Raw genomic sequence first — 142686 nt, forward strand, 5'->3', positions numbered from 1 at the left:
CCAAAATCACATTGGTCTCTCATACAGCATCTCTGTATACAGTGGCGACTGGTCATTAGGGGCATTCCCACCTAGTGTCAGCAGAAAGTATTAAAATAATAATTACAAAAAATGCAAAAAGAATACATCTTAAAATATATTTTACGATCATGTTTAATCATCTGATTCGTCTGTACATTGCTGTTTTAGTCTGTGTTCTTCTAATTAGTGTCTACAGCAGGGATGGGCAACTTGGATGGTGGTGGGGGCCACATAATGTATGTACTGGCCACCAGGGGGCCGCAGATTCACTTGGAACACACACACACACAAATTCCATGTATTCAGTGGTGGCCGGCCCATAGGGGCGCTAGGGGCGCCGCCCCCCCTCTTCCCACATTAAAAAAAAAAAAAAAAAAAAAAAAAAATATTTAACCTGTTAAGCACCAAGCCTGTTTTTCATGTTTCAGGCTCGAAAATGACATGCCCAAAACAAATGACTACAACTTAACTTCTAAAAGGGTTATATGAATAATTTATTTTATCAAAGCAAGGTTACATCTGTGAGTTGGATGTAGAAGTGTCAGAATCAATATAAATGTTTTTTATTTTAAAGAAAATTCAGATTTTACATAGTAAAAAACTGTAAATTATAGTGTCCGTCCAAAAATTCTTTTTTACAGATAGTGAAAACTACCCTTGGATGATGGGTTAGTAGACTAAAAGCTTTAGGAATCCAAAGTACAACATATAATAAGTACCCTGTATCAAGATTGATGCAAAACAAGTGACATTTGACCTTTTTAGAGAGGTTTAGCCAAAACCACCCCACCTTTGAGGTGATTTGGGTGAAAATGTTTTTTTTTCCATATCTCTGGCCCCCCTTGGTCGATTTGGATGGTTGACACCTCTTTCTGACCGTTAGAGCCAATAGAATCGAAGGGGGAGGCTCACACACACACTGTGAAGAGAAAAGGTGGGGGCTGCGCGCATGTAAATATGGAGCAGAGTGAAGGATTTCTAGCTCTGGCATTTGGAAACGAAAAAGCAGTTTTATTGCTTATGGATTATCAGAAATAATTTCAAAGAGGGCACAGATACATTGGATGAACCTATGGATTAACTGCAGCATCGTTTTTTTATCGTTTTAATGCCATTGAAGACCAGTTTTGACCAAGGTAAGCCATGTTAGCGTTTCTAGCTACTTAGCTCCACATGTTATGATGTACGCTTTCGTTTATAGCGTCGCAAATGTTTATCACTGAGTGTTGAGGTGGGCACCACTAGATTCAGTGTCTCCAGGACACCAAAAACGAGTGGTTGGCTGTGCATCTAGGATAAGTAATAAGGGAGTTATTGTGAGTTTAAGTGCCGTTTTAGCTTATGTAGCTTATGGCAACACAAAATAAAACATGGGAGCGGTGGAGATGAGGAGGTGTCGGCGTTCTGGCGATTTACTCGGAAGGCTTCAGTAGAAGCTGCTGGGAGTCCCAGCAGCTTCTACTGAAGCCAGTCCCCAACTCCGGCGACTTCCGGCCGGGGACTCCGGGTGGCAGTATACGCCGTGAAGTTGTTTGCGGCCTGCCAGTAAACCCAAAGCAGAAGAAGACGAAGTGACGTCAGCGGCTCATTTGCGTAATCTTCCCTCAGGGAATTTATTCCGGTGTGAACGCGATCTGTACTAAATGCCCTGGGGTAATAAGTGCCGGGGCACTAAGTGCCGGCACTAAATACGGCAAAGTACTTGGTGTGAACGTGCCTTATGTCATGGTGAATACAGTCGCTGCTTTATTTATGTCTGTATGCCGTTGTTGTGAGTTTGGACAGACAGGGCCGTCCCTCCCTACAGGAAGATCCTGCAGACTGCGTGGGGCCTCACCTTGCGGAGGGGGCCTCATCTTGCGGAGGGAGCCTCAACTGAGCTTATGCGGCGCAATTAGTGTGGCTCGGCACGGTTTGTCAGCCAAACGCGGCGCACCTACAGTGCAAGCGCCCCACAGTTTCGCGGCTGCGAGGCCCCGCTCCACTAGCACCCCCAACTCTGACTGACTTCCCGCGTCCCTGTACCAACTACAACAAAATGAACATATTTTACCGTGATTTAATTGTAATACACGTTTCAAAACGATGCCGAAGTAACAACATACTGATACCGGTTAGTAAAAACCATGAATTAATGCTGTGACAAGTGTGCAGACAAGACGGCAGGTGAAAAACCTTTTAAACTGCGTGTTTTCTGAATGGAGATCGGATCGATCAGGATAAACCAACCTGTAGCTGCTCCGTCCAAACTCACAACAACGGCATACAGACATAAATAAAACAGTGACTGTATTCACCATGACATAGACAGTCTGTGGTTTGTTCATGTTTAACTTTTGTCCAGTTTCTGAACAGATATGAGGAGCTGTGAGCTCTCTGGCTGGCTCTGTCCAATCACAAACAAGAAGATCACGTTTTGTTCAGCCGGGTAATCTCCACATGTCTACCCTACTTTTATAATTTTCTAATCATCTAATCGATAGATTTATGATCAATAGATTTATGATTCGAAAATTATAAAAAATGGGTAGACATGTGGAGATTATCCGACTAAACAAAACGGGATCCGTCTCTTAAATGTGTGTCAACCACAGACCTTATTTCAAGCTATTTTCCAAAATCCTATGGAGAAATTGCATTGCATTTTTGTCGAAGGAACCGGAAGAAGTTTACTTCCGGGTTTTAGGACGCGTCACTGCGGTTCTCTATAGCCTCATCCCAATACCCCTCCTCGACTCCTCTCTTCCCCTCCTCCGGGACTTGACCCGGAAATCGATCAAGACACGCCATTTTGAAGGACGTCCCAATAGCTGAAATGCACACGGGGGAGTCGAGGAGGGGTGAAGGAGGAGGGGTGCGGGAGGAGACGAAAGGGAGGATACACGAGAGCAGACTACGCGGAAGTGTTTTCACTACTAGGTATAAAAGCCCCGCCCCCACCTTCACAGCTGGTCGATTTCAACACAGGAAAACGGAGAACTGGAAGAATGAGTGGAAAAGCGTCACGTTCTTAAGGTTATACTAACAATTTAAGTCATGTTTAATGATCTTGAACGTCACTAAAACATAGCTATTAAGAAAGCTATTTCATAAATGGCTAGATCTTGATAAATAACAATTATTTGTATTGTTTTTGTTAAGATATTCAGGAGTTAAATTATTTAAAATTCACAGTCCTGAATGTGAGTTTGTGGTGAATGTGGGGATCTACAGGACACACATTTTCAGAGTAAAGGCTTTCACATTACTATAATTATATTTGTATTTAAATGTAGGCTACATTTTACACCAAAACGGAACACAAAAGCAGGACCAACCATCATACATTGAATTCCTTGACTAACAAGAGAAAGATTCATTCATTTAAATAAATATTTAACAACAAATGGGCCAGTTCTAAAGGGTTATTCAGTTAAGCCCGATGAGAGGGGATACAGCTGTGCACATGTCATCATTAACAGACGTCGTTTAAGAGTGACGTTTGAGTGAACGAGGACGTCCCAATTAATACCTGAGGGTTGCGTTCGAATACTCCAAAAAAACAGCTCCTAAGTTCTAACCCTATCGTCTATTCCTTGACCTCGGAGTGAAACGTCATGGGGTTAAGGGATAGTGGATAGGAGAATTCAAAAGGATTTAGGAGAAGAGACTGCGGCACTTTAGAGAATCCGACTGCACTTTCACTATCCGACGTGTTTATGATGCGCCAGCAGAGGTCATAAATGTGCGCCTGCTGCTGTGGGGAAACTATGGAAACTACAGTTTTCTATACAGCGGACTACAACATGGATGTTTAATAAGAACGAGTGACTACTGTAAACTCATCTAGAGACTCTGCACCGTGCTCTGATGCTGTTGTTTTATGCTTTATGAACGGGGACAACAGAGAAACATATTCTTCATGACCAAAGTTGGAATTGAAATAAAAAAGGAAAGTGAAACTTATGCTCGTCACCCTCTCCCTCCGGTCCACATTAATACAAATGATCCCAATACATATGATTGTATGAAAAGATGTTAAAATCAATACAAATGTATTTATTATAAACGTTAGTCCTTAACATCTATCACTGTGTATATCACCATTCAAACATCTTTTAAAAGTTGAACAAACCCCACACAGCTCAGTAAAGACTGTGAAATGTTGACTTTATTTGATCATTTCAGTAAAAACTAACGTTCATATTTCTCTTTTTGATTATAATACTGATGAACGTTCAAAACAAAGCACTTTGGCAACTTACCACATACGTTTTAAAATGCTTAATAAGCACCGTAACTTTCATGATATCATTTCTCGTTCATAATCGGTTGTTTCCGTGAACGGCCGACTGTTGTGTGACGGCAAATGCTGCGGCCGCAAGGCATTGTGGGGCAGCATTTTCTCCTCTCCTTTCGGTTAGGGAGGTCCAGTGGTTCCTAGGCTAAAGGAGGTTATAAAGGAAGTTTGAAACCTCCTTTCCTTTTAATTTAGAGAATTCGAACGGCACTTATCATGGCTGCCACTGAGGGACTTCCGGGTCATTTCACTCCGTTAGGAAGGTTCCTAAGCTAAATGGACTATTCGAATGCAACCGAGGACTCCTCTGTCCTCGCGTCTCCTCCTCGTGTCTCTCGCTCGCATCTTACGGAGGCGGAGCTAAGACGCAAGGAAGGGACGCGAGTGAGGGAAAGGAGGAGTCGAGGAGGGGTATTGAGATGAGGCTTATTACTTTTCTCCCTCACCTTTCCATCGCAACAACAACTTCCTGTCAACAGCGTAAACTCGCCTTCAAAATAAAAGCATCTAAATAAAACAGGAAGTTAACCTAAATTACATTTAAGACATACAACTGCAACGAAAGTAACAAAAACAATGTCATATCCTTTTCAGTTTCACAGAACACAAATTGGGTTATTTACACATCATGCGCCTTGGTGACCGGACATCTCCTTCATAATTAGTAATAGGGGGAATAATCGGGCAGTTCGATGTGTGTAGAGGTGTGTGTGTGTGTGTTGTGTGTGTGTGGCTAAAACGTAGCAGCCTCGATCTCTATTCAGCTGTTCTAATGAAGGTAAACACAGTGAAGGCGTTGCGTAAAAAACACAGCTCTCTGTGCGCAGATTGCAGATCTGTGAGAGTCACGGACATGAATTCATAGATCAAGGCAGGCTGGTTCACAGACTCTCCTGTTTTGCGAATCCGGTGCTTAAACAAATAGCTCTACACCACTGGCCGAAATGTCCTTAAAATTAAGTCCGTGTTTGAAATATATCTCAAATAATGTATGCAGCTGCCATTTCCCCACATAAACATAACAGTCTGCAATGAAACGGTTGTCTCCTGTGCGCTCCACTTCCTACTTGGCGCACCGGTAACTTTCTCGTGCGCACCGGTAACTTTCTCATGCGCGCGAGAAAGTATCTCGTGCGCACAAATTAATAAAGCTTGGCCTCGCTGTATTTAAATTGAGGCCACGAATTACATCTTGTGCGCACAAATTAATAAAGTGTGGCCTCGTTTTTTGTTTTTTTCGTCACTTAGACCAGGAAGAAAAAAATGGAAAAAGAAAAATCTCCAACGAGGCGTTCTGGGGCAGCATAGACAGGTCTTTTCTGTGTTAGAGTTTTACTCGCTACAGGGTGTACTTTGAGGGTTTGTGACTTTGCAGACCGTTTACATGCATAAAAAGCTACATAAAACACAAGGGGACGGGTAATAACCGGAAAAGCATGACATGGGACCTTTAAATTATTTACCTAAGAACATCTAAATGTGATATGTTGAAGAATATGGAGCATTGCTATTGCACTTAGAATTTTTTTTAAACCAGCTAGCCTTAGATTTTCACAGAAGAAACTGTGGCTAAAAAGTAATTAATCAATTGACAGAAAATGTGTCAGCGAAAAATGTTGATAAAAGATTAATTAATTAAATAATTTCACAAGCAATAGTGCTTAAGTTCAAGTCGTTGTATAACATTGTAAATTGAATATTCTTTTTTCTTTTGACTGTTCGACAAAATGACAAATCTTCAATTTGAATAATCGGCTATCAATAATGAAAATAGTCATAGCCCTGGATGTGAAATCGGAGGAGCCTTGATTTGGTGAACAGGAGGCTGGTTTGTCAAAGATAAACTGAAACATAAAGCTTTCTACTGTTTTGTAACTTCTTTCTGGAGAATCATGTATGCGTCATGTTTCGTTGCTTTCCCACACAATGCTGTTAAATAATCTTTAGAAATTGCCTCTTGGAATAAATAATCCTTGTGACAAAGATTGTGCCCCAAAAAATGGCTGGATGTCCCACAATATCACACTGAACTTGTTTGAAATGTGAACATATAACAAATCCAGTTGCTCATTTATATTTATATCCCTTCATGGTGACACTGATGCTGTGTAGCAGGAACACAGTGTCATGCCACGCAATGATAATTAGCAACCCCAGGTTGGAAAGAGCCTTTTTTATTCATATATTTTGTAGGATTCACATTTGGATCATCATCAAATTATAATCTTCACAAAAATATTATATCTTTTACATTTTCCAGATTTTTGAAGAAGCGTTACACAAATAAAAATACACACAAAACACCAATAGTTCACAAAAGGATGTTTGCATTTCCATGAATCTCTTCCTCTCAACATGCAAACAATGAGCTCAGCACAAGAGAGAGATTTGACAGAGAAACGGGTTCTTCTGAGGAGCTGTGTCACAAAAGAAGGTCAAAACTGTTTACGGGAATGCTCTGGCCACTTGATGCAGGTGTTCACTCTCCTGCTACTTCCTATACATCTCTGCTGTGAAAATTAAAGCCATTGGCATGCATTTGTTGTTCCCACAATAAAAGAGAAATGTTGAGTATTTCCTAACAATATGGAATAGAAATCCAGAGCCCAACAAATGCTTTCTGGAGAGAAATGCTATTGTGCACTTTGTTATAGCCCTCATTAGTTCCTGATGTCTCAGTCTAAGGCAACGTTCCTTTCAAAGGAAATCAGGGGTTGAATGTCTTTTGTCAAGAAGACATCACAGTGATGGGGAACATATTTTATTTTATGCAATCTCATTATCTAAACTCTGTCAGACTTCTGTGCTTGCCTATTTGTGTGTAGGTCCAGTTGGGGTTAACTTCTGTTAAATATAAAGTAAGAGGATGTCATGTTAGACATAAAATATAAGGATTCAATACTGTGGAATTCACATGTTCACATTTGTAATACATTCCTCGGTGGAGTCCCACTGTTAATTCAAATCCATAATGACCAAAATCATTATTATGACACATGTCTTTGCCTCACGGTGAATACTATAAATTAATTAAAATACCATGATGAGTGTAACCTTAAAATAGTGGAAACTACACTACCTTCAATGAAAATGTACATGTGAAATTGAAAATAAATATATTAGGAAACACAATATTCACAGTGTTGATGTTGTGGTGGTGACCATTTGTCAAACTGCAAGAATAACGCTTCCATGATTCAACATTTTACACAGTACATGTTAGTATACTGTTACTCTATATATGCACTGTGGTTCATCACAAATACATTGGCTTTAGAGTACTGTGTTCTTGTAAAGAGAACGGCAAAGGATTTAATCTCAGGTGAGAGGATATTGCTTTGGGACCCCTGTGACCTATAATATATTATGCCCCCAAAACAAGTTCAGCAGTGAGAACGGCACACAAAATGCCAAATGTCAAAACAAATGAACCTATACATTTCACTGTTGACCTTTCTCATCTGATCTTTAAGTCTTCATAACAAATAAACAATCATATTATTCATTCAAGCCCTCTGAAATCACTGCTGACAGGTGAGTTTTCCACAAACCAGAGTAGCAGTGAGAGATAAATACTTATGGTTTAAGACCCTTTTCGTTTGATTACTACATGAAAACTGTTCATAATGCCCAACATTAAAAGCAAAGACCTGTAGGAAGTTACAAAAAAAACACAATAGAGGGAGGAATTTGAATTCCAACACCTATGATCCACAAACACTTGGATGTTTCATTAACGTTGCATGCTAATTACCAGTTGGCAGCACAGCAAGAAATTCAAAAGCATACTGTTCACAACCAGAAATATGGCACCACGTCAACTAGAGGACACAATCACACTCAGCAAGCCCTCGGCCCAGAAGGATATTTACACTGGCAGCACTCCGGCCTTGGAAGAGTTTCTGCTCTGCTAGGCGACGGCTTCTTCACGTGGCAGGTTGAGCCTCACCTCCCCTCCTCCTGCTGTGGAGGCCGAGTACACTGCGGTGCCAAACGCAGAAGAAGAGCCGTTGGTCTCCATGGTGAAGAGCGTGCAGGGTCCTGGTAGGGCCGCGTCAGGAGCTTCCTTTTCTGGGCTGGACACCTGGGATGATCCACGGGAGGATGTGGGGCTGAGCTGCACAGCTGTGGTGTCCTGCAGAGTGTGCTCACTGGTCTCTATTTCAAACGCTGCACCACCAGCCAACCCTCCATGTCCCATCAGCCCTCCACCCCTGCCGCCCACCTTAGACCTCCGTGAGCTGTTTGGAGGGGGGAGGCGGCTGCACACGCAACAGGCCCCGAAAAAGGAGAAGGCCACCAGCAGTAGGATAGGTCCGATGATGATTGGGGGATTGGCAGAAGGCACCAGGGTGCTGAAAGCGAATGCTCCCACCAGGGTGATGTTGAGTCCAGCCAGCATGATGCACAGGCCGCAGGCGCAGCAGAGGGCCGGGGAGGGCAGGCCATGAGGGCGAGACTTCCTCCTCGTCTTCTGCTGCGGCTCTTTTTTAGGGACAGGGGTACCAGTGTTTCTGTCAGTGATGACCATGTCTTCACCTCTTTCTCTTCCACTGTGGTGTCAAATCTCAGTCCAGTGTCTTCCCCATGGCAAAGTTTAAATCAATTCACAGCCAGGACAACATCTTTGTCTGTAAATAACAAGAAATGGCAGCTGTTAGGCTTTTTTAGGTACTTCCTTTGAAAGTAAATAAGCTCTGTGGTTACACACATATTTGACTACTCTTGTTCTGTGCACAAGTTGTACTGGACAGCTACACACAAGCATCACTCTGGTATTCCTATCAATTACACATGTCATGATATATATCTGTAAAACAATGAGCATTATTTGATACAGTTAAAGTTGGCTCTTACAGTAAAACTGTAATCTCTTACAGCAGAAGCCTGTTGAACTGTACATTGAATTAAGACTATGCTTTTTGGCTCAAATTCTATGTTAAACAATAGATAAGAAAAGTACATGTCATGTGACTTGGATAAAAAAACATTGAATTAAACAATGATTATAAAAGAGGTAATGATGGGTTTTCAATGGAGAATTTGACTATATTGATACTTAATCATCACACAGTGTAAATTAGATGCACCCTGACTTTTCAACCTTTATAAAAAAGTCACAAGTGTTACTTAATAAAATATCATGCCTGATGAGAATTGCTATTTATCTTATCTTGTTTCGTGGAGTGAAATGTGTGTAATGGCACTGCAGCTGCATCATTCCTGCCAGCTAGGCCACTATGTGAATGGCATTTCAGTATTTAGTTGCAATCAAATCAGCCCTTTCATTCCAGCATGCATCCATTCAAGAGCATTCACTGCACATGAGGAGAGGGGATGTGGGGAAAGGAAATCATTGTTGTTAATCAGTAAATATATTGCCCTGAATATATTACAAACAGTAGGCCTACGTTTAATAAGAAACTATGATTTGCAAAGAAAACGTGTAAACGCATGCTTAGCCTACTGAACTGATGTGATGCATTCCTGTAAAAATGAACCCGTGAAAAATCAACTTACCCTTTATGTCGATATACTGAAGGTCTTCCCATTGTTTGATCAGTAGATTACCACGGAGATCCCAGGTCTAATTACCAGGTGAAAATACAGAGAGGTTGAAAGGACGCATAAAAACCAAACGAGGGGTTTTCTTCCTGATTTCGTAGCGTCACAGTCCTGAGGGCACAAGTCATGACAGCCATTCAATCACAAGAGCGAAGCGATCCGAGCTGATGTGGAATATAAAATCCGAGCAGAGGAGAGGAAAGATCAATTATGTGAGATGGCATTTCTTCTGACTGAGACACACAGACGCAACACGGTGCGCTGCCCCCGGTGTGCACCGAGACGCACGTAGCATCTGACAGGTCACCCCGCAACGGAAATGGAGGGAAACCGCTAAAATATGCGAGGCATCTCTCCGGTAGCCGGGGTTGAGTCGTCATATTTCATTTTTACATATATGTGATGATCTGCCGCGCAGAGCATCTTCTCTCCTCCATGGACCTCTGGATGCGACTCCCAGACTCCTCCTTAACCATCCATCCTTTAGTGTTCAACCCCTGTGTGTGTGTGTGTGTGTGTGTGTGTGTGTGTGTGTGTGTGTGTGTGTGTGTGTGTGTGTGTGTGTGTGTGTGTGTGTGTGTGTGTGTGTGTGTGTGTGTGTGTGTGCGTGTGTGATGAAGGCTGTTGCATCTTGCCTGTATCTCACGAGCTCACCTTTATTTACTTGTTGCTGATTTCTCAAGGAACACACAATGTGAAATCATGTCATTAATAAATAAATAAGCCAACACAAGTGTGCAGTGTTATAAATGATTGTAAGTCATTCGTAGATGGTCACTCATTTGCATCCTAACCTTTGAAATTCCATTAAGTCTAGTGCATTGTGGTGCATTGTGCAATAGACGTGCTTAAGTCACTGATACTCACGGTAGAAAATACTTGAATACATGTTAAAGTCATGCATTTGAGTATTTTCTATTAAAACAAACTCATAATGTAAATCATTATTCAATAACCTGCTGATACTGTTCTATACTTATTGACTGATAGATTGTTTGATTTGTAAACATAGTGAAACATGCTATCTTAAGTACCAAGAGACCAAAGTGATTTATTAACAGTTCAAACCTCAAAAACTATAAAAATGAATTCAAATATTAAATGACAAAGCAGCAAAACTTTGAGCTGGAATCATGAAAAATATATTGTGCAAAAAATCCTAGTTTGTAAAGTAACTACACCGTTCAAATCATTGAACTGGAGATAAAGCTACAATACTTCCCACTGAAATGTAGTGGAGAGTAGAAAGTGCAAAGTAGATGTTGTCACGATCTTATGAAGGACCCAAATGCAGCACTCGAGAAACCAAGGAGTATTGGTAATGTACTTTATTGGTAATACTACCAGAGCAGAGGAATACCAGCAGAACAGTATCAGCCGGATGATGTGCAGGCCGACGAACCAGAGGACAGCGGGCAGAAGGTGAGTCAGGGCCGGGCAGAGGGTCAGGGAGCAGGCGAGGCGGTCAACGTAGGTACAGGCAGGGTCAGACAGCAGGCAAGGCAGGATAGTCCAGGGACAGGCAGGATCAGGGAACAGGCAGAGCAGGCAGGTCAGGGACAGGCAGGGTCGGAACCGGGTGGGCAATCTGGTGACAAACGCGTGAAAGACTAGCATGAAGACAAAGTACGATCTGGCAATGGGTGTGTGTCTGGTGAGGGTTTAAATACTGGCAGTAAAGCTAATGGGTGCAGAAGAGAAAGAGAGTGAGCAAAAACGTGGGTGTGGTTAACAGGTGAGACAGGTGAATGGAAAACTACTGGTGAATGATGGAGCAGAACTGTGACAGAACCCCCCCCTTAATGGACGGCTCCTGACGTCCCTAAACACTAATCTACAGAGGAGGGTGGGAGGTGGGGTTAGTACTCATCTGAAAAAGTTCTTTCGGCCTCCTTCTCCTGCCCCCTGTGGGAATCGGCGTCCTCATCAGAAGCAGGCCCCTCACTGTCCTCCTCGGAAGAGCTGACAGTATGTGGAGAGACTCTCCTAGTGTCTCTGCCCGTCGATGTGATGGCCTTAGAAGGTTGCTCGGGATTGCGCTGATGGAACTCTCTGATGAGCCGGGGGTCCAACACATGACGAGCTGGAACCCAAGACCTCTCCTCAGGGCCGTAACCCTCCCAGTCTACCAGGTACTGGACTCCTCTCCCTCTGCGACGGGAACGAAGCAGTCGATGGAAAGTGTACGTAGGTCCGCCGTCAATCATCCGGGGGGGTGGTGGAGGAGGGACCGCAGGAACCAGTGCACTCTCTCGGACAGGTTTGATCCTGGAAACATGAAAGGTGGGATGGACCCGCAGAGTCCGAGGCAGTCTTAGCCTTACTGCTGCGGGATTGATTATCCTTATAATCTCAAATGGTCCAATGAACCTCGGTGCAAGCTTTTTCGACTCCACCCGTAAAGGAATATCCTGGGTGGACAGCCATACCTTTTGGCCCACCTGGTAGACGGGTGCCTTGGAACGTCGGCGGTTGGCAGAGGAGGCGTACCGGTTGGCCGAACGAACAAGAGTTATCCGGGCTTGATTCCAGGTCTGGCGACAGCGACGAATGAAAGCCTGAACGGACGGACAGGTAACCTCCCTCTCCAGGGCCGGAAACAGAGGGGGTTGGAACCCGTATGCACACTGAAATGGGGACAGCTTGGTGGCCGAACTGATCAAAGTGTTGTGGGCGTACTCGACCCAGAGCAGTTGTTTAGCCCAGGCCGCTGGGTGCTTGGAGACTATACAACGTAAAGCCGTCTCCATCTCCTGGTTCTTCCTTTCGGTCTGACCGTTGGACTGAGGATGGAAACCGGAAGACAGACTGACCGTGGCCCCAATGAGCGTGCAGAATTCCCTCCAGAACACCGAGGTAAATTGGGGACCACGATCGGAAACCACATCGGTAGGTAGCCCATGGAGCCGGAACACATGGAGCAGGACCAGCTCCGCCGTCTCTTTAGCTGAGGGGAGCTTGGGTATCGGCACAAAATGAGCCATCTTACTGAACCGGTCTACCACCGTCAAAATGGCAGTGTGCCCGTTGGACGGTGGCAGACCAGTAACAAAGTCCAGAGAAATGTGGGACCAGGGGCGATGAGGGATAGGCAGAGGTTGTAGGAGACCAGCAGGAGCTTGGTGAGAAGACTTGTGTTGATTGCACACAGGGCAGGCATTAACAAATTCCCTGGTGTCCTCCTTAAGTGTTGCCCACCAGAACCTTTGCTGGACTACCTCCCGGGTACGTTGGATACCAGGATGGCAGGTGAGTCTGGAGTTGTGGGCCCACTGGATAACATCAGACCTCAACATCTGCGGAACGAACAGGCGGTTCGGAGGACAGGCACTGGGTCCCGGCTGGTCATCCAGGGCGGCCTTGACCCTCTCCTCCACTTCCCAGGTAAGGGCGGCGACGAGCTGAGGAGTCGGAAGGATGGTGTCTGAGCCTCTGGGAATGTTACCTCCCTCCCCAAACTGACGAGACAGAGCGTCAGCCTTAATGTTCCGAGAACCAGGGCGGTAGGAGAGGGAGAAATTGAACCGAGTGAAAAATAGGGCCCATCTAGCCTGTCGGGAATTCAGTCTGCGGGCCGACCGGATGTATTCCAAATTCTTGTGGTCGGTCCACACCAGGAAAGGTTGACTGGTCCCCTCGAGCCAGTGGCGCCACTCCTCCAGAGCCAACTTCACTGCTAGCAGCTCCCGGTTTCCAACATCATAGTTTCTTTCCGCTGGTGTCAAACGCCTCGAAAAGAAAGCACAGGGATGGAGTTTTTGGCTGTCTGTTGCTCGCTGAGACAGGATGGCCCCCACCCCCATATCAGAAGCATCCACCTCCAAAACAAATTGTCTTTCAGGATCGGGTACTCGGAGGATGGGGGCGGAGGTAAACCTGGCCTTAAGGTTCTGGAACGCCTCCTCAGCCGAGGAGGACCACTGGAACATAACCTTAGAGGAGGTCAGGGCTGTGAGTGGAACGGCCAAGGTGCTGTATCCACGAATGAACCTCCGGTAGAAGTTGGCGAACCCGAGGAACTGTTGTAGCCGCTTCCGGGAGTCTGGAACCGGCCAGGAAGTGACTGCATCGACCTTGGAGGGATCCATCTCAATGCTCCCCTGTCCCACGATGTATCCCAGAAAAGAGACAGAGGATGTGTGAAACTCACACTTCTCCGTTTTAACAAACAGTGAGTTCTCCAGCAACCTCTTGAGAACCGCCTGGACGTGGTGCACGTGTTCCTTCAGAGTCTTGGAAAATATCAGGATGTCATCCAAGTAAATAAATACGTGTCGGTCCAACATGTCACGGAGCACGTCATTTACCAACGCCTGGAATACTGCAGGGGCGTTGGTAAGTCCAAAAGGCATCACCAGATACTCGTAGTGCCCCGAGGCAGTGTTGAAGGCGGTCTTCCACTCATCCCCCTCGCGAATACGTACCAAGTGGTACGCGTTACGCAAGTCCAGCTTGGTGAATATGGTTGCTCCCTGCAGCAACTCGAATGCAGAGGAGATAAGAGGCAGTGGGTATCGATTTTTTACAGTAATGTCATTAAGACCCCGAAAGTCGATACAGGGCCTTAGGGTCTTGTCCTTCTTCTCCACAAAGAAGAACCCCGCTCCAGCGGGTGATGAGGAAGGGCGAATAATCCCAGCCGCCAGAGAGTTATTGATGTACGTCTCCATGGAAACTCTTTCCGGAGCAGACAGGGAGTACAATCGACCCCTGGGAGGGCTGGTACCGGGATGTAGGTCGATGGCACAGTCGTAAGGCCGGTGTGGTGGTAGGGAAGTAGCCCTCGTCTTGCTGAATACTTCCTTAAAGTCCAGATATTCCGGTGGAACCCCTGTAACATCCGGAACTTGGCTGGGGTTCACCGAACGCTGAGGCGCGGCAGCCTGTTTCAGACAGATCTGATGACAAGAGGGGCTCCACCCCAAAATGGCTCCCGTCTCCCAGTCAATGTTAGGGTTGTGGCGGCGGAGCCATGGGTAACCCAGGATAAGCGGGATATGTGGAGACCGGAGAACATGAAACTGAATAGTTTCGTGATGGTTCCCGGACAGGAGCATGTGAACAGGTACAGTCTGATGAGTCACTGTCCCCAGCAGGTGACCGTCTAAGGCGCTGGCTGGAACTGGGCGAGATAAGGGAACCCGGTCTATTCCCAACTGCAGCATAAGCTCTTCGTCCATAATACTCGCGTCCGAACCAGAGTCAATAAAAACTGCAAGAGCCTGAGAGCTATCCGGTAATAGCAACCTGGCGTGGCTCAATGGTCTCTGAGCGGGAACAAATCCAGGGGTTTGGCTCACCAGTATGTTCCCCATTACTGCTGAGCCTTGCCTTTTACCGGGCAGCGAGAAACAAAATGGCCGGCCCGGCCGCAGTAGAGACATAGGTTACCTCGTCTGCGATGTTCACGTTCCTCCAAGGTGAGGCTGGTGCGACCCACCTGCATGGGCTCATCACCCCCTGGTTGCGGCTCTGGAGTGAGGGGAGGAGTCCCAGTCGAACCCGGATGTCGGGGCGCCCATGCATGTTGAACTCCCTCCGATCGTCGCTCCCGTCTCCGTGTCTGGATGCGCCGATCCATGCGGGAAGTCAGCTCAATCAGCCCATCCAGTGAGTTGGGCAGATCAAAAGACACCAGCTCATCTTTAATGTAAGCCGCCAAGCCACGCAGATAGGCGTCACACTGGGCTTCAGAATTCCAGTTGCTGAGGCGGCCCTTGGTGCGAAACCCAATAGCATAATCCACCACAGATCCATTACCCTGGCTCAGGCTCAGTAATCCTCCTGCAGCGTCTGGACCCACAGACACGGGTCCAAACACCTTGCGCAGCTCCGCGGAAAAAGCGGGGAAAGAAGAGCAGGCGGGTGTCTGCCGCTCCCATTCAGCTGTGCCCCACAGTCGGGCTTTCCCAGTCAGATGATTGACCGTGAACGCCACACGAGCTGCTTCAGAAGCGAAAGTGTGTGGCTGCAGCGCGAACAGGATAGAACAGTTAGTAAGAAACGGGCTGCAGCCCTCCGGTTCCCCGGCGTAACGCTCCGGAGTTCCCACCCGAGGCTCTGGGGTAAATCCCATCGGAGAGAATGCAGAAGCGGGTGCCGGCGGCATGGGAAGAGGCGCTGGAGCAGCCCCTACTGCCGCCGCTAGCTGCTGCACAGTAGCCGTTAGCTGCTGTAGCTGCGCAGCTAAATAGGTTAGAGTCTGGTCGTGTGTAGAGTTAGCATGATGAGCCTCGGTGGCCAGGGAGGCTATCGAGGCTTCCTGCCTCTGGAGAGCGTCCTCAACTCTCTCGAAACGGTCTTTAGGTGAAGAGGAGTGCGCTGGGTCCATGTTCTGGCCAGATCGTTCTGTCACGATCTTATGAAGGACCCAAATGCAGCACTCGAGAAACCAAGGAGTATTGGTAATGTACTTTATTGGTAATACTACCAGAGCAGAGGAATACCAGCAGAACAGTATCAGCCGGATGATGTGCAGGCCGACGAACCAGAGGACAGCGGGCAGAAGGTGAGTCAGGGCCGGGCAGAGGGTCAGGGAGCAGGCGAGGCGGTCAACGTAGGTACAGGCAGGGTCAGACAGCAGGCAAGGCAGGATAGTCCAGGGACAGGCAGGATCAGGGAACAGGCAGAGCAGGCAGGTCAGGGACAGGCAGGGTCGGAACCGGGTGGGCAATCTGGTGACAAACGCGTGAAAGACTAGCATGAAGACAAAGTACGATCTGGCAATGGGTGTGTGTCTGGTGAGGGTTTAAATACTGGCAGTAAAGCTAATGGGTGCAGAAGAGAAAGAGAGTGAGCAAAAACGTGGGTGTGGTTAACAGGTGAGACAGGTGAATGGAAAACTACTGGTGAATGATGGAGCAGAACTGTGACAGATGTATCACAAGTAAAGTACTAAAATATTTGTATTTAGTTACCTTCCACCACTGTGTGGCTAGATTTGTGTGAATTGACCCTTTAAATGGTTCCAAGTCTGATTTCAATGCGAGAAAAATGGGAAAGGCTGGTTTCCATTTTCGTTCTCAAGTTTTAATTTCCCAATTATAAGTTGTGTTTTAATTGTCAATCACATTCATTAGCAATTCAAGTTTGTTATACGTCGCTCCATTGCTAATCCTCACACAGTGTGATTTGAGGCCTGACAATCAAACTGCTGGTTGTCATCAAGGCACTGCAGACTCCTCGACTGCTGTTGCCGACATTATTCAGCCTCACAGCATGCCACAGTTTTTGTCAGAGCGCAGCGTTCTTCCCCACGCCACTTGCAATGCAGCAGCCATTCTGCCTCTGCTGTCCTGAATATCAATGTATTATGTTTCACTGCGGGGGTGCAGCTCACTGTGTAGTTGTTGTGTCTACCTGTACTGTATGTGGCCTGTAACAAATAAAGGCAGGGGAATTGAGCTGATTTTGATTGTCACATAACGACTATAATCATAATTGACGGATATTGAGAACATTGTGAGATGATGATATGAGCTGCAAGCAATTCAAATTACTGGGTTTATTTGCTTCACTCATTGGAAGGAAGTTCTGAAATAGTTTTTCAAACAAAAACAATATAATCTTGGGAGATGTTTATTAGGCCATAAAAACAATACCATGAGGGGATCTCGACAAGCGAGCAGGTTCAGGAGATAAGAGGTCTACAAGAGATCATCTTCTTTTAAAGAAACCTAAGAAAGAAGGTTTAGCAAGGTTGCGCATATGTTGACGTCATGGCAGGTCTTGATCTCCAGTAGGCTGCTTAAGTTTCTGTCTAGATAAGACGTCTGGCAGGTCTGAAGTCCTGAAACACACCAGAGCATTTGCTTCAATTACGGTCATCCCCTGAATCAACTACACAAATACTAATAATACAAATACAACTACTCTTAAATTAACTGTACTGCATAATGAGTGTATTGATATGTGCACAATGTATTAAAATTAACCTCAGGGATTAGTTTAAATCACATTTTTTCCAAGTATTGCTCAGTAAGCATGATATTTTATTTAAACAACATTATTCAGTTCTTTCAGTCTATCATTCATAATTTTCCAAACAAGGTATGTCTTCTTTGGATCATACCTGAATATGATGCTACCAGTAAGATAACTATCATTGGCATTGCAATAAAGGTGGCCCTAGTTAACCAAAATTATACAATATACTAAATTTGAACGTCCCCTTATCTCCTCTAAACAGTCTTTAAGGCAACAGAAAAGCGCATGTCTTATGTAAGAGTTTGTGATGGCTATTTTACCATACATTTTGCTATGGTAATAAAATACGTAACTGAAGCACATACACAATTATAGAGATGACATATAGTTCATCATGAAGCATGACCTAATTAACACCATGTGCTTTTTATTAAGTAATTAATCTGTTAGTTTCAGGACCTCATGACCTTTTATTTTCAAATTAACTGCATTGTAGTTGTGTGACCCAATAAACCAGTGAAGTAGCAGAATACAAGCATGTTCGTCCAAAATGTTGTCAACTTTATCCCATTAGACATGTGTATGAAATTATCATGATTTGAGTGTGAATTCTTATGGCCAATAATGTATTTGTAGGGTTCATACTGATCTTCACTTTGACCACCAAATTTGAAGAAATATAAAAAAAACGTAAGGTGCTCCTGAGATACTCAGGCGTTTTTTAATTACAAGTTTTCTTGAAATATTATATTTAAATACAGAAATGAGGCATTGTCTCATAAAATATTTGCTAATTAGCATCTGCATTTGTATTTGAAAATGAATCTACACGAAGAGATATTATGTTGGACTCTTACCCTTCATCTGGGTTGGCCTCAGCCATCGGTCCGCCCTCCACAAAGGTTCCCATTCGACTCTTGGAGCGCTCCAGGTTGAGTTGACTCTGAGTCCCTGCCGAGAGCAAAGGAGAGCAGATCAACACGCCGCTAAATTCAGAATCATATTTCCGGTTTCACCAGGCTGTATCAATATCTACACGACTTCACCACTTAATATAATGAATTAGGGCTGCTTAATTAATCGTATTTTAATCGCAATTACGATTTTGGCTTGCAACGATTATGAAAACAACATAATCGAAATAAAACGATTATTTTTTTTTTTTTTAATTATTATTAATTTAATTTTAATTTTTTAATTGGGTTTTCAATTGAATTATACTTAAAGTTCAGGGTAATCAACTGTTAAAAACATACTACACCTTTTTTTTTTCAATAAATTGATGTTTTCAAAGTAAATGGATAATCGTTTTTAATAATCGTGATATCAATTATTGACCCAAATAATCGAGATTATGATTTTTGCCATAATCGAGCAGCCCTATAATGAATGTTTTTTAATTGAACTTTTATGCAGAAAAACATTGGGAGAAACCAGTAGTAATATATTTTTGATGAACTGACATTCATATGAACATGTTCAACAGGTGTTGCTTTAATGCAATTCCCTTAGCAAAAGGGCTATTTTCTATCACATATTTCCTTGATCTCATAATGCTTTCCATCTAGGTCAAGCAAAAGCGGTTATGAAAGAAGAAAACATGCTTGTTTTTTTACTTTAACGGAACCCAGAGAGATGACTGATGCTCTGCAGCAGACACAACACCTCTCACTGGTGTTAACTCTCCAGTGAGCGGACAGGTGTCTGATTTGCTATCAACGAATAACGACCATGAACTAAATGGCTCTCTATGAAGACGTAAACAATTAATAGGCGAATTCTCTATCCTTCTGTTGAAACACTAAGGAAAGAAAACCATGAAGGCTCACTCACCTTCTCTTCTTATTGTCTCTACAAGTTGATCAGGAGCGACATTGGCAGTGGGGTGCACTCTGAAGTTTCCTGTGAAGTGAAGACATATTCAGGGACAAAATAACATTTTACTTTAAATACTGATAAAAGAATATACATATTGAGGGTTCAAACAATGAATACAAATATTTAACAACTTACCAAAGGATGGAAGAATATTGTTGATGTTCAGCCAGGCTTTAATGAAGGGGTAGATTGCTATGAGCAGGCCTGGAAAGCAGATAGCATAAAACGAATATAGTGTCCTTATCACTATTGGTTTAAGAAGTAGGAACGATAGTAGTAGTGTGAATATAATCTTTCGTTTTTCTTTGACCTAAATTTGCACTGTAGTGGCCTGAAACTAACTAGGAGTGTAGAATACATTTTGTGTACTGTGCTCATAAGAAAAATCTCATTATAGAAGAGATTTCTACTAATCATTCTGCTAATTGCATTTGCACAATGGCCATATATTGCATGTGAGCCACACCAAAAGATAGACACACTCCCATGCTCATTTAAATCACGACCGACAATAAGACGATGATGAAACAGCCTTCAGATTATTTTATACCAGATACAGTGTGTGATGTTTCTTGCTGTTACACTCAAAGTATAAATTAATGTCTGAACCACAGGGCTTGTGTGCCTCTCTGTGGCACTGTGCTCCAATTCTACACAGTTATTGATTTCCCTTATAAGCACAAGAGCTGACATTAAACACTGGCAGGTCCTGAGGGTGGCTGTGATGCATGCATGTGCTTAAAATGTCATGAAACTGCAGAAGGAGAGAAAAAAATCTGCCAAGAACACTCTGTTCATACTCATTAGTCAGCCTATGTGTCGGAGGAGGCATCAAGGCACATAAGCCCCCAAACACATCATTAGATGCTACTTAGCTGCACGAGAGCTGCCATAGTGAATGTCTCAGTCAAGCTGCTGTCTACAGTTTTGATTTGCCAATTCTTTGTGCACATGAGTAACACAAATTAATTATTGAGAGCTGATCAAATCCTCAGCGAGAACACGTTTACCATTAACAATGCATGCTAATGTTGTCGTCCTCGGATCAAAAGCCCTGGCCTTTGCTTCTTTCTCTTTCTCACTTCTCCATCTTGGCAGTGAAACTCCTCAGGCTGTCAGTCGCTTCCAGTTACACTGTTGTATCAAGTGATCACATGGTGTGTTTTTCAAGGATGGTGAAGGGAAAATGTCACAGGCCACATGCTCTCACTTTAATTTGGGATTTTAAAAAAAAGTATTCATTCCTCATTTTACATGTTGGATATTAACTGTCCACCTCAAAAAATTAAATTCATGTTTTACTGCCTCATGTAAAAAGAATAATGATCATTCCATATTATATTTATCTTCTTATGACCTTATTAAAACACAACATCTAAAACAGTAGCTAACTGGTATTTCCTTTTTACACAACTTGAATATTTTCTGGTACTTAATTTATAAAGAAAAGTAGTGTAGGTTCTCCTTTATTATCGATTAACCTGCCGTATATTTGTATTGATTTATCTATAACATTTGCGTCGACTGATTGATTCGTCTAATTAGTGTTGAAGCTTTGTCCTACCTGGTATAGTAACTTGATGTTAGGGCTCGGTTATCACATTTTGGGCAAAATGGTATACAAAAAAAGTTGTTTTAACTTGACTAATTTGAAAGAGGTAACGCAGCATAAAATGTCCTGCCAAAAAAACAAAGAAAAAGTCATCCAAAATGTTTCTATAGCGGTGTCTAAAAACATGTCATCGAGTCAAAATCCTTTGGAGAAGCCAGTCTTGTAAACATTTGGAAAAGTCATGAAGTATTAAGGTGATCAAAGAATGTATGTTTTAAGTTGTTAACATTCAAAAATCTTCCATCGATATCCTGTGACACTATAGAAATAATCAATGGGTGTTGTGGCTCAAGACAAAAAGCATGAAGACAAACAATAAGTAACTACTGTAAATAGCTTTTCTAAAACTGGGTCAGTAGTTAGAAAGTTTCACACACACTCACCGAGGCCTCCCGCTCCCAGGAAGATCCCTCCTACAGCATCGGCGTCACACTCCCTGGACACCCCGATGATGATGCAGCCCGCCACGATGCCGAGCAGGGACGAGCCCACCCGCAGCCCGTGGTACTCCCCGACGCTGACGGGGTTCATTCGGCAGGCGGAGGCCTCAGGGCCCTCACTGCCACTGGCAACTTCACTATCATCTGTGGAAACCTCTCCTCTTCCTCACTTTCACTCTCTGACACAGGAACACTTTCTCTGACAGAGCCTCCATCCCTATTCTCCGTGGATCAAGACGTCTCATGCATCTTTAAAGATGGGGCTCTGGTTTCCATTGCCACTGAAAATTAGAAAGCTTGGGTCTCTGACTTTTACATGAAAGCGATACATGCGATACAAATCTGATCACAGCGCTCTTCCTACCAGCACCGGCATCTAGTATCACTGGATGCCTGGAGAGTAATTTAGGAAATATAAATACACTAAAACAGCTGTGTGGTATGTATTGAGCATGACAGAGCATCCAGGACTGAAGCGTATGACACAGTGGTGTGAGTTCAAGGGCAGAGACACAAACAGAGAAGGGGGGATGGAGGAAAAAGAAAGGGCAACAGTTAGAGAGAGAGAGTTAGAGTATGTGCTACTTGTGAGATTTGTCTGCAAGCTTGAAGGGAATGTGTAATGAAAGGTTCGGAGAGTCCTCTACGGTGGGGGCCCGAGGCCACGCAGAAAGGCCTGCAGTTGCCATAGGAATAGCATATCCATGGCAACAGAGGGAATAAGAGGGTAAGCAGGATTAACACCGGTGAATAGGAAAACAAATGAACTAAGTGGGGAGAGAGGAGAAACAGTGACACATTTCCTGTTCAGCAAGTCTACGTCGACTTCTATTATTATCAATCGATGCTGCTGATACGGTGTGACTGTGTGTGTAATGTGTGTGTGTGTGGGAGAGAGAGAGAGAGAGAGAGAGAGAGAGAGAGAGAGAGAGAGAGAGAGAGAGAGAGAGAGAGAGAGACATAGGCAGGCCATACCTTTGTGACCCTCCTAGCGACAAACTGTCAAAGGATATATATTTTTTGTATGTCAGCAAAGAAGTAAAGAGGCCAATACCTGTTTTTTTTCCAAGATTCATATTTATTTACATTTGTGAGAGGTCTCATTATTAGACCTTGAGGGCTATACTGTATATGAGGCCCTAAAGGAACTGCTCCATTATCTGTATCTGTATCCTGATCGGAGCAGAGACACGTTCACTAAGCCGAAAAACTATATCCGGTCACAGAGATCTGCTATTTTAAAGTAAAGTCAACACATATCGACCATAAATATAGTCTATATTAAGAACGAGAAAAGTTTTAACATATAGTTTTTTTAATACAAATGTGCGAGGGTGATGATGTCAGAGCATCGTCCTATGTGCCGGGGCTTAGCCCCGGACAGCCCCGGCCCAATTGAACCCCTGCCAAGGACCACTTAGCCAATAAAAAAACACTCGCAGAGGTTATGATTATGCGCGGTCCCGCGGGGGAGAGGTCTGAGCAATCTTTAAACATTAAATTAAATTATTATTATTTAAATATATTTATTATGCAACACCCGCGACCCGACCCGCATATTCTTTGTTTTACCCAGAACCGAACCCGGAAAAAAAGGACTCTGATCCCCGCATCATCCGCTTGTGCGCATCAAAGACGCAGACTCATTCCCACTAAAGTAGGGGTGAGTGTAATAAGGAGGCAAAGTTGATGTTCAGTGTGTTGCCGGGAGCATATAAGGATTTATCCACGATGTTGAAAATGTAAAAAATGTTTTTAAAAACAGTTTAAAACATAAAGATAATAAGGTTTTAAAAAGTTATTTTTTAAATGTTCTTAGGAGGTGACGCTTCTCAGCCAATCAAATCGGTGCAGTCAGTGAGTCAGCACGATAGATTCAAACACAGAGACGTGCTCAAAAAAGAGAAAGGTAGACAGCGAAAACAGAGCATTTAATGACATTTTCTCTTACTGGACCTCTTTGAAATGCAATTGAATACCCCTGCATTATAGCAACAACAACAACAATAATAATAATAATAATAATAATAATAATAATAATAATAATAATAATAATAATAATAATAATAGCAATAATAATTGGGAGGGGGGTCACGGCTGTTCTCATGTTCTCTGAGGGGAGGCTCACCTTCCCACACTTTGAAAACCCCTGGTCTAGAAGATTCTCTGGGCAACTGAGAATAAATCTAGGAATTATTGTGAAGGAAACGCAATAACATTGGCCGGGAAGGAAATACTTTTAGAGCTTGCTTTCAGGTGCTAAAGTGGCACACCATCTCTAACGTTCACATAATGAACACACTAAATCACCAAAGCTTGAGCTATTAGTGTGGGAGGCTGTGCAGGGCCATTACATGTGAGGCAATAAATGTTAGCAAATGACACAAATGTATCTAATCTCTGAGGTTAATGACACTGTGCCCTGTAGAGGGTTACGGGTGTCTCAGGTTGCCTCTAGACATTACATTTAGAAATACAAATACAAACAAAATTCTGATAAACAAATTATTAAAATATATTAAATTCAACTTACATGTACTCACATACATAAGAAAAGCAGATGATATTGTTGCAACATGTCATACATGTTGAAATTATGAAGAAAACCATTTTTGATGAAGATGAAATGTAGGCTATTTATATTTCAATACAATTTGGCTGTTTTCTTGTGTATAACAAACATATGTAGTTATAAGCTATAAGCACATGTTATGTTTAGCAGCAAAAAAACTGATCAGCAACGGAGAAATGCTGTGAGAGCAGTGACAATAAAACATGCGTTGGCCGGGAATCGAACCCGGGTCAACTGCTTGGAAGGCAGCTATGCTCACCACTATACCACCAACGCTTGACGACACAGTAAGGGAAACGCGGAATTTTTTCCCGTTTTGGTTATTCTATTAAATCTGAGCTGGGTTGCAAAAACGAGAGACGCTTCATGCACACGAATCAGCGAGGTTAGCCAGGCAGAGCTATTAAACCACAATCTGCCAGAAATCACAATCCTGTAACCAATCAGGCTTCAGACTGAAGTTAGGACCGCCCACCTCATAAATGTAAAAATCATAGACTGTATATGGTAAAAATACATTAAATATATAAAATAATGTATGTTCTGTTTTATTCTCAACTTTTATTTATACATCAATTTATTGCCATATTTATTTATGCATTTTTTTCTTGTATTTATTTATTCCTGTATTTTTTTCCACATGTATTTATTTCAACATGTATTTATTATTTTATTCATTTATTTCCGTATTTATTCATACATTTATTTATTTATACTTATGTCATGTTCCTATCTACTTTCTCACATACAATGATGCAAAAGTATAGACTACAAAATAAAATACTAATTTCTACATAATATAAAAGCAAATCAGGTGTGAACTTTGGTTTAAATAGTGAATCGAAATGTTCAATGTAATGTCAAGAAATAGAATAAAGCTAGTTTGATTCTCAACAAGTGTAATGATCTCCATTTAGTAAAGCATATAGGGGGCTTATTACTATTATTATATTAAAATACTAAAACATTTTTTTTTAAATAATGGATGTTTGTTATATACAGCTATAGTTTAGTCCACCAGATGGCGGTGTAGTCTGTGGCAGACAGCTATCTACTGTGAGATTGATAGAAAACATGCAAACACAAAGACATGTAAATATATACCTTAATAAAACGAAAATGACTGTACTGTACTCAAGTTTGGAGGACGGAAACTGACGTAAGTTTAAATAAATGTAAGTGAACGTATTCGGTTTTATTTTCAACTTGTATTTATTTATACATTAATGTATTCATTTGTCTTCATATATGTACCTATTTATTTATTTCCTATTTATCTTAATATGTATTTATGCATTTGTTTAATTCTTCCTATATTTACTTCCGTGTGTATGCATTTATTTATGCAAAAATCAGTGGCCAGTACGGGTATCGAACCCGCGACCTTCGCGTTATTAGCACGACGCTCTAACCAACTGAGCTAACCGGCCATGCACATTACGAGTAAAGTAACCTATTCATACAACATCAGACAACATATTATGACACCTATCAACGTTTATGTTCACGGTATGCAGTAACGATATGTTGGATCGGACCTCGTGGCGCAACGGTAGCGCGTCTGACTCCAGATCAGAAGGTTGCGTGTTCAAATCACGTCGGGGTCAGTTGTATTGATATTACTTTTATTTACCTGATATACTAAGCAGCGTCTCAATTAACCACCGTCATCCCTCCGATTGGTAAAGCTTTTATATATTGAAACAAAATGATGGGGTAGGTATAATAAATAAATACAGGAATTAATATCTGTTAGAATAACCAAGACGGTGGCAACAAAGCATTTCACTTCCCAATTTATAGATACAGCTCTGGAATACATTCAGAGACCACTGCAAAATGATCAGTTTCTCTGGGTTTACTCTTTATATATACAGTCTATGGTTTTACTACCTGTAGCCTATGTGTTTAATTTTTTTATTTTATAAACTACTGACAACATTTCTCTGTGTTGGGTTTCAACCTATACAGTCTATGGTTTCAACAGACACTGGAATATAATGGCTAACATACATGTAGCGAATGAGAATGAGAGTGGTCTTTTAATAATTTTCAGAGCTGTATGTCGAGTATGTGAAATGCCGCCAGCATAAAAAAACAGGGCTCGTCCGGGATTTGAACCCGGGACCTCTCGCACCCTAAGCGAGAATCATACCCCTAGACCAACGAACCGACGTCCGAATCGTAAGTAATAAGAAATTATAAAGCTCGCAACGGCATGATCCTTAGACGTTAATTTTAGATTTTATTTTTGCAGGGGATCCTAAAGTCCTCATATTTTTTTAGTACGCACGAACACAGACAAACATTTTTTAAATCCCGTGGTAACATAATGTGTTTACTAAAAACGACAGAAACCACGAGCAGATACATTGTTTCCACAAGGGCCATTCTTTCTGTTTTATATTTGTTTGTCTTACATTTGCTAAAAAAAAAATGTAGACATTTTATGTTAAATTGGCACTTCCCCAAACTGGTGGAGACCTAACCGCAGATAGCGTAGCTAAATATTAGCCTGACATGTTTGCTAGCTAGCAACAGTAGGCTAAGACTTGTAAGGTTAGTAAGAAAAACATGTACATATTTAAACTATTTATTGTTGGCTAATGGTAAGTAAAAATGCTATTTGCTATAAGAAATACTACATACCTGAATCAACATCATTAGTTTGATCCATGGGGTCAACAACAACACAAACAACAAGTAGGCGCGGCTGTTAGTGGCTAACGTAACTTGCACCTTGCTGTGTGTTTGCAACAGTTGACTGCAGGTTAGACTGGTTTGCACTAGCTGGTGAGATATTATACTTAACTGCAATTACTAGCGTTATATATACCGTCTGTAGTTATTACACACTAATTAGGCACTAATTTGAGTTGAGCATCAGCTAACTAGCATAGGCCATAAAGACCATGCGTCATAATGTATGATTGTGCTATGGCTGTACCTATGGCTGTAGTACCTGTACCTACCTTACCTGTTGGAGGGCCACAGGGCAGAGACTGCTGCTGGGTTTCTTCCCCCACCTCTGTCTACCACTCTCTTTGCATATTTTATGTACACAATACCTCCAAATTCCCATTAGGTAGAGAACACAGCAGACTTTACATGGTAGCTTCCTCAACTTTTGGTAATAGACTAGTTGCCAGCTCATAGAGTCCTATTGTATAACAATGTATACATACAGTATTTATATATATAAGGGAATAATAGGCCTGCTACCTTACTCCAGATTTACTGTGTGTCAATTTTGTTCTGTCAACACAATATTGTTTAAGAATAGGGATAATGAAATCATAACATAAAGTTATCAAAGTTTTAGATTCTGTCACAGAATTACCCAATGAAGGACATGCCTTTGATAATGCTTTAATGTTGCAAGATCCCTAGCAAAATAGCTGGTAATCAAATTACCTAAAAACAGTTGACGTAGTGGGTTATTGGAGCGCTTCTGTTGTAGAGGATGTGGCTGTTGTGGAGGACTACAAGTACCTTGGAGTGCACTTAGGCAATGGACTGAACTGGAGGATCAACACTGACGCTGTGTACAAGAAGGGGATGAGCAGACTCTATTTTCTGAGTAAGCTGAGATTCTTCAACGTGTGCAGCAAGATACTGGAGATCTTCTACCAGTCTGTTGTGGCCAGTGCACTCTTCTTTGCTCCGGTCTGCTGGGGGGGCTGCATCAGAGCCGGTGACACCAGCAGAATCAATAAACTGATCAGGAAAGCTGGGTCTGTCATCGGCATCAAGCTGGACCCCTTTGAAGCTGTGGTGGAGAGGAGGACACTGAACAGGCTGTTGTCCATCATGGATAACCCCACCCATCCTCTCCACCTGCAGCTGGACAGTCAACGGAGCTCCTTCTCCAACAGACTGCTGCAGCTCCGCTGTCACAAGGACCGATACAGGAAAACATTCCTGCCCACTGCAATAACTATGTACAATAAATCACCTCTGGCTGGCAGAGAACTCTCTGCTCCATAGTTTCTCTTGGAATAAAACTACATTGTACATTTTACATTTATATAATCTGTTCAATATTTAATATTCCATCTGTCATATATTTATGTATATATTTATGTATAATACCTTGTTAATTCAACATGTATATTTTCTACTTTCTTGTTTATTTCTAGTCTTTGAATTTTTATTGTACAATACCATATATTTTTATGTTGCTGCAATGCAAAAAAATACCAAATTGGGATCAATAAAGTACTATCTTATCTTATCTTATCTTAAAACATACTGCCAGACACACAAAAAAGGGTAACACATGGCAGTTGGGTGAAGATTCAGGTATTGCATTCACAGTAAACCATGAACTCATACCTTGAACTCAAAGTATTTCATATTCAAAAGGCTTTGAAAAGTAGCCCCTGTATATAGGATTTGCATTCCCTTGCATTAGGACAATGTTGGGATAATAGAAATGTAACTGTACATCTTTTGCCAAGAGTGAATCAAAAATGTTTCTATTTTTAAAATATTGGAAATTCTATAAATATATAGTATGCACCTGTGGCATACAACATCCTTTATTTGTATGTCTTTCGCCCATCTATCTGTTTCAGCAAGAGCAGCAGGGTAGCTTGTATATGTTACTCCAGGTGTAAGTTTTGTTATATTTCACATTATTAATCAAAATGTGTAAAGTAACTAAAGATAGTAAATAAATGTAGTGGAGAACAAGTACCCTTTCCATCTCTGAATAATAGAAGTAGGCCTAGTAGAAGAGTAGAAGTACAAATTACTTGAGTGAATGTACTTAGTTAGGCCTACTTTACACCACTGCTGATTATTTATTATCTTGTATTTATCAATGCATTTATAGATTTAAATACGGATGTGTTTTGTGATATATTTTTGTTCAACATGAGAGTGATACAAAAACATGGATAATATTCACCTGGTTGTTTGAGAAAACCGCACCAGTCAGCAAATCTGTACACGGCATACGGGTTTTGGTTTTATCAGATGTCATGTGACCTACACTCAGCCATCTTGTGGAAATCGAGAGAGAGAGAGAGAGAGAGAGAGAGAGCGCCACACAACTCGCATACAAACCTTGTGCTGTCAGAACAAGCAGAGGTAAGACAGCCAAAGTTTAATACACTAACGAAGGAAAATCGTATATTTCGGTAAAGCTCCATGTCAGAGAGTCATATTGTGACGAGCTGTTGTGCTTGGGATTGTTGTTAAACCAACATGTTTGCTTGGCCTCGCAGCACCGGGCTCCAGTGACTCAGTATGCCGCGTCCGGACCGAGTGAAGTGCGGGATGGTTAGAGGAGGAAATGTTGTTGTGGATCCAGGCTGCGCGAAGGCCGCGTGTAGCTAGTTAGCCCAACTGTTAGCATGCTAGCATTGAGGATAGGGATTAACTCCTGTGTCAGATCAGTGTTGCCTTGGTCATTTACGTTAGACCATATGACAATGCGTCTTTCCTTATGGGTAACACATGTATTTCAGTGCATTATGTCTCATCTTCACGTATGACACGCAGACATTAGCTACGTTGGGATATAACGCTTATTGCTAGCTGGCGAAATGCAGATGGCTAGCTAATGCGCTAGCATAACTACCGTTGGCTAACAAGAATACCCTGGTGTGGCAAATGCAAGTAGAAAGTAACACAACTCTACTGCCAACATTCAACATAACTATTAATCCACGGTCAACCATTATCCGATAGGAAATGTGTTGACTAATGTCAGTTACGTTCGTCTTGTGTAAAGCTACATTACCCATGTTAGCTGTGCATTGGACTGGTTAGCTTGCTATTTTAGCTAACGTTAGTGATGATTTCCACTTAACCTTCCCGATTGACTATTTCGGGTCTTGCCAACTTTAACATGCATCAGTAGTGTTAACCAGAGTTAGCCACAATGTACTACAGCACGGTGGGTTAGTGTGACTCACGGTATTTAGCTGTGTGTTTGATTTGCGTTAACGTTACACGATGTACAGAAAGTGTTAAGTTAACAATCGGGATAGCTTTGAAAGAACACAGGGATCTGTCACCTTTTTCGCTGATTCAATCCATATACCTTTTTTAAAAGTCACAACCAAACTTTTAAAGGGTATTTTGTTTTGAACGGATTGGGTAGTTTGCGAGATAGGATCAAAAGTAATTTCTTACAAGTCGTACCTTTTTTATTTATTTAAACTTTTGTTTGTATACTGTATTTTAACACTGGTGCATGTGCAAGTCGTGTAGGGGAATTGTCACAAATGCTTGTAACTTCAATGTAGTTATTGTATTTATTGCTTTAACCACCAAGTTACACGTGGCTTATCCTGGCTTCCATATGGTCAGTGTGTGTACTGTCGCCGTTTGTGCCCGATATTTGAACAAGCTTTGCCAAGTCATAAATCATTGTTTTCCAGTCAAAGTATGAAGGAAAAGTCTTGGTAATGGATAAACATATATAAAAGAACTTCAAATCCTATTGGCAAAAAACATTTTTTTAGTGGTTTATTTCCTAAAGGCTGCATTCGTTGTCAGTTACAGGTGTCCAGACCCTCTTTGCAGACTGGGAGACTTCCTAAAATAGCTTGAGCAGATTGAAATTGTACACTGCTAGTGGGATGGGCTATATATCCTGAGGAGTTGTAATTCTTTAGAGCTGGTAACAAAACCTTACATCTATTTCCAAATTATATTGAGCAGAATTTTTTTTCTATGGTAAATTAGTTGTGATAAATAATTGATTAAGAAAAACCGTTATTGTAAAACAACATGGTTTATATTGTATTTTTGTAGATAGTTATTGATTGCAAGATGGTACTGCAGTTAACATTGACAATAACCTAATCTAGTTTTCCTTAAAAAAAAAATGCAAATGATTTTTTGAATGGTAATACATGTGCATCCCTAAAACCACAGACTACTGAATTGTTAGTAAATGTTTATTTAACAAAACAAGTTACATCATCTGTAGAATTTTTCTTTTCTGTCCAATTTTTAGGTAAATTATTTACAGAGACAATGTGTACATTTAATTTCCAACCGTAGTACTGCTATACTATAATGATACTAAGTGGCACTAATCCCTTTTCTTCTTTTTATATCTGTAGAACTTCGAGGAAGAATGGCCGAAACCCAGACACTTAACTTTGGACCAGAATGGTAAATGAACTGGCATAAATTCATGATTGGTCGGAATGAAATGATTTGGAAGTTGTGAAACTGGTTTTATGTAAAGTCATACATGTTCAGACATGTCTAGTGCCACCTCAGCTTTTTAAGTGTTTTCTGCTCTTCTTATGTCCCTTCTGCTTTTACCACCCTTTCTCCTCCTCTCTTTTGCAGGCTCCGTGCCTTGTCTGGAGGTGGGAGCAGCGGTATTGGTGGTGGTGGAGGAGGCGGCTGTGGGGTTGTCTCTCCACCCCTCTCACCTGCATTGCCAAAGTATAAACTCGCAGAATATCGCTACGGAAGAGAAGAAATGTTAGCACTTTATATAGAGGATGACAAGGTTGGTAGGCCTCCAGATTATATTAATTATTGTATAATTAAATAACTTGTACAAGTTGTATTCCTGCCAGGATTAGATATTCATTCTCCTTGTTTTCGTCTAATTGTTTTTCTCTCTGCCAGATCCCCTTAGACCTTCACGATAAAGAGTTCCTGCCCATATTGCAAGAGGAGCCCTTGCCGCCCCTGGCACTCGTGTCTTTTACAGAGGAGGAACAGGTAGGTGTTCTTTTACCAGGTCTTTATCTAGGTCAGAGATCAGAAACAGTTCCAGACCAAGATATATATCATACTGCCCTCAGGCTTATTGTAATTTCTCAGATTGCGTTTGGCAATCTGGTTACCAAATAAAGAGCAGGCAGAAAGTTAAGAGTGTATCTTTTGTCCCCAATCCCCCCTCCCTCTTTTGTGTTTGCAGAGAAATTTTTCCATGTCTGTAAACAGTTCAGCTGTACTCCGGCTGACAGGGCGTGGAAGCGGTCCGATAGTAGGGGCACCAAGAGGCCGAAGTACCTCAAGGGGTAGAGGTAAGAATTTAATTAAGATCATACCAGGATGTTTCATGTTTCCTTGCTCTTTTCAATGGTGGATTTCTTTTTTAAGTTACTCTTTATTTAAGCTATTTTGCCTATGCAGTTTCAGAAGTCACAACAAGCATAGATATTTAGGAAGCCTTTGAAGAATCCTGCCAGCTGGGACAAGGAGTGTAATATTAGCACTCTGTAGGTATTGTGCCTGATCAGCACACATTACTGCAGCTGCTTGAATTGTTGATGTGTCTAAAACATGGAGAAACCTGTTTGAGTTCAGTCTGATGGTATCAAGAACACACACACATTCAGACACCGTATTCCTCCTCAAATCAGTTTAATCTGCATTCTGTATTTTACAGTGCTTTTTATACTGCTAAATCTGAAGGCTCAACCTACTCCCCAACTCTCAAGTACTGTCAATTCAGTCACTTGATAGTATCGACCGTTTTTAAAACGCATAAAATAATAATTTGACCAGTGGGGTATTTACTAAAGGATTTTATGTTGTAGAACAAAACATGAAAACATGTATTTGGCTTTTGTAAACCACAGACCTTACTTCAGCCATCTAATCAAAAAATAAAAGCATTGACTTGAATACAAGCAAACCAGCAATGCTAAAATGCTGACTCATTTCTGGGTTTTAGGACTCATTCCTGCACCACTCTTTTTCTTCACCACTTTAGCTCTTGTTCTCTTCACTGTTTATTGTGCATCCTTGTATAAATATGGAAAAGTACAGCATTATTAGATTTTGGGCATGGATCATGGTATTTCAGCTATATATGTATGCGTATTATAGGGCTGCTCGATTATGGCAAAAATCATAATCTCGATTATTTGGGTCTAATTGATATCACGATTATTAAAAACGATTATCCATTTACTTTGAAAACATCAATTACTTGAAAAAAAAAAAGGTGTAGTATGTTTTTAACAGTTGATTACCCTGAACCTTAAGTATAATTCAATTGAAAACCCAATTAAAAAAAATATTTTTGTTTTTTTAAATTAATAATAATAATAAAAAATAAAAAGAACAATCGTTTTATTTCGATTATGTTGTTTTCATAATCGTTGCAAGCCAAAATCGTAATTGCGATTAAAATAAGATTAATTGAGCAGCCCTAGCGTATTATAAAGTGAATCCACCCAATACTAATGGCTGCACAAGGTGCTATAGACTTTCTGATGTGGAAAATCTACATATGTCTTGTGCGACCCCTGCTGAGGTTTGAATTGAATTTGGTCCTTTGACCACATGTTGAATATCCCACCTAAAGACTAGTTCATGCTAAGCAGTCGCACATAGTAAGTAGCTAATTAACCCTCTTAAGGTCACGTTAACTCACGTCAACCTGTGGTTGTCCTCAGGCCGGGGAAGAGGAGATGGAGGGTTTTACCAAAGAAGTTTTGATGATGTGGAAGGTTTTGGTCGTGGAGCGAGGGAGATGCATCGCTCCCAAAGCTGGGAAGAAAGGTATGAAGATGCCCATTTGTGGTGTTACGTTTAAAAGAAATAGTTTTAACCGTATGCAAATGCTCATTCAATATGTTTGTAATGAGCATACATAATGTGTTTTTATTTATCTCACTAGGGGAGAAAGAAGGTTTGAAAAACCAGGTCGAAAAGACCCCGGTCAGTGTTAAATTCTGTTGCACTAATAATCAATACATGATGTATTCATTGGCAAAAGCACTGACTTATCTACTTGTTGCTCTCTCTCCTCAGTTGAAGTTGTTCCAGGACATTTTCCGATGATTCCCGGTAAGTGTGCTTTTGTTGTTTAAAATTGACCAGTGATTTCAGATTTCTTAAGTAAGTGTAAACGGCTGTGGTTGAAAATAACAGTGATAGCTTTACTTTTAACTAACCCTCCACCCACTACTCTCTGCAGTCCGAGTCAACTATGAAGACGGTGTAACCGGCCTACCGAGGAAGCAAGACTTCACGCGTTCAGAGAGTGAGAACTGGCGTTCTGCTCAGAATGGTGAGGATGATGAGGGGGGCTGGTGCCCGGCGGGGTCTCGATGGGACAGTGAGCGGTGGTGCCTCCCGAGCCCAGGTGGGGGCAGTACTGACCCTTTAACCAATATCTCTATATTCAAATGAAAAAGAAGCTTTATGTTGACCTGCAGTGTTTGTTGTTTAGTTAGTGACTGATTAGGGTGCAGTTGTGTTGCAGTCTGTAAACTGTTGTAGGGGCTGTCACACGTATTTCAGCGCGCGACAGAATATATTCTTACCTTCTGCTAACTTAAGGGGTATTTTCAAGCACAACTTCTTCATGTGTATGATGGAAAGTTTGTCATTGTGGATATCAGCATAATATACTTCAACGAATGGCACATGTTTTATGTAAATGGCATAATTCAATGCAAGCCTAATTGCGGCCATCTTCATGAAGCTACTGTACATTTTGGGATTATGATTGTTTCAAAATGCTACCTATTTATCTTTTCAGCGGAAGGGCCTCGGTCGGCAGGGTGGCGGGAACTCCCAGATCAGCGTCGTCGTTTCCCATTCGATGCCAGAGAAGACGAGCGTGGCTACAGGAGGCCGCGATCAGGCAGCGGCAGCCTGGACGACGACAGCCTGCCAGAGTGGTGTCTGGAGGACGCAGACGAGGAGGCGGGCACCTTCGACTCATCGGGGGCCTTCCTCTCACTCAAGGTTAGAGGACACCTGAGAATAAATCAATGAGTTTCTTTTGAATGAAGTATTGATTTGCCATTTATTCATATAAATGGCTCGTCCACACTATTACGGAGCAGATCATCTCTTTGGGGCCAAGTCTGAATGTTCTTTGGGATACTAGCTTTGTAGTTGCTGTAATTTTGTTCTTTTTGTGTATTCAGAAAGCTTCCAAGGAGCCAATTCTGGAGGAGGGAGAGCTGGACTTCAAACCCTTGGAAGAGTGTGAAGAAGGCCTGGAAGAGGACGACTGTCAGCTCAAAGGGACCAAAGATATTGAAACGGATGCAGAACGAAAAGGTCAGATATGTTGTTTTTCCTTACTCATGGTTTCCCTCGGCGCATCAGCCCAATACAGCAGGGATTTGCATTTCCATTGCACTAAGGCTACCTGCTTCAAGGTGTGTCTTTAACTCCATCCTTTCTTAGGAGTGGCTGTGAAACAGTGGATAAGACTTTTCATTTCCATTGAAGCCTTCTAAATATAAGTAACTTTGTTTTTGAAAGGCTTTTAATATGAATATCATATGATATTCAGAAACTCCATCAGCAGTAACTTTACAAGACTGTTGTCATAGTGAAGGTGAAATCAAATGTGATACAGATATTTGAAAGTACAAGCAAGGATTTAGAAGATCATTTAAAAATACTAACCACAGAGATTTGGTATGAAGCTACAAAAATACTGAAAGCTTAAAAAAAAAAAACACGTTTGTCTCTGTGACTCAAATAGCTATGTTTATTGTTTAGTACTGCAACATCATCCCTCAAGAGAACTCGCATCTTTTTTTAGACAAGGCCCCCATCTCATTACTATAAATCTTTTTCTTTTTTTTTTTATATAGAGTATTCGAGAGCATCAGAGGCTTTACCTGCAGCCCCTCCGGTCTCCGAGCCTCACTCTCGGTCCCTGATCCAGCCAAACGGAACAGAAGAGTCCGAGAGGCCGATTGAACGGCAGCCACCGTTGGAGCTGCCCCCAGAGAACGGCAAAGCCCCCCTGAACGTCCCCATGTCCAACAGCATGCGTGAATCCCTACCCATGAACCACATTTCTACAACCCTTGCAGGTGGGATTTGAGTTTTTAATTTCCCCTTTAAAATGACTTGTGTTTTTTTTAACCATTTATCCACACCTACCAAGAAAACTACCTAATATCCAATTTTCACTCATGCTGTTTTTGCAGAAGTATCTGCTCCATCACCCAGCGTCCAGCTACCGCAAAAGCACATGGTGGTCCCCACGGCGATGAAACATCCTTTGTCCTTCTCCTCGAGTTTAATGGCACCTATTGGCAGGCCCACGGCTGTGTCACACGACACAGATGAAGACGAGAGACTCAAACACTTTGAGCAGGTAAGTTGGCACATCTAACATGAAAATCTGTCAAAATCAGGCTAGCCTGTATTCCACAAACAGTAGTGAGATATCTCCAACTGAATTGAAGGATCTCTTAAAATCATGTACTTATTGCAGGGTTCTTACGGTCATTAAAAACCTGGAAAATTCATGGGAATTCAAAAATGCTAATTCCAGGCCCTGGGAACAAAAAAAATTCCCCCAAAGTTTTGGAAAAGTCATGGAAATGTAACTAAAGTTGCATCAAATATAATTTATATTTTATCTAATCGCGGAAATAGTAATACTGTAATGATAAATACTGTATCGTATAGTAATGAAACGTAAAATGGCATTTAACTGTCGAGGTATTTTGCTGGTGAGAGATTTGAGTTGCTTTAGCGTGTAGAAGCTAGTACGCCTACTATTTGATTTGTTTTAGACATAACATGTTTCAGACCTTATTTTCCTGTTCCATGTTAAAATAAACCATTTTCAGTGGTACCGCTGAGAAAGAGTAATTTGCTTGGTCATGGAAAATTAGGTAAGGGTCATGGAAAAGTCATTGAAAATCATTGGTGAAAAAGTGTATGAACCCTGTTATTGAAAAGGTTATTTTGAGAATTATAACAGAGGCGTGGCTATTCTTTATTTGAATACTGTGATCTGTGATACATTCCATAGAAGACCATAAAACAATAAAGACAACCCGTGTCCACTAACACTCCAAACACCAGCAGCCATGTTATGTTTGGTCCTAACCCTTTTTTGGTAACGGGTATCTAATTTATTTTCTAAAATGTTGTCTTTCCCCCATGTTTGACCAGGAGGCAGAGAAGATGGTAGCATACCTTCAGGATAGTGTGGTGGATGATAACAGACTTACAGTAAAGACTTCAGAGAAGCCCAAACCTGTAGGCCTTCCGCTCACCAACGAGGCCGCTCTCAAATGGTTCTACAAAGACCCCCAAGGGGAGATACAGGGTGAGAGATTTGAAGAGGTTTTATGTGCTCAAAATGGAACCTAAATTCTGTATATTTCTTTTCACAACAGCTGCAATACCACGCCTTAATCTCTTCTGCTCCCTTTTTGTTCTCTCTCAGGACCATTCAGCAACCCAGAGATGACGGAGTGGTTTCAGGCCGGTTACTTCACCATGTCTCTCTTGGTCAAAAGAGGGTGTGACGAGGTGTTTCAAGCACTGGGGGACATAATAAAGATATGGGGGAGAGTACCGTTCACACCTGGCCCAGCACCGCCTCCTCTACAGGTAAATGTTTGATATGTGTTCTGTTTCATTCATTATGTCCAAAGGTTTGCTTTGTTCTCAGCACTAGTTGCCAGTACTAGCCAGCAGGGGGTGTGATAGTCCACACTTTTTGCCAGTAAGATGTGTCAGGGTAATATTTCATGTACTTTTAAGACCCTTCCTCTCTTCACTTGATGAATTTTGTAAAGGTTTTGTTATGATGCAATTGAGATTTTCTCTTTGAGATGGCAACATTTACAGCTTGCAGATATAACTGCTTTCTGTTTTTTAAAGTAATTTAGTGTCTTGTTTCCTCGATCCTTTTAATGATATTGGCACCCAAAGTTAAACTACTGTACACTGTAATCAGTTGTTAGCATGATCTCTCCATAGCAACAAGGTCAAACTGATTGGTTTATGTTTATTGAAGATGAAATCACCCTTTGAAAATTATATTTAGTAGATGCAACTGTAGTGGCAATTGTAGCCTTGGTTGAATGGGAAAAGGCCACTATTGGCTTTTAGCACAATTGGATATGCAGTTCTAAACTTGTTTGTTTCTATCTACCTTTTGCTGTTAACGGCTATGATTGATCCTGTCTTATGTAATGCAGGCTGAAGGTGATCAGGAGAGGTTGAAGAGGCAGCAGGAGCTCACTGCTCTCAACCTCTACCAGTTACAGCAGCTCCAATATCAATACCTCCTCAGGTACACCCCTCTCACATCTGACACTACTTTGTTTGCCGTGGCAGCCCGATTGCTTTTGTTTAATTCTGACAATAACAAATACACACATCTTAAACTACTTCACTTCCTGGACTTAATACAGGAATAGAGTTAATCGATGCTACATGAATCAAAATGGCTCTCCACCACATAATACAATTATAAATGATATATTACTAAAACTAAATCACATTAATGCATATAGGAACTGAACATACAGTACATTATTTGTCTATATTCATGTGAACAGTAACATATTTTTCCTGTTTGTCTCAATAATCTCGTCCATTTGTCCTCCAATGTTCAGGCAGCAGTATGCTCAGGCGCTGGCTCAGCAGAAAACTCTGAACTCAGCTCCTCTTCAACAGCAGCAGCAACACCAACAGCAGATCAACCTGCTTCTACAGCAATACCAGACCCTCAAGCTAAGGTTGGTACCCTACCTCTTAATACATCTGTACCTGTAGTTAAAGGTAGGGTAGGTAAGAATGGAGAAACCAGCTCGAGTGCGCTAGAATTTGAAAATACACAACCGAAAAAAATCTGCCCCTTCCTTCAGACTTCCTTATAGAGCCCCTCCTCCAACACACACAAACGCACACATGACCAATGAGGGCACGAGATAAATTTGTGCACAGATGGAAGGCTGACAGGCAGGTAGGCCATCCAGTTATTTTAGCCGGGCCGGCTAAAATGATTGGTCGTACTTTTTACAGTATTACGGCTTCCACAGATGACTTTTTTTAATGTATTTATTGTCAAAGCACTTAAGATATTCATTGCTATCGGGATGTTAAGAGCATTCCATGGAATATAACAAAAAGTGTATCTGAAGTGAATTACCTACCCTACCTTTAAGTGATTATAAATGTTGCCTTACATTTATTATTAGGGCTCGGACATGTACATCATTTTGCATAATGGGCTGTAAGAAGTGTTGCTGCACTCGTTCAAATCATGGATTCCTCGAGAAATCGTTGGGAGTCATTTAGACGGAGCCCAACAATGTGGCTCTGTAAATTGGAAATGGCTTATCACAGTAGTACAACTGTAATGCACGAACACTTGTGAAAGAGAAAGCATTAGGAGAGTATTGTCAATATGATATATTAAGAGTATCAACTAATTTTTGAGTGAGGAGGATTCACTTAAAATGTTCCAAAGGCTTCATCTCCCCATGTTTAAAGAAAGACACTGATTCTCCATTTCAGGAAAAGGGTTGCTATGACAAACGGGGACTAAATCTTTTTTTTTGTGCGACGTATTTAATATTTATCTAAAATAATCTTCTTTTAAAATGGGTTATCATAAGGAGTCTTGAGAAGAGTCAATAATGCCTTTTTAAGTGCAGCCTTATTTATCAACATGTATGTTTTTGCAGAGCGTCAGAGAGCCCCCTCCCTCCTGTGACCCGCTCCCCGTCTGTACCTGATACGGGTTCTGTGTGGGAAATGCAGAACTCGTCCTCTCAGGCTTCCTGTACACCCAACGTTCAACAAGCTGCTCCAAACAGTGAGTCTCTGCCTTGAATATTATAATACGTTTGCTTCTTTTGTAACCGCATGATAACAATTAAAAAAAATGTATGTCGTATTACAGCAGGTGTAATGCATCATGTTGTATCGCACTCAACAGCGTGGGATGGCAGCAGCGTGTGGGATTTACCCATCGACTCCGTGGCTCAGGCGCCAACCATCGAGCAGATGCAACAGTTGGAGAAGTCAAAGTCTGCTAAGGTATTCCTGCTTTCTGTTGTCAGTGTGAAATGGTTTTGAAAAGGCTCATCTAACGTCATGATCAGTGTTTCCGCCAGACCAGTGCTGAGAGGGCGTCCACCCCGAGAGCGGGGGGAGGGGGGTGTGACGTCACGTCGGTGTTGTGTTTTTTTCGTCACAGGAACACACTTTGCTGGTGGCGAAAAGAATCCCACCAGACTCCTTTGCCCCTCCAACTGAGGGATGTCCTTTTTCCTTTTCGTAATTTCAAGCGATAAAAACTCTCGATCTTCCCTCAAATTATTATTTTTTTTGGACGCCCTTGACTCGAGTTCAGGGCGTTCCGAGCTGAATAAGGGCCTCAAATGACGGCAAGACGCCCGTCTGGCGGAGACGCTGGTCATGATTGCATTCAATTATCTTGTTTTGGAATTTTTAAGGCTCAAAATTGTAGTTTCTTGTTTCGAAAGATGAGTTGAAGTATGAGTTAAGATATAGGATTGGTCGAAAATGTTCCCTACCATAATAATTTTCTTGTATCATCCCACAGTTGGAGTTGGAAAGGCGCGATGCAGAAATGAGAACAAAAAGGGAGGAAGAGGAGAGGAAACGGCTAGAAGAGGCCATGAGGGCGCGACAGGAGGAAGAACGCAAGCACTTAGCAGAAGAGGAGCTGGCACGGCACAAACAGGTGGAGCATTCACACGATGTCAATCTGAAGGACTTCATGCCTTAGAGCTACTTCTTTATCGTGAGGCAATTTTCTGTGATGACTGACTGTGTTGTGAATCGTTAGGAGGAGGCATTAAGACGGCAGCGAGAGCAAGATGAGGCACAACGCAGGCAAAAAGAGGAAGAGGAGAGAATGGCACAAGAGGAAGCTCTCCATAGATTAGAAGAGAGGCGGAGGGAAGAGGAGGAGAGAAGGAAACGAGAAGAGTTCCTTCGCAAACAGGTAACGAAAACATGTCACACACTTCCTACCTCCTATCTGGATTTATGAAATCTCTCCCTAAATAGAAATGTGTTCTACTTTTATCAGGAGGATGAGCGCAGAAAGCAGGAGGAACTAGAAGCACTGAGGAGGCGCGAGGAGGAGAAGCGAGCAGAGGAAGAGGCAGCAGCTGCTGCGGCTGTTTTAGCACAACAACAACTGGAGGAGCAGAAGAGGAGAGAGCAGGAGGCCCAAAGACAGCAGGAGCAGCAGAGACAGAGGCAGCAGCAGCAGGAGGCGCTCAGGAGGCTGCAGCAGCAACAGCAGCAACAGCAGCTCGCACAGATGAAGGTAACGGCACAGAGGATGCAAAATGGACAGTACAAAATATAAACAAGGTCATTAAATACATCGTCCTGCTCTGCAGCTTCCGTCCTCTTCAAAGTGGGGCCAGCAGTCGTCGGTCAGCGCTGTGAACCAGAACCAGAGCGCCCTGTCACTGGCAGAGATCCAGAAACTGGAAGAGGAGAGAGAACGACAGACGCGAGAAGAGGTAAAGACTGCAGCCATTTCCTTTTCATCTCTCCAAATGTTGTTTTTACGCACACTAACTCGTGTCCTATTTATCCCTCCTCCCCCCCCACAGCAGCGGCGTCAGCAGCAGGAGATGCTGAAGCTCCAGCAGCAGCAGGCCCTGCATCTGGCTCAGCAGCCCCAGGCCAAGATGTCTAGCTGGGGCAGTGTGGCCACACAGCCGGCTGCCACCAAGTCGCTGCTGGAGATTCAGAGGGAGGAAGCCCAGCAGATGAAACAGCGGCAGGAGCAGCCGCCACCACAGCAACAGCAGCAGCAGCAGCAACAACAACAGCAGCCACAGCAGCAGCCGCAACCACAGCCTGTCGTCCCACAGCAGAGCCGCAGTCAAAACAAAACTGTAAGAGACCAATTTTGCACTGTGTCTTATCAGCTAAAGGAGGATATAAGAAATGTACGTGTCCAAAATATTTATTTTGTAACTAACGTTTGGTTATGAAAGCTTGGTTACTCTGAGCAGCTTATTAATATAAGAAATAGCTGCTTAAGAGACAGAATAGGCACTATTTCACTACACAAATCTCATAGAAATTCAAATGATCATCAAAAAGATTTAATATTTTTGCAAAAGAAATAAAAGGGCCAGACGCCAGCATAACATTTATCCTCACCTTTTTGTAATAGATCATTATTTCAGGATTTATTTGAATACAAATGCAACACTTAGGAAAGCTGTTGAACACCTTGGGTTTAAAGAAATTGTGATGTGCATTTTGTTACGTTTGTATGAGCCAATCACTGATTAGGTGATTAAATAATAAGCAGATGAATCACTAATGAAATGTATTGCGTTGTCAGTAACATTGTCTTGCTCTCTTCACAGACATCGTCTCTGAGTAGCTCAGTTTGGGGCTCCATGAACACGAGCCCATCCACTAACTGGGGCTCGGACTCCAGCAGCATTTGGGGCGACACAAACAACTCTAACATGGGCTTCTGGGATGAGGCTGTGAAAGAGGCCGTGCAGCAACCGCCTCCAACCAAGAAAGCCAGCGCGCAGAAGAACAACAAAGGCAACGCCAACCTCAGGTATTTAATAAGAAGGCCAAAAATAACCTTTGTTAGTCACAACCTCCTGCATGACTTACCATGTATGGATATGAGTAATACACAGATCCTAATGACTTCTTTTTGTCTTCCTCCTGCCTTTTTGTGTACACGTTAAGTAACTCTGTGAGTGGGCGGGTCAATAAGAAAGCAGAGGAGGAGGAGGAGAAGTTGGTAAAGTTGTTTCAAGGGGTCAATAAGAGCCAGCAGGACACCTTCATGCAATGGTGTGAGCAAACCTTGCACACCCTCAACACGGCCAACAATTTGGATGGTGAGACTTTAAAAATATACTTTGAAGGGCAGTCCACCTACAACTATTGGAAAAACCATTCCTGGAAGCCAAACTCACAAATATTCTCCGTCTGTCTCCCTGCCAGTTCCCACGTTTGCATCCTTCCTGAAAGAAGTGGACTCTCCGTATGAGGTGCACGACTACGTCCGGGCCTATCTGGGGGACACTCCCGAGGCCAAGGACTTTGCCAAGCAGTTCATCGAACGACGTGCCAAACAGAACGCTAACCAACAGAAACCGGCACCGCAGAACCAACAGCAAGCCCTCAAGCAGCAGCAGCAGCAGGTGAGCCAGACTGAAACCGAACCAAGAGTTAAAGAGTCAACATATGGTGTTGGTCTTGTGTTCACAGATAGAGACGTCTGTCCCTCTTGCTGCCCCAAAAATAGATTGTACTATGGGTTATTTCTGACTTACATGATCAGAGCAACATATCTCTGACGTAGTTTTGCTGTCATTCTCCATCAGCCACAACTGTTATTTACATTTCACCCAGTGACTCCCTCCCTCACGTCACCCCCTTGGATCAGCCCCAAAATATGTAATTGCGCCGCTTATTCCTTGTTACCTAATGGGAATGAAAACCAAACATGTCCATGTGTTCCTCTTTTATAAGCGATCTGGATGCGTATCATATACTTTGATAACGTGTTAACAGGGCAATATTTTGGTGTGTATCACTAATCTAATTTGCACCAAAATGTTTCAGTTTTCTCCCGTGTCATCCAATGGCAGGAATGTTGTGTTTTTATTCATTGTACGATTAAATCACTCTCCATATAACTGGAATAATCATCAACCCAGCTCGGTCTTTGTGCATAATCGTCATAATCACTTTTTGCTGCCACCACATGAAGTCAAGTGGTAACATCTCGACCAGATCTTCAGTCTTTTAAATGTGCGTGTCTGTCTGTCCAGGATTCTGTATGGGGTGGATCATCGTCGGTGTATCAGTCCAACCATACGAGCGTCCAGCAGCAACGCTTTGAGACCGTCACCTCAGGGAAGAAGAAAAAGAAGCAGAAGATGGTCCGCGCAGACCCCAGCCTTCTAGGTAAGGGCTAACACCAGTGTGCTAAATCTGAAAAACCTGCCGACGTGTCATTGCTAACTCACTTTTTTCTTGTTCAGGTTTTTCTGTGAATGCCTCATCTGAGAGACTGAATATGGGAGAGATTGAGACTTTGGAGGACTTTTAAGGGACTGCAGCCAAGCAAACCCCACTGACTGTATCCGTTTTGAACAGCAGCCGTTTTACCCGAACCCCCCCCTGACACCGCCCCCCCGACTGCTTCCACAAGATTCACCTTTTTAATTTCAGTTTCACATTTATCAGATGTACTCTGGTAATCCCTCTTTAAATTTCAGATTGTGAACCAACAGTGATCTCTGAGGCAGGGTGTGTTTTTCCTTTTTGCTTTCGGACCTATAATCTGATGAAATGGACTGGAGCAAAGTGGCCAGTGAAACATCCGACCAGCCCAGAGCAATCACCCAATGAACTTGAGTTTCTGGAAAAAGTCTGCTGGAGCATTGATGTCTGTTGGGCTTCAGCTAGTAGTTCCCGGATTATGTCCTAAAATTCAAAGTGACTTCAAATTTCTAATTTGGCCTCCATTTAATGGGATTTTTTTAAATGTGTGGATATCTGGGAAGGGTGGTTGGGGTATAATGGGAAAGGTTAGAGATTATATCCATTGTTTTTGTTTTATTTATTGAAAGTTTTGTCCCTTCACTTTAATCCCCCCCTTCTCTTTCCCCTCCCTGGTTTCTGCTGGGTGTTCATGGGTAATGACGGCAAAAGCAGAGCCCAAGGATTCGTGGCCACTAATGTCCTGTTTTAAGGACATATCAAAAGCTCCAAGTAGTTATCTATTTCTTGTAAAATACTAGGCTGTTTAAAGAATAAACTTTCAATTCTGCATCTGTATTATAATATATGAAAATGATCTGCTGGAGTCATACTTTTTTTTATTGTGGTATGAAACAATAAAACAGTCTTGTGTGTGGGCTGTTCACACCTCTGTCTGAGCTATTCGGAAAACATCACGCTTGTGCAGTATCATTCACGCGCACTCACTCGGTCACACTGACACATTTTAAAGAGCCGTAAAGGTATAGAGAAAATTAAAAGCTGTAAATAGAATAGTTTGAAGCCAGCTATCAGCATTCACAGTGGTAATGGACTAAAGATAATTTAAATCCCTCTAGAAATAATTTTAAATGAGTAATTATGTAACATGCGTTTTTCACAGTGAATTACTACATATATTCTGCTGACTGTTATTTCCATCTTTCAGTTATGTTTGTGTCAAACAGACCCAATGCAGAAGATTAACTGCCAAATCACAAGTCCCTTATTCTTTTAGACTAATTGCTCTCTAGCTGAAAGACACCCTTGACTTAATTCCTAGATCACAAGTTAAAGCTAGTACATTATTTAAAGTACCATTGTTAATGTACAGCATTGGGAATCTGTACCTCACTTTAATGGCAAATATTGTAATATATACTTCACTTCTTTTCTTATAACAGCTATAGTAATGTTCATGGGATGTATGCAGACCGTTTCTGTAGCCTGATCCCACACTGAAGACAGAAGTTATTTAAAATCCTACATTGTTTATTATCCGTCTCTTCTGAGCTCCCCAGCTTTTTAGAAATGCTATACTCATTTTGCAGGAGCACCCCTTTAAAATATTGTTGCATTAGCAGAGCAGTACAGAATACTTCAAACCTTGGAAACTTTCATAACTTTGACATTTAAATTCTGCGCAACTTTTTTCTTATTTGGTTATTCATTCTACTTAAATGTGGTTCTTTGCACAGGTGCAGATAAAGACTATGAATACGAGTTTTAGATTACAGTTGTGGCTGAGTAGGATTGTTTCTCACTTGTGTAAACCAACAATTTCAATTAACTCTAAAGCATAGTACAGTACAATAGTCAAAATCTATACAAAAAAATAGATGGTATCTTTAATGACATTCACAAAATGTTATTTCTTATATATTGTCCTTCAGTCCATATTTGTTGGCGTTAACCCTTTTAAAGGAAAATAAACACACGTTTCACTGCGCTCACCCTCTAGCTTGCCGCATGCACTGACAAGTTATGTTCATTTAAAAGTTCATTCCAAATACACACTTTAAAATGGCAATGACATCCAGTGTTTCCCACAGAATTTGATTCTATTTGTGGGGGCACCGCAATAAATCAATGTATGGGAAACACTGACATAAAGATCACGACAGACATTTAAAGCTTTATTTCAACATCTAAATATAAGCTTTCAATGTAAAAAAGAAAGTGACATTCGCTTCAACCCTATGCGTCAGTTACGCTAATCCAATAATATAATGCAGTCATTCTATATCTTGTTTTCTTTTGAAACTGCAGGTTTCTGCTACTAAAACCTATCGGATTTTGTTACTTTTAGATCTCAATACTTCCATCACTGCCATCTTTTCTTTGCTGAGACCTTTGTGATGTGACCTGGTCAAGGTCAGCGGTTGCCGAATGTTTACACCGAACATCCAGCTATGTAGCCGGAGGAGTGTGGAGTGGGTGGGCCCTGCGATGATGTGCTCACAAAGTCCACACTGTCCAGACAGTCCTGTGCACCTAGTCCCACCCCTTCTCTCACCCCTCAGTAGCCTACCTCTCCCCCTGCTGCGCTCTCCTGTACTCTTCTCTTGCTCCTCTTCCAGGGTCAGCCACTCTTTTGAAGTTCGAGGAGTTCTGGAGACGCACATCTTGTCCCTCGCAGCCACCATGATTCACAGCAGCAGTATCCGCAGATTTCTCCTCCTGGTGCTCCTCGGCCTCTTGGTGGCCTTTGTACACACAGGTAAACCACTTTTTGAGTCTGATTGATATGTGTATTTTATCTTTGTGGTTGGCTGACAGGTTTGCAGCCTTACCTGTGTGTGCTACAACTAATTATGGTAAAAGAAGAAACAAGAAGACCTGAGTCTGATTTATTGAAAGAAAAGAAAAAACGAACAAATACCACAACATCACATTTTATCAAAAAAAAATCCAAAACATTTTAGTATAAGATTCGATATTCTTAACCTCTATCGTTGTTTAGGGTGACTCATGGGCTGGGTTTGCGCCCCTGTAGGTATCAAATCAAAGATGTGTGTGTACGTGTCATTTTTGCCCTCTTTTTCCACAAACACACGTTCACAGGCCTGGATGTGTGTGTGCAGCCCGATGTAAATGATGCAGTTGTTGAGACTCTTTGAGACTCTGAGCTGTGAAAGCTGCTCTTTGACAAACAGGATGATTCAGATGCTTTCATGATCCCTGATGTTCATACAAACTAAAATACCTGCCGCCCTCTGACTCCAGATATGAGGTTGAAGTGGTTCTATGTAATATCCGCTCGAGGTAGTGAAACGTCAACATATGTGGAATGTATTTCATGTATGTAGAGATATTTGGGAGATAGTAGTAAGCAGATTCAATGTGTTCATCTCTTAACATTTATTCACATCGACTGGTTTTCTGCACAAGTGCTATTTAAAGAACACGTTCATATTTAAAGGAACATTTCCAATTTTCTAAATACATATTATTCCTGTGAGTCAACAAAATAATGACTACTAAATCCAAACACTAGTGATAAAACTAAAATATGTGATGTCACATTTGAGGATAGGGTCTAGATATTTTCCATATAAAATGGATTAGGAAATATGTTATAGATGACACAGAGCACCCAGGGGAATGTTCTGAGTTAATGGGGATTTTATTTCACAACTAAGAACAGTATCAATAAAAAAAGTTATCAGAAACAACAATTAAAAAATGTATCGTTGATGGAGCAGATCCAGACTGACATCACAAGTTTTATATTACTTCTCCCTGGCTTTGAGATAGAATAGCTAACATTCAGAAAAATAGATTTGACTCTACCCGCCCATGCAGAACCCGTGTTTCCCTTTAAGATTTGAGAGATCAGCCCTGTCACTGGTCTTTCACTTTCACTTACTGTATTTTTTTGTTCCTTTTTGCAACATCTCTCAAATATACTTGAAAAAAAGCGTACACTGTAGCAGGGCTCTCAGGCCCAAAGGTCACAGTAAAGGTTGAGAGGGCAAAGTCGAGCATGTCCACCCTGTCCTGTGAAAAAAAACATTACTGTCCCCTTTTACTGTCCCCTTGTGCCAAAAAGAAAGGCTTTGTGCCAAACACAATGTCAGCGTTTGAGGTGCCATGACCTGCCTTCACCTTTCTAAAAATATCTTGCATTCTCTGTTGGCTTTGTACAATTTAATGTGAAATTGTGTTTTTAATGTCTCACACTCTTTAAACACAGCCAAGCGAAATGTTTTTAAGGAGGACTGTGTTCTGCTTCACATGGAGTCTACACTCTGCAGCTGCTTCTTATCTGTCTGTTGTTGAAATGTAGAGTAGGCCTATGTGATGATTTCAACTAGAGCCAGCAATCTTGACCACATCGACAACCAATCCAGTGACTAAACCAGAATAACATCTGAGCATTGTACTATAATACAGAGAAGGGTTCATCACTAGTTTTGTAACCTAATTCTTCCTTATTTCACACATATTTTACAACGGAAAATCCCCTAAAAGTAAAAAAAAAGGTGAAGCAAGGACACATAAATCCATCGATGTCATGTTTGAGTTGCGTCATCCACGGTTTAAGTTGCTTGGCCAGGTTGTCTTTCACACACACCCGTCTGCGCGTTTTGTCATCTCTCCGGCTGGTGTGAAATCCTGACTGAAAAGGTCTACCAACAAATGGCCTTCTGTGTTTTCAGTGTCTGAAATCAACCTCCCTTACAGTCTGCCAGGCTTTTATGAGTCTGGACTTGCGTATAGAGGGTTCTTAGAGTCATCTTTAAAAGGTGTGACTCGAAAAGTGTGCAATGATTCCTAAGCAAAGGTAATCCTTACCGTATCCTGGGGGCTACCTGTGTAGTGGTGATCAACACAGTCTCACGGCATTTCGTGTTATAGTCACAAAATTAATCTATTGATTCGTGTTCACCAACACGATTTTGCCATTTTTTTCGTGTCACACAGAACGATTTTAAAAGCAATGTAAATAATAACAAATTAGAAGGAAAAAGACATTTAAAAAAATACAGATTTCAGTATTCTGACACAGAACGATTTTAGAAGCAATGTATTTATATTGGTAGTATGTTTCGTGCCTGCACCAAATAATAACAAATTAGAAGGAAAAAAAGATGACATAAAATACAGATTTCAGTATTCTGAGGTTCTGAGCCATTTATTTTCCTCACTGACGGCAAAAAAACTCAGACATTATACAATTTCAAATAAAAGGGATAGGGTTAGGGTTAGGGTAAGATATTGAGTAAGAACATGTTTTTATGAACCACACAGCTTCTGGTCTTCCAAGACCCGACCGGACAAAAAGACGTGTTGCAGGCACGAAACATACTACCAATAGAAATACATTGCTTTTAAAATCGTTCTGTGTGACACGAAAAAAAGGGGAAAATCGTGTTGGTGAACACGAATCAATAGATTAAATTAATTTCGTGACTAATAACACGAAATGCCGTGAGACTGGGTTGTGGTGATACATGAAAAAGTAACGAAAACGAAAAGCTAAATTGTGATATAATAAAAAAATATGTAAACTTACAGACAATTAAAATGCAAATCAGATTACACACTTTGTGGGAAACTAATCTTTAGTAAATATACAATTACTAAGCTGCCATACCTGTGTAAAAAATTAAGCAATGTGTTGCAGTAGAACAAAATAGTAGCTAAGCTAGCAAGAAAATAGTTACCTAAAAGTAACCGATACCCATTTTTCTAAAGGTACGGGATACAAATTTAGCAAAATAACTAATTTATCAATTGTAAGCTAGAAATAATGGGAAAAACAGTTAGCTAAAAACAATGAATTAACAGTTAGCAACTGTTGGCTGAAAGTGGTGGAAAATAGTTAGCTAAAAAGTAATGAATGAAGAAAACAGTTAGCTATAGATAAACAGTTAGCAACAGTTATCTAGAAGTGAGGGATAAACAGTTAGCAACAGTTAGCTAGAAATGAGGGATACACAGCTAGCAACAGTTAGCTAGAAGTGAGGGATAAACAGTTAGTAACAGTTAGCTAGAAGTGAGGGGTACACAGCTAGCAACAGTTAGCTAGAAGTGAGGGATAAACAGTTAGCAACAGGTAGCTAGAAGTGAAGAATACACAATTAGCAACAGGTAGCTTAAGTAAATGGATAAGGAGTAGGCCTACATTAAAAAAAGAAGAAGAATTAGTTAAACTTATTTATAATAAAATATAAACGTATTAGTAGCCTATTAAACCCATAGTGACACACAACTTGATGGATGATGAAAATGATGATGAAGGGGTAATTGATGATGAAGGTAGCTCAGCTGTGGGGTACATCAGCCAAAAACGTTTCCACTGACCGAGTAGCTAGTTGTCAGCTGACAAGAATTATGTTTTTTTTTCTTGAGGCCTCAGTTATATTAATTGCTTTAAACAGAAATTGCAAGCTTGAGTGAACTCCTTCGTGTGGAAACAAACAGCAACGGAAAACATCATGTTATTATTTTTGCCTTCCTATTAAATCAAGCTTTTCAGAGGGCACAGCCTTTTACACACAGGGGCTATTTAATAAACAAGTTTGTTTGACATCCAGTACCCAGCCGGTGCCGGTTTGGGCCTGGCCGGTTGTTACTGGTTGCAGCCCGCCGCCCTCCATGGCCGCACAAGCTGCCTTTTGTGCCCTCGGCTGAAGGCCTCATTGATGGCTGAGCTGGCCAGAGGCCCGGGCCTCCAAACCTCCAGCCAGCAACAGGACAGGAAGCTGCACACGACTCAGTCAACACAGCAGCATCAAAATACTCACATCAGAAGAGCATATCAGAATTATACCGCAGCTAACATGCTTATGTTTTAAACTTAAGAGATGTTATCATATGGACGTGAAATAAGATACTAAGACTCTCCTTTGACAATGGCAGAGGAAAAAGAAGAAGAACGATGTGAAGCAGGGTCAAGTTTACCAAGGGCGTCAGAGGCTACAAAGTAAATATGTTGTGTTGAATAAACTGAGTGTAAATATGTTTGGATTATGGTTTTGTTTATGTGTAGAGTTGAGGATAGGTTAAGAGAATCAGTGAGTGGGTGGGCTTGTGTGGGTTTTTTGTGGGGAGGTGAAGATGACATTTTCCCCTGTTCCTCTGGATTTCAAAAGAAAAGCTATACAGCTGTCAGTTACCATAAAGATGTCTACGACAATCGTTATTTTGGTGGTTTGTCAGCACTAAGTCGTGTTAGGAAACAGAAATGTGGCCCAGAAAGCAACCTTGTTTCTTTGGCTACTGCAGAGGTGTGAAAAGTCTCAGGGTAACTTCATGCTCAGATGGGAGGAATGTCAGAGGACAATTTGGGATGGAAAGAGAAGAGAGGATAATTGACACAGAAAGTTGTACACAAGCTGAGCCTCATGCACAAACAACAACGGCCTCTCCTGCTAAAGCAAAACATATCTACTACTCCGTTTAGATCATTACGGTTTAAGGATTTGTTTAGACAATAGACAAACTTTGTTGAAACCTTGAAATATTTTAAAAGGCAACCGTAGCTTAAACGGTCAAAATGTTCATCCTCTACAAAGACATCCTTATGCGTAAGCCACAGCCGTTAGCCCAGTGAGACAGAGAGAGGCTGTTGGGGTGATTACAGACGGGGCCATGTGTGCAGCCCTGCATCCCAGAGGCCTCCACATCCAGAAAATAGTCAAATAGAGTCATTAGCAAAGCTGTTTGCGTCGTCAGTGAAATTACTACCGCTAGAAAACATACAGTAAAATGATCTGCACACGGATTAAGTGACTGCTTGTAGATCAGCCATGCTTAAGATATGGTTGAGATATTGTTTGAATGGGGTATTATCAACAGTACATGGCAGTTAGCACTCCCTGAGTTTGGAAAAACAGACAGTAGTACCAGCATGGTTGCAAAGCATTGCACTGCTGTGAATAGGGACGTCATCAAAATATATTTTAGCCCATTGAAAAAATTGTCAGTTTACGTGAACGCTATATTTAAAATATTTTCACTGCTTTACATTGCTGTGAAAGTTTTTTCAAATGGTGAGATCAGCAATATCTGGTCAAAGCCACCAGACTCCTTCAACAAAAAAGATAATTTTAACTCAAAGAACAAAGGAGATGCTGGTAAACTGCTGCTTCAATTAGTTAGTTTTAGTTAGACAATCAATTCCCATTTTTGTGATGTAAAAATACTATTAGCAAAAGCATGGGAGCTTAAATACAATCTGCTGCTATCCCCGTCTACAGAAGTACACAAGCTCCCATGCCTTCTCTCTGTTTTTCCAAATTATGGTCATGATGGCCCCCATATACTGTTGGTACTGACCATGGATAATGACGTCATTAAATGCTATTTTAAAGAATCTAAACATCCCTTTTAAAACAAGCACAAGTGGAATTTAGTTTTCCTTTTGGTCTGCAGACACAGTTGCAGACTTATCAATCAGAGACACCCAGGACACCACGTCAGGAGAACCACCCAGTGACGTGACCACCAAAGATCCTAACCATGACACGACGGAGCAGTCCTTCACCCTCGACTACGAGGACAACACACACTCTCCGGACCTGCTCGATGAACAATGTAAAATCATCACTTTATACACCAAATTTCTTTCAATTATATGTAAACAAATGATTAAAACCATGTGTTTGTGTGTGCAGGGGTGCTGGGGCCAGGGGCCATCACAGCCATTGTTATAGCCGTCTTCTTAGGAGCTTCTGTCCTCCTCGCCCTCATCGTCATCACACTCAGAAAGTTCACCACCTCCTAGAGTGAAATATCCCCATCTTGTGTGCATGTGTTTATGTGTGTTTGTATGTTCTCTTTTCCCTCTCATCTCAGTCTCTCAACCCTTTTTTTGCAGATATGAGTTGTGTCTTTTGCTTCCCTGTAGATGCTATAAATTGTGGCAGGTCCCGTGACTGACTTACAGATGTCTTTCTATAAACACACTTTAAATGTTCCTCAACATGTCCACTTTTACTGCAGGTATAATGTTAGAAACTGGCTGGCTCTTCCAGTGGAAATCATAGCATGTCCATGTCATTCACTTTGTTTTTCCTCTTGATCTTGCATGCTCTAAAGGGGCTTTAATGTTGTGGGCTGTCTATTTGTACATTGAGTGTGTGTGTGCTTTCGTCAGTGTCTGTGTTGTACTTTTTTCCTTCAAAAATAAAGATACACATGAGGTTTGTTTAGTCTTAAACAATAATTATGCCAAAATCATGTCTTAAAAATGTCCCTTGGTGTCACCCTTATACAAGTTTGTATTGCACCATTTACAAACATTTGTAGAGTCCAAATAAGAAAACATTTAAGAAAGGCTTCTTCGGTGAATGTAAACAGGGTAGTTTGGTTGTTGGTGTGTGCCTGCAGTTAGAATGTGGATGAATTTGTGTTTGCACTCATGTGAGTGTTTGTAGGTTTTGTTTTTGTCATGATTTCAATTGCAGGGGTTTGGAAATTATTTTAGAAACCTTTTTATTTACGCCTAAGAGTCCTCAGCCATACAAATGGATAATGCAATGGTAATATCACTGCCAAATCATTTTGTGATATTTAAGTTAAATAAATAAATCAGATGCCAAACGTCCTTGACTATTGTGTTTGTTTGTTTTTTACACATAACCTCTAAATCAACACATTGAACTGTATAATATTTAGGTTTTTCCGCATTGAGAGTTCTTTGAAACAGGGTTTGATCTGCCTGTGCTAGTGATAAAAAATAAATGGATAAAAAATAAACACACAATCTTTTCACAAAAGATGACAAAGTGCCTGTGCAGCATTGTTTTTGTATTTGACATGCTCATAATCTCTTTATAGTTTACTTACAGAAGCCCCAGGCCTCAGTTCAGTCACTCACAACAGTAGGTGGCAGTATAGCTGCCAGCTTCATTTGCATTTACAGAAAAAAGGGTTTTGGCTTTCCAAAAAACGAAAGCTACTTCAAACTTACGTGTCCACTGTCTCTCTGATCTATTCCACTTCAAAAGCATTTATCTGTTAACTGCGTTTAAAGTTCAAACAGTCTTCCAAAAACATCATAATTAAAATGTTTTACCTCTAAATACAAGAGGAAACAACAATCTTCTGACACCTTGCATACACACCTCCACACTTGAAACCAGGAAACCCTCAAACATAATCACAAATCTGCTTCTGCAGAGACCTGAAACATTGAACACTATCAGTATTGGTATAAGACTGTGAGAACCAGCCTTTTCTACAGAAGAATACCAATACTGATCACAGTACCAGAATAGAAATCAAAGTATTCGAGTCATCTCTGTTGGGACTACTGCTAGATGTATACTTTGATGCAGAGATGGCAAACCATGTATAAAAAACAAACTAGTTTTTGACCTATAATCTATAAACTCAATGTATTCAAGGCAAGGCAAGGCACGTTTATTTATATAGCACCTTTCAACACAAGTCAATTCGAAGTGCTTTACAAAATGAAAGACATTAAGAAACATATTATAAAATGGCCTTTAAAAACACTCATTTAAAAGCAAAGATAATAAAACATGAATAACAAAAGGTACATGAATAAAAGTAACAGTAATCAAGAATATAAAGTCTACTGCACCAGGCCATCTCTTCATACGCGTTTCAACATTAAGAGACTGTGTGCATCACCATCCCAACACTAAGCTGAGTAACAAGTCACAAGATGCAGTGAACAACCACATCCAATATGACTTCATATTTGTACAGCGATGTGAATTCCAGTCAGAGGAAATACAATACCACAATCCCGACAGGTGGTAGACAGACATTATAGACACGTGATGTTATTTTTCATAATCTTTTAATACATTTTAGGGCATAACAATCAGCCTTGTCATTTGCAAATAATACATTTAGATACATTTGATATCATGTTTTAGGTTTGTGTTCTTTTTTACGTGTGCCTTTTTAGTCTTTCAGCTGATATCCAGTCACACCAGTAGATTTACAACTTTGGTCCAGGTTAATATTCATATTGAACCTTTCACAGTCATGATCCCAATAGGAGGAATCCTCTGACTTTTAAACTGGCTTCTACATTTAAATGTATTCAATACTTTTTGTTCATAAACAATGTTTGACATTCCCTTAAGCCTCAGCTGCACTTTGGTTTAGTGCTATTTAGCAAATGTCAGTATTCTAACATGTTGTATCTTTAAAAAGCATATAGAAGTGTGATTGCTGGACAGCTTCACCCCTGTCTTGATTCTAAGCAGGCTATAATGCACATCTAAACACACATTTTGCGTGGCATGCCTCAGGAAGTGGTGATGAAACAACAAAGGTAGAGAAAGCAGAAGTATGTCTAGCACAGAACAGACTGTCAGACTGACACTGAACATTACACCCAGACTGGCATCCGTGAGGTAAGAAAACATCAAGATTGAACTGTACAAGATAATAAGAAAGTGTTAGGTTGGTGTTGGAGTTAAATGTTGATAACAAAAACAAAGGTTTGTTGCACTATTAAAACAATATTTAAATTACAAGCCAGACCTAATTGTAAAACATTCAGAATTAGAAGGAATCAGTTGGAATAAGTATAAAGTAATCGAAAAATATTTGAGACTATTCATTTGTTTGGAACGTAATTTATCGAATATAATGTCACTTGTAATCATCCGTGACTTTAACTATACGGTAGCTTGGTGGAATTTTTTATTTTCCCTTGAGATACATGGCCGCAGAAATATGTTTTTGTTTCTTCTCTGGGAAACCATTTCTTACTTATCAGAGTAGTAATAATCTGGGTTTTTGTCCTCTGTCTGGAGTGATGGCTGCAGAGTAACTCTAAAATCACTTAACCTTCAAATGCTTAGAATAATGTTTATTAGTGTTTGACTACATACAGCTGCACTGAAAATATTTAACATCCATCAAGATCAAGCTATATAAATTAAAGTTTCATTTAAATTAAATATTATTCACCATTATAATTCAATTTATCCCTGACCTAATTCTAATTCTAGCTTACATTGCAAATATAGTGCATGTGATTGAAACTACTGTGTCTTTGGCTGTTATCTAGAAAGATAGATACAAAAACAACAGCTTCTGAAACTGAGAGGTTTCACAAGGCTTGGTGCAGTGGCACATCTATAAGTTTATGTGTGGGCACAATGACGGAAAAACAGATTCACTTTGAAATCAAATCAAACCATTTCCTCTGCAGCGGCAGCAGCAATAGCATGACAAGCAACTGCTCGTTCCAGGGGGTGGAAGACCTGATGAGATATCTGGAGCTGACCATCTACATTCCCATCTTCCTCGTTGGTCTGTTTCTCAACGTTGCAGCGCTTTTAGTGTTCTGCGTCTTCTTGCGGAAATGGACCGAGTCAACTATCCACATGACCAGCTTGGCTCTGATGGACCTGCTCCTCCTCTTCCCCCTTCCCTTCAAAATGCACGCCATCAACCACCTCTGGCGCGCTGACCTTCAACCTCTCTGCTCGGTTTTGGAAAGCCTGTATTTTGTTGGGATTTACGGCAGCATCTACACCATCATGTGTATAGCTGTGGACCGTTGGGTGGCTATCTGTCACCCTTACAAGGCCAAAGTATTGCGCTCACCCAAATTGGCTCTGGGGACTAGCGTGGGGGTCTGGGTGCTGGTGCTGGCAGCCCTCTCCCCCACCGTCTATCGCTTCAGGGAGGCCGGGCAGACGTCGGACTTCCACTGCTTCCACAGCTTTTCAACGAAAGGATGGAGCCCTCTGGTGATCATCTGCCTGCAGGTGTTTGGGTTCCTGTTGCCTGCCCTGGTGGTGGTTTACTGCTCGGTTAAGACCATCTGGGTGCTTCAGAAGTCGGGCAAGCACAGCCCCCAGAGCCGGGCCTGTGTGAAGATCATCTACAGCAGTCTAAGTGCCTTCCTGCTGCCCTTCACCCCCAGCCACCTCGGCATCCTACTGCAGTTCCTGGTAAGAGAAACTAGGAGCTGTATAAACTGAACTCAAAAGTGAAGCAGCTTTAAGAAGATAATAGATAAAAGTGAAAACAATCTCACCTCAAGTAGCTGTTCACGAACTCTCTATAAAAACACGTAATCTTCATCAGCAGATGGAGATTTTTTTTCTTATGCCACATAAGGACTTATTGTCTATGCTGGCGCAACAACTGAAAGAACACAAACTAAATTAATGACGCAAGATGACTTTGTGTGTCATTGTAGTCAGAGATCGCGTTTCCTCCTTTGTTTTTATAATGATCAGGATTTAAAAAATACTGCATTTTTTTTGTAAGTTTGCCTGGTCTGGTTAAAGATATAACAAACCAGTGGGCCTACGGTTATATTATTTGATCATTTTTAACACATATCATACGTAACTTTTTTTAATTTTAGTGTCAAACATGGCATCTGTGGCCATTTCACATCATCAAAAAAGACTAAATAAAGTCTGTATAAAGTCAAAAAATATCCTTGAGTAGAGACAAACCAATCACTGGCGTTGACCCGGCAGTCTGATGAAGAGATCATCTTCAAACAGACTGATAAGAAAATGTTACACCTCTAGTGTTTTTTAAAGATTCGATCATGTATTATACTTTATATTTTAAAGGCCCTTCTATGGACACGCATTAGAAAAACTGTATTTGACGTTATCAAATTAAAATTATGCTGAAACTATTATTTATTTTATTTATTTGTATTATCATACATTTTACCCCCTTGTCTCTATTAACCTGATAATATGTTATATTTTGCTGCATGTACCTTTACATTTCTTAACAAATAATCTGAGGGGAATTTCTTGTTGTTTGTTTTTAACTTGTGATGTGTCATTTTGTAAAGCACTTTGAGCTGCATGTTGTATGAAATGTGCTATATAAATAAAGCTGTATTATTATTATTATTAAAGCACAAATTCAATGAAGTCAGGATGGTTAACCAATATTTTTTTTTCTTTTTTGTGACACTTCCCATGATTCCAGGTACACCAAGGAATAATTCAAGACTGCGGCAACAAGACAAGGATCAGCCTGTTTTTACAGACAGCCATGTGTCTGTCCAACGTCACCTGCTGCCTGGACGCTCTATGCTACTACTTCATCGCTCATGAGGTGAGGAGCACCAAACACAGCTTCAGGAGATCAATGATCAATCAAAGAAGAGCCACCGTCAGCACTTCAGAGTTCTGACAGCAATTTAATTTAAATGTGAATATTAGTTGTCAGAGGACGGCTGGTGGTGAATAGGAAACCTGGCTTCATGAGTGATAGCCAAAAACAGGGGAGTGAAACTGAAAGAGAGCATGTATTGTTTTTAGTAGCTAAGTGTGTCATGCACGAGTAACAGGTCAAAATGCAATCTCAATTAGTGCTTGAGAGTAAGGGGGAAACGATGGGATGATACATTAGTTGGTCCAATGACAGGAAGCACAAAGACGCCCGTATAGCCTCAGAGAGCTCTGTGGGCGGCAAAAATATCCCCTTTCTTCTCAAATGATTTATTGGCGGGCTTGTCATCCATCCTGCACACTTAGAAACTGATGTGTGGTCTGATGGAAATATAAAGCTGTCAAACAGGGCACCAGCTGCTCACCGCACAGCTCTGCAGTCTATGAAGTCAAAAGGCGCTCTACTGCAGATACACCAATTTGGTTTAATGGTCAAAACAGTCAGTAAATGTGTTACTTCTTCAAACACATAACTAATTATAATAACAATCATCATGAGGCTTTATTTATCCCTCATATATGAAATGCGGAACAACCTAAAAGTCAACTTTATAATAAGGTCAATAATTAAAAAGGAAGATAGTGAATAAAAAAATGACTTACATATTGATTTCAAATATTCCCTTACCTGGTAAATGAATAAATCAACACAGCAACCAGTAGAGATCTGAAAACACACAAATGAAATTAATTATTATCAATTTTTTAAATATATTTTTTTATTATATTTTTATAAACTCAAACATTTTTGTTTACTATTTTAATAATTGTTTTTTTCTTAGTTTGGTCCCGTGAACATTGTGAATTTCATGAAAAATGACTTATAATCAAGTACCAAAATCTAACAGTGATTGATGAGACATCAAATATAGCATCACAATATTCACCCCATACATTGTGGATATTCTTACGTGGTTATTTTATTTTAAATGTATCCATCCTGTACATTATTATATAAATAATGCCTGATGCTTATTGACAATGAAGTGTTCTGCTTGAATGATTTTAAAATGTATCTGTACAGTGATTATACTTAACATATTTTCAATAACTGATCCGAATGAGGAAGTAAATTGAAAGGTCTGGTTGAACGTTTTGGGAAATCAAACTGACTGACAGGGTGAGTAATCAACTTCCTCGCAACAAATGCTATTACAAATAACAAATGTAATTTTATTTTGAGTTCTTTGTTGGAATTTTTTTACAATGTAGCTTTAAATGTGCAATATAATTGACATTGTTAAAAGTCCTGTGTGTACTAAGACTTTCAATAAGATTGTTTGATATTAATATGTTTAGTAGAGGATATTTGGTTTATGTAAATGTTGTCAAAGCTAAACTCAAATGTAAAGTTGCACATGCATTACCTGCCGTACGCTCTGTCTTATTTTGCTCATGTTATTGACTATAACCAGTCGGCCATGATTGTATTTACTTGCATTACTTGTGTCTCTATACTTTCATTTTGCACAAGCGTACTGTGTTAAGTTTCAATGTTATTTGTTTGAGCTCAGTAAAAATAAGTTGTTTTAATTTCAGTTTTCCTTTGGAGTTTTCTTTTGAAAGTGAAATTGTTTTTTCATAAAGCTCTTAAGATTTTTCATCAGTTTTTTTCTGTTTTCTGTGCAAATGGTCTACAAACTAGAGTCGGCTAACATAAAACAAAGATGATGTAAACATTTTACAGTAATACTTATCAGAACAAAGCCCTAAACATTGAAAAAGTTGATTTCTAGTATACGACACATGGACCACTAAAAAGAATCAGAGAAAATAAATGCTTTCTCATCAAAGTGACTGTTTTTGAAACCAAAGCTTCCTCTTTTAAAGAGAACTTAAGCGACCCACGGGAGTTTCATCTCGTGATGTGTGTGTCACATCATAACAACGACGCTGCAGCTATGTTGTATAGGAAAATCACAACCCATTATGTGTGCAGCTTTCTCAGATTAATGATGTGGAAGACACTTCACCCCAAATTGCTCCTGTGGGGATCGTCCACAGTATTGAGTATGTAAGTCGCTTTGGATAAAAGCGTCTAACAAGTGACATGTAATGTAATGTAATGTGGAAGATGTGTTAAACTTGAAATGAAAAAACTCGAAAGTCAAAATAAGTTTGATCATTTATTTTAAAGCAGCAAGATATCAGAAGTTATATTGACTGTACAATAAAGTAAGGTCATCTAGGACGATGAAATATGAACACAAATCACAGGTTTCTCTCAAAGGAGACTTTTCTGCTCCAGGTTGTACATTAAATAGACACCCCAAATCTTTTTATATCGGGACAAATTAACATTGTAGAGATTTGTTGTCACGATAGGAGTGTTTGGGGACTGGCAAAGCTAAAGACAACAGGCAAAATCCAAGTAAAGAGGAAGAGCGAGACAACATGAGTTAAGCCTTTGATATCATCTATTCTACAGTAAGTGATCTAACTAAAAAGCATTCTTCTTAAATATTTCTTATATCCTTAACACTAAGCATAGTGCAGACTTTGGTTCCTTCTGTCCTTCTAAAGCACTGCTACTGAATACAGTCTAGAGCCATTATATCCAAGGAGTAGGAAAGTGCGATACCAAAGGAAATGACAAGACAAACCATAAAGAAATAATTCACAAAACAAGTCGATTTTAGATAAAAATCTATGCATGTAACAATAGGTAATCCAGATGAAAATCAATTTACAGTTTATATTGCTTAGGAACAATTACCCTTATATACACACCATTCATTAATGATACGAACAAGCAAAGAAACGTCTTAACTACATGAGGTATATGCCATTTTCTGACATTCAAAACAAAAAAATAACAAATTAACATGAGTGCACTGTGTGAGCGCTTTCAAGCATCTTGACGGACGCCTAAAGTGCAATAGGTTAGAAAAAATAACAATAAGGACAAAACTAAATTTAAATTAAATAAAGTTTGCGGATGCAAGTGTAACTAACTGACACACTAACAGTGACATTGACAACAGATATATCCAAACACATTCATAACTTCATTCAAATAAACTGGCTGAATAAAAAAAGACATTTCACATGAACATGGAAGAGCATTTCCAACTTGAGACAAAAAGATTAAAAATATAACTCAAAGTAAAATTGTTGGACAAACACTTGCTCTTAAAGTGCAGTTAAAATCCTAAATAATTTAAGAGGTATGGTTTGAAATTGGCTTCAGAGTTGGGTGGCTGTGATTTCCGCTTCAGATTTAGAACCTGTCGCAGATGACGGTCTCAACCACAAAAGTGTTCTCGAAGTGACGGATGCGATGGCAGGTCTTTGTCTCGCGCCTGTCAATACCTGGAAGAGAAAAGAAGACACATTTAGAAAATCTGTTCAGTAGCAGAGGCTTGCTGGGTTTCCTATTTGTTCATTTTGAATAAACAGCGGTAATCCCCACATAAATATCCATATATGTACTCAGGGGAAGTTTAATGCATCACACCAATCAAAGGCGCCAACGACAGGAGATCAGAGAAGCGCATCACTACCTCCTCCGTAGTGTGTGGATGTGTCTACTGCACTAGCAGTGACTCACACAGCAGGAAGTTCCCAGGCTGGGCCCACACACACACACACTGACTATCAGGCTGCCAGGCTAGAGGAGGGTATTACACAGCAGACCCAATATCTGCGTGTTCACTAGGAAGCCCTTATTTGGCTCTGGTTACATTTTATTATATGCATGGTCACATGACTCAACTTCTCACAAACGGTGTGAAGTAGACTGATGATTGGCGGAAGTGATCCATTAACCACTATTTAGCATATCATATTGCCTGTTGAGCTGCAATGATTAATTGACTAAACAAATTCTGGATTAAAAGAGAATGTTGGTTATCTAATAAAAGATTTATGAAAGCGTCTTTGAGTTTCCTGAAAAGCGCTATACAAGTCTCATGTATTATTATTATTATTATTATTATTATTATTATGAATAGAATATTTAAGGTATTTTTCCAAGGAAGAAAAATGGGTTTTAGCCTCTCGATTTTATGCTATATCAAACTGAATATCTATGATGTCTATGATCACCTTTGACTTTGAAGAACAGGGATGGACATTTTCCACAATTTTCTGAAATTTTATAGGTCAATTGTGAATAATCTGAATAATCGTTAGTTTCAGTATTAACTGCTGAGTAGATTGGAAATGGAATTGGATGAGTGCACTTACGTCTGTGTGGGTTGCGGCGTCGGAGGCGGTAGGTTTCTTTGCCGTAGCAGAGTCTGTGGATGAAGGGGCCAAGCTGCCTCATGTTCCTCACCCTCCCTGTAACCATCATCTCCTCCTGGATGATGTATGTCTGAGGAAGGTATGTTCCTCTCTGTTTCAAAGAAAAACAAATGATTAATCTCTAGCAATGCTTTTACAACAGCTTCACCAGAGACAAGAGGTGAGGATGTAGTGGGCGCTCACCTTGACGTTGACCAGCAGCTCCCACAGGTTTCGTGGAGGCATCACTAAAGTTGTGTTCAGCTCGGTGATATAGCATTTGTCCAAAGCAATGTCATGATAAGCTGTGAGGCCCTGAAATCAATAGAACAAAAAGGTTACAATCCGAACGATAATGAATGAATAATGAGATACTTGAACAGGAAAATATAATGAGAGCAAACTAATGGATGCTTCAACCTACCCTGTGAAAGTCGTGGATGATATCGGCGGGGTCACTGCCTCCGAAGTGTGGCACAGGTACACTGATCTGCTCGTAGTTGTCGTCAAGATAGATGCCAACATTCTCCTCGATCTCTTGGCGGCCCCTCGTAGGAGCGAACACAGAGTCTTCGTAGACAACCCGGCAGTGGAACAGGCTGTCTTCTGGGATCTGCTAATGGGGCGCAACAGAGCTGAGTTAGAATCTGACAGTTACTTTACGTTTTTGTATTTTTGTTCATTAAACTTCTGTGCCACGGCGTTCAGGATATGAGGTAAGAAAGGGGAGGTAGAATGAACTGACCTGAGGTATAAAGTAGTAGCGATACACGTAGATAGAAGCCAGCATCAGTCCTGACATGAACACCACCAGGCCAAAGGTGAGGCAGCAGAGGCCAGTTGGAAAAGTCTTCCTCGGCCCAACGGGAAGTATAAGCTTCTCCTGTAAAAAGGAAAGAAAGGAGGTTGATTAGGAGGGCATGATATTTTAAAAAAAATGACACAAAGTATTGAAGTAACACAACATGTTTCACCAAAATATGTACAAAAGGATGCAACTGACATGTGGGGCTTTGCATTTGCATTGCAGTAATGGTGCAGCCAAGAAAAACATATATTTTATTAAAGCTACTATGTATGTTTGGACTATGGATGGAGTATCAGCGGAAGTGATGTCCCCCTCACACTGCCATGCTGTTCTGTACAAAGTCAAGTAAATTCTGACAGGAGGTGGTTGCTAAGTCGTCAGTGAGGAGAGGAGATCTGATAGACGTAGGACGGACATGAATGAGACATGCCAGATGCCCACCCACAGTCTCTCAGTCTCCACTGCTCTCCCTACTACTGTTGCTATGGAGAGCGGAAGCAGGGAGAACAGATTGCACAAGGCTCTGACGAAGATGCTCGCACGTGGCCGTCTGGAATTATTATTGGATGCCTACTTCCACGCTCCATATTTGTTAGTTCCCTAGCACCCACAGTGGGAGTCAAAGCGAGAAGACTTGCATTGAGGAGTCCCTCAGCAGAGGCGGACATATTAATAGATCTACACACATTGGCTCTGACGCCTAGCACACTGTCGCAGCCAATCAGAATCCACACAGCCTTTTAGATCATGTCTTATTCTTCTGTTGACGTAACAAACAGGTGAAAAAATGTGTTCGTAGAAGGGAAATTGGAATTCAGTGTTAGTACAGTGTGTACCGGGGGGGGGGGGCTAAGACAGCCAGATTGAATCCAATTTGAGAAAGATATTTTTATCATGATGAACTCCTGGGAGGTAGTCCAGAAAGGAGTCTATGAAAAGCTGGACTTATTTTGCAGATCATAAATATATAATTTAGGTTTAACATAAGGAAAAATTCCATATTCCCATCATGTGCACAATAAACTACTCTATTTATCTATCTATGTATCATTTTTAAAGATGTTTCATTCTGTTCACAAATAATGGTTACCTAAGCCCCATGTATGGAAACTAAGGACTTTCAGGGTGCATGTTCAGCTCCCTTCAAATTGACTCAAATCTATTGATTAACTCATCAAGATCCTTAATACCAGAATAGCCAAAAGGAAAACAACGAATTCTAACTCCTGACATTTAATGTTGAGAAGTCAATCATGAGCAATGTTTATTTCCAACACACATGATCTTTGGTTAGCATTCTCTATCACAGGTTAATGTCCTCTTAGGCGCAACCTGCTGGATTTACGTGGTAAAACACCTTGTGACGTCACTGACTGGTGCAGTGACCGCATCTAACAGCCCTGTTGTTTTCTTATTTCGACAAAAACCGGAGAAAACTGAGGCTGTGTGCAGTCCTGCTGCCTTTACTGAGTAATGAGAAGGCATTTATTTTGCATACTATTATTCACTTTCATTATTTACCCCTGCACGTATGAAACGTTTTGAGTAATGGTGTAATTTCCGCTGAAGGCACAATTACAGGACGGCCATCTGCAAACAAGATGACGTAATGTCAACATCCCCAGGCAGGGATGACCTGCCATTACAGGTTACTAACCCTGTGCCTGTGATGTAGGCCTAAAATGTTTTATATTCTGTCAGAAATATTTCCTATGCACCGTGTAGAGCAATATAATAAACTGCAGTACGTGTCGTGATGTTAAACTATTCGGTTGCATTCAAAACAAAACATCACTGCAATGTAATCACGTCAGCACAAAATGGCTTTTGTTTATATACGCATGTTTGCACTAAAGGATCATACCAGAATAAAAGCAAATCCCATAGAGTGACATGATGATGCATGAACAGACAATAATAATAAAGCTAATAACATACAGGTCAACGTTAAATTAGCACTAATGAAGTACTGGAAGACAAGAAAAATACCACAACACGAAACAATAGAAAAACAAAGTGTGCAAACTCACGTGAGCCTGAGGTATAATGATCTTGTCTCCATCGATCCCTTTGTCGGGCTTCTGCGCCGAAACCGTCTGGAAAGTGATCTTCACCATGTTTGTTTGTTAAAGAGTGTGTGTTCTTTATCTAGTGAGCTGATGATAGTGCGCTGGTTTCCTCCACCGAGCTGGGAAGATTATATAGCGGCAGACCAGTTTCGCCCCCGGGGCTCAGTGACCTCAGAAGAGCGTCTTCTCTGACGAACAAGCACTGTGTGGGTCTGAAGGAAAGCCGCCTCGCCGCTGTCACAATAAGAGTCCATGTCCGGTACCAATGTCCACATTTAACTCGGAATGCGCTGTTTAAGGTCTGTTTAGCAGGACAAATAAATACAATTAAACGCGTAAAGCTGTTTAGCATTAAAACAAACAATTGTATCGTTCGTATATTAATATAAGATGACAAAGTGCTCTTATTCTGAAGGCAAGTGCCCAATATGGTAGTGCTTTCCGTATTTTATTTAAAGCTGCATCTCCTGTTCTGTTCTCAACACTTCCATCCGGAAATGTAGGAATGTATCAAACTCTCAGCCAGCTATAAACAATTCAGTTCGCCCTAGGTCACTATAACTGATAATTATGATAATAATAAATGAGCATCAGCAAAGCATTTAATGCATATAGCATTTTACCATAAATTACAATGCAGGAACAATATGTGCCTTGACTTGAGTATTTCATTTATATTTTAATAGATATGTATATTTTATAGTACATTATTATATACTTTAAGTAATGTAAAGCAACATGATGAGCATTATGAGCATAAGTATAACCCTTTACCTTTAGTGTAGAATTAGTGTATTAGTGCTTTACATACAAGTTAAAACATATATTTAAAAAACTCTAAGCCTAAGTGAAATGTAATGAACACAACTTTGCAATGTCATAGTTAATCATATCATCAGATGTTAATATTGTTTTCTGCAACTTAAACCCTACACCCAGCAGCCAGGCTCAGCATTGTTGGATCTTTTAAGCTATGATAGTGGATCACGGCAGACCAAACGACATGTACTACTAACTAGAGACATCCACACGGCTATTGTGACTATATGTGGATACCCATGACACAGTGTCGATATGACTCACTGCATACATGAGTTTTAAATAGATGATACGACATAATAAGCTATACTTTGAAGGCTCTACCTACTAATTATACCAGGACATAAACATGTCACTAAATCATCCAAATACAAGGATTCTGTTTTTTTCAGCCAGCACTGTTTTAGGCTTTTGTTCATTTGCAGAGACTCAAGGCTCTTTACACTCTTTACACATATCTATGTACTTGACAAATGGCTCATATCATCCAATTCACATTAGTTGTTTCTTTAGGGAATGGAGCACTTGCCCAGTCCCCATAGGTGAACTGATGGCTCACAATCAAGCATTAAATAGGCTAAGCTGACTAATGATGCAATGTGAGAATGAGCAGATATATGGCCTATATATATTTAAAGGGGGTGCTTTGAATGTTGGTTTTAAAAGGTTAAGTGCCAGTAGATAAGTGCTACAAATAAATGCAGGTACCAAAAAAGATAATTTATTTGTATTCAAAGACATATGACACAAAAACATATATTGTACATGCCCTAACCTTTCTTTTTTTGGGTAAATTACGAAGTGTTGGGTTTTCTTAAAAGGAGTGTGAAATTCTGAAATAACCTACATATGAAGGACTGACTATATTATTGTTTTTTCTTTGATTGATAGCAGTCGTTTTCATGCATTCAAGATACATGCTCTATTATTTCCATAATTTAATTTGTTGTTTCTTATTTGTTTCAGCTGTGGATATAGATGTAAAGCTTTTTGTACTCCCTCTCTGGTTGAATTCATATATTTTAAATCTGTATGCAGATTTCAAAGGTGGAAGAAGTACTCATAACTTGTACTTAAGTAAAAGCAGGAATACCACAGTCTAGGAATACCACGAGTAAAAGTCCTGAATTTGAAATGTTACTCAAGTAAAAGTAGAAAAGTCTTAGCATCAAAATAAACGTAATGATCCGAAAGTAATCATTATGCAGCTTAGGCAATTTTCTAATAATATACATATGCTTTGATTAGGATTATTGATGCATTAAAATGTTTATCAAAGATGGTAAACGTGGAGCTAATTGTAATTACTTTGTATATACTGCAGGATAGCTTGTGGATTTACTCCAGGTGTAACTCAATTATTTATTTAAGTGTTTATTATATTTCACATCATTAATCACAAACTGCTAAATAACTTGAGTAAATGTTCGTAGTTACTTTTTACACCACTGGTAGATTTAGACTAATATCGGGGACAAAAGCCAACATGACTACTGGTGATTGGCGGACATGAGCATTGCGCGCTCTTGATGTGTCTTGCTCTCCTAGGCAGTTCCCCCATTCATATGTAAATGAGCCGTCATATATACCTAGCACAAGCCCCCACGGAGCAGCATTTAGGAGCCCAGTCCCTCTGCAAGCTTTGTTGGCTGCTGGGATCGCCCGGCCATCTGTCCCGTTAACGAGCTGTAACGGCTCTCTGGATTACTCACCGACCTCCAGAGGGTTTCTGGCAGCGCCTGGGTTAAACTTTAACAACATGGCCCCCAACCGTAACAACACAAACGACACGGACCGAGGTGATAACTGCACTGGAATCAAATCGGAAAGAAAGGTAAGAGCCGGAGTGAAGATTTGATAACAATATCTGTCTTAACTTGGCTGGTAACTGACAAAGTACGTTAACTCCATTGTCTGTACTGTTTTTGGCAGATGAGGAAACCTCTGGTGGAGAAGAAAAGGAGGGCTCGCATCAATGAAAGTTTACAAGAACTCAGAGTCCTCATGGCGGATTCAGACGTAAGAAACTATGCATATATTTTCAGGCCTGTTATTTGTGTGACGCTAGTGTTTTTCGTCATACAAGTGTGACTTGGTTTAGCTAGCTTGGGTAGCCAGCGCTTGTAACTTACGTTTTGTTTTGTGTCACTCGTTGCAGTTACAATCAAAGATGGAGAATGCCGAAGTGCTGGAGATGACAGTGAAACGGGTGGAGAGCGTCCTCCAAAACCAGGCCCAAGGTAAACATTGTTCAATTTTATGTGTAGGCCCATTTAGGAGTAAAGTACGCCATTAAGCAACAGTTCGTGATATATATTACTTAACAAAAAAGTATTACGTTAAATTAGCATATTGCAGTCACGTCCTACCCTTGGAGAACAAACTAATTCTTGCAAATCGGATCCACGAATTAATTTATAACGTTTAGCGCATTAATATTTTTTGATTAACTGTGATGCGGCCACAGGTGCGCATCTTCAACCGCTGCTCAGCCAATCACAACAGAGAGTTTTGTTTGTTGGCGGTTTGTTTGGCTAACTTCCTGGCTCACGGTTGTTTTGTCTCATCTTTCCGTAGAAGTGGACGCCGTGAACCGGGAGGCTTGTGAGCGGTTCGCCGCAGGCTACATCCAGTGTATGCACGACGTGCACACTTTTGTGTCCAGCTGCCCAGGGATTGATCCAACAGTAGCCGCAGAGCTGTTGAACCACCTCCTGGAGAGCATGCCCCTGAACGACGAGGACCGCCTCCGCGTGATGCTGCCGGACACGATGTCAGAGAGTCCCGGCAGTAACAGCAGCACTTGGTCCCTGTCTGAGAGCATGTACTCGGCCCTGGTGTCCCCGGCCCCCTCGACCACCTCCTCTGATGACCTCTGCTCCGACCTGGATGAGACCACAGACTCGGAGCAGAGTCATGTTTCTTCAGAGGAGGAGGCTGACAGCCAGGATGTGTTGAGCTTGCCTGTCATTTGTTACTCCAAGTCAATGTGGAGGCCATGGTAGATCAGTAAAAAAGGAATAGCATGTTTTGCAACACTAGATGGTTTTTTGGTAGGATGTTTTGTGTGGTAGAACTCAGTAAAACCCTGCTGAGATGACAACTTTGAAACTTGTTGAGAGGCATCTAAGAAGCTCTTCATTATTGCGGGATTACAATTAAACTAAATTGTATTTAACGAATAAAGTATGTAATTAAGTCTGTTTTGCAGAGGTCAGAGACTTGTAGGGTCTTCATTTGGAAGTGTATTGGCCTTGTTGGGCCTGCCTTCAGTGAAGGGGTAAATGCATATGTAAATATTTACATGTTGAATATGAATCGGCTGTATAGAAGATGGCTTTCCCACTAAAAATGCTTTGTTAGTTGTGTGTAAATTATTTTGTATTTAGCGTGTCTTTTTAACTTTGTATTTATAAATGTCCAATGACTTTTAGTAGGCTACCTCATCTGATTGCCTAAGTTTCAACTTTTCAATAAATATCTTTTTGACAACTTCCTCTTTTGTGTTGCTTCTTCTAGAAAAATGCCACGTTTTACACTCGAGGATCCCACAATCCACCCACCCACGGCTGTTTGCAAGATATTGGTTATTACTCTGCAATTGTGTGCCATGTGTGCATGTGCACTCCTCTTTCTCTCTTTCCTGCTCTCTCTCTGATCCCTCAGCACATCGTAGGCATTTGTGAGGTGTGAAATGAGTAATCGGCTCACTCCTTATATAGGCCTAGTTGAGGAGTTGACAAATGGGTTTTATAACTTCTCTGTCTTCAGCTTTTTTGATGTTACAGTTTTAAAATAACATTGTAACAAATAACTTGCTCAATCATGGAAATAGTCTGTACTTTAAAGGCCACTGACATTATCAGCTTACCATGAAATATGCATGCACTATATATGGTGCTTTCATAAAGGGAATACAACTGTGATCCACTGCCAAATAAATCAGTATACTTGTAAAGATACAATAACTGATATATATACATATTAATACTTTGCATGCCACCCCGTACTAAGAGCCCTTTGCCTATTCACACACACTTGTGTCTGCACCCTCAGATGTGACCTCTGTGTTCCTGAGAGTCACAGACACTGTTCTCCCTCCGCTCTGTCAGCTGCTACTACAAATGAATACGAATAGATTGGAACTCTTAATCCATTTCTAGTCAGATGGTGTTCCTGTGATGTCCAAGTGTCAGTTCTTACACTTCCTGACCCATACTGAGAGGGATCTTTGGTGAAATGACAAGAAACAGATTAATACAGAGAGTGTTGAGGGATTAAAGTAGAGCATTTTTCCTACTTAGCATTACATATATCCAGTATTGTAAAGTGAATACTCAAGTGCTGTATCGCCAGTACATTTACCTGACACAGTTATCAGTTACTTTGCAGATTGTTAAAACAAAACAAAAAAAAGTAGTTGTAATATATTACATTGCAAAAGTATAAATTAGGTTGAATAAGCTCTACCATGACCAGCTGCAATACATGAGCAGTGGCAGGATGCAGAGGTGAGAGAATCACTCAGATTTTATACTGAGTAAAAGTAGAAGTACCAGAGTGTAGGAATACAAAAAAGTCCTTGATTCATAATGTTACTCAAGTAAAAGTACACAAGTATTGGCATCAAAATATACTTTACCAACAGTAAAACTCATTCTGCAGATTGGTCCATTTCACAATAATATATATTATATGTTTTGATGCATTAAAGTGTTATCAAAGCTGGTAAAGGTGCAGCTAGTTTGAATGGCTTTGTATACGGCAGGGGAGCTTGTGAATTTACTCCAGGTTTAACTAAAGTCTTATTTAAGTGTTGATTATATTTAACATCATTAATCCAAATCTGTAAAGTAACTATGGAATTAAATAAATGTAGTACAGTACAAGTACATCATTTACCTCTGAATTGTAGTGGGGTATAGGCCTAGAAGTAGCCTACAAAGTAGCATAACATGGAAATAATCAAGTAAAGTACAAGTATCTCAAAATTGTACTTGAGTAAAAACTACTTAGTTACTTCACACCACTGGTAGAATGTCACTATTTAATCAAAAACTAGATCACTCTTGTAAAAGAGTAGCCTATACTTTGCAATTTTACTTCAACATATTTCAGAGGTTATAGCCTACTGCATTTATTTGTTAAACTAGTTAAAAGTTACTTTGGCAATCAAGACTTTTGTATCATGAATAAATTATAATCTAAACGCATAATAATGGGATATTATTACTTCTTAAACAACATCTGAAAGATCTGCAGATTTGTCACAAGCTGACAGGATGACGAGCTTGGTGCCATCGGGACCAAACCGGATTTGCGGATCTCCAGAGGTGCAAATGACCGCTGCAGGAGGGCAGCTTGTTAATTCAGTTCAGGTGTGAACAGTTGAGGGGGGGGTCCTTTGATCCGGCCTGCTGAGCCGTGGACTGTCTGCAGAGAGCACATCCAGGCTTTCGTGAGTGTCGACCCACAGACATTTGCATTGGGAAGGTGAATGTCACGACTTCAGGATGGAGAACAACACAAGCTTACGTTTTGTTTTAAACATAGTTATAATGTAAAAACGTACTGCCCTAGTTGCTATAATGGTCCCTTTTTCAACATATTAAGGTTTATTTTCATCCAGTCATTTCTAAATCAGTCTTTATTTGTAAAGCATTGCTCTGCAAACAGCCAATCGTTTTCTAAGTCGTTTATACTAGTCAATTGGTGATCGACCCATTAACAGCTTAGAGAACAACCATTCCTAAATGAGTTTCGTATTTGTCTTATTTAAGCTAATATGTGCTGCTCGTCGATGACACGTCTGTAATAGCCTTTAGGCAAGAAAGAAGCAGACATTTTAACACATTAGACGTCACAGTCAATTTGGCAAGGTTTTATTTAGAGAACAAATATAACAGAACATTCGCCACTTAAAAAAGGGGGAAATAAAAAGGTGCATGTTGTCAGTGTCTGTTCAAATAACAGAAAGACAAATGACAAATTCAGGAACATGTTCAATTTGCCATAAAGAGCTTCAAAGTGAAGGAAATCTCTCCACATTCACTTGACATCTGTGTGAGTTGCTTTATACCCGTGCAATAACCCTAAACTTCCACTTCTGAGGTGACCACACAAAACGGTAATGAGCTTCAGACACTTCCACAGGATGATCAGGAGGCTCTTTTCCATATTTATGAGGAGTAACAGCAGACCATGATAAGTGTGATCTGACACACTTTGAAAACTGGGGGAAATTATTTTTTTCCCCAATTTATATTTATCACCCACCATAAACAACATAGTATTTTCCAGTCCACGGTTGGCTTTATCCTAATGGTTATTTCACAACTCACATTTGAAACAAATGTATACTTAATATTAATGGTTCTTTTAAGATGAATGCAAAATACACATTTGTTTCAAATATAAACAATTGACCTGTGAAAAAATATAAATATATGCTCAGAGTCAAAGACTGTTACACTCACACAAGCTTTGAAATGCATTAAATTAAAGTTTCTTTAAATAAGAGGCACTTTTCACAGCTGATACTGACAAAAAGGCTGAATGGAAATATGTATAAACAATGAAAGCTTAAAGCTTCATAAGGTTACAAGTGACACAAATCTCCCTTTGAATGATACATTCTCATAAACATTATAACATGGACTGGTGAATAAATATAGCTTTATTTTAGGTTTTTCACCCGTTCCCCCTACATTTCACTGGCGATCAGTAACACATTAACGTTTCCATTTTATGATACGTTATAGTATTACATCACTTAAGTTCAATATATAATATTGTAAGTTTAGTATTGCCTTGTATGGGAGTACGTTTTCAGGGGATGGAGTTGGTGAAAAGCTTCAGATGGTGAGTCCATGCCTGCTGCATTCGGGAGCAAGTTTATATTTTGGACATTAATTTGCTATTAGTGACTAAACACAACACCTTTCATCTTTTCATCCATGTGTAGCTCACAAAGTGCAGTTGTGGGTTCATTTAGTGCTTGATGGCTATGCATGCCTGAACAGGAGTGCCTGAAATGTTACTCCGCCTGTTTTAACACATGCTGACTCAGCGTGCTGTTGTTGTAACTGTCACAAAAAGCTGAATCAACTCTTTTACCGCAGCAGTTTGAACACCAAAGAGCCACTTCCTGCCATGTGAGTGACGCAGCCTCTGGTCTGTCGGTGTGTGTTTGACCTGTACTGTGCTGCCTGGTGCATAAGCACACATTGTGTTTCACCTATGACCTATCAGTGCAGAGGCTGCACTATATTAAGCACTAAACGGAATGAGTGAATGATCATATGCAGTCACAGAATCCAGCACTCGTATATTTACATTCAACACAAGTTTTAACATAAGACAGTAATGAATGTTGTGAGAAGAGCAAAGGGCCTGGCGCGTTTCCACTACACGGCCTCGCTCGGTATGGCTAGGCCTCGTTAGGACTGGCTCACTTTATGGCGCATTTCCATTACAGTTTAGGAACTGGGGTAGTATCTATAGTAACGCAGTGTAGGCGGAGCCGTGACGTCATCTTCAATGAGAACCCCAGAAAAACAACACAGCCGTTAGCCGTTAGCTGTTAGCACTCAGAGCTCACAGCTCCTCATATATGTTCAGAAACTAGACAAAAGTTAAACAAGTACAAACCACAGACTGCCTGTGTCATGGCGAATACAGTCGCTGCTTTATTTATGTCTGTATAGGCCGTTGTTGTGAGTGTGGACGGTCGGAGCATATACTGCGTTAGCTTAGCCAATCTCCATTTAGAAAACACGCATTTTAAAAGGTTTTTCGCCTGCCGTCTGTCTGCAGACTTGTCAAAGCATTAATTCATGGTTTTTACTAACCGGTATCAGTATGTTGTTACTTCGGCATCATTTTGAAACGTGTATTACAATTAAATCACGGTCAAATATGTCCATCTTGTTGTAGTTGTAGCCCCCTTGCCAGCGATTCTCTCTCTAGTTTAGCATACTCAGCCCGACTCAGCCTCGTTGTCTCTGGCTCTAGACCCACAATTTTATGAGGCCAGAAAAACTGTGAATTAGGACCCGCCGGCCGGTACTAGGCCAAGTGGAAACGCAACCAAAGACGGGCCGCTGACGTCACAGCCCTCTTAAACCGTGCTCCGCGCTGTAGTGGAAACGCGCCAAAATGCTTCACGCAAAGAAGGCCACTTTTCACAGTTGTGCAGAAACAGAGTCTGACGGGTAATAGGGGACACTTTGAAGATCTTGATGTGTTTGTTGTCTAGCTGGTTGTCTCTGAGAGAGAGAGTTGGAGGGTTCCTCTCTGGGCCTCCGCTGGCAGCCCTCCTCCAGCGCCTCCGTTTCACCGAGGTCAAGGTTTGCCTGTTCCTCCTCCACCGCTGCTGCCACTGCTGCTGCCTCCGAGGCACCGTTACAGCAGGAGCACGCCTGGGCAGCACAGATAAAAGGAGAAGGTGAGAGGTGATGTAGAAAAAAAGTGCATATCTGAGAAACAATGAGAAAGGGGTGGGGTACAATTTTGATGTTTTTCCAAGAAACATCTCCAACCAAAACAAATATACAAACTATTTATATTTTTCATTATTTATTTGTTTGGTTTGTAAAGTGTAAATATAAATCGGGACTGTGTGTGTCCCAGTTTCACAAAGTGACGTCTTTAAATGTCTTGTGTTGTCATTCCAAAACCCAACGATATTCATTAAAAGAAGACTAGAAAGAAAAGCAGGAACTCATTTCTTGCATGAAAAATAACTGATTATCAAAGAGTTGGCAATTTTGTATTGTCACTGTCAAGAATCATAAATATAAAAAAGGTAGGTTAACCAACATCTTGCCAAAACCCCATATTTTCCACATGTTCCTTTTTAGAGCTGGACTATATAAAATGAATTCTACCTTGATGTCTATCTCCTTTGGCAGACCTCCTCTCTTAATCCAGGTGTGCACCTCCATCAGCTCCTTCTTCTGCTCCTCTGAAAAGCTCGGCTGGCTCTTCTGCAGCAGCCTCAGCTTCTCTCTGTCGTCTCTGAGCACTCTCTGGATGTCACTGCAGATAAAGAGGAATACAGAAACAGCCACATTTAAAAATCTACCCAACAGTAAAACAAGAACGTTTAGTTTTTTGCAAACTATCAAAGTATTTGTCACTAAAGCCTTTTATAGACATGTACAAAGGAGTTAACAGTCTTAGTCGATGCAAAGCCCTCTGTCAAGGGGGCCCTCTAGTGGTCAGTAACTGTCCCTGCAACAACCACTGCAGTTTGATCTTTTTAGTCAAGAAACAAATAGTATGCAGGAGTATTCAATGGTCTTGTGACCTATTGAGTTAAAGGTGCATATTGAGAAATAAAAATGACGGATGTTTAGTGTGAAGAACAAACCCCCAATAAGCTCTTTTGTCCTGTGACAATCAGAGCACAGAAATATGTTGCCAGAACTTGTGAGGATAGGAAGCTAAATCAAGATTGTTTTGTTTTATTGTCTCACAAACACATCCTCTATTGCCCATAAACAGGAAACTTGTCTATCAATGAGCAAAAGAGGAGAGTTTGTCTGTATACATGCTTAGCGTTATCCTTCATTAACAAACGATGAAACACAGCAATTCCAGCAGTACTTACGTGATGAAATGTTCACTCTGGTCCATCTCCAAAGGCCTGCTGCCGCTGCCATTCAGGTGACCTTTGACTTTCTGACTGATCTGGGACGAGTCCACGCTGCCAAAGTAGTTACTACTGTTGTTGCTTCCTGAAAACACCAAAAGAGAAAACTATTAAAACGTTGCAACATTTGCTGATTCTGTTTCACTGTAGTGTTTTCTACTTTTTCCTGCTTATTTATCTTTGGGAATGTGTAATGTTGTTTTCATTATCAATATCTATAAGGTGAAGCTTAAGGTCATACCTTTTCCACTGCCAGACGTCCCACTGGCTGACGTCCTGCTCTTTGATGTCCCGCTGTTTGATGTCCTACTGTTAGACGTCCTGCTATTGGAGGTCCCACTGGCTGAAGTACCACAGCCATTCAATCCGGAGCCCATGGAGCCCGAGTCGGCAGAGCTGGAGTCCTCATGGAGAATAATGTCCAACATGTCGCTGGAGAAAGAGTTGCCGTCACTGTTGTTCCCATCGCCACGTGAACTTGTCTGCAAAAGAAAAACATTGAAGGGACGTTATTGAGGAGGAGCTTGATTTCCCAGCTTTGGCCAGCAGACTCCTTCATCTCCTGCAGCGTTTCTATACAGGCAGGTGCAGTTAGAGGCTTTCCTCTCACTTTGCATTTATAATCTCAAATGGGAGTATTTATTTGCCGTGAGCATAGAAAACTGTCAATCTCAACAGTCACATGGGACACAATACCATGTGTTACACAGTAAGGCTGAGCTTGTTAGAACCAAACAGAGACTCTGATCCTTAAGCAGCTGATTTAAAGCTGGGAGAATTATTAAATAACAGAATGTAGTAGAAAAAAAAAAGAATACATTCATGTGGAAGATTACCATTTGTGACACCGGTCTGATTTTAGAAATATATAAGAAGGAAAACAAATATTTATATTTGTATGTTCAAACTGCTTTTGACTGTTAATGTTGTATGGTTTCAACCTTGGTCTGGTTCTTGCATGCAGAATCAAAGACAGTGTATGTAGTTGCAGTCATACATACAGTACTAGGTACCAAAGTAAGTTTCAGGATTTTTTTTTAATAAACTATCTAACATTTTTGTTTTTTTACATTGTTAGATTGTTTCTTAGTCACATGCTTTGGTTAGAATCTGCCATTCTAACTAAAGCCACTCTTGGCAATATCTTTATAGAACATTTCAAAATTATAAATGCTAATAATTAAACCATAAATAGGAAAAAAATAGTTACAGTTATAGTTTACATATGGATTTTGGAAGGAATGGGATAGGAGTTAGTTTTGATGATTTGCCTACCTCTTTGCTGCAAGACCTTCTAGAGCACACTTTATCCCAAGACAAACGATCACAGACACAGTGCGAGCCCTCGCAATACAAGGGTCCAGGTGGACCAAGGAGACTGAGAGAAGGCTAAGGGTGTAAGGGATAATAAGATGATTCGTTAACACCCGAGGCCACATTTCATCTGAGGAGTCGAGATTGACTTGACTTAATACAATACAAACACAAGAAACTGCTCTTTAATACTGTGAAAAATGTGGAGGAATTACTGTGTACTCTACATGGCATAACATTGTAGAAAAGTGAGTGACATATGAATGAATGTCTTAGGGGAACATGCCTACACGCCTACACAAGAGTGATTTAAAGAACCCACAACGATTAAGTTTAAGGAGGCTTTGACATTTTATCCTCACAGTTTAAGAATTTTACTGGGGAGAAATCATAGGCATCAGGAGACTTGAAGAAGAAAAGAAAGGGAAGGGAAAATAAAAGTTGGTTTTGTTGTTTACCTGCTTCATCTCCCTCTCTTTGGCCTGGTTTCCACAGGCTCCCATCTTCCGTTCTGCCATATTATTCCCTTGCCCTCCAGAGGAGAGCGCTGTGCAGTCCTGCCGGTCCACACACAGCTCCAGCTCCAGCAGGTTGAGGGGTGAGCTGCAGCGAGACTGAAACAGGGGTGGAGACGCCGGGCCTCCACCTCCTCCAGACTGCGGCGTGGAGGAGCGAGACTGGCTCTCAACCACGGACGCCTTTGAGTTTCCGGGACTGGAGGAAAGTAGAACACAGAGGGGATGTAGTTCGATTGGAGAGCAAAGTGGTTTGGGGAGTTGAACTGGCTCTGGACAGTGAAGGACGGTGAAGCTGCGAAGTGGACCGGGACTGGAAAGGCAACCGGACTAAAAGGCTGCATTTGGGTGGGGAAGCCAGCAGTGGCTGCGTGGAACACTGGCTGTGGAGATTGCAGTGAGGGGGCCAATGGAGAGAAGGGCATGGGCAGCATTAGAGCCACAATAGGAGTGACCATAGGGGTGGTGAAGGGAGCAGGGTGGATGGGCTGTGGGCAGGGAGGGGGCTGGGTGCCCTGATTGTACACAAAGCCTTGATGAGTGGCATCTGTGCGGGGGGCCATGGAATTGGCTCTGGGGTAAACCGGGAGGGGGTAGCCTGGCATCACTGAGGGGTAGGCCATGGGGAAGTTTGACTGCGAGGTGTCAGAGCTCGACCAGGAGGTCAGGTTGAGGCCGTGGGTCAGGAGAGGGGGCCGCAGGTGTTGCTGTCTGTGGTGGGACACGGTGCTGTCGGAGGACTCCATCTGCTTCGCCCGCTTTGACTTGGTCTTCTTGTTCCGTGTGCCTCGCCGAGCGGTGGGCTCTGCACTCGGTTCATCCTGCTTGGAGGACTGAGCAGTGGGTATAGCTACAGAGAATACAAATAAGAAAATGTTGAGTCATCTTTTGAATTTTACAAAATAAACAAGACTTGCAAGTAATAGGCAAGGAGATTACACATTCAGAAACTTGGGTCTTACTTTTTACCACAATTGTCAGATTGTATAATAATACTGTAATGAACACATTTACGGAGATCTAAGAATATATAATGATTATAATCAAGAGTCCAACTTAGTCTATTTAAAGTGGACCTATCATGCTATATTTGAATAATATAGTATAGGACCATACCTATATAAGGCATATTTATACTTTTTTTTTTTCAAAATACCAAACAGATCATGCATTTTAGCCATGCCTCATTTTGCTCAATTTGACATTTTTTAGCTCTGTTTTTGCAAGGGCAGATTCTGTGAGAACAGCACCATCTAGAGGCCTGGCATATGTACTACAGCGTCTCCAGCGCTTTCGAACGGCAATGGCCGTGGCTGTCTCCTCCTGATTGGTGGAGTTGGAGTTGGTGGAGTTGGCCCATTTGAACACTGTCCTGACGTCAGGACAGTGTTCAAATCTGGATCAGTTTTTATCAGATCCGTTGCAGCCCCTTTTTTAGAGATTTGGGTATGGAGGAAAATAGAGAGGGTTGTGTTTTCTGACACTTGGTGAGTTCCCTGGAACACCGGGGACACATATTCATGTATACAAGACGTACAAAAGTGCATTTTGCATTATAGGTCCCCTTTAACTTCAAATATTGTTATAACAGAATTTAACAGAGTTATTATCCTTTAAAGGCTTTTGATATGCTGTGTTGGTGTGGTGGTCAGGTACCATAACTGGCGATCTGTTCCCTCTGACGCTCCAGGTACTGAGAGCAGTTTTCTTTAAGCGCTGCAAGTCCTCGATGCTCCTTGAAGCGATACAGAAAGGTCTGCTCCTCCTTCTGCGTATGGGCTGCCAAAACCTGCTTAGTCAACCCGAGTTTCTTATAGGACTCCCTCTCGTGACTGGGAGGTGAAACGACACAGAGAGGAACCCCGGGGCTATGGCTGGATTCCCCTATGATATCTGTATGTCAGAGGGTGACAGCATAGAAATACATTTAGTATACTCATAGGCAATAAAAAATGACTTCTGTAAAACAACATTTAGCATAGATAGCGACGACGACAAAAGCAGAGTTGAACGAGCGTTGTAGAAGCTTCAATCGACACATTCACGGACACCATGGAAAAAATGCCTTAAAAATACAAATGGAGAAAAATGGGAAGCCGCTTTCAGGGCTACTGATGTTATTCACATACTTCCATCATGGGGTCGATCAATTAGCCTTGAGTTTGGCTCACTTACTTGATCAAGGATTACCACAATGCTTATTGAAAGAAATGTTTTATATTCGTATCAAATGTACAACAAATAGTACAAATTTGTTTGCTTTTCATCATCGCTGAAGATTTTAAATAATCCGATGACGTTCAAAGTTGTGGAAAAATGAAACGTTATGTATTCTAAGGTGGTGAGTTTATATGCGCTTTCAAAGTGGCAACTGAATGAGCAGCGTCCAATACAATTGCTGGTTTAATGCAATGAAGCTCACATTAGATTATAATTTATCGCAAATTAATAGTTTTATATAAAATCCAAAAGATAAAAACTATTTTATCACCACCATTGCAGTAATTTTGGACGGGACCCAATAACCCTGCAAACGTTTTGCGCACATTGAGTAGCACCAAATAAGAATTATGAAATTGTGGAAATAGTTGACTTTCTGTGTTTGACATATAAGCTGCCAAGCATCCACTGAACAGACACACATGTAAAGACACGGAGAAAGAAGCACGAACACATACAGTTGAATTTACAGTGCTGTGAAAAGCAGCTTTGCTGATTTCTTCTGTGTCTTTATATTTATCACTCGGAGAAGCTTAAGATCTTCAAAAAGCAGCTAATGCTGTCGAGTCTACAACAGAGTCTAAGCTGAAGAAGAGTGGGCTGATAATCAATGTTAACAATTATTTACAGGTAAGGCAGTTATTGCTGATAAATATGGCCAATATCTTTTTGAAATTGTTGATATGTGAAACATGTGCTTACTAACTTTAAACGTTTGTTTGTTGTCTTAACCTTTTGTCTCAAGATCTTATATCTTTTTATGACAAATATGCAACAGCAGAATAAATCAGGTTGGAAATATTTTTAAGGCACTGTACCTGAGTCCGGTTGAGGTTTCTTGTCCCCAACATGCACTATGGTGCAACTGTAGCTACACTGGCTGGTTATGGACACCACACTTTCGGGTTTGTTTGGTACAGAAAGGGGCAGCGATGTGCCCACTACCGCTGTGGCCGCGTCACTGGACTTTTTGTCGTGATCTTCCAAAGCGGAGAGAGAAGACTGATTCTTCAACAAGGCTGGTTCTGCCAAAGAGAACAGAGAACAAGTGATACTGACTTCTAGTGAAAGGCCGCATGATGAGGTGACAATAGGTGTCTGCTTTCCTTTCTTTGGTAGTAAAACTGAAGTGGTGAGACATACCTTCAGACAACTGCATGCTGTGAGGTCCTTTCTGTTTGTCCTCATCCGACTTAGAGGACGTGGTGTTAGAAGAAGACTGGCACTTCCTTTTCATACTGATGGGAACATTACAGCTCTCGAAGTACCTATAGGAACAACAACAACATAACGTCAATTATAAGCAACTAATCATCAGTAAGACACATCACAAAGCATTTTACGCTGTTAAATAACCATACTGAATAATTGTTACAAGGTTAATAATCATTGAAATTTAATTTAAATGTTATAACCACTGAGAGCAATGAAAGGCCATGAAATTATGTACATTTTATTGGGTTTTTTTAGTGTGGAAAATGATCTATTCTATAAGATCTTAATTGAAGTTTATATGGCTGGGTATGAATTGCGTGACTACCTGACAACACTGTCCAGACAGCTGATCTGCTGATAGGAGCAGGCGTTCTGATATTTGAAGACCGTGTCCTCGTTGGAGGAGGACCGGTTCTCCTCCAACGAGACCCCGGTGTCCTTCCAGTGGAGGGGCGTCGAGTCTTTGGGCCGCACCGCCGTCGAGTGTCTCTGTACACACTCTACTGGAGAAAGGACAGGAGTTAGGGGCGCAATTTCAGAACAACTTTTAGCTGTCTCTGGTTCAGACACACACTCAAATATTTACAGATAAATAAGCAGGGAGTTGTCAACTGGATTTACTGCCATTGCTTTTCTTGATGTCTGGTTTGGTTGTCTGATGCTCAAGGCTTTTCTGAAGATGTATTCCTTTACAGATTTCCTGAAAGGTCCGCTGTGAAATAGAAACCGAATATGTTGATACGACAATTTATTAAGACCTTTTGATAAATTAAACAGAATAGAATAAATTGGCTAAAAAGCTGAGGCTGAGTATTAACTTTTCCCATATCATCCTGTAGCAGGACCACGCTGTACTAAGCTGTGAGTATTTGGGTTTTACTCACTGGTCGTGCTTTGTCGCTCACTTCCTCCTCCTCTTGTTGGATCTTGGCCCCGTTGCTGTTGTTAAGGCTCTCGTTAGAGGAGCTCATGCCCACAAGGTGGTCATTTCTGTTCAGACTGCAGTAACCACTGGAGCCACTGTTATGGACCGGCTGATAGGAACACAGAGAGGGAACAAAGTTGAAAAAAGGATTGGATTAGATGTTGCTTAAATCTCTCGGCTGTTTACATATCAACACTTGCATCTTGTATCCTCTCTCACCTGTAGCAGGAGCCGGTGGATCTGCTCAGTAATCTCCTGGATGTCATTGTCCATGGTCTTCATCTCAATGACAGTTGAGACAGGGGCTGAGAAAACATCTTCATTCACAGGGCCCCTGGTGAACAAAAAGCACATCAGGATGTATCAGAAGTAGAAATGTGAAACTCCCTTATATTTAAAGCAACCATGACAGACTGTACATCGATTAGACAGTCATACTCACATTCGCAGTTTGTGTCTTCCCATAACAAAGGACACCTTGCGGCTCCAGGGGTTGACAAAACTGGACCAGCTGGTGTCCAGAATGAGGTATTCTCCATTTCGCGCACAGAACCGGATGGAGGAGTGGTCGAATGGTTGTCCTGCAAATTGAAGAACTGCAGAGGAAAAGCCAAAAATAATATAGTTAGATCATGTTTGGGAAAGAGACATGGAAACTTCTGAAATCTATTTCATTCTGGGGACTCACTCTTTTTGTGAATGGCCAACATAATCGGTCGGTCATTGGGATGCAGGTGGAGGAGGATTTGTGTGCCAATGAGGTCCTGGGGGAGATACCCAAGGAGAGGAACCGCCCTGAAACACACATACACATGACAAAATGCTGTGTTAGTTAGCAAGCAACAACACCACTTCTTATAGTTTGGGTATAGTTTTGGTTTAAGCTTAGAAAAAAAAACATCCTGCAATCGCTTACCTCTCATCAACATCCTGAAACAAGCAACTCGGTGTGTGTGTGGTGGTGAAGACGCGTTTGTCAGATGGAATTCTGGGTGCTTAAGGGAAAAGAAAGGATTTAAATTGTTAGAGTCTCTTCTATATCAAACCTTTTCAAGTTATAAGCTGCAGGAATAAAACAAAAATAAATTCTAACTTATAACTTAAAGGTAGTTAAGCCCCTCCTCCAACACACACGAACGCGCACATGACCAATGAGGGCACGAGATAAGTTTGTGCACAGATGGAAGGCTGACAGGCAGGTAGGCCATCCAGTTATTTTAGCCGGGCCGGCTAAAATGATTGGTCGTGCTGTTTACAGTATTACGGCTTCCACAGATGACATTTTTTTATGGATTTTTTGTCAAAGCACTTTAGATATTCATTGCTATCGGGATGTTAAGAGCATTCCATGGAATATAACAAAAAGTGTATCTCGAGCCGGTTTCTCAAACTTACCTACCCTACCTTTAAGTCACTTATCTGACAATTTGTATAAATGTTTCTAGTGCAATATACGGAACTGTACAGTTTTTGAACAGTGTAACAGAGTCATGAATTGTTCTTACCATCATAACCAGAGTGAACTCTCTCTGCCAGCAGGAGGCAGCAGAACTGGTCTTCAGCATGCACTGTATCTGGGACCTTCATCCGGTAGGGCGTCATGCGGAATGGATAGTATTGCAGAAAGCCCTCGCTTTTCTTACCACCACTGGAAATGAGGTAAAAATAAAAGAAACCAATTACTATAAGGTTAGGGTTTGTTTCATATAAGTACAGGCCTTCACAAATAATCTCTGTCCAGGTTTGTGGATTTGAGACGTTATGTTATTGAACACTAGGGGGCAGTGTCTAGCTATGTTTCCATCCATGTCTGTGTACAATTAATGAGTGGTTAGTGTGGGGTTATGATAACAGTTATGCAAAGCAGTCATTACATTACATTGAAGGATTGTTATGTGGAATGATTGTGTGTGTTTGTGTCTGTCTGCCTATATGTATAACACTGGCCTGAAACATTTGATGTGACAAATTAATTAAAAATAACATCAAATCAAATCAAATCAAATCAGGTTTTATTTATATAGCACATTTAAAAGCAATTTTTGGTCGAGCCAAAGTGCTGTACATGTAATAAAAACACATTACTATAATCACAATAAACGACAATAAATTACAACAGATATATATAAAAAACAAAATAAAAATAAAAACACAAGGAAAAGTCAGGAGTCGTGCTCCGCTCTAACTAGAAAGCCAGAGAGAAGAAGTGTGTTTTTAGTGTAGATTTAAAAGCCAATCTACATCCATAGTGGAATGATTAAAAACTACAAGCAGGTATGAGCAACAGATGGCCCAACATAATTGTTTTGAACCAACGCACACACCTACCTGATACGACAGAAGAAGGACTTCTTCTGCATGGAGTCAGGCGGTGATGACTCTGAAACGGGAAAAAGAAATGTTAGAATTCATAAAGCATCAGGAACCGGCTGAATCTGGGTCTCAGCCCCAGCAGGAGATCAAGCTTTGATTAACTCTCCGAATAAACATCACTGAAGCTGCAGCACCACACTATGAATTTTAACAGAGTCAAGACTTAATGAAGTGCATAATAGGCTGCAATAATAACAGATAGAGTTCAGCTCTGGGTCTGATGTAAAAAATAAAATGAAGGTCAGAGGCAACAAGTCTATCTCTGATTATCAGACTAGAGAGAACATAATGGGCTCTCTGAGTGGCTGAAAAATAAATAAAACCTTTTCAAGTGTTAATTGTGAAACAACTCCAGTCTTCTCAAGCACCCAATCCAATCTTCCTTGGTTGAAAGGGTAAGTTTCATGAATTTTATAAAACAGGTCAGGGCAACTTGAATTTAATGGATTACGTTGATGGCTACACGTGCTACACTATCACCAAGTGCTAGACTATCACCAAGCAGCCCTGCTTTCTACTGATCTCATTTTCGTATGACTACTTTTGTGTGCTGAATGTAGAAAAAAGACCTGATCCATTCACAGTGTGGTAAGCCAGTACCAATGTGTTGAAGCGGAGAGAGAGAGAGCCATGTATATTTACCTGCTCCGGTGCACATGCTCCAGGAGGGCAGGCGGTACGGCGTTGTGAAGCTGTAGAACACGCTAACATCCTGCGGCGCCAGGAACTCCACAAACGTGCTGTTCTTAAACACGTCTCTTTTGCAGTTTAGGATGGAGGCAGCCTGATCAGAAATGTACACTATTCTTCCTGTGGTGAGAGACACTGCTACTGCAAACATGTCCTTTTGAGGAGACAAAATCCAAATGGTTTACAATAATGCTCACAAACAAGTATTTTTACTGTCAATATTTAATAGTTCTATTCTTTAACTTATAATTCAGGGACTCACATTGTTTTTGAGGGTGTATTCTGAAGTAATGCTGTCTATCTCCTCTATCGTATAAGAGGATACATCCTGGCCTGAAGGTTGACTGTCATTGGTCATCAGCAGCTGGTAATACTCCTCATTGGCTGTAACCCATAGATGGTAATTTGATTAAAATATGGTCACAACACAATAAACAAGACAGAATACATAGTATGTGGACATTGATGTTATAAACAGCAATGACGATTCTGTGTAAGGGGTGCAACAAAAGAATTTTCTATTTGTAAACATTTATTGTGGTACTCTAAGATGTGTATAGAATTAATACTGTACACACAAAGAAATGTGTGTGGTACAAATAATAGCTATATTTCTTAATGTTAATAAGATTGTAGAGTGTATTGTAAGGCTTCAGCAACTTAAACAAAAACATTATAACTTGGTGTTAACACACAAGACAGAGAAGAGGGAAATGTAAATGCTCTTTACCTTCCACCTGTTTGACGCAGCTCAGTGCGTACTTGAGGGTCTTCAGTGTAGAGCACTTGCTGTTGTGTCTCTTCTCAGTAGGCATGTGAAGCTTCAGCTCTTTCAGAGTTTTAATCATCTCTTTCTGGGTCTTAGCTTTGGCAGACTCCTGACTACTGCAAGTTGCACAATCACACACAAAGAGGCAAGTCAGATACTTTTACAAGAAAAGCAATTCCTCAAAAACAGATTTACATTTTGTTTATCATTAAACACTTCTAATCTAAACCATATTCAATGCTAGAAAGGGATGAATTTGTTTCCAGTGTTGTAGCAGAGGTCAGTGCACTAACCTACAGCCGCTGGATGATGGGTTGTCCTGCTCTGAGCTCAGCAGACTGAAGGCGTTGGAGCTGCTCGGAGGAGACGGACTGTGAGAGTTTGAGCTGTGAGAAGAAGGATAATTCAACAATTTGCAACAAAATTGAGCCAGAAATTACCTTAATTACTTCAAAGAGAGACACAAAAAGAGAGGGAGATCAACTGATTTAATCGCCTTTCTCAGTTAAGTGAAGTTTAACGAAAATATAAATTGGTAATTGGTTCCAGTTTGGTGGTATCATTTTGAAATATATCTGACATTAGGCATGTTTTATACACGCATCTCCTTCTCATGCAGCCGAGACATTTGCTGTTACCAAGGTGCTCCAGCTGACCCCTTTTCTAAATATGTATTATTATCTCACAACGTGGGGTTTTGTTAAAGTGGGCTTGTGGAAGCAAATGGAGAACAATGTGAACACCATTTAGCAGCCAGGCAACAAAAGAAAGCCCTCCAGTCTGAGGTCAATCCTACCTCCTTGTGGAATAAGTGCTCGTAGGGTGCAAGAATGATGTAAGACTCTTGTAGTTGTGTTTGTGTGATTCACTGCATTAACCTACAAGCTTAACTTGACACGAATACGCTAAAATCAGAGCACTCTGAGACACAGACTCACAACAACTCAGGTTACTATAACATGCTTATCGGGCTCAAACAAATGCCCACCTTTGTAAAAGAGCTCATATGCTGTACACCTACAGACTGAGAGCAAAGGAGCTATCCGACCATGTTTAACTCTTCAACCCACACTGTTTCAAACAAGTAGGTTCAACAGGCTCAGAAAATTAACATTGGTTTGGTAGAGCTCGGTTATATGGCCCAAAAGGTTTGCCATTAACACATGCACAAATCATACAATTTATTTATCTTTATGTTAGTTAATTGATGTATCAATGTCACTAAACAGGGTTGCATTGTGAAGTAATAGTATTGTTTTTGAGTAGCGCCCAACTATAGTCTCTCTCTCTCTCTCTCTTTTTTTTTCTCAATCACAATATGCACGCCAGATAAAAGCACAAGCCTTAATTGCCGCAACCACCACTGACCTTTTGTTGCTTTCAGAAGATTCCAGTATTGCAGAGTCCTTACTGGTGCCATTGGAGCTGCCCATTGAGGAATGGCCAAGACTCTCAGTGCCATGGCTTGTGTTGCCGTGGCTTTCATTGCTGTGTGATTCAGTTCCACTACCGCTGGAGCCACTGCTCTTCATCTCCATGTCTTCCTCGGGGAGCGATCGAGAGCGGGGGATCTTGCGATGCTTGTGCTGCGAGGCGGGAGGGTGCTGACCGCTGCTGTCGCTGCCCTCCGAGGGGAGGCCTAAGTCAGGCCCACCTTGGCTGTAGCCGCCCATCCGATGCGCTCCATCTTGGTCCTGCATCACAGAGAAGCAGTAGTTCTTGGAGTCTGAATCTCCCGACATCAGGAGGAATGCTGGTCTGGGCTTTTTGCGGGATAATTGTAATTTATTGATAAAAAAACGCTATCATCCCAATTTCATAAGGATGTTGCTTGAAAAATTATTGATCTGTGGAGAAAAAGAGAGTATACATATTAGTGATAAAGTTATGCATATTTCAATATTAAGAAAACTGTAGAGACATAATGGTTGAATGATGTACTAATCAAGTTGGATGTACACAGATACAAAAATATTGGCAAGACAAATCGATGCTTTATCAATCCTCCTTCAAAAAGGTGGGATTCTTTTCTCGTGTGATATCAGAGCACATAGCAGGGTTTAACCTCTTAGCCCTGTTCACTTGATTAGAAACTTTCAGAACATCTATGGATGAGTAGTATCATCTGGAAGTAGGACAGGAAAGGAACATTTTTCTGTTAATAATGAACAAATCTGTTGGCCCTTTCAGCTGGCATAGTGAAGTGGGTTCAGAATCACCCAGTTTGCTTATCAATGACCCGCTGCCAAGTAGTTTATCCTGCGTGAACTGGGTCGACACCCAGGCTAATGACCCGAAAAATGAGAAGGATGAACCAGGGTAATATAGTTTGATGACTGCTCAGTACGATAACATGAAGAAATGATTGAGGAAATTATTTATCTTCAGCCCAAATTGCAGCACTTTGCAAAGTTAAACCCTACCCATCCTCTCCAGCTATTATTCCAGTTGCTGCCATCAGGCTGCAGACTGAAAGTCCCAAAGGCCATCCAAAACAATAACAAGAAATCCTTTATTCCACTAGCTGTGACCATTCCTAAAATGAGCCTGTTTAAATAAAAGAAATGGAACCAAGTATTCAAAGTAAAATGCCCATATAACAGAAGAAGAAAACAGAGTCTGTCTATCATAATCAAAACCTATATCTCCAGTTTCAATACTTTCAGGTTGAGACAATTCTAGAGCATCCATTTGCAAAATTGAAATAATTGTAGAGATCAATAGATGTTGTGATGTTTACAAAAAGTATTGGAGCTACTGCATAATAATCTGGCATTAGGATGTTACTTTGCGCAGTTAAGCATCTTCCCAAACGTCCTACAGTGTTGTTACTACAGCTGAGTACCAAAATCCAACAAGTGATAAAAAAAGCAAGCTTTCACAAAAAGTTTCAGTATCAAACAATAATACCATATTAGTTGACTTTCAACTTGGCCATACAAATCTTAAATATAATTGTAAAATAAATAATAATGAATGAATTCTTCCAAGAGGCTAATGTCTTGATGTAAGATTATTTACCTCAAACCAAACTGCAATGCGCCTGACTCAGCATGATTAGACTCTATCTCTCACATCTCTAATCGGTGCTGGATAAAGCCCCCTGCCATGCAGAGCTGCAGTACTCGCTTTATGAAAGGCGTTTGTACCGGCGTTTTCATGTGACAGTGACAGCAGAGAGTGAGCAGGGCTGGTGTAGTCTACTGACCGGGATTTAGACCCACACTGACAGAGTTATGCAACTTTCATGGTTTACGTACGGTTCAGTCATAACATTTTACATACTTCACAACACAGCACGTTAACGGCAATGTTATCTTCAATGTTCGCACTTTAAAACATACATTCTCTCTATCGCAGAGCAAAACAATTGCAAGTAAACGTAACACTGCATTTGCATTGCATTTATGGGCATTATAATTAAACTCCACCAACCTCACAGAAGGCAAATCTTCTACTGATCCTGCTGTCTCTGTACAAAATAAAGCCTTGTATTCAGAGCTCTTTGTCGTCTCGAATAGAGAAAGCGTACGGATATCGTCTTTCCCAGGCTGCTCTGTCACACTGGCACTGCTCTCTCCCGTTCAAGTTTCTGGATACATCAGGTCCAGAGAGCCGTCCATCTGCAGCGCTCTTAACCAATAGGCGATGCCCGCCCCCAGGAGGGCGGTTATGCGGCTGCTCCTCCGCGCTGCTACTGGTCTCCCGCGCTGTCAGTCTTTTTATATAAGCATGACATAAATTTCACGTGGAAACCCACGGCATCTTCACTCGTGTCAGAACGGAGCAAATTATATGGAAGCAAATAAGAGACAGAATGATTTGAATTTCATCAGACACCGAATTTATAGCATTGAAATATTTTACTTTGAAAACCATGTATCTGAATTTTTTTGCTCCGAATTTAGCTATGTGAAATAAAAATCTGAAATGTCTTGATACGCAATTTCGAAAGCTGAAATTCAATGTTAAAACAATTCGAATGGTCAAATTCAGATCCCCAAATTCAAGTAAAAAAAATGTGAATGGTCAAATTCAGATCCCAAAATTCAAGTTAAAAAAATTTGAATGGACAATTTCGATGCTTAAAATTCGATGTCCAAAATTTCAAGGGAGCTTCATCCGGGCTATCCAGACAGGATAAGCAATCGAGCCTGAATGCAGGGGCGGATCTACCGGGGTGGCATGGGGTGGCAACTGCCACCCTAAAAAATAGCCTTGCCACCCCAGCTGCAACCCCAGTTGGCATCTTTGTTTTGAAAGAAAAGTTGTGGCTCATCGGACATTTATGAGAGACAATCTCTAATGTCCGAGTGCAAGTGAATGCAGCACAAGACGCAAGTCTTGTAACCCCTCCCCCGGCCCTGGCGCGAGCTTGGACATATGATTGGCGGCGATTTCATTTGAACGGGGGACGGCGCAAAATGCGAAGCATTCGGACTCAAGTAGACAGAAGGAATGAGGTATTTGCGGTCTACAATGACAGAGAAGAGACTGTCAAGTTTGGCTGTACTCAGCATTGAATCAAAACGCACTAAAGCTGTTGATCTTAATACGTTTGTGAGGGGTTTTGCTGAACCAAATGGTAATAGCCGCATTCAGCTGTAATAGGCATGCCAACTTGATGCTCTGCTCACGGATGACTCGATGAGCATAAAAAACTGTTCAGATGATGACCTTGTATGTGTGTATATATTATTTTCTTTATGGGGGTCTGCCCCCAAAAACAGTTTTAAGTCCTGAGAAAGTCAAATAAGACAGTGTGTAAAACTACACTGCCCAGCCAAAGAAAAGTAACCACTTTGATTTAACTAGGCCAGTAGGGAAGGACTTTCCACTGGATAATAACTTACTGCAGCGATGTATATGTTTTAGCTGAATACACGTTTTTTTAAACCCTAACTGATGCAGTTAGTCACTTCTTTAATGTTTGTTCTTTCTGATGTAAAGTCAAGGTTGTAACTGTTTGCAGTAAAGTCGTGGGGCGCTGAACTGTTCGTTTGAATCTTTTGATACATGATATAATTACTTGTCTTTCAAATTTGAAGGAGGGTGAGCAAGCATCTTGAGGAACATTCATCATTAACTCCTCCAAAAAATATAGTTTATTCAATAATAAATGAATATGTGAATCAAAACAGTGATTGACAGCTGATAGGAATAATATGATTGTTAATAGTATCATATTCATTCAGACAAACATCGATGAAACAGTTAATTAATGTACTTATTGCAGCAGTCTGCATAGATTTGGTACCCCTGCTGGTCTAAGAGTGAAACAAACTCATTCAGTTATTGTTCAGTTAAAATGCATTAAATTACGTCTGCCACCTTATATATTTATATGTAAGGCTTTACTGATGTGCCACAATAATGTCACCTAATGTTATTGAGTTAAAATATTAATATTGTGGCTTTCCAAGTTAACATTGATTGATATGACTGCGATTAAATCAGCATATACTTCTGCCAGGGGATGCCACCCCTCAAAATCTCCTGCCACCCTCTTGCCACCACATGAATATTTGTCTAGATCCGCCCCAGCCTGAATGCAATCGTACCGACTTCTGGCCTATCAGAGCCAAGCGGCAGTGCATTCACGTTAAAACGTAATAGAGAAGTGTAAAACATTAAGTGGGTTGATACCAAAAGGCTTCTGTGTGAGGTTGGTAAAATAAGGTCATCCTCGTACGTTAGATAGTTAGTTTGCTAGTTAGGTTACTGTATGCATTGTTAAGGTTCATTTAAATTCGCTATATGCACTAAATATAGCTATAGCATAAAATAAACTAGCTAACGTCAACGTATTGTTGAAGAGAGGCTTCTATATTAGTGTATATTAAATTAACCTCACAATAAAATGTGTGTATCTTTAAAATAGGAACGTCACATTTCAAGATGGTCCAGAAATAACGCTCACTTAGATATTGTAATATGTTGAACTGGAGTTATTTATTGCAGCCTATCTGACGAACGAACCCAAACATTGTTGTTTTTATTAATATTATTACCAATGCTTACTTTTCATTTTATTATCATCACACTTGAGAAACAGACTTATTGTGGCTGTAGAACGGAACATGTAACTTAAAGTGGACCTATCATGCTATATTTGAATAATATAGTGTAGGACCATACCTATATAAGGCATATTTATACTTTTTTTTTTTCAAAATACCAAACAGATCATGCATTTTAGCCATGCCTCATTTTGCTCAATTTGACATTTTTTAGCTCTGTTTTTGCAAGGGCAGATTATGTGAGAACAGCACCATCTACAGACCTGGCATATGCACTACAGCGTCTCCAGCGCTTTCGAACGGCAATGGCCGTGGCTGTCTCCTCCTGATTGGTGGAGTTGGCCCAATAGCCGTAGTGCCACCGTCCTGACGTCAGGACAGTGTTCAAATCTGGATCAGTTTTTATCAGATCCGTTGCAGCCCCTTTTTTAGAGATTTGGGTATGGAGGAAAATAGAGAGGGTTGTGTTTTCTGACACTTGGTGAGTTCCCTGGAACACCGGGGACACATATTCATGTATAAAAGACGTACAAAAGTGCATTTTGCATGATAGGTCCCCTTTAAAGCCTGCATTTAAGGACGATGAAAAGCGTAGTCTATACTTCAGTGACAAGGAAATGATTTGTTTAAATATTAGATATGACGTTATCTGTGACTTCAGTGAAAATTAAGCTTATCCATTGCATTGCATTGCATTTGTTAAATAGGTGTGTGTCTTACCCTTACGTGTGTGATACATATGAATATGGCATATGAAAACTAATTAATTTGACTGACTCATGAAAAACTCTTCCAAAGTAACAGTAAAATAAAAAGGACCTACACAATAATACACAATCAAACTGATAAGATACAGTATAAGGACTGTGATATCCAGCAATTTCTTAAGTATAACAATAAGATTATGACCTGTTTTTAAAAGAAGATAAAAAACCCACACATGTAACTTTACATCTGTTTGTTTAAAGTTGATGTTATGAGATTTAAGACCAGTACAGGTCATTCACTAAGAGACACTTATATTGTAACACAAAGACCAGGGGCCTCATTTATAACGCCTTGCGTAGGATTGACGTGGGAAGGTTGCTTACGTAGTACAAAGCAAAAACATAGGTACAGAAATGTTCCGACATTTTCCGATTCACAAAACATTGCGTACCGGTGAGGGAAGTGCGTACGGCACTTCCTACGCCTGTTTCCCTTTATAAATCACAATCGACTCGTAACGCCCATATTTGCCTATAAATAGTCAAAGAAACGCCCATTCATTCATTTTGACTGACTGCATGAAGAAGATCGCAGGAAATTACAACCGAACAGCTAAAAAAGACATCTCACACCGTGTCTGATTTTGGTTATTTTGGGGAGGTCGAGATAAATCATATTGTTTGGTGGATGCAGTTTGAACCAGAGTAGCAGCATGGAGGTCGGATCGTCACCAAAATAAATAAATAAGTGGTCCGAAAAAAGTTAATGACAAAGAAAATACACATAACCTTCCTCAGGCAGTGTGTTTGTCCCGGGGACAGGAGACACCCCCTTGATGAGAAACTGTAATAAATGATCGGGGAATCCCTCCGGAGTGGAGTCATGACGACTGGATCTGAATTATTTTGTTGTATTTGGTGGTTTGTGTTCCAGCTGTCGATCAGCAACTATATATCGATAATCCACCAGTTAAAGGAAATACAACTAATGTGTTATATTAGCTGTACAATTTACCACATATGGTGTTCTTAGTTTCCATACCTCCTGTGTTTTACGAGCGACTTATCAAGTCTTGGCAAACGACATAAAACACGATTAAACGTGATAGTATTGTAACGGACTGGTTATAATGTTGATGTTTGATGTGTTTGTTGTTCAGAGTTTGTTTGCATTTTACAGAGTGTCAGTGAACGTGCCACTGTTTTGATGGACGGTTCTTGTGACCTGTAGCTGTGGGTTTGGGTGGGAGAGTGTTGTCTGGTTGGTTGGGGCTGGAAGAGGGAGGTTCCTGGAGGGGGAGACGCGGGAAGCGAGAGAAGAGCTTGGGGAATATGTGACGGAGAGTGAGGATATACGACAGAGTTAGTGGATTGTTTGGCGTGGTTATGGCCAACAGTAACCTGTGATCTGTATAATAAACTCCCGGATAAAGGACAAACCAAGCCTCCCTGTGTTCCTGTAGCGAGACGCTACATTTGGTGTCAGAAGTAAAAGTTCAACTCCGGATTAACGACAGCTAACGAGCGGCGTGCTACAGTGATTGCTGCCATACAGCCTACAGTTTCCATCTCGGTGAGAACATGTCGCTGTGGGACTACTCTAAAATTAAACGGGAGGAGGAAGCTGACGAGCGGCAACACTTCGGTGCTACTGAGGGTCGGGGAAGGGGAATGACTATGAGAATGGCCGCTGAGGCTGGCTTTGACCGCCCCGGCTACTTCCCCGATAGAGACGCCACACGCGGGAAAACAGAGACAAAGAGGGCAGGCACGAGTCAACACACTGAGCAGCACAGAGAAGCCCTCCCCTCATCTATGAAAACACCCAGGTATGATGGCAAAGCTAACTGGGAAGCATTCCAGGCACAATTTGAATTGCTAGCCAAGGCTGGCAGGTGGTCTGCTGAAGAAAAGGCCCTCCAGCTCGCAATGTGCCTTACTGGGGATGCTTTAACCAGCCTGCTGCTACTTAACCCTGATGATAGGAGTGACTATGATGCTTTGGTGGGAGCTTTAAAGAGGCGCTTTGGACTATGCTCTGCAGCTAGCCTGCTCCGCTCTGAACTGTGTAGCCGCAAGCGACGGCCTGGGGAGCCGCTGAGGGAGCTCGCCAACGACATTGAGGGGCTGGTTCACCGCACCTATACTCACATGCCTCCTGTTATCCAGAGTGAGTTAGCCCGGGACTACTTCCTCCAGGGCCTACTACCAGCCGACCTGCGTACACAGACTTTGCTCGCCCACCCCAAGTCTCTACAGGAGGCTTTGGAGCTAGCCACAGAGAGAGAGATGCTATGTACTGCTTCATGGAGTGCGGATGACCACACACCGAAGGTGAGCGCCGCATGCGGTATTGAGCTGAATACAGCAGAGCCGGCCTGGGTGGAAAAATTGACACAGCTTGTGCGTGCCACCACACTGAGACAGGAGGAGTCTCAGAGACCCCGCCAGAGGATCTGCTGGGGGTGTGGACAGCCTGGCCATCTGGTTCGAGATTGCCCTCGCAGCACAGCTAACCAGGGAAACGGGGCCGGGTCTGCATAACCGGGACAATGCGGACCCCTGATGATGTGTCCCGTCCCTCTTCAAATGAGGAAACGTCGCAGCGCATTAACCAAGTAGAAGTGTTACAACCAACAGAAGAGGCTGACGGCCAGCCGAAGCGAATCATCAGGCTGGGCCGAACCTGGGTTGAGGACTGCTGGTATGCCCCAGTGACTATTGCGGGAACAGACTGTTTTGCGCTGGTCGACACAGGTTCTTCAGCAACCCTTGTGAAGCCTGAAACAGTGAGAAATAAAACAACTATTTGCCCCACCATAGTGAAATTACAGACAGTTACCGGGGAACGATGTCCGATGGTGGGAGAGACAATTGTGACAATGGGGGTGGGAAAGAAGTCTGTTCGCTGCCCAGTGTGGGTCGCAGACCTGGAAGATTGCATCCTGGGGCTGGATGTTCTTGGGACATTAGACTGTGTCATTGACACAAAGAGGGGTACACTCACTTTTCCAGATGGACAGGTCGTTCAGATGTGTAGGCGGCCACCCCAGACAGGCTGTCGTGTGACCCACACCATTATAACACAGACAACCGAGACAGTGACCGACGCCGTTGCTTGTTGCGACTCCCAGATGACGGCACCTGCACAAACCCCCACCCTGCCGACCCTGGACCCTTGTCTTCACCCAGTTATTGCTGCAGAACCTGTCACCGATGAGAGAGTTTCGGCAGTGACAGAGGTCTGGCAGAGAAACTCTGATGGAGCAGAACCTGCTGCTGCAGCTCTTGCTGGAATTCAAAGACTGTTTTTCACTGTCTGAGACCGATATTGGCCGGACAGATCTCATCGAACACAACATCGACACTGGAGATGCACAGCCCATTAGAATGAGACCACGACGCCTCCCTCTGGCCAGACAAGCTGCAGCGGATAAAGCACTGGGGGAGATGCAACGGGCTGGACTCATCGAACCCTCCAACAGCCCCTGGGCCGCTCCAGTAGTCATGGTTCCTAAGAAAAAGAAGGAGGACTTTCGGTTCTGCGTAGACTTCAGACCGCTCAATAAAGTGACCAAGAAGGACCTGTACCCACTTCCTCGCATCGATGAGGCACTCGATACAGTGGCAGGGTCTTCCTGGTTCTCCTCCCTGGATCTACGCAGCGGATATTGGCAGGTCCCCCTTTGCCCTGAGGCCAGACAGAAGACAGCCTTCATCACCAACGGGGGTTTATGGCAGTTTAAAGTTCTTCCATTCGGCCTCTGTAATGCCCCTGCCACGTTTGAGAGGCTTATGGACCAGGTACTGGCAGACATCCCCCGCCATGAGTGTGTTGTTTACCTGGACGACATCCTCGTCCATGGGAAATCCTTCGAATCAGCTCTCGGGGCCCTCAAACGTGTGCTGGTGAGAGTGGCTGGAGCAGGACTGAAATTGCACCCCCAGAAGTGCTGTTTTGTGAAGCGTGAGGTGACTTTTCTCGGTCACAGGCTAACGGAGGGCGGCGTCGGCACCATGGGAGAGAAGGTGCAGGCTGTGAAGGACTGGCCCACCCCCAGCTCTGTGCAGGACCTGAAGAGCTTCCTGGGCCTGTCCTCCTACTACAGGAGGTTTGTGAAAGGGTTCTCCTGCATAGCTACGCCGCTGTTCCGCCTGTTACAGAAAGGAGAGGTGTTTTCATGGACAATGGAGTGTCAAGCAGCATTTGCTTTACTACAGGAAGCCCTAGTGGAGGCACCGATCCTCTTTCCCCCTGACCCCACCCTTCCCTTCATCCTCGACACCGATGCCAGCAACAGTGGAGCAGGAGCCGTGCTGGCCCAGGTGACACCAGAAGGAGAGAGAGTAGTGGCCTACTATAGCAGAACATTTAACAAAGCTGAACGCCGCTACTGTGTCACCAGACGGGAACTGCTTGCTGTGGTCAGCGCCATCCGGCACTTCAGGTACTACCTAGGGGGCCTCCACTTCACAGTCCGGACTGATCACTCTGCCTTACAGTGGCTCATGTCCTTCAAAGAACCAGAAGGTCAGCTGGCACGCTGGATTGAAGAGTTACAAGCATATGACTTCACCATAATTCACAGACCTGGCGTGCAGCACGGCAACGCTGATGCACTCTCCCGCCGCCCCTGCTACAGTGATGACTGCCGCTACTGCGTGAAGAGAGAGACACAGGAGAGGGAATGTCTACAGGCTGAGGTGATATGTGCAGCTGTGGGACCAGTCGGGGCATCAACTGACCATGGACTTTTAGCTGTAGATGCTGCCGAATGGAGGAAGAATCAGGAGGGGGATGTCGACATCAGGCCGGTGACCGCTTGGGTGGCTGCACAACACAAACCCCGGTGGGAACAGATCTCTGAGTTTTCTCGTGCCACAAAAGGGCTATGGTCAATGTTCGAAGCCCTGCGGCTGTGTGATGGAGTGCTGCAGAGGGGGTGGAAGGAACCGGCTACAGGAGAGACACGGTGGCAGGTGGTGGTGCCGAGGACCCTGCGGGAGACGGTACTTCGGTCAGTGCATGGAACTCCAGGATCTGGTCACTTTGGGGTCTCTAAGACTCTCCGCCGCCTGCGACAGAGATTCTACTGGGGCCAACACAGACGAGACGTGGAAGATTACTGTCGCCGCTGCGACAGCTGCACTGCACGTAAGGGCCCTACCGACAGATCTCATGCCCAGCTCCAGCAATTTCCGGTAGGGTGCACAATGGAGAGGATCGGGATCGACGTTCTTGGGCCGTTTCCCCGCACAGAAAAAGGGAACCGCTACATCCTCACAGCCATGGACTACTTCACTAAGTGGCCTGAGGCATACAGCCTACCAAATCAAGAGGCAGAGACTATTGTGGATGCTTTGGTGGAGGGAATGTTTAGCAGATTCGGGGCGCCTGAAGTCATACACACAGACCAGGGCCGGAACTTTGAGTCCCGAGTGTTTAAGGCTATGTGCGAAAAACTGGGGTCCCATAAGACCCGCACCACACCCCTTCACCCACAGAGCGACGGCCTCGTAGAAAGGTTCAACCGCACACTGGCTCAACAGCTTGCCATAGTGACGGCGAAACACCAAAGAGACTGGGACGCCCATGTCCCCCTCGTGCTGATGGCGTACCGGTCTGCGGCCCAAGATTCCACTTCCTGCTCCCCTGCCCTCCTCATGTTAGGAAGGGAGATGCGCACGCCAGGCGAGATGATGATGGGCTTACCCCCCGACGCTCCTGTGGACCCCCCAGGGTTCGAATATGCCAGGAAACTCCAGGAACGGTTACAGTCTGCTCACGACTTTGCCAGGCGCCAGCTACAGAGTGCAGGGGCGAGGCAGAAGAGGAACTACGATGTGCATGCTAGAGGACGGCATTTCAGTGCTAGCAAGTTGGTCTGGGTTTATAACCCACAGAGGAAGAAGGGAAGATGCCCAAAGCTGGACAGCAACTGGGAAGGGCCCTGCAGGGTTCTGGAGAGACTGAGTGAGGTCGTCTACAGGGTCCAACTGCAGAGGAGAGGGAGAATAGTTGCTCTTCACCGGGACAGGTTGGCACCCTATCGGGGTACAGCGACACCACTAGGATCAGTTGGTGAGACACAGCGGGCTAGGGACACTATTCTTTCTTCTTCCCAAACCCCCTCCCATGACCCAGCGACCTTGCCTGGTTCCCCACAACCTGGACTTTTTTTCCCTTGCCCTACTCTGAGCCCCACGGTGGGCCTGTTTCCCCCTGCCGCAGACCAGGCACGGCCGCAGAGAAATCGCAGACCCCCTAACCACCTGAGAGACTTTGTTTATTCCCTCGAGGACGAGGGACTTTGAGGAGGGGGGAAAGTGTAACGGACTGGTTATAATGTTGATGTTTGATGTGTTTGTTGTTCAGAGTTTGTTTGCATTTTACAGAGTGTCAGTGAACGTGCCACTGTTTTGATGGACGGTTCTTGTGACCTGTAGCTGTGGGTTTGGGTGGGAGAGTGTTGTCTGGTTGGTTGGGGCTGGAAGAGGGAGGTTCCTGGAGGGGGAGACGCGGGAAGCGAGAGAAGAGCTTGGGGAATATGTGACGGAGAGTGAGGATATACGACAGAGTTAGTGGATTGTTTGGCGTGGTTATGGCCAACAGTAACCTGTGATCTGTATAATAAACTCCCGGATAAAGGACAAACCAAGCCTCCCTGTGTTCCTGTAGCGAGACGCTACAGTATATAAAACCATGCTCGTATAACGCATTATAGAAATGCAAAACGGCGTCAGTTTAGACTTAGTTCTGTCCTCCTGCTTACCGCATCATTTATGAGAAAACATTTCATAACATTAACACAACATATTCGAGGTGGTTTTAAATAACACATCCGTATTTATTTATTTCTCCAAGTTATGTTTTTGTGTGCACTGAGGAGTCTCAAACAGGCGTTTGTTTAATCATTTTAAGATTGGCTTTAATCAATGTTTGAAAATGAATTCTTCATATTTGATAAATGAGAGGTAACATTTTATCTATGGTATTATTTCCACATATTTCTCTCCATTCTTCCTTCTGCCAACGGTGTCGCAGTTTCTCGTCTCTCCCGTTGTTGTGCTTAGTGCAGGGGTCGGCAACCCCTGGCACGCGTGCCAGCATTGGCACGCGGCACCGTAGCCAGTGGCACACTAGGAATAAGTCGAATAAGTGTGCAAAATATTTAAATTGTATTTTCGGATCCTGAACGAGACCGCCGCCAGAGCGCGTCTCCCCGTTACCTGCAGAAGGAAGCCATGCACGCAACGCAGCCCCGCTCTCTTTAACTCCAGGTGACTTTCTGCCGCTTTCCTCCGTGGTGCAGTGCTGATCGTTTCACCACGGAAGAAAGCACTTCACAAATTGCAGTACCCATAAGGAGCTTTACAAATGTCGCAGTTTTTGCGTGGCTGTGTGTGTCTTTAGTTGAAAGCCCAGTGGCGATCTGCTCATCTCTCATTGAAATAATATGCTACAAAGGGGCGGACTGGCCATCTGTGTGTTGAACTTTCCTGTCGGCTCCCAGACCGTAGTCGAGGAGGGCAGAAGCAACGAGCTTCAGGTTCAATAACCCACTTTAGCTTAAATGACTGGAGAGAGGCGAGCTCTTCTTGAGAGGCCGTTGCATTTATTTAGCTGTTCTTCTGTTTCACAAAATACATCACAGACCTCTGTTTTTCTGCTGCCTCGTTTCACTTCCAGAAACATACTCACACGCACACGCCAAACCCCTCTCTCTCTCTCTTAAAGGGACAGCGATCTCATCTCACTCTGCATGACCCTAATATTATAACATGTGTGTTCTGGAGAATCACAGAACGGACGATCGTCCTTATTATTATGCCGTTTAAAACAATTATTTAAATGTGGTTGTTAAATTCGGTATCATGTAAGTTGCGCTGACAGGTCCACACACTGCGTCCCCGCAGCGAGGCCCCCCCGCCCTCCTGTTGATAGATCACGAGCGTCAAGCTCCTCAACATCCCCCCCGTTGATAATTCTCGATCGTTGGCACGCTGATAATTTTTTTTTTTTAAATGGCACTTCATATCAAAAAGGTTGCCGACCCCTGGCTTAGTGCATACGCATGGGTTAGATTTGCGTGGAGGACAGCACATTTTCCCGTCAAGTTAGTATTTTATAAATCGCAAACATTGCGTAGAAACTGCCGTACGCCATTTTTTGAGCGTATATCCCTTTATAAATGAGGCCCCTGGGGCCTCATTTATAAAGCCTTGCGTAGGATTCACGTGGGAAGATTGCCTACGTAGGACAAAGCAAATAAATACGCAGACATTTTCCGATTCATAAAACACTGCGTACCGGTGTAGGACTTGCGTGCGGCACGTCCTACGCCGGTTTCCCTTTATAAATCACAATCAACTCGAAATGCGGCGCAGCTTTTGCGGGCTTCACGTAACGCCCATATTTGCCTATAAATAGTCAAAAAACACCCCATATTAATATTCATTTTGACCGACTGCATGAAGAAGATCGCAGGAAATGACGACAGAACAGCTAAAAAAGACATTTCACACCGTGTCAGATTTTGGTTCTTTTGGGGAGGTGGAGACAAATCACATTGTTTCGTGGATGCAGTTTGTGTCACAGTCTGCTTTCTCACTCACCTATTTTCTGCATTAACATTCCTTAGCCACCTGGTAGCCACACCCTGTCTCTCTCTTTCCCTCTGTTACACCCATCAGCTCCAGTAGTATATAGGCCCACTTCACTCTCACCTCAGTGCCAGATCGTACTTTGCAGCATGCCAGTCTTTCCAGCATTACTTCCCAGATTGCTCTCCCGGTTCCGACCCTGCCTGTCCCTGACCTGCCTGCCTCGCCTGATTCCTGACCCTGCCTGTACCCGGACTATTCTGCCACGCCTGCTCCCTGACCCGGTCTGTACCTGCGACTCCCGTCTTGCCTTCTCCTGGAACCCTCGCCTGTCCCCGACCAGCCCTTTGCCTACTACTTGCCTTTTCGTCTCCTACCAGTTATTGCCTTCAATAAAGCTGGTTACAGACTATCCCTGGTTTCCCCGTGTTTTGCATTTTGGTCCTCAGCTCGTTTGTGACAGAACGATCTGGCCAGAAATGGACCAAGCAGACACCGGGTCTCCTAGAGACCGCTTTGAGAGGGCTGAGGAAGCCATCCAAAGACAGGAGGTCACGATAGCTACCTTAGCTACCGAGACCCACCGGGCAACCTCAACCCAGGAAGAAGCGCTGGCTTACCTGACCTTCCAGATGCAACAGATGGCTGCCAACGTACAACAGCTAGCCGCTAGCATGGCTGCTACCGTCCCTCCGCCCGCAGCTCCGATGTTCACTCCAGCCTCTGGACCGACTGGATACGCTCCGGAGCCTCGTGTGGGAACGCCGGAACGCTACGCTGGTGAGCCTGAGGGATGCAGTCCTTTTCTCACAAACTGTTCCATATTGTTTTCACTGCAGCCACACACCTTTGCCTCCGAGGCGGCTCGTGTAGCTTTCACCGTTAATCATTTGACGGGGAAAGCCCGCTTATGAGGTACTGCAGAGTGGGAGCAGCAGACTCCAGCCTGCGCCTCTTTTGCTGCTTTTTCCGCGGAGATGCGGAAGGTGTTCGGTTCCGTTCGTCTGGGTCCCGATGCTGCCGGAGGTCTGCTGAGCTTGAGCCAGGGTTCCGGCACGGTGGTGAATTACGCTATTGACTTCCGCACCAGCAGCCGCCGTAGTAGCTGGAACGAGCCGGCGCAATGTGACGCATATCTGAGAGGCTTAGCGGATTATATGAGAGATGAGCTGGTTTCCTATGATCTCCCTGCTTCCTTGGATGGGTTGATCGAGCTCACCTCTCGGATCGACAGACGAATTCAGACACGAAGAGAAGAGCAACAGACACGAGCGGCGGGCCGCCGCTCGCGACAACAACTTCCGGTTTCCGGGAGATTTCAACTTCCGGTTTCGGCGGAGAATTCCCATCCCTACTCTGACTCACGGTACGGGGAGGTCGAGCCCATGCAAGTGGGTCGTACCAATCTTAGCTCTGAGGAGAGGGAGTTACGTCGAAGAGGGAATTTATGCCTTTACTGTGGTCAGGCTGGACATTTTGTTTCCCGTTGTCCGGGAAAAGGCAGAGCCCATCAGTAATGGGGAGTATACTGGTGGGCCGAACCTCTGAGCTGATCCCCAATGGAAGACCTTTGTGCCATGCTCGACTTCTCCTGAGAGGCACACCTCAGGCTCTGGCTGTGTTTATCAACTCCGGATCAGATGTCAGCATCATTGATGAGGAGCTCGCACTACAGCTGGGCATTCAACAGATTCAGTTGCCCCAGCCGGTACCGGCTAATGCTTTGGACGGTCACCTGCTGGGAACGGTGACTCACCAGACGACACCGGTCCATATGCTCATGTCGGGGAACCACCATGAGACAATCCAGTTTCATGTGCTACGGTCCCCCAAGATTCCTCTGATTTTGGGTTATCCATGGCTCCGCCGCCACAACCCGAACATTGACTGGTCAACTGGGTCCATCCTAGGGTGGAGTTCTTCCTGTCATCAGGTTTGCCTCAAGCAGGCCGCTGCACCGCAACTATCTGTGGATATTAACCTGGTTCCGGATGTCACAGGGGTTCCGGCGGAGTATTTGGACTTTAAGGAGGTTTTTAGCAAGACTAAGGCAACATCTCTCCCACCTCATCGGCCCTATGACTGTGCTATTGAGCTACATCCGGGCGCAGTCCCACCCAAGGGGCGGTTGTACTCACTTTCGGCACCGGAGAGGAAGTCCATGGAGACGTACGTCAATGACTCTCTGGCTGCGGGAATTATTCGTCCTTCCACGTCACCCGCAGGAGCAGGGGTTTTTTTTGTGGCGAAGAAGGATAAGACCCTGAGACCCTGCATTGACTATCGGGGTCTGAATGACGTCACGGTAAAGAATCGTTATCCCCTGCCACTCATCTCGTCAGCATTCGAGTTACTACAGGGAGCAACAATCTTTACCAAGCTGGATTTACGAAACGCATATCACCTGGTACGAATCCGTGAGGGGGATGAATGGAAGACCGCCTTCAACACCTCGTCAGGACACTACGAGTACCTGGTGATGCCATTTGGACTTACCAACGCCCCTGCAGTTTTCCAAGCGTTGGTGAACGATGTACTCCGGGACATGTTGGATCGTTATGTTTTTGTTTATTTGGACGACATTTTGATTTTTTCTAAGACCCTCAAGGAACACATCCATCACGTCCAGACAGTCCTCCAGAGACTTCTGGAGAACTCGCTGTTTGTCAAGACGGAGAAGTGCGAGTTTCACACTTCTTCGGTCGCCTTTCTGGGCTACATCGTGGGTCAAGGAAGTGTGGAGATGGATCCCTCCAAAGTTTCAGCGGTTACCTCGTGGCGGGTTCCTGATTCCCGGAAGGAGCTGCAGCATTTCCTAGGATTCGCTAACTTTTACAGACGGTTCATCCGTGGCTACAGTACCGTGGCCGCCCCGCTCACCGCCCTGACCTCGTCTAAGGTAACGTTTAGATGGTCCCATGCAGCAGAGGAGGCTTTTCAGGACCTCAAGCGCCGGTTTACGTCGGCTCCTATCCTACAGGTACCAGACCCTGCTGGTCAGTTGGTGGTGGAGGTGGATGCTTCTGACGTAGGGGTCGGGGCCATCCTGTCGCAACGTTCTGGTGAGAATCAGAAGCTCCACCCCTGTGCTTTCTTTTCGAGGAGATTGAGTCCGGCGGAGAGAAACTACGACGTGGGGAACCGGGAGCTTCTAGCAGTCAAGTTGGCGTTGGAGGAGTGGCGACACTGGCTTGAGGGGACAGAACTGCCATTTCAGGTTTGGACCGACCATAAGAACCTGGAATACATCAGGTCGGCACAAAGACTGAATTCCCGGCAAGCCAGGTGGTCGTTATTTTTCACCCGGTTTAATTTTTTCCTCTCCTACCGCCCGGGCTCCCGCAACGTGAAGGCCGACGCTTTGTCCCGGCAGTTCGGGAGGGAGGGAGACACCTGCGGTATCCCGGACACTATTCTTCCTGCTCCTCGAGTGATCGGCGTTCTCGCTTGGGAGATTGAGGAGAGGGTTAAGACCGCTTTGGTGGACCAACCCGGTCCTAGTTCTTGTCCTCTTAACCGTTTGTTTGTGCCTCAGGTTTTGAGGGCTGAGGTGCTTCAGTGGGCTCACAGCTCCAGACTTTCCTGCCACCCTGGGATTCAACGTACCAGAGGGATGGTCCTGCAGCGGTTCTGGTGGGCTACGCTGGAGGCTGACACCCGGGAGTTTGTGAACGCCTGTCCTGTGTGCAATCGGCACAAACCCTCTCACCAAGCGCCAGCTGGCCTCCTTCATCCATTACCGGTCCCACGTCGCCCATGGTCACATATTTCGTTGGACTTTGTGACTGGTCTTCCACCGTCCCACGGACATACGGCCATCTTGACGGTGGTGGATCGGTTCAGCAAGATGGCCCACTTCATACCCCTGCCTAAGATCCCGTCAGCCAAGGAGACGGCGGAACTTATGCTTCTCCACGTTTTCCGCCTTCACGGACTGGCGACTGATGTGGTTTCCGACCGGGGGCCCCAGTTCACCTCTGTGTTTTGGAGGGAGTTTTGTGAACTGATCGGGGCGACGGTCAGTCTCACCTCCGGTTTCCATCCACAGGCCAATGGTCAGACTGAACGGAAGAATCAGGAGATGGAGACCACTCTCCGCTGCATGGCTTCCGATCATCCCACGACCTGGTCTAAACAACTCCTGTGGGTGGAGTATGGCCACAACACACTCATCAGTTCCGCTACTGGTCTTTCCCCTTTTCAGTGTGCATACGGGTTTCAACCCCCTTTGTTCTCTGCATTGGAGAAAGAGGTTACCTGTCCGTCTGTCCAGGCCTTCATCAGACGTTGTCGGAGGACTTGGAGGCGGGCTCGAACTACTCTGCTTCAGTCTGCTAACCGGTACGCCACATCAGCGAACCGCCGACGCACCAAGGCACCTGTGTACCAGCTAGGCCAGAGGGTGTGGCTTTCCACTCAAAACATTCCCCTTCGGGTGGAGTCTAAAAAGTTAGCGCCCAGATTTATTGGACCCTTTGAGATCGTCAAGGTCATTAACCCTGCAGCAGTTCGACTGAGTTTGCCCCGGAACATGAAGATCCATCCCACCTTCCACGTGTCTAGGATTAAACCTGTCCGGGAGAGTCCTATGATTCCCGCCGCTCCCCCACCACCACCCCCTAGGATGATCGATGGGGGTCCGACCTATACCCTTTGTCGTATACTTCGTTCCCGACGCAGAGGAAGAGGGGTTCAGTATTTGGTGGACTGGGAGGGCTATGGTCCTGAGGAGAGGCAGTGGATTCCTGCTCGTCACATCCTCAACCCTCAACTCATCCGGGACTTCCACCTGCGCTACCCGGAGCAGCCTTCTAGGACCCACGCTCAGCCAGGCGTTAAGCCGGGGGGTACTCGTCGGCTACGGACCGGGGGCTTCATCGAGGAGGAGGGGGAGGCGTCTTCAGTCGAGGAGGACGAGGATTTCCAGGAGGGGGAGGCCGAGAGAGCATTCTCAGATGAGTATTAACCTTTCCCATACCCCCACCTTCCACCCGGTGTCCGTAGGTTTTTTGTTGATTTTTTATTTTATTTTTTTCCCCCGTAGGTTTGTCTTGGACGTCGGGAGCCGTCCATTAAGGGGGGGGTTCTGTCACAGTCTGCTTTCTCACTCACCTATTTTCTGCATTAACATTCCTTAGCCACCTGGTAGCCACACCCTGTCTCTCTCTTTCACTCTGTTACACCCATCAGCTCCAGTAGTATATAGGCCCACTTCACTCTCACCTCAGTGCCAGATCGTACTTTGCAGCATGCCAGTCTTTCCAGCATTACTTCCCAGATTGCTCTCCCGGTTCCGACCCTGCCTGTCCCTGACCTGCCTGCCTCGCCTGATTCCTGACCCTGCCTGTACCCGGACTATTCTGCCACGCCTGCTCCCTGACCCGGTCTGTACCTGCGACTCCCGTCTTGCCTTCTCCTGGAACCCTCGCCTGTCCCCGACCAGCCCTTTGCCTACTACTTGCCTTTTCGTCTCCTACCAGTTATTGCCTTCAATAAAGCTGGTTACAGACTATCCCTGGTTTCCCCGTGTTTTGCATTTTGGTCCTCAGCTCGTTTGTGACAGTTTGAACCAGAGTAGCAGCATGGAGGTCGAATCGTCACCAAAATAAATAAATAAGTGGTCCGAAAAAAGTTAATGACAAAAAAAATACACATATTTCTCTCCATTCTTCCTTCTGCCAACAGTGTCGCAGTTTCTCGTCTCTCCCGTTTTTGTGCTTAGTGCAAGTTTGTTTTTTATAAATCAACATTCCTTAGAAACTGGCGTACGTCATCTTTTGAGCGTACGCACCGTTTATAAATGAGGCCCCTGCACACTGAATAGTTTTGTAGTCTAACAGGAACTTCATTTTTGTGTTATGTTTTACGTTGCACCTCAGATACAGTGTGATTATTGTCAGGCCTATAAAGTTTGGCAAAAAAAAAAAGTCAGCTGATCAAATGCACCTATTTCCACACGTACAATCGATCAGCTGATTATTTCTATTTGCCTCACTTTATGAGCTTCACAATACTTGTGCCTTGTACCGTGGAGTTTGCAACGTCACAAATAAATGGTGCCAATCTTCAGTCCAATGTGAATGGGTAATTTAACATTTTCAGTAAGAATAACGGACAAAAGGAGTGGAAATACAAATACAGTTTATTGAAATGTCAACTAAAAGTTATCAAGGATGAACCATCACAATATTTTTAAATAAAAACGACATAGACACAAGTTACACTAAATGTTAAACTGTTAATTGATTAAGTAAACACATTTAGTCAAATAAAGTGACAGACTAGGCCTGTGCAGGTGGTAACAGCTATGCTCAGCATGGGCTAAGTTATGTATGGTGCAGCTGGTGCAGTAGGTAAAGACCCTCGGTCCTCTCCGGCCAAACCAACAGACAGGACGTTCATAAAGCTGAGGTTTCTCCCCAAAGTCTCTAATCATCCACACTGTGAATATGAGGGGAAAAAATTGTGTAATAAATGCTTTGGACAATAAGAAATATAAAGTCAACTGTTGAGTTGCTCGGTTTTTTTAGATTGACAATGCTATTACTGTATTACTAATATCTCACAATTGAGGGTTTAATAAAAAAAAAGAAAGAAGAAGAGGCACCCTAAAATAAAGATTGGTCTTTCAATAAATTGTGTTGATTTTGTCTTTTGAATTGTTTGTCTAAAGTCAAGGATCTAGAACTGGTACTTATAGTTTGAATGATACAGCCTGGTTATAATGTTTGGAGGAGGCATCACAGGTAAGAGCACCATTTGTTGTGTTCCATCCACAACAAATGCACACAGATGGATTTGTGTGTATTTCTTTATCTACTATTTCTTGAGTCATTACTGTCAGTCCAAAACAAGAGATTTTGTTTTAGTAACATGATTTTAAAACATTATCTCTTTTCCACTACAATATCTTGAATATTTTAGTTTTTACATCACTACATTTATCTAACAGCTTTAACATTGTAAAGGTGTCACTTCGGACTCTGGGTAATTATGAAAGCATGTCCTACTATTTTGAGAGTTTGAACAAACCAGACCTTCATCTATTAATGTAGAAAATAATCAGCACATTACACAATTATGAAAGTAATCATTAGTTAGTTCAGAAACAAACAAACGTGCAATCACCGCTAAATGCACTTTAATACAGGGGTATCTCCTCTTGCACTTGATGTAGCTCTTGTATCTTCTCCTGCAATTTATATGTCGTAGCTGCTACATTGTACTGCCATGTATTCTGATGCGCCGGTGAAGATGGCCGCATCGTCTTCGTGCTCCTCTCCAACTTTGCCCATTTTCGTATTTTGTACATATTTCTTTTACTTTTGCCGTTTTACTTTTAACATGGTTCGCAACATGCTAGCCGACCGCACCTACTCTGCCATACAATATAGCAGAGAGGAACTTTTCCAATTGCGAAACTTCGTGGACAATATTAACCCTCCGACAGACAATGGAGATTCACCATGGCTACCTGTTGCTGTTCTACCTGAGAGACGCAAGAAGAAGACAAAGCGGGGATGCCGGGCCGGGTTGCTGGTCAAACTGAGAAAACGTGAGAATCGGCCCCCTCTTCCGAGTATTCTTCTGGCTAATGTTCAATCCATTGAAAATAAGCTAGATGAACTCAGAAGCCGGATTGCTTTTCAACGGGACATTAAGAACTGTAACGTGTTAATTCTCACTGAGACTTGGCTCAACCCCGCTATCCCGGACTCCGCTATTGTCCCTGACGGATTCTCTATTTTTCGTCAGGACCGGACTGCAAACTCGGGGAAAAGTAAGGGAGGCGGTGTGTGTGTAATGACTAACAACAACTGGTGCTCAGATGTGAAGATTATTTCATCGGACTGTTCCGCACAGCTAGAGCACCTCATGATCTCATGTCGGGCCTTCCATCTGCCGAGGGAATTCACATCTGTTGTGATAACAGCAGTGTATATCCCGCCGCAGCCACTCGCCGACAACAACACGGCACTCGATCAGCTGTTTGGGTTTATTGATAAAACCGAGACTTCACGGCCAGATGCGGCGTTCGTTGTGGCCGGAGATTTCAACACCGCCAACATGAAGAAGGTTTTGCCAAAATATTACCAACACATCAACTTCCCGACGCGCGGGGGAAACATACTGGACCATGTTTATTCCCCTTTCCGGAATGGATATAAGGCTCTCCCTCGCCCTCCCTTCGGCAAATCAGACCATATCTCACTACTGTTGTTGCCTGCTTACAAGCAGAAACTTAAAAGGGACAGACCGATAACAAGGACAGTACAACGATGGAGCGAGGAGTCAGATTCAGCACTGCAGGATTGCTTTGCATCCACGGATTGGAGTGTGTTTGAGGACAATAACATCAACACACACACGGACACTGTCATCTGCTACATTGGGAAATGCATCGATGACGTGGTACCGAAGGTTTCTGTACGGACATTCCCAAATCAAAAGCCCTGGGTAAACGGTGAGGTGCGCGGCAAACTGAAAGCGCGCACTCTCGCGCACACAGCGGGAGATTTGGAGGAGTACAGGAAGTCTAGGTATGATCTCCGGAGAGCAATAAAAAATGCAAAGAGACAGTACAAAGAGAAGGTGGAATCTGACTTCAAAGGCTGTAACACTAGGAATATGTGGGCGGGACTAAGGACAATGACTGACTACAAAGGAGCAGCGGGGGGTGCTGCGGGAGTGTCTGCGTGCGCATCTCTCCCAGATGAGCTAAACAGTTTTTTTGCACGCTTTGAGAGCAGCCAGGCTGTGGAGGTACAGAGGGACCAGGAGCTACACTGCCCTTTTGTTTTAAATAGGGCAGATGTGTGTAAATCCTTTAAAAGGGTTAACCCACACAAGGCTCCTGGACCTGATGGCATCCCTGGCCGTGTTCTCAGGGTGTGTGCAGTTCAGCTGGCAGAGGTGTTCACAGACATCTTCAACAGGTCCCTGCTGCAGTCTGTAGTCCCCACATGTCTTAAACACTCCACCATCATTCCTGTCCCCAAAAAGACAATCATCACCTGCCCCAACGACTACCGCCCAGTAGCACTCACCTCCATCATAATGAAGTGCTTTGAGCGGTTAGTCAAATTATTCATCACCTCCTCCCTCCCTGAATCTCTGGACCCCCTGCAGTTTGCCTACAGAGCAAACAGGTCCACAGACGACGCCATAGCCCTCACCCTCCACACTGCCCTCTCACACCTGGACCCGAAGAAGAGGAACACATATGTGAGAATGCTGTTCATTGACTACAGTTCAGCATTCAACACCATTGTGCCCTCCAAGCTGGCCATCAAGCTCAGAGACCTCGGACTCAACAGCGCCCTCTGCGACTGGATCCTGAACTTCCTGACGGGCAGACCCCAGGCAGTGCGGGTGGGAAATATCACATCCTCCACCCTGATTCTCAACACCGGTGCCCCTCAAGGCTGCGTGCTCAGCCCTCTCCTCTACTCCCTGTTCACCCACGACTGCGTGGCCACACACAGCTCCAACACCATCGTGAAGTTTGCTGATGACACGACCGTCATCGGCCAGATCACAGACGATGACGAGACGGCATACAGAGAGGAGGTCGAAAACCTGACATCTTGGTGCCAGGAGAACAACCTCCATCTCAACATCAGCAAAACAAAGGAGCTGATTGTGGACTACAGGAAGCAGCAGGGAGAGGGACACGCCCCCATCGCCATCAATGGGACTACGGTGGAGAGAGTCAAAAGCTTCAGGTTCCTTGGGGTCCACATCACTGAGGACCTGACATGGTCTCTTCACACCACCACCATCACTAAGAAAGCTCGACAGCGGCTCTTCTTCCTCCGCAGGTTGAGGAGGTTCAAAATGGATTCCAGGATACTCTGCAACTTCTACAGGTGCACGATAGAGAGTATCCTCACTGGCAGCATGACGGCCTGGTACGGCAGCTGCACCGACCTCGATCGTAAGGCTTTACAGAGGGTGGTGAAAACTGCACAGCACATCACCAGGACGGAGCTGCCATCCATGGAGGACCTTTACTCCCAGCGGCTCAGGAAGAAATCACTACGGATTATCAAAGACCCCCATCACCCCAGCCACAAACTGTTCTTTCTGTTGCCGTCTGGCAGACGTTACCGCAGCATCCTGGCAAGGACAAGAAGATTCGGAGACAGTTTCTTCCCGCGGGCAGTGAGACTGTTAAAAAATTGAACTGTTGAAACAACTTCAAACATTCAACTGCTACTCAGTAGTATGTATCTAATACCTAATATATATATATCATTCCAATAACTTGTATATAGACTCATACTGCACTATTCCACATCATAACTTTATTTCATTTTTATAACTATTATTATTTTTGTATTGCTCTTGCTCTTATTGTTATTATGTTATGTTATTATGTTGCATTGTTGGAGAAGCCTGTGACATAAGATTTTCAACTGCATAATTACTCTGTAGCTATGTCAGATTGACAATAAAGAACCTTGAACCTTGAACCATGTGGTTAATGCTTGTATGCTGCTCTTGCTCTTTCTGCATATCATGTATTTATTTTTGCTATGTATATAAATGTCAGGTTCTTAAATGAGGGACTACGGATGGAAATTAGCTCAAAGCTAAAAATCCGGATTGTTATTTGTTTTAAATGTTCATCAATATGCACTGTCCCTCTTCAAATAAATGATTAAATGAAAATTGTTCAGAATAAGCTCCAACTTATTCCAACAGTTAAGTCAAATCTTGCATGGGTAATAATAATAATAAAAAAACAAATGATATAATATAATAGTATAACTTGTTTCTACTTTAAATACTTTCCTGATTATACTAGCATACTTTTACTAAAGTAACATTAACATGTTTAAACTAGTGTAGCACTAGTACCTTTACTGAAGTAAATTATCTGAAAACTACATTACAACTTATGCATGTTTTTACATCCCCAACCTTTAACTCATTCAATATGACTTATCTAACCGATTTCCTAAAGTTATTCACTCCTGTGAGATGTGATGTATCGTAACGTTACTTTGAAAACCCCCCCTCTCCTCTCCTCAATACGGAGCTTGCTGACAGCAAGGCATAAGGCTACATCCCTCATTTAGCTAGCTGATGTAAGCAACAAGTCCTCCAACTCATACGACCAAATAGGTCGATTGTTCAGCAGCTTATTACGACCTATAGTCACGTTTTAAAGTTTAGCACCTCTAGTGGTCGTGTAAGAAACAACAATTTGCGGCAATTGCAAACGCTCCGGAGGGTCGTATATTTAAGCAATAGCTCACGACAGGCCGTGGTATGTGCTCAGTATATGCTCAGTATATCACAGCTAAGGGGCAGTATATCACAGCTAAGGGGCGTGGTTCGGCCCGACGTGGTCCGTCTTTGCGGACCAGAGCTGCATGCAGTTTGCTTTATAGCCAAACTGTATACAGTTAAATCGAACGGACTTCTTTGTGCAGATGTGAGCGTCCTTAACAACGGTCAATAAATCCTTGACAGCGGTCTGTCTGTTCTGGATTAACAACGTGTCACGTGTTCTGAATTGACCAATCAGAATCGAGTATTCAACTAAACCATGTAATAATCACAAATAACCCTCTCTGGAAAATCCTAAATTGTAGAATAGTTTGGCCATTCAAATGCTTTTTGATTAGATTTCTAGCGAGAAGTGTATATTGTACTTTTAGAATCCACGTCCAGTGGATGTGTAGGATCTATAGTTTGATAGATATTACGAAGATTATTTGAAGTCTCGCCAAGAGAACGTGTATGTCTTTCCCCCTATGTAAAGTTAGCGTAAACCCTCAAGGGGTGAAAACAGTATTTCCGGTCTCAAAGTTTTCATAATAAAACCGTATTCCCCTCACTGTCAAATGATTTCACAGTGATATCTGCCGTACTCATCCACTAAAACACATCAGTTTATCCTTGTTAATTACACAACATTAATTGGTTTAAATAGTTTACAGTGCTTTTGTGTTTTTCCCATAGATTTTTCCCTTTCGATTCTGAGAGACACATTTATTTTTTCAGAGGTTTTGAAACATCGAACTACCCATAATCCTCAGCTATCGTTGAAGCTCGGTGATTGGATGTTTTAGCCACAATGCACGTTTGGATATGGTGTTTATGCGATGTGAAATCCGAAAAAAAAAAAAAAAAATACTATATTCCGAGTGTGCTTGCTTTTCTCTTTGGAAGTCATCACAACACGGCATTGTAATACAAAGTTCGGCTGCATTAAATATTACACATCTGCCGTAGTTCTCTATTTATAGAGCCCTGATTAGAAGACCTTTGGACAAACTGGAAGAAATGCCGCCGCAACTGAATATGTGACGTGGTCGTGGATCATAAATATATCAGCAATTAAAACAACATCTTCAATTTCTCTTCACAAAATACGTCTCCTTGCAGTATCAATAGTAATCTTCAGATGTTATACATACATAAGTGTCCTACACTAATAATACAAAGTTATTATGGCATTGTGTGCTGTGTGCTATTTGTAATATCTTCATAAAGCATAAACTTGACAGTTTTTTAACCTGCACCGCCTAGTGGTTAAAGCACGTTATTAATTTCTTTAATTGAATATGTTATATTTGATGAAAACATTTAAATATGAAGAGTAGCCTACATACAAAATAGGGGGAAAGTAGAAGGTCAATGATAGAAATATAGAATAGAAAATATCAAGAAGATACTAGTGATCTCACAATAAAACAGTTTAGTGCAGGACGTCCAAAGATATTAATAGGAGGATGTGCAAAACAGAGAAACTAATAAGGCTTTATTTAACACTAGAACCGCCAGAGATTTTTTATACCTAAAACCGCCACCTGGGTCAAATTGACCCGCTATTAGAATGCATTGATTTTCAAGGTAAAATGTTCTTTTATTGAACAGTGAGTTTTGATCGCACAGGGATGAAACGTATACCAATAGAATCTGTGGACTCTCAGGGCTCGACATTATAAATGGCCCGCTGGGCCGGAAGCATTATTTAGACACCGCGGCCAGCATAACGTACTTTCAACTCGCCCCACAGCTGTTTGCTGCGGAGCGCAGCGCGAGCAGTCTCCCGTGAGCGGGAGCGCACTCCTTACACTCACTACAGACTGTCTCTATCTCTCTCTCTCTCTCTCTATCTATAACTATCTATCAATATATCTATCCATCTATCTCTCTCTCTCTCAATCTATCTCTCAATCTATAAGGAACCGCAGTAGACAAAAGGCGTTGCTATAGCAACACGTCATGTTTATATGAAAAGGGGTGGGGTCAATATGACCCGCTTGGCGGAAATAGGTATAAATGGCAATTTTTTGGGCGATTTCTTCAATCTGACTTCATATTGACAATTTTTAACAACATAGGGTGCTACATAACACACTTTCAGGAAAAGTCACGGGCTGGAAGACTTTAATATTTTATTGAAAAAAAGTTACACACAATAAAAAACAGCTCTGGGTCAAATTGACCCGATTGGCGGTTCTAGTGTTAAACATTAAAGAATACTTTGAAGGGGACCTATCATGCAAAATGCACTTTTGTACATCTTTTATACATGAATATGTGTCCCCGGTGTTCCAGGGAACTCACCAAGTGTCAGAAAACACAACCCTCTCTATTTTCCTCCATACCCAAATCTCTAAAAAAGGGGCTGCAACGGATCTGATAAAAACTGATCCAGATTTGAACACTTTCCTGACGTCAGGACAGTGGCGCTACGGCTATTGGGCCAACTCCACCAATCAGGAGGAGACAACCACGGCATTGCCGTTCGAAAGCGCTGGAGACGTTGTAGTACATATGCCAGGCCTCTAGATGGTGCTGTTGCTCACAGAATCAACCCTTGCTAAAACAGATCTAAAAAATGTCAAATTGAGCAAAATGAGGCATGGCTAAAATGCATGATCTGTTTGGTATTTTGAAAAAAAAAAAGTATAAATATGCCTTATATAGGTATGGTCCTACACTATATTATTCAAATATAGCATGATAGGTCCACTTTAAGGTTAAGGTCTTCTTTTGAATAAGAAAAAAACTTTGGGGGTATCAACAGATAAATATTAAGTCTGACAAAGTACTTAACGTCTAATATATTGCATAGTTTATTTTGGCACTTGACAATCACCTTCCCTGAATTTTACTCAGGTGTAACTAAAGTCTGATTAAGGGTTGTATATATTTCACATCATTAATCAGAATCTGCAAAGTAATTAAAATAAATGTAGTGGAGTAAAAATACCAGGTTAACCTCTGAATTGTAGTGGAGTAGAAGAAAGTATAATAAATTACATGTTGTACATGCTGCTGTAACAAAAAAATTACCCAACTTGGGATCAATAAAGTATATCTTATCTTATCTTAAGATGATCGATGGCTACTGCCATATTTGCAAAATTTGCCTCTGAACCTTGACAAGTGCATTAATAACAGGAGGGGTCACAGACATAAGACCAGCTATTAAATAAAGCTCTTCTGACCTTAGCTGTCATGTGGGTATATATTAATGCTGCCCATTATGGACACAAGCCATTTTCAACCATTTATTAAGTATATGTTTTAAATTTGATAACACCAGTGTACACAGTTTAATACTGGCAACTTCTAATTATGGGAAATACGAAAACGGGGGGGGGGGACCTGTTCGAGTCCAGTTTTGGATAGTCCGCCATGGTTTCATTCCATTTCATAGAGCTGTTTGACGCTCGGCGTAACCTTGGCGCACTGCCACTCCAACATCCAATCACAGAGCTTGAGGACTAATCAGGGGATTTGTCAAGCAAAGCGGATGTTGTAGTCCAAACCAAAACTGAGGATTATGGGTAGTGTAGTGTCTTCGGCCATCCTAAACTCCCAAAAAACTATTTGTTTCTCCGAATCGAAGGTTAAAAACACAAAAGCATTGTACACAATTTAAATCAATCAATGTTGTGTAATTAACAAGGATAAACTGGTGTTTTTTAGTGGATGAGTACTGCAGATATATCACTGTGAAATTATTTGACAGTGAGGGGAATACTTCCGGTTTTATTATGAAAACTTCGAGACCGGAAATACTGTTTTCACCCTGTGAGGGTTGACGCCAACTTTACATGGACGCTGTGGGGAAAGACGTAGTATATTAACGTTCTCCTGACGAGACCTCAAATCATCTTCGTAATATCTATCAAACTATAGATCCTACACATCCACTGGACGTGGATTCTAAAAGTACAATATACACTTCTCGCTAGAAATCAAATCAAAAAGCATTTTAATGGCCAAACTATTCTACAATTTAAGATTTTCCACAGAGGGTTATTTGTGAATATACGACCCTCCGGAGCGTTTGCAATCAACGGGAGCATATGCCGCAAATTGTTGTTTCTTACACGACCACTAGAGGTGCTAAACTTTAAAACGTGACTATAGGTCGTAATAAGCTGCTGAACAATCGACCTATTTGGTCGTTTTTTGGAGGAGGATAGGCTGGATGTAAGATACAAATGCTGTCGAGCCCTCACTGCTTGTAAAATAAACTGCACAAACTGACTACTTACCGGAGCCCCGCTGTTCTCCGTCATCTTTCTCCCGGGTTGTTTTGATCACATGACTGAGAAAGCCGTGCTCTGATAGGCCAGAAATCGGTGCGATTGCATTCAGGCTCGATTGCTTATCCTGTCTGGATAGCCTGGATGATGCTCCCTCGAAATTTTGGAAATCGAATTTTAAGCACCGAAATTATCCATTCTAATTTTTTTAACTTGAATTTTGGGATCTGAATTTGACCATTTGAATTATTTTAACTTGAATTGTTAGATCTGAATTTGTGAAAACTGAAAGAAATACATTGAATTTCAGCTTTTGAAATTGCGTATCAAGATATTTCAGATTTTTATTTCACATAGGTAAATTCGGAGCAAAAAACACAGATTCAGATACATGATTTTCATACAATGCTATAAATTCGGTGTCTGATCAAATTCAAATCATTCTGTCTCTTATTTGCTTCCATAAAATCACTACGACGCTGATGCCTGTGAATGAGTCGGTGCCCATGGTTGTCTTACAGCGGCTCAGCGCGGCCAACTGTTATCTAAACGGTTATACAAGCATGTGTGGCCAATATGGAGTAACTGCTATGCGTAATCATTTGCTTAAGCATGCATATTCCTCAACTTTGCATAACAATGTAGTCTATTATAACACTATAATTATTTGTATCGTGTGGTTGTTATCCACATAAAAGTAATTATTACTCACAAATCACTGCAGTGGAGCAACAATGTTTTTACATTGCATGGCTTTTTTATGATTCATAAAACAGAGCATCAGCACACGTGTGTTCAAAGTTCTGTCTTTATTTTGTCTTATAGTATTTGTTTAATATAAAGATCTGTTTATGTTGAAAAGCCTAAGGAAAGTAAAGTATATATTAAAAACATAGTTCTCGAATATTAAGTCAATGCTTAAGCAGAGAATGAACATTCATACAGAACATTTTCATGTTGTCCAATACACATTTTTTTCTGAGGAGATACTCAATAGCCCATCTAGTGGCTGAGTTTGGACTTCCCTGAACTTATCATATTGTGTGGATGTTTTTATACTTGTTTTGTGGTATTATAACTCCCTGTCCTATGTTTACAACTTGTATCAAATGCTGAGAGCGGGACAGTGTACATTTGGAAATGTGTTGCAATGGTGTGGCTAATACACCAAGCTCATTTGTTTTACTAAGTACCTGTGTTCACAACTAAAGCCATTAATAAGGATAGAGAGAGCCCATATTACAACAGACAATATCCTTTATTTTGTCAGTATTCTGACTTTGACTGTATTCCAATGCGAATAACTATATGGGTTTACAGAAAGTGAAAGACAAAGTAATCACATTTAATTGATCAGTGATAATGTTTATTCTTCTTTTGTGAAAAAAAGATCAAGATCAATACTATGATGTTTGCTCTTATTTTGGTAATCTGCTTTATCCACTGCAGATTTTAAAATGTGTACTACAGAAAATTAAGAAAATGTAATCAGTAAATGACTGTTTTGTTATCAGTAATACCTCCCCTCTATCCTATTTTGATACACAATTATCCTGTTCAAAGTCATAAGGAGTTGTGTTGTGTCTCAGCTCACATTGGTCGAGAGGCAGAGACCACCCTTGACATCTTACAACCTATCATAGGGCTAACACATGCAGACAACTGCCTTTCTGGACTGTTTGAGTTGTATCCGTAATAAAAATAACCTTTTATAGAAAGAAAAGAATAACAAAGGGAATTAACAAATCGGTATATATAACATAGGAAGTATAAAGCATTACCTAAAAACGAAAATGTATCATGCCTTTAACCAGTACTAAATAAATCAATCCTGAAACACTCATGTGAAATTAACATATTTCTCACACTATACTGACCTCTGTTCGCACATTTACAGACACTCCTGTGAGTGTCTTACCATCTGCTCTGGAGAGACAAAGCTGTGATTGATGGACAAGAATCAGCTCTTAAGAAATCACCACTTCACAATTATAAACAAGATGCACATTTTTATTTGCATTGATCTGTAAATTAGACGATGTTCACATACAATCAATCAAAATGGTTGTTTGCATTCTGTCATCAGTATCTGGGATGACAGTGCTGTCATCTATACTTGCACAGAACCAGCACCGGAAGGCAGAATTAGCTGGTCGGACTCCACTGGTGCTGCTGCCTTGTGCTTTGCGTCATACTGACCCTAAGCAAAGAGACAAGGTGAGAAGTACGTGTCAAGTGCAGCCCCAAAAACGAGTACGATACACATATTTTAGAATCAGTCACATCCTCTTCCTCTCACATGGACATTCATCTTCTTCCCCTCACATGAACATGTGAGAGAAGGACGATGAAGGGTTCAATAGATAGATGAAGGAGTTGACAGATTGATATATGATTTGATGGAGATGGATAGACCTGTTGATGGGGTCATTTTAATCAGCAAACTCTGATTGAAACTGGCCCTCAAGAGGGAAAAAGAAATCAACCAGATGGCGTGAAACGAAAATGTAAGTGTTTCAAGTGCCACTGAAAATAAGCCACAGGTCACAGGAAATCCTCACTTACACTATCAGCGACCCAGAATCCGAATACTTGGATTGATAAGACCCAGAAAAATCGGAAGAACATGTGTCAGACACGTGTGACACTAGGCTCAGTCTTTGTTGTAATCAAAACATCTATGAAAAGGACAGATGAATGATAATAAAACTACATTTTAAAGTGCCGAAATTGCTTCAAAAATAAAATAAATGCAATAATGGCACATGTTTTTCTAAACGACGCACATGTCACTAGCACAGGTCATTAGCATTCCTTCTCCACGTCTACAGTTTCTTTACTTATTTATCAGTGGACCTGTAATTCTCTAAAGTCAGTGTACAGGATATTTACCTGTGCAGTTGTATCTGATAATGATTGGTAAAGAGTTATTATGCTCAGTGGCAAGTAAAAACCATAGACTGTAACTAATAAATCATCGTTGATGCTGTAGGTTAGATGGTGTCTGCCTGAAAGACCAACAAAAATTACTATCACATGTTCCCCACCTGCTACTCTTGGATTTAAAAGGGCTTTTCATCTGGATTCATGACAATCTTAAAGCGTGTCTCAGATATATAAGGTAGTGCCACAACATGCCAGGGTGAAAACCGGATTTTCCTTATTTGGTTTAATTTTGTCTGTGGGATTTAGTGCACCAGAGGGGTTGATGCATGCCAATACAGCTGCCTACAGTTGAGAATTTTCATAGACACAATGTCTATTTTACTGATGCCCATTCTCTGTCAAGTGGTCCCCATTGCATCCCCTTTTAACAAAACCTGTCAACAGGAAAACTGATTGTATTACCCCAACGCAAGTGCCAGCCAGCATTGCTGTAAAGCTGGGCAAATAAACCTAAAGTATTGCCATCTTACACATTAAACTATACTGTAATGTAGTACGGTGAGGGAATATATTCATTGCCTTATTCAGATGTTTTTAACCACTTTCAGAGTGAAGTGGGACACAAGATATTGGAACAAACAACACAATATCAAACCAAGCATTGTGTTCAGTACTTCAAACCTGACCTCTGGATGGAGTCATTTATTTCATAATCAGCAAAGTCTGATTGAACTGGCCTTGATGGCATGAAAGGAAATTGTATGTGTGACAGCTCAGCCTCTCTTCACAGTCAGTGAAGCAGAATCAATACGTCTCTGGACTAGGATTGATAATATCAAAGAAAACTATTGTAGGCTCAAAAATGTGAGGAGGGCATGTTGAAACTTAAGTTTGCCTTTTTTGACGTCTGAGAGTTAAAGTGTCAGAGAGACGGAATCAGCTCAGTCCTTGGCATTATCAATGCCTCTTTGAGAAGAAAGGCATCCCCGGTATTAGGGTGAGGAATGAGACAGCTACCATATCGTCGGTAACACTACTAGTATCAAATCAAATCAAGTTTTATTTATATAGCACATTTAGTACGACTCAAACAGCATCCTGAAGGCATCAACCACTGAGTCAAGCAGGATCATCTTGCAAGTTGTTATCAGTGAATACTGATGTGATTGTGTGGTTAAAAAATGAAAAACAGACTTAACAATGATTCCAGTGGCTGATGGTTGGTGACTTGCTTTAAGAGACACAACCGCAGCTTTAAAGGTAAGTGGAGCCATGTATGTGAGCATGTGCAGGATGCCAGGAGTTTATGTTGTAGAAAATATTGAAGTGTTAGTTCAACAACAATACCGCAATGTGATTGCTATGTAATTGTCAAAAAGAGCACAGATGAAGTAAAAAAAACACTAAGAGCAGGCAAACATATATCGAGTCTATCGTTTCCGATGAACGTAAAGGAAATCCGTTTTTTTAGGCCCTGCTAACTTACAGAAAAGTAAAAACTATTTTTATGAAGTTACAGTACTTTTACAATACAAGTGCTATTTCCAAAGTAACACTCCGTCACTAGTAGTAGGTATTTAAAGACTGCTTCAAGATGATGGATTTTTTTTTCATTTTAACTCAATGTCCATACATGTCTTTTGGCAATATAAGTAAAACCAAACAAAGAAACATTATTTGTATGCCTTGAATTTGAAAGCTTTTGTATTTTTTTAACATAAGAGAAAAGAAGAAGGAACACCTCTATAATTTGTTTTAGAATATTTGTGACATATTCATACAACTAGACACACGAGGACCACAATGATGAAAAACAAACCTTAATCCAGGTCTGAGCATCAATACACTCATACCTGGATAATCTGTTAAAGTGAGATAAGGATTAGAAGAAGCTATATTGCCAGGTAATGTTTTTTACTTTCCATTTTAATAAAGGCCAACAGATAGGTCTTATGCATTTTGTACATCTATTACTCTTCATCCGTTACTTGCATGTCTAACAACGTGGTATCTCTTTATAGCACTTGGAGCCTGCCTCGTTTTTCTGTGAAAACGTTCCCCCCCACGTGCAGTTTATAAATGACATGTAGGCTGGTGTCAGTACATGTTTATGATATCTTGGAAGGGTTTAGTACCAAAGTCTCGTGGCATATTAAATATTTCATCTGCCAGAGTGTGGCAAATGAAATACAGATACAGAATGATATAATGGTCAGAAGTTCAGAAAAGTATTTCTCAAAATGAGATTGATACTGTGACAGGATGATGAAAAAAAAACATTTGTCGGAAGTGCCACTTCACACTTCAGCTCCTTTTCCAATGATACATGTAAACTATTTCTATGCAGTTTTAAATTAAATGGAGTGAGTTAAGGTAATCCATATTGTTAAACAAAGTACAATTTGTTTTAGTTAGTACTGAACAATTATTGATGAAAAGACAGCAACAGACAGTGTTCATTACATTTATTTTAAAGTTAAAGCATATTTGGCACCTTAAAAATCGTACTGAAAGGGAAATTATGATTATAATGATTAGGATATAAAAAAAAGTAGTTTCCCCCCCAATTTAATTCAATAAAATCATTTCAAACTAATGCTCCATCTTTAGTCCAATGTTCAATTACGTGATCCCTGTGTTACAAAACACAGGCCCTAGCAGAGGACCAACGTGATTTTAATATTCATAGTTTATTACACCCCACATTTAATTGCGCCTTTCCTACGCCAGGAAATCTTCCTCTCCAAGCCAATCATCAGTCAAAAATGATTAAGTCCCTACATCTTTAAATGTGTTGGCTTAGGTGGATGTGAAAGAGAATTATTGATCAAACACCAGATAACTGCTCTGACAATTGGAATATTTTTCAGATGCGCTGTTGTGCTATCCAAAAAGTTTGAAAAAAAGATACTCAATACTCCACTATATCTTAGATGCTCATGCTTCCCGTCTCGACTGTCAACGTGGTAAATATTTATGGTACTTGGAGACCATTCTGTCTCCATCTGTGAACACACTCCATCCCACATGCACATTGTCAGTGACGTGCATGCAGGTGTCAGTTCTCGTAGTTGCCAACGCGTGGATTTTTTTACTAACCAACGTGACATATGCTACAGATGGTTTCAGCTCTCAACCAGCAGGTACAGTCTCGCCATCGCCCACCACCCACTTCCAATGCCAAATGATATACTGCGTAATTCAGGATAGTTGTCATTGCATTATAAGTAATGCAACTCTCCAGATGAGGGGTTGCTACATTTGTCAAATGACAAACCAGATGAATTATGCTGATAACATGTCCATGTGCATAGGTCTTCTACCTTATATAACCAAAAAGAGGAGACATTTTGTTTAGTATTCAAGACATTCCCCTTTATGACATGGTTGAACACCTGTTTGGAGAATGCACATGTACGCCCAATACTGGCCTACTCCACTCTAATTCCTAAATACTGTGCCCTTGGAAATGTTTAGATCGTCTGTGTGCTCAGTGAAAATGTCAGGTTTGCATTGTCTCAATTCTTTTTAGAAAGAATGGAAAAGCCCTGAGTATTAACAGGATCATTTAGATGTTTTGAGGTGGGGTTGTGTGAGCTACTTATCCATAGTCAGTGTATTACAAATGGTAGATTGAAGTAGGCACGCAACACGTTTGGAAAATCAAACGGGAGGACAAATAAAAAAGCAAAACCCATTAGAATTTGTCCCTTGCCATCAAACAGCCCTTTCCAGCGGGATACTGAAGCCGTCATGTATGTTCCCACCAAAGCCACACAATTACTCTGACAAAAAGAGCAATTTTTACCTGCACACACAGCTGGTCTAGCACAGTCTCTTTCGAAAAGTTACAACAGTCGCAAAACAAAACCAATTGATGAAAACATATTTTACTGCTGCACTGCCCACAGCAGTACATTGCTTTGCTCCCGTCATCCTGTTCCAAAACTGGGGGCATGCGTGCTGCAATCTACTGTATTTTTTGAATAATCTTGAATTTTAAGAAACATATCAAGAAAGTATCCAATACTATTAAATTCAACTTGCAACATTTTAAACTAATCAGACCTTTCTTAACTGTCAATGCTGCAAAGTAATACCTCCACTGTATGATTCTATCCCACATTGAATACTGTTTTACAAACTGGTCGTTTGCTTGTGCCACAAACCTGAAACCGATGGACAGCTGTACAAGAGAGCTATCAAGGTGTTTGACAGAAAGCCTTATTCATACCACCACTGTACCATCCTAGAGAAACACAATTTCTTGAGTTTTGACAATTTTAAGTCTTTTAAAAGTATGTGCTTTTTTTATAAATGTTTACACTGGCCCCCCCTCCCTTAGGGGAATTCATCCACATAAAACACACTGGAGGCTGCACTAGGTCAGAAACCAGAGGAGACTGTGAAGTCCACCGTAGACGGACCACTTTTGGTCCAAATGTACTCTCCATTAAAGGCAGCTCACTCGCTATCCTAGCCATAGCACCCCCTAAGCACCCCCAAGAAATGTATGTCTTTTTTTTATTTATGTGTGAAATTCATAATTTGAAAAATGATTGATTCGAAAATAATATGCTACAGTACAGTACAAGTAGCCTACTTCTGGGTCTCTGTGTTTAATTCAAGCTCTGCTCTGTGTGTGTGGCACGAGCCATTTTGTGTGCGCGAGCGAGCGAGAGAGAGCGTGCACCGGTACCGGAGATCGTTGTGGTTAGCATCTGGTGCTAGCTACGCTAACGGATATAAGGAGCTTTTTCAACAAAAAGGTGGAGGGAGAACTCTCTCCTGTCAGACTGAGAGTCTCAGATAACCTCAGCTCAGGTGAAGTAAAGGACTCTCTCAGTGTGTGTTTAGATAGTTAACTTTAGTCTAAGTTATCTCAGTGGGTCTCAAAACAGTTTGGTCACAATTAATGTAAATAAGTATTTCTGAGGCACACGTTTATATGATCATTATAGGTATAGAAAAATAAGAGCATAAATGAAAAACAGGTATGAAACAGCCTACTATTATACAAGAATACAGTTTAAAAGGAGAGTGATTTGTAAAATATCCATAAAGAAAATCGGTTTACAGTTCTGTTTCATATGGGTGTTGACCAAGCGGCAAACTCTGGGGAAGAGCCGGGACGCCAATACGGAAGTGCCACAAACTGCAGTTCATATATTGGCCGATAGGCGCTGACTGCAGAAAGGAGCAATTTCCATAGACCCCCATGTTAAAATGCCCAATTTTACAGCCTAAAAAAACATGTTTCTACCTATGGATCCAATAAATATTATTATAGATATAGTTAGATTCCACCTTCATGATTATGAATCTGTGAGTGAATTGTTTTCTAACGCTACCCTTTTATTTATATTAGGTCTTAAAGTTTTTGCATAAATTAGGGCGTGGTCCCATTGAGTGACAGCTCTGTCAAGTGACTGCTGCTGTTAGCTTCTTGTCTCTCTGCTAGCTGCCTGCTCCGTGAAGCTACAGGGACTCTGCCTGCTCAATTCATCCAGGGAACACAACTTGACCCCGGCCGTGTTTGTTTGTTCTTCATGCTTATATATCGGACTATTGTGACTCGCTCTGCGGTTAAAACAGACGGTGCATGAATGCGGTTTTGCGGTAAGTGAAATTCGAGTACTTTATTTATGTGTTTATGATTTTAATTAGCTACGTAATGAATGTGTTAGCGTGTAAGCGAGTGGTAGCTACATCGGTGCTAACGATGCTATTCGTAGCCTCCAAGTTAAAACCATAGACCGTATATATAAAGGTTAAAACGAAATAGACAAGTGTTAAGCGTTAAGTGGGATAATACTGTAGAACAAACGGCTTCTGTTTGAGGTTGATAAAATAAGGTCATCCTTGTAACTTAGAGAGATATTTTATTATGTAGGTAGGAACTTTATGCATCGCTAAGGTTAATTTAAATTGGCTATGCTCGAGTATGTAGACAAGCTAATGTCGAAGTAGTGTATGTGAAATCAACCTCACAATAAGATGTGTGTATATTACAATTATTATATCATCATCATGTCATATTTCAAGATGATTACTTGGATATTACAATATGGTTGGTTGAGCTGGAGTTCATTATTGAGCTTACACGTTAACGTCACAGTCATCTGAAGAACGAACCCAAACCTTATTGTTTTTATTAATTGCATTACCAAATTGGTATCAAATAAATAGTAAGCATTGGTAACACAACTTCCAAAGTTACAGTAAAATAAAAAGGACCCTGACTCGGACAATACACAATCCAACATGTTCAACAGAAGAGAATAAGTTATATTGTTTGTACACATGGTACTTTACATATATATCTGTTTGTTTAAAGTGTCCAGGTGATGCAGACAGGCTGGACCAGAGTGATGCGGCTTTCACACCAGCGCTTTTCCCTTTCTAGCTCCTAGCGAGAGCTTTTCTGGTTCAGCTCCGGTTTCCCTTTTCAGCTCCCGCTCTGTTCACACTGCCCAGAGCTGCCGCTGCTGCGTCATGACGTCACAGTTTACGTCGCTGATTATCTCCCACAACAACAACGGGCCGGGGACTGCGTCGGGTCGATGATCGTGTTGCTTTTAATCATACGAAGCCAGATTAAATTAAATAACGACTTCTCCAACCTTATACTTTTCTCCAGAGTGCCGTGGTTCATTGTTTATTAATGTGTTTCAGCGGCATTTACCGACCGCTGCAGTGCTGGCTGCTCTTCCACGGGAGTTTATTCTCCCGTTAGCTCCGGGTTAGCTCACACGGCTCTAAAGTATTCACTGTCTGACTGTCACACAAGCAGCTGATACATATCCCCAGTTCCCCTTAAGTGAATGTGTGTCAGTCTGAATTGACGCTGTTTGGCATCACAACACTGTTATGAAAGTTTCTCTGGTATAACATGGGTGATGTTAGCATAGCAACCGAAGCTAAACTGACTACTTGCTAAGCCGTTTTCTACAGGCACATTTTACCGGCGTATTTTTCATTATGATTCTACTTGTGATAGTCGGACATGACAACCTGTACAGCCCATGTATCTCCACAATGATCAATAACAGCGAACGGATGGTCAAAGTAAGGTTTCCTGCACGCCTCGACGTAAGAGACGTAAGCGACGCCGCGTCATAGCTCCGAAGCTCTTGCCTCTGGACCGACAATTTTTTGGAGCTGGAAGTGAACCGCATTCCGGAGCTATGACGCGCCGCCGCTGCGGTGTGAACAGGAAAAACCGGCGCTTTTCCAGCTCCAGCTCCGAGCAGGAGCTGGAAAAGCGCCGGTGTGAAAGGGGCATCAGAGACAGAACTGGACTCCTCACAGCAGTGAACTTCAGCACAGGTACAACGACTCTTTTTTCATACTGTACAAAGAATCAAGAAAGATATTGGTTTAAATAAATGAAGTATTGACTTTAATACACTGATATACATTCCATTAAACAATACTAAATACTAGATCACCTACACATCAGTGAAGTTGAGGGTTTCTTCCATGCAAAAGGTTACATTTAGATGTTAACAAGCAATATGACTTGTCAGCTTTCTAATTTAATGTATTGAAAGCAAAGCTATTTAACACATAGTGACAACTGCTATTTATCTCTCAATATTGTCTGTAAAAAACGTGGTAAAAGTGATTCTTTCAGTGAGACAACAGAGCAAGCTTCTACAGTTGCACTACGTTTTGATAACAGTTAAATATTATTTTGATAATAAAATATATTTCAATGTTGATGAATTTCATACTGTTCATTCATAATCTGATTGTCTTTGTAGCTCAATGTTGAAATAAAAAAAAAACATACAAAACATATAAAATAATTATATCTACAGCCCCTAAACACACAAACACACCGCTTTCATAAATAACACAATAATAATATGTTTTATGTTTCCTGTAATTTTTGTTAGGAAAGGACATGCCTGAAAGACACGACTCAACATTTTCTCCTTCTCTGAGGGTCAAGAAGAACATCCAAGAGGAAAATTAAAAGCTGATGTTATGAGATTTTAAGACCAGTACAGGACATTCACTAAGAAACTACTTTTATTGTGAAAACAAAGTCAGCTGATCGAATGCACCTATTTCCACATCTACACTCCATCAGCTGATTATTTCTATTTGCCTCACTTTATGAGCTTCACATCACTTGTGCCTTGTACCGCAGAGTTTGCAACGTCACAAATAAATGGGGCCAATCTTCAGTCAGATGTGAATGTGTAATCTAACATTTTCAGTAAGAATAATGGACAAAAGGAGTGCAAATACAAATTCAATTTATTGAAATGTGAACCAAAAGTTAATCAAACATGTTTTAAATAAAAAAGCACATATGGACAGAAGGTGTAAACCTATTAAATGTATAAGTAAACACATTTAGTCAAATAAAGTGACAGACTAGGTATCAGCTATGCATGGGCTCCTCCATCAGGCCTGGTCCTCCTCGCAGAGGAAAGAGCCTCAGTCCTCTCCGGCCAAACCAACGACGTCCATCACACGGAGGTTTCTCCCTGAAGTCTCTGCAGCTCTCTGGACACCACGCTGTCTCAATCCCTCCACACTCCACACTGAATATGAGAGGGGAAAAATGAAAATAATAAATGCTTTAGACAATAAGAAATATAAAGTTGACTGTTGAGTTGCTCAGCTTTTTTAGATTGTCAATACTATTACTGTATAACTAATATCTCAGGTTAAGAGGCACATTCAAATAAAGATTGGTCTTTAAATACATTTTGTCTTTAGAATTGTTTGTCTAAAGTCAAGGATCTAGAACTGGTACTTGTAGTTTTAATGGTACAGTCTGGTTATAATGCTGTTTGGAGGAGGCCTCACAGGTAAGAGCACTAACTAGCTACCATCACATGCACCTTAGCTTAACTTAAATGTATTAAACGTATAATTAAGTGATAGCAAAATATAAATAACTAATGTCATGCAAACATATTAATATTTGCTTGATTCCAGTGTTGCATTTAGCACATTGCATACAAACGTTAAGGGATTTTAAGATTCTGAAGTATTATGCTAAAAACTCAATAACTTAGATTATTATTTATAGTTTTGCTGAATAGTTTCATGTCCGCTTACCTTAGAAACGTAAAATGTGACGGCAGTGTGCAGATGGGGAGCATGTTAGCTTAGCTTCTTAGCTTGAGCTAGCTCTGTTACTTCCAGCTCGGAGGCAGCAGGTCCCGCCTCGGCTCCGCCTCTTTGCCCTTATTTGGAGCAGGCGGGAGTTAGACTCTGACGTCACTGTCGAGCCGTTAGTGGCCGACTCCGCCTACTAAGGGCTTCTCGGCAACTCTGTAGAATCCTATGGGTGACGTCACGGACCCTACGTCCATTTATACAGTCTATGGTGTTGACGTATCCATAGGTCTCTTAATTTTGCTCTCAAAGTGCACCAGATTGATGCATTTAATTTCAATATTTAATTTCAATATTTATGCATCCCGGGGGAGCATGCCCCCGGACCCCCCTAGAGCCTAGGCCCTAGAGGATGTTAGGTCCACCCCCCACCTGTAAAAAAAATAGCACTTTATCCCTGCTATATGCCGTGAGCTGATTATCGAGCCATCACTGTGTATGTGCGTGTGGGGAGTATTGCAGTAGAAAATTCAACAGCCCCCGGGACATTAATGGGAAACGCTAAATGTTTGAGCACCCTCTATGAAACGTCAAGCTACCCCACAGCACCCCCAAAAGAAAATATCTGGCGCCGCCACTGTGCTCTTGCTCTTTTTGCATATCATGTATTTATTTTTTTGCTATGTTTATAAATGTCATGTTCTTATATGTTGTATGTCAGGGAGGGACTACGGATGGAAATTAGCTCAAAGCTAAATTCCGACATATTTACACTTGAAGCATTATTTGTCTTAAGTGTTCATTAATGTCAGTGTTTCCCACAGATCTGAAATATACTTGGGGGGGTGGTGGTAGCGGGGGGGTGACGTGCAACAACATTAACCTTTCTGTTGGTCGCTTGTTAGCAGACCCTTCACGCGATGGCAGAGCGAACAGGTACAGGCAGGGCCCATAGTGATAGCCCTATAGTTTAAATCTACTACCCACAAATACACATATGGACATGGGTTACTATTTAAAAAAAATTGTAAATGCATTTGGGAACCTATCCATGTGATTTTAAGTGGGGGTGGACCTCAAATCCTCTAGGGGGGTCCGGGGGCATGCTCCCCCGGTAAGATTTTTTTTTAAATTTTGGAGTTAAATGCATCAATCTGGTGCATTTTGAGGGGAAAATAATGAGACTAGATCTATGGAAACACCTATATGAAACAGAACTGTATACATTTCAATAATCATAAAATCATGGCCATAACCAATAACATACCATTTCCAATATGAAAAAAACACTGAAACTTGTTTATTTATTTTTGGTTCATTTATAGTTGTAAGTGTGTCTGTGCTCCTGAATCAGCCTCTCCCTCCTCCTCTTTGAGGCAGCAGCAAAGACTAGTTTTAGCTCTCAACAAGTTTTAAAAGTGTATCTTACCTTTTTTCACCTAGTTAACTTTTTATTTATTTTTTCATGCACATTTTACTAATCACTACCCCCTCAAATGGAAATATGTGTTTACATAAATGGTGACCAAACCGTTTGAGACCCACTGAGAACTTAGACTAAGTTAACTATCTAAACACTCAGAGAGTCCTTTACCTCACCTGAGCTGAGGTTATCCCAAGCTTGAATGACACACAGAGGGTGTTTCTCAATCGCGAGTAGGCTTGCTTGGTAGCACATGTCTGCCGAGCATCTTGCTTCAGAAGCGAGTCAAGAATACTTCCTGGCATTTGGGGCTTTGATTTATGATCTGTATGACAGTGGCCATGTCGGCAGGCCACATCATGTAGACAGCCAGTCACCCTGTGTGAGGCAGGCCACTTAACAGGCCAGGCCATCGGGAAACCCCCCGGTCCTCCCGATGGCCAGTCCGGGACTGGGTACAGGAGGCGTAGAGCGAGGGATCATTGTCCACAAGTTAATCGATCGAAATTGGCGTTGTGGTCACGGACGAATAAAAATAAATAAAATAAAAAAAAATAAAAAAAGGGTTGCGAAATATACCTGGGCGGCCCGCCCAAGTCCCTATTCAAATAAACAATTAAATTAAATGAAAAAAAAAATGTAAGAAATAAACTGTCCCTTTGATACGTTTTTCATACAACCCAACAACAAAACCAGAACTATAAATATATTGGTACCACTTTACAATAAGACTACCCTTATAAAGGGTTTACGAATAGTTTGTAATTCATTTATTAATTAGGTTGTGAACACTTTATAAATTATTAATAAGCTTTTATAAGACATGAGATAAACAGGACACCTGTGACCGGTTGCTTGCCAAATAGAGAGCCCACATGTATCTGTACTGCTAAGTCTTATATTGGCCTAGCTTACTTCGTCTTCGTCATCAGCCAGCATCCTCCTTGGTATCTGTTGTTCACGGAGTTGATTCTCGCCAAGTAGCCAATATAAGGCTTAGTCCTCTTGCCAAATAGTGAGCCTGTGTTGATGTATGAAAACTATGTTAGAACTGGTTTATAAATGGTTCTTAATGATTAAAAAGTGTTTACAACCTAATTCATAACTTAAAGGTAGGGTAGGTAAATTTGAGAAACCGGCTCGAGATCGCTAGAATTTGAAAATACACAACCGGAGAAAATCTGCCACTTCCTTATAGAGCCCCTCCTCCAACACACACGAACGCACACATGACCAATGAGGGCACGAGATAAGTTTGTGCACAGATGGAAGGCTGACAGGCAGGTAGGCCATCCAGTTATTTTAGCCGGGCCGGCCCCACCTTCAAACTTACCTACCCCACCTTTAATTATAAACCCTTTATGAATCCTTTATAAGGGTAGTCTTATTGTAAAGTGGTACCAATATATTCATATATAAAAATGTTGTATGAAAGCTTGGCATCCTTATCTTGGTTGTACATGTCGGTTTCTTCCTCTAGTAATTTTACATGCGAGGTGAACAACAACATTTGTTTCCAATGAACCCAATGATATGTAGACATTTTGTAGGTGATGGATATATTTTGCTCCTTTGGGAAGGAATCAAGAAATAGCTACACTTAATTAAAATATGATTCTCTTAAATGGTGCTGTGAAACGATAATAAACTCTTACTACCTTACAAACATAACAATTGATAGATTGAAATTGTGTCCAGGTTGCTAGTATACGAGACAAAACCTGTAACATCAGATTGGCCTACTTGTTCTCAAAGTACAGATTTAAGGCAGTCTTGGGACAGAACATCCGCAGTCATCATTCTGGGCATACATCGCCCTCTGCTGGCATTCAACAGCAAAGACTGAGGAGAATCTTATGGCGCATTTCCACCGCAGGCCTCGCTCGACTTAGTACGGTTTTGTTAGGCCTTGTTAGGCCCAGCTCACTTTAATGCTGCGCTTCCATTACAGTTTAGGAACTGGGGTAGTATCTATAGCAGGGCTCTCCAACACGTCGATCGCGAGCTACCGGTAGCTCGCGGGCAGCTTTTCAGTAGCTCGCCGCTCGATTATCGATTATTGCGTAGTAAGGTTGCTTATTGATTTTTCGGCCGCGGCTGCCAATAACGTTTTTTTATTTTAGAATTGTTTCTGTCACACGAATATCAAATGGTCGGTGACGCAGAGATCTAGGAACAGACGTGACAGCAGCACAGCGACACCACACACGGAGCAGTCTGCTTTCTCCACCAACACCAGTCCAGAACCAACAGCAGAATGACCCGCTCTGAATCAGGCCCTGTCGCTGCGGCTCAGAGACACACAGGGAGGGATTTGTGTTTTTTGAAAAACACTCGTTATCGTCATGTCAGGTTTTTGGTGGATTTAATCAAGTCTTGGATTGCAGAGTATGAATGTCCTCTTGCTATTTTTAGTTGATAAATACTTGTGTAAAGTTTGTGAAGGCAGGAATAAAGCTTCCGCGATCACCGTCTCCTCTCCGTTCCTCCAAACCCCGCCCCCTCCCTGAAAATAATGAGTGACAGGCTGATAGTGACCCGATAGAAACTTTATTATTCACTTAATCACTGAACGAGATATGATGAAGTTAACCTAATCTCATACATTCATGGGATTTATGTAACAGTAAGACAGAGAATGTAAGTGTGCACCCACATGCACTATTTTTGTTTTTATAATGCTGTTGTAAATACTCCTGTTGTCTGCTGTGTTCAGACTTAAGTCATGTGTGTGATGCCACATTCAGGACATTCAGTGTCTTTTTTTTAACAGAAGACCGTAGCTAGAAGCTGCAGCTAGACTGCAGAAGCATTAGTCTTTTGTTTTTGAGGATGGAACCATTTTCACACACAGATATAGGGAGGCTAGACCTATACAATTGATTTATTATGGTTTATAATTTAATGTCAAGACGAAGAAGAAGAAGAAAAAGATGGCTGAACAACTGTTCAGTGTCAATCCTGTGGAGATCTCCAAAATAATGTTCAGCTTAAGTCTCAGCAAAACTCACAACATTTCTGGAGCCTTGTAGACCCCGAAAACTATAGAACATTCACCAAGCAGCACTGAAAATGTCTGCTTTATTTGGTTCTGTTCTACATACCTTTGTGAAGCAGCTTTTTCTGACATGAATGAAATCTAAATACAGAACAAGACTGACTGAAGAACATTTAAATGACTCTATTAGAGTGAACCTAATGGGTACACTCCAGCATACACCTGTATGGTGGACTGCCAGTGCCATTCATCTCACTAACAAAAGAGTGAAATGCTTGTAAGGTGGTGATTAAGGACACTTATGTGAATGTTAAGTGATGTACGTATACGTGGGCCATAATAATATGTGAGAAATCTTCGTTTTCTTGGACCTTGATGTGAAGTTAAGATTTTTGATAAGCTTTAGGTATTGCAATTTCACACGTGTACAAAAGTATAGCTTAATTCAACTGATGAGGGCTATGTGAATAAATGTAAGCGATGTGATGCAAGTAGCTCTTGGCCACTTTCATTTTTTGAAAGTAGCTCTCAGATGAAGAAAGGTTGGAGACCCCTGATCTATAGTAACGCAATGTAGGCGGAGCCGTGACGTCATCTTCAATGAGCACCCCAGAAAAACAACATCAGCCGTTAGCTGTTAGCACTCAAGCTCACAGCTCCTCATATCTGTTCAGAAACTAGACAAAAGTTAAACAAGTACAAACCACAGACTGTCTGTGTCATGGCGAGTACAGTCGCTGGTTTATTTATGTCTGTATAGGCCGTTGTTGTGAGTGTATATTGCGTTAGCTTAGCCAATCTCCATTTAGACAACTCGCATTTTAAAAGGTTTTTCGCCTGCCGTCTGTCTGCAGACTTGTCAAAGCATTAATTCATGGTTTTTACTAACCGGTATCAGTATGTTGTTACTTCGGCATCATTTTGAAACGTGTATTACAATTAAATCACGGTCAAATATGTTCATCTTGTTATAGTTGTAGCTCCCTCGCCAGTGATTCTCTCTCTAGTTTAGCATACTCAGCCCGACTCAGCCCTGTTTGTTGGCCCCGATAGAACCACGATTTTGTCGGGCCAGAAAAAAGGTGAAAAAGTAGCCCCGGGCCGGAACTAGGCATAGTGGAAACGCAACCAAAAACGGGCTCAGCACGCTTAAACCGCGCCATGGTGGAAATGCGCCATTAGTGGCTCTCTTAACATACCAAATTGGACAAATGCATACAAGGCCATCTTTTAAAAACACACACAACAAATGGTTATTTACTTTCATATATCTTTATTTTCTGAATTCCATTTAAAATTGTAGGAAAGAAACATGTGGCAATACAATAATTACATTTAGTATTTTTCTATTTACATATACAAAAGTCAAGGAGATGAAAGCAGTTCCTGTGTGGCAACATTATTTCACTACTATGGAACTGCAGGGAGCTATACTCTTTTGACCCCACAAAATGTGCAAATCACTAATTTCTATTCCACTATAGCACCATATCCAAGTGAGGATGAAACAGACAAACACTTATAACTTTCAATATCCATCAGAAGTAAACTTGCTTTCACCAAATCAATTTTCTCAAAGTGCATTAATATTATAAGGGAAACATGACCTATATTAATGTAATAATAATAATAAACTGGTGGCAAGAGGCATAGTCCAATATAAGAACAATACCAGATGAGGCTAGTTGATGGATTAACTGTCAAGAGCTTTAGAGGTCAGTAGTGACCACAGGAGTAACTCCCTGGATCAGCAAAGTTGGGCCCAGGTCTCTACTCAACATGTCCACTTGGTGGAGGTAGGTACAGTAAAGGCTTGTGTCTGCTGGTGGCCGGGGCAAATACAGGAAACGCACAGCAGGCTTAGGGGCACCGTGTCTTCGTATCAAATTGTTGACAGCACAGATATATTCATCTGTCATCTGAGCAGCATTGTTGGGAAATATTTGGAAAACTTCTTCCTCAAATTCCTCTTGTCTCTCCATCTCCTCGTTCAGTGCAGACTCTTCCAGATTCCCCCTCACTTTTCCTCCTTGTCTCTGCCAGTGTAGCTCCACCACTTGGTCCCACGCCACCATCTGCACCTCAGCTGAAATCCTTAGCTCCTTTAGCAGAGACCGGAGCTTCTTCTCCTCCTCTTTCTTCAGACTGCGACCAGCTTCCACACACAGGAAGAGGCGGAGTCGTGCATGCTTCCAGGCACGGGTCTCTTGAAGCACGCAGGCCAGCTGCAGTAAGAACAGTGAGCAGATGTCGACGTAAGCGCGGCTGTCTGGTCGAAGCAGATTCAAAGGCCACACGTCGACAAATGGCCCCGTCATGCGTCGGTGGCTATGAATCTTTTTTCCTGACACCAAGACCTCTCGGTTGAATTGGTTAAAGTTACGAGCCAGAGTCACATTCTTTCCCATTTTGACCGCGTCAGCAATCAGTGACACATATTCCTCTTCCCCAAGGTCTTTTAGGCCGTAGGCACCCCTCACATCAGGGAAGAAGGGAGAGCGTTGCTCTCCGCGGTCTATGGACGGAGTCACTGCATCAAAGCCAGTGCCTGTAGACAAGAGCATTTTACCTTGAAGGTCATCCTCAGGGACGCAGTCATCATAAAAACCAAGGACAAGGGTGTTTGGCCTCATTCCGCCTAGAAGCAAACAGACAAATGTATATTTGGATTAGAACTGTTAAGTTTGCATTTTACGTAACTATATTTCAATAATGAAAATAAAACATTTCCATAGAGTTGCAATTTAAACTTGCCTACCAAAGCCTGTGATGAAAAGCAGGTTCTGAACTCCATGTCGGACAGAGTTTGCCAGGGTAAGGTTGACAAATGCCTTTATGTTGAGATAGTCCACTAGAGACAGCCAGGAGTCATAACGGCTCTGCAGAGGATCAGATGGCAACCCATCTGCAGAAACACACACATAATCTCAAAAGTGTGCTTAAAAGAACCATCCTGCATTAATTATAATGTTGAAACATTTACACAGTGGAGGAAAAAAGGCTCCTGAGAGGCTTTAAAAAGCTAAACCCGATCTTAAAGCCTTCAGTAGCGGAGTTTTTAATAATATAAAGTTTGGGTTTCATATGACACATTAACACAAAACTAGTTATGCATCCATCTTCTACCTACACAATTCTTACCAAGTAAACCCAGCTTTACATGTCCTAGTACATAGAGGCCACTCTTCTTCAGGTCATTAATAAAGGTCATGAGACCTGTACAGCTTCGAGGGTTAGCCACCATCAATAACAGCTGGGGCCTCCAGAACTTCACATGGTCCTTACGCACATCCAACATCAACAGGTACTTGCGCACCTGAGGGAATAAAGATGTGATGATGTAGTTATTCATGCAAACTTCCATCATATTGTAGTTTCAGTGAGACAATAGCTTGTTTGTGACACCTGGTGGAAGATGAGCGCCTGGCTGATGTAGCCCCAGTTGCTGATAGGACCAAGGTAGTGGATAAGCATCAGCAGCAGCAGCATAAAGGCTATGCTGCCAAATGCATAAATGGCATTGATCAGGAACATCATGACCAGTGAGCCAAGAATGCCCAGCGTGCAGGTATGCCATGTAAAACAACGGAACGAGGGTCTGAAAAACAAAATCAAATATCATGACAGAATGTGGATTGAAAAATACCTTTATTTTAGAATCATCCTGCACCGTACCTGAAGTTTGGTGCAGAAGCCAATTCAAGAGCCAAACAGGCCAGGTTCACAGCAGCATAGACCAACAAGAAGAAGATGGTTACAATACTAGCAATGGTGTTCAATTGACCAGCGAACAGCACCACCTAGTGGAATAAATAAGAAACAACAGTTTGGCTTACAGATCTTATCAATGTTTTATATATTGTGCTGCTCTGGTTCAGGTTACAGCTACACATTTTAAACATTCACAAATACAATATTGTAGCAACCAAAAGTATGCAAGCCCAGAACAATGTATACGAACAATACATCACTCAAAACCCACCTGTTCAACACTGCATTCAACCACTGACCACCCCCCCCCCCCCCCCCCCCCCCTATTTTCTGTTTTGTTTATCTCTTTTTGTATTTTTCTTTGTTTTTTTATTCTCTGTCAAAGTGTCTTTGAGTTTCTAGAAAAGCGCTATACAAGTCTCATGTATTAAAATTATTATTATTATTATTATAATAAGTCCCACAATCTAGACTGCATGAACCACCCTGTGAAACAGCCCAACTGTTTTTCATAAAAAGCTATACTATACAAGCCCATAAACTCCAAGAATCAACAAACCTTACTATCCTTGCTAGGTAATATGCTTATAAGAAGTGGTATGGTAGTGAAATGAAGAGTTCACTTACTAGTTTAGCTGGAAAGTACCCTGCTCTGTCTCCCTGGACACACCTTTCAAGCTTCATTTGACAATTGGTCAACCAATCCGAAGCGGAGTAAATAATGTTTTGCACCGAAAGATGAAGGGGCAGTAGATCCTAATCTGACAGTGATCCATCAGATTGGCAGCTGCTAATTTATTTGCCTCAATTCCAGCTTTACTGTTCTTTTTAACTCCACACAGGGCATCACTGCATTTTCTAAACGTTACTGAAATCAACACCTGTATATTTATATAGCTTTAATAATATTTGACTGCCCTTTATTGTTCTTCTCTAGTTATTAATAATGGTTCGTGGATGGCTGTGTGTGTATTTGTAAAAAAAAACTCAGTTTGGAGAGTTGCTAAAAAGTAATTTTACAAGGCAAATATGTGAACGAAGTCACTAAACTAACATGCAAAGAATTAAGGTGGAACAGGAAGGGGGATAGAGTATAGCAATGTCAGCTTTAGTAGAGCTCAAGGAGAGTCACTCTCAATGTTATACACAGAGGAAAACTGTCCCCACTCCTCACACATTCCTAGCTTACCTGTACAAGCAGCCAGGACACAAGCACAGAGGCCCAGGGGTTCCCACTCAGAGAGGTTTTCCTAACCAGAGCCAGGAAACCACCTGTAGAAATGTAAAACATTATCATAAGAAATAGTCACTGCTATTGCTCCTGAATCAGATAAACAACTGAGTCATACTGCACTCGCCCTTACGCCCAAACACACAATGAGGATTTTTTTTCTGCTTCTTCTGAGAAAAGGCAAGACTGCAAGCCATCTGTTGTCAAACGATGCTTTCCAAATGAACATGCCTCCACTTGAGAAACAAGACATGATGAAATTAATAACAAGTGTCAAGTTCTCACATTTTACATGGGAGGCCTCTTTCAACAGATGGCTGATTATTAAAACGCTGACTCAGCTTTATAAAAGACCAGCTGGAGTTTGATATGCTTTTGTATGCTATGAATCAACTATTTAGCCCTGATCTTAACCAAAACAAGCAGGAGAAGCAGTTTAAATCTTCTCACTACAGAAAAAGTCGAGGCCAAATTAGCTGAATCCCCAATCTGCAAATAACTCGGCAGCAGACAAACGCAGCAATAATCTCACCAAACAGGTTGTCTTTGGAGAGGGCATACAGGATCCTGGAGGCCCCTATCAGGTTACTCATGGCAGCAGAAATGGCGGAGGAGTAAATCCCAATTGTCACCAGTGGTGGCCATATATTGATGTCTCCCAGGAAATTGTAGTCTTTTTGGAGAAGGTTACTAAGGACAATAGAAAGATGTTAAAAATAAAACCACATTATCAAACTTAATGTGTTAATATAGCCAGATAATTTTTAAGCATTGACATTAACCGACATACACCATCTTTAAAAATATTTAAGTGACAACAGGGTTCTGATTTTTATTTTATTTTTTTATATAAATCAATAGCATTCAACGGAGCACTGCTTAATGTGTTTGACTGTGTGAGTGTGTTTTACCGTTCACAGGACCCCGCAACCAGCAGACTCAGCACATTGTATGTAATGAAAGTTGTAAGAACAGCAGCAAGCGCTCCTCTTGGGATGGCATAGCTTGGGTTTTTCAGGTCACCTGGAAATCAGATAACAAAAGTTGATTATTCAAAACAGACTGTAATCTATTAAAGCTATTATCGGCTATATACATGTCAAGTACTGTGTCTTCGATTGGGGGTTGGATCCACCAATTTCCCACATTTCTAGACCTGCCTTAACTAAACCCTAAAGGATTTTCTCCAAGAGGTTGCATAACAATTTGGTTTACATTTACTATTGATGTGAAATGTACTTTACTAAATCCTTTTCCCTCAAAGAATGTATTTATTGAGGTTGTTTGAAAGCCATCTTACCTGACATGTTGGATCCTGCCATGATCCCAGTGCAGCCATTGAACATGACTGCAAACACTTTGGCAAAGCTCATCATGGCACCAGTGGTGTAGTCTACTGTGTAATTGGCTAGAAGGAGTGACAGGAGGCCGGATTAGTTATAAAAGTAAAGGCTCACTTAGAAAAACTAACAGGGATTTCTGGCATGCTACATACATTGTTTGCTTCTTCTGCTTAAATAAATCAAAGTCCTCGATTAACATATTAAAGCTAACGTAATCAAAAGGCTGTGTTTTCTTCAGGTCCAATATTGTTTAAATAAGTTTAAGATGATGAAAGCATAAACAATTCTAAGTTAATACATCTGACAATATGAAACAACACTTACGCAATAGATTGCCCTCAAAGGTGTGGCGCCGGAAGCCAGTATAATTTGCGGTTCTCGTGCTGGTACCGTTCAGCCCAGAATTCCCTGGCAACATCACCACAATGGGCCCCACAATGATAAAATTGATGAAGATAGTAGTCAAGACTACGACGAATATGATGACGATAACAAAGGTGGCTTTGGCATAGATGTGGGCTCCCACCTGTAAGGACAGGCCAGTTGGATTTAAGAGTTATCGATCAATCTTGCCTTGATGACAATTACATTTAAAAATTGTCATTACTTGTGGCCTATGGACAAACTTAACAGTTTTCAAAACTCCGCTAAATATTTTTTAAGATAAACGTTTGTAAGTGTTGAATTAATCATCAAAACATATTGCGAAAATTACCAACAACAAAGCATTTAAAAAAAAGTTTTGTATAAGCATGTGCAGTAAAAATAATAATAATGAAGTCTCACCAAGCAGACAATGAAACAAATGAAAAGCAAGGCAGTGCCGTACAGCAGAGACCACCAGTATCCTGAGGGCAACACCTGGAGACTTGCGACAACTGCAGTACCCTCTGAGGGACGGCAAAACAGGGTTTATTGGTATATCAACACACTCATGCCAAGATGTCGCACCATGTCCTAACATACTTTACCTTCTGGGATGCCAAAGGTAGACATGATAGCCTCAACCAGACCCAAAACATAGAGAGCACTGCCGCACACATTGGCAAAGAAAAACATGATCCCAATGCTGCCACCAAACTCTGGACCAAGGGCTCGGCTGATCATATCTGGGGATCCAAGTTAAGGGATTCTTTGTGGAAAAAACTATGATTTGACACAATATGTTAGGTTGATAGACATGGTTACAGATCAACCACCTGACAGATTTAGAACAAACGCAAGCCTGTACCATACAGTTGTGGATAAATCAAAACCTGGGAAGAAATTAAAAGCAGGAACTTTTTTTTCCTTAATCCATTAGACAGGCTTAATCAACAGCAGACACCCAAGTGAGGCTTTTAAGCTGCAGCACAAGTCTCTCTGAGCAGCAAAGGATACAGTAGGCTCCTCCAGCATCTAAAGCCCCATTCGTGGAGATGGCACAGACGGAAAGCACTGTCATTGTGATAATTAGGTAGGCCACTAGGAACATCACAATGGACTGATAGAGCCCTGCTTGACCCACAACAAATCCTACAAGAGGTAGGAGGAAATCGGATTAGTAATGTAGACCAATGTTCAACTTAGGCCTGAAGCGTTACTCTGTTTGCAAAGTTACATGCAAGATCATTTTACAGATTGAATTTGTTTAAAGTAATTTAATCATATTACATTATTCCACCTGTGTCTAGTGATGGAATTAAGAGTAAATTACCTAAGGTTCTTGGGAATTTGGACAGTTCATTGGACCAAACAAGCAAGCTGAAGTTGTTACCATGGGTGCTGGGAAACTTTGATTAGTATGTTTCACATTTTAGCTAAACATTAAATTGATCATTGATAAAAGACAACGGATACATGAATATGTAGCTAAGAAAATAATGGATAATAATACAATGATGACACATATTTAAGTGATATTATTTGCATTTTATCTGGACTTAAATTTGTAGTTATGGTAGTCATTTTCGAGGCTTGCAGCCACTACTAAAATAGATATACAATTTCCTTGTAAACCTCCACCACCTGACTATTAAAAGAGAACACACCACACCACACCACAAGCCAATTTAACCGGGAGGAACTTTTTTCAAATTATTCGTTCATTTATACATTTGTTCAGTCTAACAAGGAATTTTTGGGAAATTAAGAATCAAACCAACGTTTAAAATGTATTACTGCACTCTTTTACTCACCAATTCGCAGAAATACAACGACGCTAAACATGGACAGTAGCGTTGGTACGACCACGCCAAACACCACTCCGAGCTTCCGGTCGCCCTTCTCCTTGGTCCGTCGACGGCCTTTGCCCGCCTTGGCCTTGCTATGGTTGGGGACATCTTTCGGCTCCGGGCTGGTGCTTCCGCTGGTAAGTCGGTAATGTAGAAGAGGAGTCTTTTCCGACATGGTGGATAAGTTCGTATTAATTAACGATACATTCAGCTCGCTGGTTTCAACTGAACAGCACAGTTTCAACCGGCCGTCTTCTTGCTAGCTATGGTGACATTTTCTAACGTTCGAATCAGCAGTTAGCTAACTCAGTCGAGTAAACCTCCACCTACCCTCATCACCTTCTACAAGTAATGAGGGAGGGTGTGCTCATGATCAGACGACACCGCCTCCTGTAATGGGCTCATCCAATCAGTTCCAGTTTCTCCTTAATTAATCCACCGGTTACTGTTTAGCATTTAGCTAGCCCAAACACCCTAGCCTACCTACATAACTACCTTTTGCAGTTTCCTGCCTGAAAGACTGAAACAACTTTATTTTTAATGTGTAACTACACTGTCATCTTAACGTAGTTCCAAACAGCTCAGTTGTGTTGTCTTTGTGGATTAACACATTGCATTGATTAAATCTAATTCCTATGCATGTGTAGCCTACTTATTATGCAGATCGGCCCATTTCAGAATAATATATTATTTTCTTTATAATTGAATGACTTTGTATGCTGCAGTGTAGCTTGTGAATGCTGCTTCAGGTGTAACTAAAGTCTTATTTAATCTTATTACATTTCACATTATTAATCCATTCAAATCTGCAAAGTTATTTAATGTATTAAATTGGGGTAGAAGTAAAAAGTAGCAAAAATAGGAAATGCTCAAGTTAAGTACAAGTCCCTTTTAAAATGGTCTTATGTGCAGTAGGCTACTTGTCTAAATGTATTTAGTTACTTAACACCACTACTAACTACCTAACCAGCTAACTAGCCAACTAAGCACAATACAATAATTATTCCATAAATGGCTGTATAAAATCATAGTTTATTGCATATTATATTGTTTTGATAAACATCAACTAAATAAAATGTCCTCTTAAAATGACAAATCTGGATATACATAATCAAATTCACTGAGGCACGCAAGATAGATTTCCTAAATTAAAA

General features: G+C 41.8%; 10 protein-coding genes and 4 non-coding genes across 25 annotated transcripts in view; 5 read left to right on the forward strand and 9 right to left on the reverse strand.

Moving 5' to 3' along the window:
- Positions 1 to 6458: 6458 nt before the first annotated feature.
- LOC117488404 (transmembrane protein 275) lies at positions 6459 to 10272 on the reverse strand. Its single transcript, XM_034137273.1, has 2 exons — positions 9821 to 10272; positions 6459 to 8931 (listed from the first exon to the last, which is right to left on the reverse strand). The coding sequence occupies exon 2, from the start codon at positions 8829 to 8831 to the stop codon at positions 8211 to 8213; it is 621 nt and encodes a 206-aa protein (XP_033993164.1). The 5' UTR covers positions 8832 to 8931; positions 9821 to 10272; the 3' UTR covers positions 6459 to 8210.
- A 7175-nt stretch (positions 10273 to 17447) lies between these two features.
- On the reverse strand, positions 17448 to 27002 carry kncn (kinocilin). 2 transcript variants are annotated; one of them, XM_034137614.1, is made up of 6 exons: positions 26943 to 27002; positions 21665 to 22002; positions 19805 to 19873; positions 19625 to 19693; positions 18649 to 18742; positions 17448 to 17654 (listed from the first exon to the last, which is right to left on the reverse strand). In XM_034137614.1, the coding sequence occupies exons 2-6, from the start codon at positions 21810 to 21812 to the stop codon at positions 17582 to 17584; spliced, it is 453 nt and encodes a 150-aa protein (XP_033993505.1). In that variant the 5' UTR covers positions 21813 to 22002; positions 26943 to 27002; the 3' UTR covers positions 17448 to 17581. The 2 variants fall into 2 exon arrangements, with proteins under 2 accessions (XP_033993505.1, XP_033993504.1); XM_034137613.1 differs by lacking the exon at positions 26943 to 27002 and having other exon boundaries at positions 21665 to 22361.
- Positions 24498 to 24569, reverse strand: trnag-ucc. Its single transcript has one exon. It is a non-coding gene; the product is annotated as a tRNA-Gly (tRNA).
- On the reverse strand, positions 25650 to 25723 carry trnai-aau. Its single transcript has one exon. It is a non-coding gene; the product is annotated as a tRNA-Ile (tRNA).
- Positions 25829 to 25900, forward strand: trnaw-cca. The gene has a single exon. It is a non-coding gene; the product is annotated as a tRNA-Trp (tRNA).
- trnap-agg lies at positions 26394 to 26465 on the reverse strand. The gene has a single exon. It is a non-coding gene; the product is annotated as a tRNA-Pro (tRNA).
- Positions 27003 to 29258: 2256 nt separating the features above from the next.
- On the forward strand, positions 29259 to 44950 carry gigyf2 (GRB10 interacting GYF protein 2). Of its 8 annotated transcripts, none has more exons than XM_034137615.1 (29): positions 29259 to 29387; positions 31376 to 31427; positions 31611 to 31776; positions 31899 to 31994; positions 32194 to 32302; positions 33683 to 33788; positions 33907 to 33947; positions 34041 to 34076; positions 34207 to 34374; positions 34774 to 34982; positions 35168 to 35303; positions 35849 to 36073; positions 36191 to 36360; positions 37170 to 37326; positions 37447 to 37613; positions 38207 to 38301; positions 38627 to 38749; positions 39701 to 39831; positions 39919 to 40055; positions 40585 to 40725; positions 40831 to 40989; positions 41077 to 41319; positions 41396 to 41521; positions 41615 to 41902; positions 42386 to 42591; positions 42729 to 42883; positions 42990 to 43189; positions 43820 to 43958; positions 44036 to 44950. In XM_034137615.1, exons 2-29 carry the CDS (start codon positions 31390 to 31392, stop codon positions 44101 to 44103), a joined length of 4035 nt encoding a protein of 1344 aa, XP_033993506.1. In that variant the 5' UTR covers positions 29259 to 29387; positions 31376 to 31389; the 3' UTR covers positions 44104 to 44950. The 8 variants fall into 8 exon arrangements, with proteins under 8 accessions (XP_033993506.1, XP_033993508.1, XP_033993509.1 ...); XM_034137617.1 differs by having other exon boundaries at positions 43823 to 43958; XM_034137618.1 differs by having other exon boundaries at positions 42990 to 43183.
- A 1620-nt stretch (positions 44951 to 46570) lies between these two features.
- snorc (secondary ossification center associated regulator of chondrocyte maturation) lies at positions 46571 to 53591 on the forward strand. The gene is made up of 3 exons (XM_034138019.1): positions 46571 to 46755; positions 52419 to 52580; positions 52661 to 53591. Exons 1-3 carry the CDS (start codon positions 46680 to 46682, stop codon positions 52768 to 52770), a joined length of 348 nt encoding a protein of 115 aa, XP_033993910.1. The 5' UTR covers positions 46571 to 46679; the 3' UTR covers positions 52771 to 53591.
- Positions 53592 to 55111: 1520 nt separating this feature from the next.
- On the forward strand, positions 55112 to 59793 carry LOC117488546 (G-protein coupled receptor 55). 2 transcript variants are annotated; one of them, XM_034137532.1, is made up of 3 exons: positions 55112 to 55381; positions 56188 to 56935; positions 57948 to 59793. In XM_034137532.1, the coding sequence occupies exons 1-3, from the start codon at positions 55317 to 55319 to the stop codon at positions 58152 to 58154; spliced, it is 1020 nt and encodes a 339-aa protein (XP_033993423.1). In that variant the 5' UTR covers positions 55112 to 55316; the 3' UTR covers positions 58155 to 59793. The 2 variants fall into 2 exon arrangements, with proteins under 2 accessions (XP_033993423.1, XP_033993424.1); XM_034137533.1 differs by lacking the exon at positions 55112 to 55381 and adding an exon at positions 55447 to 55468.
- A 512-nt stretch (positions 59794 to 60305) lies between these two features.
- On the reverse strand, positions 60306 to 65544 carry itm2cb (integral membrane protein 2Cb). The gene is made up of 6 exons (XM_034137535.1): positions 65258 to 65544; positions 63165 to 63302; positions 62844 to 63035; positions 62624 to 62734; positions 62381 to 62531; positions 60306 to 61504 (listed from the first exon to the last, which is right to left on the reverse strand). Exons 1-6 carry the CDS (start codon positions 65342 to 65344, stop codon positions 61413 to 61415), a joined length of 771 nt encoding a protein of 256 aa, XP_033993426.1. The 5' UTR covers positions 65345 to 65544; the 3' UTR covers positions 60306 to 61412.
- A 2100-nt stretch (positions 65545 to 67644) lies between these two features.
- On the forward strand, positions 67645 to 69610 carry hes6 (hes family bHLH transcription factor 6). Its single transcript, XM_034137536.1, has 4 exons — positions 67645 to 67949; positions 68048 to 68134; positions 68274 to 68355; positions 68693 to 69610. Exons 1-4 carry the CDS (start codon positions 67875 to 67877, stop codon positions 69118 to 69120), a joined length of 672 nt encoding a protein of 223 aa, XP_033993427.1. The 5' UTR covers positions 67645 to 67874; the 3' UTR covers positions 69121 to 69610.
- A 4688-nt stretch (positions 69611 to 74298) lies between these two features.
- per2 (period circadian clock 2) lies at positions 74299 to 87533 on the reverse strand. Its single transcript, XM_034137550.1, is given in 24 exon segments — positions 74299 to 74535; positions 75004 to 75154; positions 75729 to 75855; positions 76012 to 76252; positions 77046 to 77159; positions 77543 to 77773; positions 77776 to 78449; positions 79256 to 79492; positions 80638 to 80844; positions 80963 to 81087; positions 81360 to 81537; positions 81656 to 81746; positions 81919 to 82068; positions 82179 to 82293; positions 82402 to 82555; positions 82648 to 82754; positions 82876 to 82954; positions 83465 to 83607; positions 84288 to 84339; positions 84975 to 85176; positions 85285 to 85406; positions 85753 to 85907; positions 86085 to 86177; positions 87160 to 87533. Coding segments are annotated over 24 exon segments (4359 nt in total).
- Positions 87534 to 134299: 46766 nt separating this feature from the next.
- On the reverse strand, positions 134300 to 141919 carry LOC117488370 (solute carrier family 12 member 9-like). Of its 2 annotated transcripts, none has more exons than XM_034137217.1 (14): positions 141497 to 141903; positions 140700 to 140834; positions 140291 to 140428; positions 140106 to 140209; positions 139644 to 139845; positions 139277 to 139384; positions 138888 to 138999; positions 138509 to 138666; positions 137935 to 138017; positions 136710 to 136834; positions 136440 to 136632; positions 136176 to 136350; positions 135793 to 135939; positions 134300 to 135672 (listed from the first exon to the last, which is right to left on the reverse strand). In XM_034137217.1, exons 1-14 carry the CDS (start codon positions 141705 to 141707, stop codon positions 134744 to 134746), a joined length of 2820 nt encoding a protein of 939 aa, XP_033993108.1. In that variant the 5' UTR covers positions 141708 to 141903; the 3' UTR covers positions 134300 to 134743. The 2 variants fall into 2 exon arrangements, with proteins under 2 accessions (XP_033993108.1, XP_033993109.1); XM_034137218.1 differs by having other exon boundaries at positions 135352 to 135672; positions 135789 to 135939; positions 141497 to 141919.
- A 641-nt stretch (positions 141920 to 142560) lies between these two features.
- thpo (thrombopoietin) overlaps positions 142561 to 142686 on the reverse strand; it is a 2556-nt gene continuing 2430 nt past the window's right edge. For both annotated transcript variants that reach the window (XM_034138154.1, XM_034138153.1), the window contains exon 5: positions 142561 to 142686. This exon is cut by the window's right edge. The gene's annotated coding sequence lies outside the window, so the exon portion shown is untranslated.

This window comes from Trematomus bernacchii, unplaced genomic scaffold, assembly GCF_902827165.1.
Source record: "Trematomus bernacchii unplaced genomic scaffold, fTreBer1.1, whole genome shotgun sequence".
Taxonomy (NCBI): Eukaryota; Metazoa; Chordata; class Actinopteri; order Perciformes; family Nototheniidae; genus Trematomus; species Trematomus bernacchii.

Excerpts from the sequence above, each read along its gene's own strand:
- LOC117488404 (XM_034137273.1), bottom strand. The coding sequence starts at position 8,831 with ATGGTCATCACTGACAGAAACACTGGTACCCCTGTCCCTAAAAAAGAG.
- kncn (XM_034137614.1), bottom strand. The coding sequence starts at position 21,812 with ATGAACCCCGTCAGCGTCGGGGAGTACCACGGGCTGCGGGTGGGCTCG. Across the intron at positions 19,694-19,804 it reads CAATATTCTTCCATCCTTTG|GAAACTTCAGAGTGCACCCC; the intron begins GTAAGTTGTTAA and ends TTCACTTCACAG. Across the intron at positions 18,743-19,624 it reads AGAGACAATAAGAAGAGAAG|GGACTCAGAGTCAACTCAAC; the intron begins GTGAGTGAGCCT and ends TGCTCTCGGCAG.
- gigyf2 (XM_034137615.1), top strand. The coding sequence starts at position 31,390 with ATGGCCGAAACCCAGACACTTAACTTTGGACCAGAATG. Across the intron at positions 40,726-40,830 it reads AGCTGGCACGGCACAAACAG|GAGGAGGCATTAAGACGGCA; the intron begins GTGGAGCATTCA and ends GTGAATCGTTAG. Across the intron at positions 40,990-41,076 it reads AAGAGTTCCTTCGCAAACAG|GAGGATGAGCGCAGAAAGCA; the intron begins GTAACGAAAACA and ends TACTTTTATCAG.
- snorc (XM_034138019.1), top strand. The coding sequence starts at position 46,680 with ATGATTCACAGCAGCAGTATCCGCAGATTTCTCCTCCTGGTGCTCCTC. Across the intron at positions 46,756-52,418 it reads GGTGGCCTTTGTACACACAG|ACACAGTTGCAGACTTATCA; the intron begins GTAAACCACTTT and ends TTTGGTCTGCAG. Across the intron at positions 52,581-52,660 it reads GGACCTGCTCGATGAACAAT|GGGTGCTGGGGCCAGGGGCC; the intron begins GTAAAATCATCA and ends TTGTGTGTGCAG.
- LOC117488546 (XM_034137532.1), top strand. The coding sequence starts at position 55,317 with ATGTCTAGCACAGAACAGACTGTCAGACTGACACTGAACATTACACCC. Across the intron at positions 55,382-56,187 it reads CCCAGACTGGCATCCGTGAG|CGGCAGCAGCAATAGCATGA; the intron begins GTAAGAAAACAT and ends TTTCCTCTGCAG. Across the intron at positions 56,936-57,947 it reads GCATCCTACTGCAGTTCCTG|GTACACCAAGGAATAATTCA; the intron begins GTAAGAGAAACT and ends CCATGATTCCAG.
- itm2cb (XM_034137535.1), bottom strand. The coding sequence starts at position 65,344 with ATGGTGAAGATCACTTTCCAGACGGTTTCGGCGCAGAAGCCCGACAAA. Across the intron at positions 63,036-63,164 it reads GCTACTACTTTATACCTCAG|CAGATCCCAGAAGACAGCCT; the intron begins GTCAGTTCATTC and ends GCGCCCCATTAG. Across the intron at positions 61,505-62,380 it reads ACGCCGCAACCCACACAGAC|GTATTGACAGGCGCGAGACA; the intron begins GTAAGTGCACTC and ends TTTCTCTTCCAG.
- hes6 (XM_034137536.1), top strand. The coding sequence starts at position 67,875 with ATGGCCCCCAACCGTAACAACACAAACGACACGGACCGAGGTGATAAC. Across the intron at positions 68,135-68,273 it reads TCCTCATGGCGGATTCAGAC|TTACAATCAAAGATGGAGAA; the intron begins GTAAGAAACTAT and ends CACTCGTTGCAG. Across the intron at positions 68,356-68,692 it reads CCTCCAAAACCAGGCCCAAG|AAGTGGACGCCGTGAACCGG; the intron begins GTAAACATTGTT and ends ATCTTTCCGTAG.
- LOC117488370 (XM_034137217.1), bottom strand. The coding sequence starts at position 141,707 with ATGTCGGAAAAGACTCCTCTTCTACATTACCGACTTACCAGCGGAAGC. Across the intron at positions 139,846-140,105 it reads TTTGTTTCATTGTCTGCTTG|GTGGGAGCCCACATCTATGC; the intron begins GTGAGACTTCAT and ends CTGTCCTTACAG. Across the intron at positions 139,385-139,643 it reads CTTTGAGGGCAATCTATTGC|CCAATTACACAGTAGACTAC; the intron begins GTAAGTGTTGTT and ends CACTCCTTCTAG.